This window comes from Microcaecilia unicolor, chromosome 6, assembly GCF_901765095.1.
Source record: "Microcaecilia unicolor chromosome 6, aMicUni1.1, whole genome shotgun sequence".
In the NCBI taxonomy this organism is placed as follows: Eukaryota; Metazoa; Chordata; class Amphibia; order Gymnophiona; family Siphonopidae; genus Microcaecilia; species Microcaecilia unicolor.
In genome coordinates this window covers 319,246,658-319,390,836 of record NC_044036.1, presented here as the reverse complement: position 1 = coordinate 319,390,836, position 144,179 = coordinate 319,246,658, and the positions used below count along the sequence as shown (strand labels likewise).

The 144,179-nt window shown below is 45.2% G+C and overlaps 1 protein-coding gene across 1 annotated transcript; it reads right to left on the bottom strand.

Moving 5' to 3' along the window:
• Window positions 1-36,633: 36,633 nt before the first annotated feature.
• GRIN2C (glutamate ionotropic receptor NMDA type subunit 2C) lies at window positions 36,634-131,029 on the bottom strand. Its single transcript, XM_030206860.1, has 13 exons — window positions 130,949-131,029; window positions 97,569-97,994; window positions 89,671-90,263; window positions 78,754-78,868; window positions 78,099-78,301; window positions 71,099-71,279; window positions 67,092-67,245; window positions 61,078-61,203; window positions 54,235-54,464; window positions 53,490-53,650; window positions 50,530-50,717; window positions 45,759-45,991; window positions 36,634-38,139 (listed from the first exon to the last, which is right to left on the bottom strand). The coding sequence occupies exons 1-13, from the start codon at window positions 131,027-131,029 to the stop codon at window positions 36,634-36,636; spliced, it is 4,197 nt and encodes a 1,398-aa protein (XP_030062720.1).
• Between the last annotated feature and the right edge of the window lie 13,150 nt (window positions 131,030-144,179).

Below are 144,179 nucleotides of genomic sequence, written 5' to 3'. Positions count from 1 at the left end.
TTTCTATCCCCCTCCTAGCCTAGCCCCCCCTTACTCTCCAATTGGTTAAGGAATAGATTGGTCACTTTGCCTCAACTAATCATTACCTTAAAAATATCAGTTACATAGGTTCCAGACATCCTAAACTGACCTGTGACCTGGGGCCCCTTACACCAGACATTTGGGCTCCAGTCTCTTACATTTTCCTTATGATTAATGTCTCATCTATAGCTTAAACTGGGTTCCCTTAGAGACCAAGAGGCCCTAGTGAGATTGGTTATTCTCATATTCCTAGTCTGGTTCATACTAACTGCTAACTAAACTCTGGCATTCATTAAAGAGGTCAAAAGCCAGTCTTACTTAATAGCATACATATCAGGTTATCACTTTCAAGACCATTTCTACATTTTACCTATAATTAATCAAGGAGAAGAGAGCTGACTAGTTCTGACCTCTTCACCTATCAGCTTATACATTGAACCAGCCAGAACTATGGCTAAGTCAAACCACATGTTGGCCTCTTCACTGCAGTCCTTGCTTAGAAAATACAGCAGAGAGTAACATTAGATTTAAAAAGGTATTCTACATTTAACTACACAGAATCAGTATTTCTTATAAGACATATTCTAAATATCAAAAACTTGTAAATACTAATCTATTGCCTCTCTCTCTCTAAATAGTATTTTCTTCTAAGCATTTTAAACTACAATATATCTGGCTCATGCCAGAGCTTACAAAGGCTACTCAGCATGCCTAATAATATACAGCTGTTGAGCTAGCTTTCATCATTCACCAGGGTGAAAGAAATTCCTGTCTCTGACCTTTCTAACCCAGCCCGGCAAACGCTAGAGTTCAATATAATCTGAACCATCTGGCATACCTTCACTTCACTTACAGAGTAAAGAGTTGAAATTTGAAATAAGAATTCAATTCAAATACCAAGCTTTTAACAGAATTAACCCTTCATATGATTTCTTATATATATAATTATGCCATGGCTGCCTCATTCCCCCCTTTGAGACTAAAATCAGCTTATGCAGAGATAAGTCTCACAACTCAAACTCTGGAGATTATAGTGATCCTAACTGGGAATAGACTTATGAACCACCATTACCCTACTTGTTAAGGTTCGACGGCATACTGCCGAAGCACATGAGGCCAAGAAACAAAACAACAACCCTGCTAAAACTAAGACTATTAGGGAAATGAACAAGGGACGTATCCAGGAGGTCAATGACCACCACCAGGAGGTAAGGTCTAATCCTCCTCGGTAATCCTCCACATTAAGGCTAGCCAACTGTAGGACTTTATCCATGGCATGCCTAACTACATGCGTCCTATTTATGACAATAGTACAGCACTCTGAAAAATTTAACACTGTGCAGAGACCACCCTGGGCTGCAAAGAGATAGTCAAGGCCCATACGATTATACCGAGAAACTATACTTAATTCATTAATTTGATCCTGCAATGCATTGACTACCACGTTCAGCTCATGAACTAAAACATGGAGTAGGGATTGAAGTCTCCGGGTAGCCATACCTAGTTCAGTAATACCCGCTACCGGGCCTCCAATTGGAATCCAGGCCGTGGCAGAAAGGGCTACAAGTCTCTTTTTAGTCAGAGGATAAGTAGAATTAATATACTGGAGGGCTAATTCAATCGCCTCATCCTCTGTGGCAACGGAGGAGGGTAAGGACAAAGCCTCTCGCTTAGAGCGGTGCGGGGATGGTGGCTTGAGAAGAATAACTTTAGGAAAATAATTCAAGGTTACCAATACACAAAAATCATATGTAGGGGGAAGAATCATGTGGAGGACATTATCACAGAGCCAGTAATGACCAAGGAGAGGGTGAGGAAAGTTCCCAATAAATGTTGGCTCAGGCTGGACAGGGTACTTAGGGTGCCCATAATGCGAGCCCCTATCCCAGGGGGAACGAAGACGAAATGGAGACTTTGCACACCATAGGCGCCAATCCCCAATTGTGACAGGCTGCTCATTTGTTAGTAACTCTTCATACCCCGGGGACTTATGAAAGTAGAAAATAAGCTTGGACACTATAGTCTTCTCAGTGGTACGCTTAGGAGCCAGATAATCACCTGGGTCATAATCTACAGGTATGGTAGCAGGGCACATAGGAGTACCTGGAGAAACTACCCACACAGATTCTCCTTTTTCTGGGAGAACATTAGTATAATTACAGGGAATGGGAAGAACAGTTGAGATGCTTCTTGTTAAACAAAACACTCCAGAGGCTGGATAGGGAGACGTAAAAACTGGCCTTAGAGAAGAGTCAGAGGGGGAAGTAGCATTATAAAAGGACCACCAAGTATAATCCTGGCTCCAAGGGCCTGAACTCGAAAAATAGGGAGGTATAAGAGCTGGGAGCTGCACAGGAACAGGAACAGCTGGGACATCTGTGGTATAAGGAGAAAATTGGGAACACACAATACAAGGGGAAGTAATCTTTGCCTGGCTAATTAGTTCCTGGACAGAGTGTAACCACAGGTTGGAGCGAGTTGGGGTATTAGGAACAAGGAGGCAAGGAGTAGAAAACAACAAAAGCATCCAAACTACTAACATTTTCTTTCTTCCTAATCTAAAACAAATACAGCAAACTAATTAGGCAATAATATTTCAACAGTCTGTGCTAATCACAGATTACTCTCATATAGTGTTCTCAGTCTTTGAGTTCTTATACCAGTTGGGATAGACCCTCAACTGACAAGGATCAAGCTCTCAAATTCCAAGAAAGCCAGAATCTGGACAGAAAGAGTCTCAGTATGAAGCCGAAGTTCAGCAGCTCCTGCAGTATACAGTTGACCCTTCTTTTCAGCTAGTAGATTCTTTGGTTCGGGTCAAGCGCAACTTCAATGGCTCCGCTGGATCACTTTCTGCTCTCCACTGTCTAGGCTCCGTCTGATCCGTGCTGGGCTCAGTCTGGTCAGCAGACTTAATTCGAGACCAATGGACCCATGGAGTAATCCCTGCGACCTTCACAGCTGCAGGGGTAGAAAGCAAAACAGTAAAAGGTCCTTTCCATCGGGGCCCCAAAGGCTGGAGCTTCCAGTCTTTCACCCAAACTCTATCCCCTGGCAGGAAGGAATGTACCTGAGCCTGGAAGGGGACAGGGTTTATTTCTCTCACATAAGACTGAAGCTCAGAAATTATCTTACCCAGGAGGGCTACCTGCTCCTGCACCTGGGCAGACCCTAAAATCCCTATGTCTCCCTTAATTCCCTGTAAAATGGCTGGGGGCTTCCCATACACAATTTCAAAGGGAGAGAGGGCTGTTCCTTTAGTTGGGGTGCATCGGAGGCGAAAGAGGGCTAGTGGCAATGCCTGTGGCCATTTCAATTGGGTTTCCTGACAAATCTTTGCTAGGCTATTTTTCAAGGTTCTGTTTGCCCGCTCAACCTGCCCTGAACTCTGGGGACGATAGGCACAATGCAATTTCCAGGTAATGCGCAATGCGCGGGACAGGGCCTGAAGTGTAGCTTCAACAAAGGCGGGACCATTATCTGAACCTATGGCAAGGGGCAGTCCATACCTGGGGATGACATCCCTAAGGAGAGCTCGAGCTACTTCTGTGGCTTTCTCAGTGACTGTAGGATATGCTTCCACCCACCCAGAAAAGGTACAAACCATAACTAAGAGGTATCGGAGCCTACCGCTCCTGGGCATTTCTGTGAAGTCTATAACTAGGGACTCAAAGGGTGTTAGTCCTCTAGACTGAACTCCTGGTGGAATACGGGGTCCCTGACGAGCATTATTCTGGGCACAGAGAGTACATCGGGCAGAGGCAGTGGCAACCAGACTATCCAATCCTTCCAGCACCACTACTCGATTGAGTAGACGGGCTAGTGCTGTTTTCCCTAAGTGTGATAGGTCATGAGCTTGAGACACTACAGGCCAAGCTAGGTGGCGTGGCACCAGAACTCTGGTATCAGGGAGATGTAACCAGCCATCAGGTCTCCTTACTGCACCTTCTTCTTGAGCCCATTTCTCTTCCATTTGGGTATACATAGGCGTCCATTCTTGCAATCGGATTTGGAACAGGGGGGTCACAGTACTTGCTGGGGGTCCTCGAGCAGCTTCCTTGGCCACCCGATCAGCATGGCGATTCCCTCGGGCCACTGGAGTATCTATTCTTTGGTGTCCCCTGCAGTGAATGACAGCTACCTTCTTAGGGGCCCACACAGCCTCTAGCAGCTGAAGTATTTCGGGTCCATACTTAACAGGTTGGCCTGCAGCATTTATGAGTCCCTTTTCCTTATACAAAGCTCCATGAGCATGTAGGGTTGTGAAGGCATACTTAGAATCAGTATAAATGTTGGTTACCAGTCCTGCTGCTAGCTCCAGAGCTCGTATGAGGGCCACAAGTTCTGCTTTCTGGGCTGAAGTTCCTTGGGGCAGGGCCCTTGCTTCTATCACCTTGTCTTCTGTCACCACAGCATAGCCTGCCAGTCGCTTGGAGTTCTCCACATAACTGCTTCCATCTGTGAAATAAATTACATCTGGGTCCCTCCACGGAACATCTTTAAGATCTGGTCGACTGGAGTACACTTCATCCATGGTTTGGATACAGTCATGATCCGGTGGTCCCTCAGATGCTGGCAAAAGAGTAGCAGGATTGAATGTAGCCACTGTTTCCAGGTGTATCCGTGGATTCTCACACAAGCTGGCTTGGTACTTAACCATACGGTTATTTGTAAACCAGTGATTGCCCTTATACTCCATGAGGGTAAGAACTGCATGGGGGACTTTAACAACCAGTTCTTGCCCCAAGGTCAACTTATCAGCTTCCTGGACCAGTAAGGCTGTTGCTGCAATGGCCCTCATGCAGGCTGGCCATCCTTTAGCCACTCCATCCAGCTGTTTAGACAGGTATGCAACAGGCCTCTGCCAGGATCCCATCATCTGGGTCAGCACACCCAGAGCAACCCCCTGTCGCTCATGGACATACAGTGAGAAAGGTTTCTCCACATCAGGAAGGCCTAACGCAGGGGCTTGGAGTAGGGCTTTCTTTATGGCAATGAAGGATTGTTGAGCAGTAGGTCCCCATTCAAATGGTTCCTTTTCACCCCCCTTTGTGGCCTGGTAAAGGGGTTTCGCCATCAATGCAAAATTTGGAATCCAAATTCTGCAGAATCCAGCTGCTCCCAGGAATTCCCTAACTTCTCTTCTGGACTTGGGTTGGGGAATTGCAGCAACTGCTTGCTTCCTACTAGCATCCAGTCTCCGACTTCCCTGGGAAATGCAAAAGCCCAGATACTTCACTTCTGACTGACAAAGTTGGGCCTTTGAGCGTGAGACCTTATAGCCTGCATCCAAGAGTAGCTCCAGCAATTCTCTGGTAGCCTCAAAACACTCTTCCTGGGTCACTGCTGCAATCAGGAGGTCATCTACATACTGGAGTAAAACTCGCCTGGAAGGCTCAGATTTAAAAGTCTTAAGATCTTGTCCTAGGGCAGTCCCAAAAATGGTGGGGGAATTCTTGAACCCCTGTGGCAGACGGGTCCATGTATACTGAAGCTTCCTTCCTGTTACTGGGTTTTCCCATTGAAAGGCAAAAAGCAATTGACTGGCTGGGGCCACCCGAATACAAAAGAAGGCATCTTTTAGGTCTAGTGTTGTGAAATGGGTAGCTCCAGAAGGTATCAATCCTAACAGGACATATGGGTTAGGCACTACAGGGTGTAATGAGATAGTGGATTTGTTGACCACTCGTAAGTCTTGGACTGGCCGGTAGTCCTCAGTCCCTGGCTTCTGAACTGGCAATAGTGGCGTATTCCATGGAGACTGGCAAGGACGAATAATTCCATGGGATAACAGACGATTCAGGTGTGCTTGAATCCCTTCCAGAGCCTTTCTGGGAATTGGGTATTGGCGAAGATGGATTGGCCGGGCACTTGGAAGTAAGTCTACATGTACAGGAGGAATATTTCGGGCCAACCCTGGGGGATTATCTTCTGCCCATACCCCACTGACCTGAAAGCTGTCTGCCAGGGGTAGGTCAACTTGGCCATGCGACTGATGCAGCCGCCATTCTTCTTCAAGAGGGCAGCAGAAACTCAATATACCCTTAGGGCTGGATGTCGGGGGCCGAAAGGAGACTGAAGTCTGGCCATCAGAGTCAAAGGAAATTTGGGCCCTAAGCTTGGACAGCAGGTCTCGGCCTAACAAAGGGATTGGACAGTCTGGCATATACAAGAATTCATGAGTGACTATGTGTGAGCCTAATTGGCATCTACGGGTCGTCAGAAAGGGCCTCCGGTTCTGCACCCCCGTGGCACCCACCACTCGGACAGTTTTTCCAGACACAGGCGCTAATCGCTCCGTCACAACAGAATGTTCTGCTCCTGTATCAATCATGAATGGAATTGAGCGGCTCCCTATAGTTAACTTGACCATAGGTTCCTGGGAGCCCAGTTTGTAGGAACCCGGTCTGTCCTATTCGTCCCATTCTGCCATCTCGGCTATCCCAATGATGTCAGATTCAGGAGGCTCATATCTTCCCTCTCGAACTCGGCCTCGGCTTCCTCGATCTCCTGGTCCCCTTCTCAGTCCCTGGCGCCTCTGAGGGCATTCATCTTTCCAGTGCCCTCTTTCCTTACAGTAGGCACACTGATCCCTCTCCAATCTTGGTCTGGGATTCTCCCCCCTTGGCCGGGATTGATTGAAGGAATCTCGGGGCCTGGCTGGTGGTCCGGGGTCCCACTTTGGCTTCCCATTAGCTAGAGGTCGACCTCGATTAAGGGTGGAATTAGTAATGGCTGCCGCTAAAAGGTCGGCCTTCTTCTGCATCTTCCGGTCAGCCTCTCGGCGCACCTCCTGATCTCTATTAATGAAAACCTTGGTTGCGATCTCAATTAGCTGGGTGGTATTCATCCCTGCGAATCCCTCCTGACGCTGCAACTTCTTCCGGATATCTGGCATACTCTGGGCCACCAATGCACTATTCACCATTCTCTGGTTTTCTTGGGCTTCAGGGTCAAATGGGGTGTATGTTCTGTAGGCTTCAATTAGTCGCTCTAGAAAGGCCCCAGGGGATTCAGTTGCCCCTTGGAGAATTTCAGAAACCTTTGCTAGATTAATGGGCCTCTTTATGCCTTTCCTCATACCTTCCAGTAAGTCCCGGCAATAGCCAGACAACAGTTCATAGTGCTGCCCATCATTTGGATCCCAATCTGGAGCTGCGCGAGGAAACCGAGCTCTAACCCATCCCTCTGGATCCTGTGTCCCCCCGGGGACACGCTCTCGCGTGATGGCCTCAGCATTTTGCAAAATCTTCCGCCTCTCCTCAGTTGTGAAGAGGGTCAGGAGAAGTTGTTGACAATCAGTCCAGGTTGGGTTATGGGTGGCCATAATGCTAGTCACTAGGTCCACCACTGCCTGAGGCTTTTCAGTATAAGAGGGGTAATGCGTCTTCCAATTCAGGAGATCGGTGGTTGTGAAGGGTACATACTGATAGGCCTGTGCCTGTATAACCTGACCCTCATTATTAGGATCCGGTCGAGTGATGGTTACCTGACGAAGTGGCAGAACTCTCGAGGAGGTGGGAATGGAATCTGAGGTAGAGCTAGGAGCTACCCTCCTATCATGCTCAAAAGTGATTGCAGCGGGTCTAACCCATTCAGTGGAGGTAGGTTGAACCCCTGAGGGTTGGGGAGGGGTACTCATAGACTGAGAGGTGGTCACAGGTGATTCAGTCCATTGAAAGGGATGCCGGGCCCCTAATGAGTGGGTAGGGGTATTAGAGGGAGAGGCTGGGCTGTCAGGAGTTGAGGAGTCAGGGAGTGGAACCCAAAACGGGTCTTCAGAGGTTAACAGGAGAGGATGTGGCACAGAAGGGTAGAGACTGGGTGAAAAGTCCAACCTAGGGTGTGGCAGGTTTGGCACAGGAGGGGAAGAACTATCCGGAGAAGCCTGTGCTGGAGAGGCTTGGGCTGGATGGCGTGGATCTCTGGGGGTGGCACGGAACCCCAACAATGGGCCATAAGGTGGTGGCTCAAGGTCTGAGGGGTCATCAGAGAGTATGGGTTTCTCGGACAGGGTAGGGGCGGAAGCCACCGATTGGGTGGTAGGCTTCCTAGGGCTCTTTCCCTCTTCTAGTTTAGATTTTCTAATCTTTCTTTGAACACGGCCTAACATGAATTTTACTGGGGATCCCATATAAGTTTTCAACCAAGAGGGAGGGTCAGTCACAAGGCTATCCCAGGAATCTATATAAGGGAGTTGTTCAGAATATTCTGGTTCTCCTACAACTATGCTGTAGACCTTCCGGATTACTTCAATATCTAAGCTGCCACTAGGGGGCCACCCCACTCCCATAGATGGCCACTCAACTTCACACAAGGTTCTTAAAGTACTTGAGCTTAAAGTCTGTCCATAGTCATTAATTAAAAATCCTTTTTTGAAGTTCTTAAGCATACAGTCTAGGGGGGTAGCAATTTGTCTAGATGATGTCCCACCCATAATGCTTACAGTTACAACACACAAAAAGGGAGGGAATTTTTTTGAAAGTGCAGTAAGGGGTCTGCACTCTCGAGACACTAGGTAGACAGACAGCAATCGCTTCCTTCCGTTGCTGACCAATTGAACTCGCGTTAATTGGAAATGCAGCTATAAGAAGTCCGCACTCAATAATCATTCACGCATCACACATTCCATACAGAAAATCCCACCCAACAATTTCAGATTTCTCAGATACAGATAAGCTCAAGCGTTTTCGCTTCTAGTCCCCGCGACTAGAAGGTACTAGGGCCTTCGCTGAGAGTTGATCAGGCTCTCCTTCCTCAATTTTCTTTGAGGGGCTGATTTACAATTTTCTAGCTAGAATTACAATACAGAATACAGAATACATACCCGGCGAATGTTCTCCAGTCAGTTGGGTGCTGGGATTAATGCAGGATTCATCCCACCGCTGCCACCAAGAATTGTTGCAGGAATTGAGATAGGAATTTGTGATACTTCAGGAGTCAGACAGCACACACCAGAATAAGAAAGTAATCTTCTTTATTTGCCAGCAAACAAAGCAAGACATCAGTTCTAGCTCTCTTCTCCTCTTTGTGTCTTTCTCTCAGCTCTCTGTGTCTTTGTCTCAGCTGCTTCTCTTCTTATGCTGTCTTCTCCTTCTTCTGTCTGTTCCTTCTGTCCTTCTCTTTCTTCTGAGCTCCTTCTGACGTAAACTGCTTCTGCTCCTACTTAAATACTGTTTCTATCCCCCTCCTAGCCTAGCCCCCCCTTACTCTCCAATTGGTTAAGGAATAGATTGGTCACTTTGCCTCAACCAATCATTACCTTAAAAATATCAGTTACATAGGTTCCAGACATCCTAAACTGACCTGTGACCTGGGGCCCCTTACACCAGACATTTGGGCTCCAGTCTCTTACATTTTCCTTATGATTAATGTCTCATCTATAGCTTAAACTGGGTTCCCTTAGAGACCAAGAGGCCCTAGTGAGATTGGTTATTCTCATATTCCTAGTCTGGTTCATACTAACTGCTAACTAAACTCTGGCATTCATTAAAGAGGTCAAAAGCCAGTCTTACTTAATAGCATACATATCAGGTTATCACTTTCAAGACCATTTCTACATTTTACCTATAATTAATCAAGGAGAAGAGAGCTGACTAGTTCTGACCTCTTCACCTATCAGCTTATACATTGAACCAGCCAGAACTATGGCTAAGTCAAACCACATGTTGGCCTCTTCACTGCAGTCCTTGCTTAGAAAATACAGCAGAGAGTAACATTAGATTTAAAAAGGTATTCTACATTTAACTACACAGAATCAGTATTTCTTATAAGACATATTCTAAATATCAAAAACTTGTAAATACTAATCTATTGCCTCTCTCTCTCTAAATAGTATTTTCTTCTAAGCATTTTAAACTACAATATATCTGGCTCATGCCAGAGCTTACAAAGGCTACTCAGCATGCCTAATAATATACAGCTGTTGAGCTAGCTTTCATCATTCACCAGGGTGAAAGAAATTCCTGTCTCTGACCTTTCTAACCCAGCCCGGCAAACGCTAGAGTTCAATATAATCTGAACCATCTGGCATACCTTCACTTCACTTACAGAGTAAAGAGTTGAAATTTGAAATAAGAATTCAATTCAAATACCAAGCTTTTAACAGAATTAACCCTTCATATGATTTCTTATATATATAATTATGCCATGGCTGCCTCAATTTCATGTTTAAAAAGGTTTTAACTTTCTCCGTACCCAGCCATTGCATCAGAGCTAGGGTGGGGTAGGCAGACTGCTTGTTGCAGGTGTATTATCTATGAGGGTGTCAACATGGTTGTCAATCTCACTGGCCATCATGGCTGCTCTGCAAGGTTCAGAGGAAGCGCCCTATACGCAGCATCATTCTGCTGTTGATTTCATGGCTTTGTGTGGGTCTCAAGAAGGTTGAGCCATTCCTTGCCCATACTCCCATGATATTCTAGTGTTAGAATATCATGGGAGCGTGATAGAGAGTGCTTGAGCGTCATATGGAGCTGTGAGGAAGAGGGAGCAGAGAGAGAATGAGCATAGGGGGCCTGGGAAAGGGAGAGTGGGGAGAGAATGGGGAAAGAGGATCAGGGAAAGGAAGAGAATTGGGAAAAAGGGGTCAGGGAAAGGAAGAGCACGGGGAAAGGGTGCCCAGGAAAAGAAGTGACGGAAGAATAAAGTTGATACATGGTGCAGCATTTCCATCCTTTCATCAACTTGAAAAAAATGAGGACCAGATGGGCCCAAACTGTCGCATCAAATGTAAGTGGAACAACCTGATTTTTAACTATATTTACAGTAGTCAGTACTGTTTTTAGAACAGAATGGTTTTCTAGTCAGCAGAATCTGTTTTTAGTTACTACTTGACAGGAAGTGACTATAGCTTTATTTTATGAAAATTAAAGTCAGGAGTGGATCGTGAGGATTTAAAGAGTAGTTTTCAAAAGGCCGTAAAATCGTCCATGCTTAACTGGTTAAAAGTACATGTGGCGTTCCACAGGCGCATGTTTAGATCAAGGACGAGAATAACACTTGTGGATTGCAGCTCCAAAATTTATTTGTGTTAGTTTCAATCTCAAGGGGAGCTGCGAAAAAAGCGAGTGTGGATATCTGGGAGTACTTTCCATGTATGGCACTTTTCAAAGAGGAAGTATGCGTGCTCTTTCACTTTCAAAACAGGGCACAGATCTGCTTCCCAACTCAACTCAACCACTACAGCAACAGGCCTTGGCCAGCAGCCACAAACCACCATTTCCTCCAGAACCTGGCTAAACTGGACCCTAGGTCAGTCTGGTCTCTAGACGTAAACACCACTGAAGGGTTTGCTGAGACTCCTTCCTCAGGGGCTGTGCATGCTGTCTCTCCTCATCTTGACCAATGTGGGGAGAAGAAACCTGGCCTTGGGAACTGAACTCATGTTTTCTTCATACCCCTGTGTTACCACTCAGCTGACCTGCCTGGCAATTCATTTCATTTGCAGGTTATAAGAGAGAGGTATCTCATGCACAAGTTTATGCATTTCTCAATTATTGCAGCCCTAATTAGCATTTATATTTGATATGCAAATATGTCATTAGTGGGTTGCCACTCTCTTAAACTCAGGAGGGCCTATGTGTCAGGTTCTTGTGACCTGGATTGGCCACTGTTGGGAATCAGAATACTGGGCTAGATGAACCGTCGTCTGATCCAGTATGACTGTTCTTATGATCTTACGTCACTAGATCTGACCTTGCTTATGTGAGATGGACTATTTTGAAAACATTTTATGAAAATACCATTCTCCAGTTTTCCATATCTCTCCTGGACCCCACCTTTCTCATTCCATAAGAACGACTTTTCAAAATAATTGGGGATGCTAAACTCAAGACAGTTATCGCTCGTTGGACACAGTGAAGGAGTTTACTTAATATTGGGGGTGCTCAAACAGCAACAGAGCTGACACCTACGTGTCCTATCACATGCCTTCCAAATTTTTATTGTAGTCTCCTGTCACTTTGCACAGAATTATTATTTTAGTACTGAGCGTAATAGCCATTCTAATGGGCCAATTACTTGGTGTTTAGCACAGTGGTACAGTATCTCTTGGGTGGTAGTTCCCAGGTTAGACCTGTGCTTGTCTGACTAACAGGGCTGATGCAGGGCTTTTTTTCCCCCTATGCTTCCCCTACCTGGGGAGGAAATTCTGTGGGAGAACCAGGGGAGCTGGGTTCGATTCGCACTGCAGCTCTTTGTGACTCTGGACTACTTAACCCTCCATTGCCCCAGGTGCAAAGCTTAGATTGTGAACCTACTAAAGACAGAAAGAACCTGCATATATAATATGTAAACCACTTAAGTTGTACCATAAAATGGCAGTATGTCAAATGCATTACCTGTCCCCTTATTGTAGATTTAATTACTCACTATTCCAAGGCTGCATTCTAAGTGATTTATGTTTAAGTATGCTAAGTATTCTCCTGCCCTAGAAGTCTTACAGTCCAAGGGGTCCGTTTATGAAGGCAGACTGAACGGTGGCTGATTTTCCATTTACGGCAATAATGGCCAGGTGCTAATTTCCAAATTAGCACCTGGCCATTTACTGCCTGAGTCCTTACCACATCCTATTTAGAAGGCAATAAGGGCTCACACATTAACCCGGCAGTAATCGGGCCAATGTGCCCACACTGATTACAGCCAGGAACCCCCCCCCCCCCCCCCAACAAGAAAATAGAAAATTATTTTCTACCACGGGAAATGGTGCATGCCAAAATCTACTATCTATTTACTTATAATTTCTATAGCACCACAAAGCATACGCAGCGCTGTATACCATACATAGAAGACAGTCCCTGCTCAAAGAGCTTACAATCTAGATAAGACGGGTAAACAGACAGAACAATTAAGGGTAAGGGAATAAAGAGGTGAGGATAAAGGACAGGGTACGTGAGTTAGGAGTCAAAAGCAGTGGTAAAGAGGTAGGTTTTGAGTTTGGACTTGAAAACGGCTAAAGACGAGGCTAGACGTATAGGCTCAGGAAGACTATTCCAGGCATGAGGTGCAGCGAGATAAAAAGGAACGGAGTCTTGAATTAGCAGTAGAGGAGAAAGGGACAGATAAGAGAGATTTATCTACAGAACGGAGTACTCGGGGGGGGGGGGGGGGGGAATGTAGGGGGAGACAAGAGTGGAGAGGTACTGGGGAGCGGCAGAGTGAATGCACTTAAGTTTAAATTGAATACGGAAACGGATAGGGAGCCAGTGAAGTGACTTAAGGAGAGGGCTATTCCATTTCATCAAGCAGATCAATCCATAGACTGGTGGGTTGTGTCCATCTACCAGCAGGTGGAGATAGAGAGCAATCCTTTTGCCTCCCTATATGTGGTCATGTGCTGCCGGAAACTCCTCAGTATGTTCTCTATCTCAGCAGGTGTGTGGTCACACAGCAGCAGCTCTGTCTAGGTCTCCAAGCCTAATTGTTTAGGTTTTGTTGAGTACCTGGAGTTGAGGGCTCTTCGTGAGCAAGTGCAAACCTGGTGGTGCCAGGTCCCTCTTTTTCTCCCCCCTCCCGCTGGCTCCGTTTAAAAAAAACAAAACAGAAAAAAAGACGTCTTTGAGAGAAAAACGTCTTTTATTTCCAGCTGCTCACTGGGACTCCAAATCGTTGCAGCTCGGAGCGTGAAGCAGGTAATTTTACCTTTTACTAGTGGGCAGGGGGTTCCCCAAACGGTCTCCACGTGGCTAATGTGTTGGATGGCAAGGGCGTGAAAAGACACTCCCAGGAACACGTATGCACGTCTAGCGGGGGGCCCGAAGGCAGAATCGCCTTTTTTGGGCACGTTTTCGGAGTCGGGAGAGTTCCCCGGTTTTTCCTCCAGTGCGGCGGTTTTTCCCACCTTAGGCGCCCATCCCCCGCTGGCCGCCCTCCCGGGTGTGGCCAGCCACGCTGCTCGGACGGCTTCTTCTTGGGTCGCCCTCGAGGTGGGAGACGTTAATAGTATGGTCGCCCTTGACTAAGGGCGACGGTAAAAAGTCGGCGAAATTAAAGCGCCATTCTTCCCGTGTGGCTCCTTTGCGGAGTGTCACGACGGACGCCATTTTGGATCCGCAGCGCGCCTCTCCCCTGCCCCGCTTCCCCACTAGACGCGCTTACGTGTTCCGGGGAGCGTCTTTTCGCGCCCTTGCCATCCGACGCCATTAGCCACGTGGAGACCATTCGGGGAACCCCCTGCCCACTAGTAAAAGGTAAAATTACCTGCTTCTCGCTCCGAGCTGCAACGATTTGGAGTCCCAGTGAGCAGCTGCAAATAAAAGATGTTTTTCTCTCAAAGACGTCTATTTTTCTGTTTTTTGTTTTTTTTTTTAAACGGAACCAGCGGGAGGGGGGAGAAAAGGAGGGACCTGGCACCACCAGGTTTACACTTGCTCACGAAGAGCCTTCAACCCCAGGTACTCAACAAAACCTAAACAATTAGGCTTGGAGACCTAGACAGAGCTGCTGCTGTGTGACCACACACCTGCTGAGATAGAGAACATACTGAGGTGTTTCCAGCAGCACATGACCACATATAGAGAGGCAAAAGGATTGCTCTCTATCTCCACCTGCTGGTAGATGGACACAACCCACCAGTCTATGGATTGATCTGCTATGATTAATGGAAAGAAAATTATCAGGTATGATACATAATTTTACCATGTGGGCATAGCGACTTTGGCAGAAAATCAGAGCTATTGCCGGGTGCCTGGGAGCGCCCGGCGGTAATGCTGTTTTGACATGTGCTACCCACGTGGTAGCCCTAGCACATATTCGTAAAAGGATCCCTAAGTGGCATCTGAGACAATGGAAGGTAAAGATCTGCACAAGAAGGTGTTGTAGGGAGGAGCAAGATTTGATCCTGACTTCCCTGTTTCTCAGTCCACTCGTAACCATTAGGCCACTCCTTACATCAATGAAAGAAATATAAGATGGCCATGTTATGCATTTGGGCCAACCTTGTTTCACCTCATTTTGTGGAATAGATACTTATAAAGGCTGCATTTGACCGGTATTGACCTTCCCTTACCAGCTGAATGTAAGGTTGTTCTGTAGAGAATGTGATGGTCATCTTGTGGGTATCTAGGGGACTTGTATTCTATTTTCAGTTCTTTGGTACTTATTTTGTACTGAGTTGATTTTTAATTGTGGCTGGACTAATGGTATATTCACCAATTATTTGACATGCACCAGATCTTTTTTGAATTGCTTATTATAATTTTTTTACATTATGATTAGTGTACTGTTTGGTTTTTGAGCTATACTAATTCTCAGTTTCTGTTGATTTTCATTTTATGTGCTGTATGTAGATTTATGTCTGGAAAATCAGGAGTATATGTGTTCCTCACCCTACATACATTGAATAGAAAGAAAAAGGTTATAAATATGCAAATAAATTAAAAAATGACGGTGGAACCAGCAGTTTCATCTACTGTCTTACGCTCTCGGTACAGTCAGAACTGAGGCAGAGATCCAGCACTACAATATTTCTTTCACAACCCATCATTTTCCTCTTTCATTTTATATCCATCTCAGTGAGGGTTTGTAGCAAGGGGTCACAATCCATGGGTCCTAAGGTTGGTCACTGGTGGTCATTGAGCAATGGCTGCGACTCCATCCTCTGAGGCCGTAAACACTACCTTTGCATTGTCCCTGGCTAGTCTGGGAACCAGAAAGATGGCCTGAGAATTCAACTTGGTTCTTCCACATGTCATTGCATGCTTTGATTTGAATTTAATTATTTGTCTTTACAAGCCTAAGCTCATAATGAGTTAGTCAAGTATAGTAGGTAATTCTCCTATCCCTTAGGGCTTATAATCTGAGTTCTTACCTGAGGCAATGGAGAGTAAAGAGGCTTGCTGTTCTGACCTGGTTTTACAGCCTGCCTCACTGACACAGACTACTCAATAATTACTGTGGATTCTTTTGGATTCGTATTAGGTAAATGAGACTTTTATTAGAGGTTCATTATTGTCTAAGATACACAATGATTAAGATATATACACAATGATTAAGCTATATAACTGAAAAGAAACAATACCTATCTATAATACCTGCCTCTGTGGTGCACTGTAAGCCACATTGAGCCTGACGCTGTTGGGAAAATGGGTACAAATGAGATAATAAATAAATAAATACATACATAAAATAATTAAAGAAACAATCATTACATCACTGGTCCCTACATCCAAGCAATGCTAGGAGTCTCCTGACCAGGAAAAGAAGCAATAATACATTATAATATACATACATCACTGGTCCTTTATCTCTACATCCAGGCTCTTATCAGCTGGGGGGGGGGGGGGTCTGTTCACAGCAAAAGCCAGGAGTCTTGACCAGGAAATACAGTTCTCTGTGCAGCACGTATGTTGCTCACAGATGACCTCCCAACTTCACTGGCAGAAATTCCCCTTTTTATTAGGCTTAGAACTCATGTTCAAAGCTAAGGAAAATTACAGAATGCTTGAGAATTTCTCTGTTTAGGTAAACAAGCCATAATGTGGGAATGTGGTCACATGTCCCTCAGTCCAGGTGGCCAGTCTGAACTCGAAACAGGCTCCACCTCCCCCCCCCCCCCCCCCCCCCCCCCGCACATAGCTGTGTCTTATCTTCTTACAGATTCCAAATCATTTTCACACAAACAGAATTATACACTTTAATGAGAAAGTGCACTGTCGGTCACTCAGAAAGAGTTGGAAAGCAATCTTTAAAATCCTTCCATTACATTTGCTTAAGGTCACAAGGAATGCCATTCACCTACTAGGCTGGCTCAGTTTATGCATCCATTATAACACTACTAAGGGGCTGGATGAAAAACACCATAAGTTACCGCTAGAGAGAAAGTCACAGTATTTAAATAGTTGACTTGTTTGTGAAGTGAGATGTGAAAGAAGTAATAAAAGTACTGGGCCATACTGCTCATCTTCCCGTTCAGTTGACAATGTTTCATATCATGCAACATTCATATCATGCATTTCGTACTATAGAGGAACTTAAATGTTAATATGCTATTCATAACAAGAATAAAAATGGTGCTAATTAGGCTCTCTTCATCATCCCCTACTTCCCTGTCATCTCTCCTCCCCATCAGCTTGAGGTCTTAGGTGTCTTTTACGTCATTGGAAGACCTCTTAGATATCCATACTTCATTTCTTGCATGTCTTTATCATTAATTATATTAAGCTGTCAGTGTGCACTGTATGGAGCTGTGCAAGTTAATAACCTTGTAATAGAGTCTGTGCAAATCTTTAGCAAGAAGAAAAGCAGTTGTTCTTGAGTCAAAGCTGAGCTAAAGAAGGCCCTCCATGCAATGATCATCATACCAGTGATGCGTATATTAAATATTGGAAATAAAGCTTTGACAACTTTAAGTTCCAGGTCATGAATCTTAATAGCTAATTCCAGAATTCACTCTGACTTTCAAACATCTCTCTCTCCCCCATTCCCTGAAGACAGGGCTGGGTGTACATGTTATGCCTGCCTAAGCTTAGAACCTTCAACAACCGCGTAGGCACTGGTGGAAGGGAGGAGGCGGAAGATTGCTCTGGAGTGAAGTAGGAGATGAGGATGGCACAAATATTGAAACACAGGATCTTCTGTACTTAAGGTGTTTTTTTTTTTTTTTTTACTAAAGCTTAGCTCGAGTTATCTGCAGCAGGGCCTATTTTATTCCTATGGGCCCAGCTGCAGATAACTCAAGCTAAGCTTTAGTAAAAGACCCCCTTAGCTTGGATTCACATCAGTGGCGTAGCCATAGGTGGGTCAGGGCCCACCCATTTAGGGCTCAGGCCCACCCAACAGTAGCACACGTTTAGTGGTAGCTGGTGGGGATACCAAGCTCGGCCAGCTGAAGACTTCCCCCTGATGGTAACAAAAATGCTACTCTCCATGATACTGGCATCTGAGCATGCTCATTTTTCAGAGCATACCTGCTGCAGACTGCCAAGGTGGAAAGAAGCGTTTTCCCGCCAGCTGAGATATATTTTTGTGGTGGTTTTGGGGGGGGGGGGGGAGAACACTTGGTGCCCACCCACTTCTTGCCTAGTCCCACCCAAAATCTGTTGTCTGGCTACGCCCCTGATTCACATTTTATGTTATCGTTGATATTTGTACTTAAATGTTTCAAAAGAAGCTTACCTACCTGCTTTTAACCCACAATGCATGTGACTGGTGCAGGGGCTTTAGACTAAAGGAGTGCATTTGCAATGTTCAGGACCAGAGCATTGCATCAATGAACTTGTGTTCAAGACACTAAAAGGGAACTGTAAAAAAAAAATAAAATTCAAATACATAATACGTTGGAAGTTAAAAATGATCAGCCCAAATATCACACACTGTACATACATGTTTTTGGGCCCTAAGAAAATTTAGATCAGTTTGCTACTTCTTGGACCCTTAAGTCTCAAACCAGTGTTCATCATGCACATTTCATGATGTCTAGATTGTACTACTGTAACCCTATCTACATTGGTGTCTCCCTTGGCCTCATCAACCATCTTCTGTAATTTTATTGAAAATTTTAAATGCAACAAGAAAAGAAATAGGAAGGGGGAAATAAGAAAAGGGAAATACACATAATATGTGGATACCGTTAACCTATTACACAATATGCAAAAGTAAATTAACTAAAGAGAAGAAAAATATAATGAAATAAAGTAGTAAAATATTAAAACAGTATATGCATTTGAATTACTTCTTTAGATTACTCCTAAGCCTATTCCCTCTTAACTTTTTCATATGCCCCCACATTCCAGAGCTCTCCTTCATTTGAAAAAGGCTCTCTTCCTGTACATAAATGCCCTTGAGATATTTAAACATCTCTATCATGTCTCCTCTCTCCCTCCTCTCTTCCAGCGTAAACATGTTGAGGTTCATAAGTTTGTCCCTATAATTTTTGCATTCAAGACCGCTTACTAATTTTGTAGCCGCCCTCTGGACCGACTCCATCCTGCTTATATCTTTCCACAGATGCGGTCTTCAGAGCTGCACGCAATACTCCAAATGGGGCCTCACTAGAGACTTATACAATGGCACTATCACCTCCTTTTTCCTGCTGGTCATGCCTCTCTTTATGCACCTAAGCATCCTTCTGACTTTGACCATCGCTTTTTCTACCTGTTTGGAAGTTTTAAGGTCAACAGACACAATCACCCCCAAGTCCCTCTCTTCCTTCGCACACTGAAGCACTTTGCCTCCTATACTGTACCGTTCCCTCGGATTCTTGCGACCCAAGTGCATGACCCTGCATTTTTTGGGATTAAACATTAGTTGCCAAATATCTTCGCTAGGTCCTTCCTCATGTCATTCACCCTATTGCAAAGTTTACTATCATCCGCAAAGAGACAAACCTTACCAGACAGTCCTTCCGCAATATCGCTCACAAAGATGTTAAAAAGAGCCGGCCCTAGGGCCGATCCCTGCAGTACTCTACTGATGACATCCTTTCTTTAGAGCAAGCTCCATTTACCTCTACCCTCTGTCTCCTACCATTCAACCAATTTTTAACCCAATCAGTTACTCTAGGTCCCATACCAAGGGCACTCAATTTATTTATCAGTCGCCTGTGCGGAACCGTGTCAAAGGCTTTGCAGAAATCCAAGTATACCACATCAACCCCCCCTCCACATCCAACTGTTTGGTCACCCAGTCGAAGAAGACAGTAAGATTCATCTGACATGACCTGCCACCAGTGAATATAAACAGAGATACTTTGAAACTAACAAGAAGGAACAAAAGAAAGATCTGGGATTTTTAATGCATTATAAACCATAAAATTTTGTCCTTCTTTTTATTGAAAGAATTTTAATTATACAAATAGAATGAACAAAGAAATAAAAATAAAAAGTAAAAAAGGTTAACAATGGCATCACTAGAAATAGTAGTACATAAAAATTATAAAATTAAAATTATATTGCCTGTCACCTTTGTACTGCCAGACTATTTTTCTGATGTTTCCCCTTCATCCCATTATTGCAATACATATATGAATCACTTATATCTTCTAGTATTGTGATTTTTTACTCATTCTGTTGTAACCAGAGGAAGAAGGTTTTAACTCCAAAAACTAGTCAAAAAATTATGTTAGTCCCTTGAAAATATATCACCTTATATTCATTTAAAAAAAATTGATCACAGTTTATTTCTGTGCATCTGTGAAGACATCTCATCTTTCAAGATATCTCAGTCAAATGATAAAGAACAGGCAAGCACATTTCTGAAAGGTCCTGGTCAAAAGGTATCAGAAACCCAACAGAGAATTCTGTGTGTCAGGGTTGGTGAAAGGGATATGGTTCCCTGAGCCAGCTTGCACTGGCACCCCCTGCATAACTCCCCCCACCTGGTGGGTCTAGTATCTCTCCATCCCTCCTTTGGTACAGCATCTCTCCCCTTCTCTCTTCCATCCGACTCAGCACCTCTCTCCCCATGGGTCCAACATCGCTCCTTCTCCTTTCTTTATCCCCCCCATCTCCCCCCCCCCCCCCCCCCCCCCGCTGTCCTATGAGCTGTGTGGAAGTTGCTGGCAGCAGCTGCCCGAAGACAGGCTGCCCTTGCCCAGGCCCTGGATCTTTCTTCTCCTGCCTCCCACCTCCTCTGATGCAATTTCCAGTGGGTGGGGAGGGGGGTACGAAGGAGTAAGTGAGAGACCAGGTTGAAGGGGTGGGGATGGACTGAAACTGAAGGAGGAGGGTGAGATGCCAGACCCATGCAGAGGAGGGGAAAGAGAAGGCTTAATCATTAGATCAGGTGATTCCAGAGGCTGGGGATTTTGGTGTTCTTCATTGTCAGCACTTTGAGCCAGTGCCTCACCTGGTCCAGTGGTTAACCTGGCCCTGCTACGTGTTCTAGAACCGTCAATGACAAAAGAAGGCAAAAGAGGATTTGCGTGAAAGAACTGTTTATGGCACATTGAAGTAAATTCAATCTATGGGAATTAAGATCATTCTCTTATCTCAGGTGCCCTAAATCTGGCCTCACTGCCATTCTGGTGATAATAAATCCTTCCATGATAGATTTGGAAATGTTAGATATGTTAGGTTGGAAAGTGATGCCAAGACTCTTGAATTTCTCCATTTTGCTCTAGGTCAGTAGCTGCTCTGCCATGTGGATCAGATTTGTATATCTTCTCTGGGAACTCTGAAGACAAATGTTTCAGCTTTGAAAGCTCCTCTTTCTCCATTCCAGTAACAAGAATACTTTGGGGAAAAATGGAAAGAAAAGCAAAGTTGCATGATCTCACACACACACTATTATATGGCTTATGTTTATACAAAATACAAAAAAAGACCAAGTTATATTTGTGGTCTTGAAATGAAGGTGGTTACACAGGCAAAAACAAACTGGAAATATATGATTTCCTTTGGCTTTCTTCCTGATATATTTCCATTCTTCCACACAGTTGTTCTCATGAGTTTTATTTTTTTTTTTTAAATGCCTGTTAGAATTTAATGCGTGCACATGGCTTGTACATGCATTAATTTGTAGGTCAACATATGTTACATCAGTTTTGCACACACTAAGGTTGGGGGGGGGGGGGAAATCAACATGGCATGATAGGTCAATCGATTCTGCATGATGCACAATACTTACTGTCCCTTGCTTTCAATCCATTATTACCAATGCTATAATAAAAATTACAAGGTGATAGCAATTAGAATAATATTGTAAACCACTATGAAGGTCCTCAGCATTTAGTGGTATATCAAGGAAAAATAAACTTGGAAAGTTGGAACTGGGAATCTGCTATTGTTAATATGTGTTATTTAACTGTTAACCTGTGCTCTTAGTAATTAGGTCTCATTACATAAAATGAAACCTTGTGCTAAAATAGCAAACATAGGACCCTGTTTACTAAGCTGTGTTATAGGCGCATTAGCGTTTTTGACGTGTTAACCATGTACATACCTACAATATTCCTATAGGCGCCTACACAGCGCATACGCTAATTGTAGGCATGTTAAAAATGCTAATTCTTCTTAGTAAACAAGGCCCTTATTGTTAAAATTTATTTACTTATTATCTAATTTGTACCCCACAGTTTCCCAACAGTGTCAGGATCAATGTGGCTTACAATGCTACGAAGCTAATACAGCAGAAAACCTACAAGAGATAATGGGGAAGAGAATGACACGCCTTAATGGTAGCCCATGTTGGTAGCTTCCCCCCCTCCTAAATTTTTAAAGATATAGTCTAGGAAGGAGATTTAGGGGCATAGTTATCAACATGGGCCACCATTACGATGTTATTTTACTATTAACCCATGTTATTAGTAACTAGGTCTCATTGCATAAAATATGACCTGTGATAAAAAAAGCACAAGTTAATGGTGAAATACCACGCCTTAACAATAGCCTATGTTGGTAACTTTCTCTCTAAATTTTTAAAGATATGATCTAGGAAGGAGATTTTGGGGGATGGGGGAGTTATCAATATGGGCTACTATTAAGATGTGTTATCTTACTGTTAACTCTAGTTATTAGTAACTAGGTCTCATTGCATAAAATGTGACCTGTGCAAAAATAGCACAAGTTATTGGTAAAATAACGTGTCTTAACAATAGCCCACGTTGATGAAGAGTTTCAGTCTCTGGTAACTAGAGCTGATATTGTGATGTCATAATGCTTCATTCCACCAATGCCTAAGAGCCAGTCTCCTCAGTGATGTCATAATAGGTTGATTAGTCTATACTTGGCTTACTTTTACTACATATAGCAGTGATTTCCATTCCTAGAGACATTTCTTTTTTATTTAATTAAATTAAGGGGGAAATTGTCAATGTATGACATGCATTTGTACTGTTAACCACAGTTATTAGTAATTAGGTTTCATTGCATAAAATGAGACCTGTGCTAAAATAATGCTTCTTAAAGATAGCCCACGTTGAGCATTCTCCCCCACCTAGTCTAATGTGCCTGCCATAAGTCAGATTTACAGAGAATCCATTCTAGTCCCATCCTGTGACATGCTCCGAGAACTTCTGAAATATATGTTAACTCTTGTGTGTTAATTTATACTGTTGTACTTGGATAGTAGTAACAACCTGCATTTATGTTAGAAAGATCAGCTACTTAAGTGATTGCCAAGCCTGCCACCTCAGCGTTGATGGCTTATGTTTCTGAAATATCATATTTGCAAAGAAAAAAGTTTGGGTGAAAAGATGGTATAATAAGAACATAAGCATCACCATATGGGGACAGACTGAAGGCCCAAGAAGGCCATTATCCTGTTTCCAACAGTGGCCAATCCAGGTCACAAGTACCTGGCAAGATCCCAAAAGAATAAAACAGAGTTTATTCTAGGAAAAAGCAGTGGAGTTTCCCAAGTCCATCTTAACGATGGCTTATGGACTTTTCTTTTAGGAACTTGTCCAAGCCCACTAAGCTAAGCTAACTGCTAATGCTCCTGCATGATAGAAATGTTAGGCAGAGATTGTCCAGAGAATGTATAAAGTTGAAAATGGTTTTCATTTTAATGATCCATTGATTCATTCTTATTAGAAGAAATAATTTCTGCAGGCTGGAGGAAAAATATTTAGACTGACAGCTAATGACTGGTTTGATTTATTTCTTGTTAGGTTAACAAGACTAGCAATGCACAACCCAAAGTGGTTTGTGAAAAGAAACAATTTGGCATCCTCTGCCTTCATTCTACTCAAGGTGCCTGAAATGGCCTGCCATAATTTATTTAAAAAAACAAACAACCAAACTACTGGTAGATATTCAATGAGGATCAAGAGGGCAGGAGAGGCTCCTGCCTACTCATCAGTGAGCCATCCTCTGGTATTGAGTAGCCCTTAACTACACAGTGCCGCTAAATCTCTCTTCTAACCACTGCGACACTGCAATTAGTTAGGAAGGAGCTGGCAGTTATGCATGCACCGGTCACATTCACTGCCTGTGCTCACGTAGCTAACTAGGCAGATAGGACTGTGGTCCTATCTTTGCCCACCTTTGTATTGGGTGCTGGCACTGAATATTGGCAGGCACCTGCATAAATTCTGGATCGGCAGCTGACCTCGATATTCAGTGCCAGTTCCCAAACATAGCCCTGGCATTGAATATCCGAGTTAGATTCAGCCCACGGTAATTAGTGGTTTTAAAACCACTGGCCGCTGTAGGCTGAAAACCGGGCCTGGGGAAGGGGACATGCTAATTTTCAGTGTTTTTTATTTTTTTTTTGCCATGTAGTGTTTGAATATAAACAGCCTAGGTTTATGTTTAATTAAAACTTGTTATACTGTTTTTTCTGACGATATAGGTCAAGGCAGTGTTGTTTCTCTAAAGTGTCTCACAGGGATCTGGCCTTCATGTAACCCTGGATTACATTTCTGTTCATTTAGCCCTAAGGTAGAAACATTTTTTTGTCAAACATGAAGGTTTTGGTGTTTAAACTTGAGAGGTTCCATGTTTTGTCTTAATGGACAAATCCTTTGGTGCATCCAACCTTTGGCATGAAAGATGAAACATTTGAAAGTGGAATGTGTATAAAGGTATCTTCTGTGCTCCAGAGCTCTCATTTCAGGAGGGTAAGCTTGTTTTTATTTCTTCTGAAGAGAGATGTACAACTCTTTCACCTTGTTATGCTAGAATGTTATTTCGTTTCAGTGGAAAAGTACGAATGTTTCCCCTTCTCTCTCTCTCTCTTCCCTTCCCTCCCCCTTCCCCACACCAATCTCCTCATTAACAGCATTCAAATGTTGGCAATTCTAGTACCCCTTGATGAAACTGTAATTACAAGTAAAAGGCTTCAAACGCTCAGCGTGCATACAATCATCCAGAAGGAACAACATTCCCACTGCTATGTCCTTCCTGCCAATGTGCCATGAAGTCTCGTTTCCTGCATACAGATATTTTTAATATGGAATAGAGGAATGCAAAAAAACTGTTCTTCACAAAACCCTTGACTAATTTAAATACTTATATAAGGCATCTTGAAGATGCCTCTAATCAAATGGTTTCCACACTAAAGCAATGTGAAATGCATTCTTAAGCTAAAACCTCTGGCCTTTTTGTTTCATGTTTCGAAACAAGTTTGTGCACTTTTCTTTTCTCTTTTTTCTAATTAAGCTCTGAACTGTGAATGTATTGTGCAGTTTCATGCTATAGAAAGCTGTTAAGTTTGAAATAACATCCAGTTTAAAAATTAATCCTGCTTAATATTTTGTAAGCAATAATGGGGACGGGCAGGTGCCAGTTCTGTGGCTACTCAAGCAACCCTAGGAGGAGTCATGTGTACCTAGCACCCCCCAATTCTTTTGAAAAGGTGGCCACTGTGATGGCAGCTTGGCTCCTACCTCAGGTGTCATGAAGTTTGAAGTGGGGGTGGGTGGCTGGAGAATATAGATTTAACTTGTGTCTTTCCAGTAGTAGCTCAAGGTGAGTTAAATTGGGTATAGGAGGTATTTTCCTGTCATTGGTTTACAATCTAATGGACCCTTTTACTAAAGCTTAACGCCTGCTAACGGACAATAACACATGCTAAATGCTGAGCATCCTATTTTATGGTATAGGCCATGTGGCACTTGCACCCAGTGATCAAAGGTAAATGTGGGTTATAGACAGGGGTGTGCTGGTAAATTTTTAACAACAGGCTCTTTCTCCGGACGTAGCCAGCTAGAGCAACACTTGCCTCTCTCTCCTTCCTCCCTTTGTGCGGGCACACACTAGGCATACCTTTCCTGGCAGCCAATAAATGGACTGTCACCACTCCCAACATCTTGCTCTGAGCAGCACGCTGAAACTTCTCACACATGCTGGAGAAGTTCCAGCCTGCTGCTCAGAGCTGGAAACAAGGAGCGGGGAACAGCAGCAGTCTATTTACTTGGCTGGCAGGGCTCAGCATCCCCACCAGCAAAGTAAAAGAGAATTCAGCAGGGGGCCCAAGCCCACATTTTGGGAGCCAGTTGTTAAAGTAGCCATGGAGGGCCCTACTTTAACAACCGGCTCCCAAAATTCTTAAAAACTTAACAACCGGCTCTTGCGAGCCTGTGAGAGCCTGCTCCAGCACACCACTGGTTATAGAGGCCACTAGCACCGGAATAGCACCCACATTTACCTGTGCCCCCACGATCATTGGATTGACCGTGACCAAGCGAAGCAATAGCGCAGAGCTCATTTAAATTAGATTTAAATGAGCTCTGCTTGTATTCCACCCCTATGATCAGCGAACAGAGCTCTGATCATAGGGATGGATTAGCACCTTAACCCTATGGTGTTAGGGTTAAAGCTCTGTTCCCACTCCCCCCTCCCCATCAGAGTCAGGCAGCCCGGGCTGTCACCATGTCCTAGGGGTCCATTGGACCCTCCTCTAAAAGTGAGGCCCTTGTGGCCTAGTGCCTTCCGAAGCCCTCAACAAAATCCCTGGTGGCTCAAGTGGGCTGCCACACCAACCCCTCCCACCTGCCCTGGTGGTGTAGCAGACCCCATCACTCCACCAATACCTCTGTGTTGGAGGAAGGAGTAGTACACTCCCTCCTCTCTCCAGCGCCGCCTTCAAGTTGGCGGTGCCCGCTGGGCAGGGCTGGGCGCTGCCATTTTGAAGGCGGCGCTGGAAATAGGAGGAGGTGTACTACTCCCTCTCTCCAAAATAGAGGTACCGCAGGGGGAGGGCATTCCAGGGTTGGGGCCAAAATTTATGTGGAGAACAGTGATCTTCAGCTACTGTCTGCACAAGTTATCCACACACAGTGCAATTTTATAACAGGAAACCTGGCGGGAGCCTGTTCTGTACAGGAAATTAGGCACCTACATCCCTTTATAGCAGGGGGTTCTCAACGAAGTCCTCGGGACATACCAAGACAGCCTGGTTTTTGAGCTATCCGTAATGAATGTCCATGAGACATTGGAACCGACTTTGTGGGTGCTGTGGGTGCTTGAGCACCCCCAATATTGAGAAAATTCCTTGTATGTGTCCAAGGAGTGGTCATTTCCATTGGGCTTAGCACCCCCAATAATTTTGAAAAGTTGGTTCCTATGCCATGAGATAAATTTGCTTACACTGCCTCCATTGTGTGCAACCCTATCTCATGCATATTCATTGACGCCAATCTCTTATATGGGCTCTCTCTAAGTGAATAGTTACCTATACAAATTGTCTTCTACTCGTGATGACTATGCAATTTCTTATTTATTTCTCATAATGCATATATAATACTCTCAAAAACATTACACATGTGTTATCACATTTATAGCTAAGATGCTACCGGTCTATTCATTCTATTTCATGCTCGCTACCCATTCGCTACCACTCACACACCCTCATGCTCCCTTCATACCTATATAGCAATTGATTCCATAGGAAGCTTTTGTATTGTTAAAGTCTGTCTGACCTTGTAAATGTCCCTTATATTATACACATATTGTTACACATACTGTTAACAGCTTCTCACATAGTTATTACTATGAGTCTCTATCAAAGTTCATATATATATATGGACCACCGCTGATATTGTGGCCCTGAACACTTTCACCACGGATATATCTTGTGGTCATACAGTCATGTGATTACCGCTCTCCCCAGTGATCACCGAGAAAACCAACAGATCTTTACAATCAATACTTCTATCCTTCCTTGGATTTTTTGCATCTCTTTCACCGACTTTTCATATTCATTGCGGATATTTTAAAAACCAGACTGGCTTGGTGTGTCCCGAAGACTGGGTTAAGAATCCCTGTTTTATAGAGTACTAGCTTAACCAAATAGCATTTAAACACAACTATGTATGCCTAAATGCCAGAGATACACCCAGGACAGGGTTAAAGCATAGGCAAACTAGGAATGTGTGTAGAGCCCAAATGTTTAGGAGGGGCTTCTTCAGACGTGTGATTCATTGGCTCCCAAGGCAGACTTTTCCCCCTGGTAAGTCAGCTACTGCAGAGGACCAGACTCACTGCTGCCCACATATATCTGTCTGTTCTTCCCCCCCCCCCCCCCCACCCCATCCCATGCCTTGTCCTCCAGTCTGTGGGAGCGCTTCTTACCTGATGCTCCCGCTGTTGGTTTTCCAAGCAGGTGTTCATTTGTGGGAGTTTTAACAAGTATTTCTATTACAATGAATTACAAGAGAAAGTATTTCTCTCAGTACTTGACTGCTTCACCTACTCTGTCAATAACTGAACTATAATACAGTACCACTTGATTTCTCATTCCGGAAATGAACCTTTGATTTCTCATTCTGGAAATGAACCTTTTAATACTTGACTGGTTAAATTTACTCTGTCACGTACGAACTTTAATGCAATACCTCTCTGTATTTCTCAATCCGGAAAGGGCAATCGCCATTAAGGCATAATGTAAGCCACATTGAGCCTGAAAATAGGTGGGAAAATGTGGGATACAAATGCAACAAATAAATAAATAAATAAATGGGGATCCCAATGCACTTGTTCATCTATGACCTACCAATAGGTCATAGATGGAGTGGCCTAGTGGTTAGGGTGGTGGACTTTGGTCCTGGGGAACTGAGGAACTGAGTTCGATTCCCGGCACAGGCAGCTCCTTGTGACTCTGGGCAAGTCACTTAACCCTCCATTGCCCGCCGCATTGAGCCTGCCATGAGTGGGAAAGCGCGGGGTACAAATGTAACAAAAAAATAAAAATTCCTGCCCTGAACATACACATAACTTATAGTATACTACAGGCAGTGGTGTGCTGGTAAATTTTTAACAAAAGCTCTTTCTCTCTGGGTGCAGCCAGCCCTGCAATTTGAGGGGGGCCCAGGGTTGGACTGGGAGGGCAACGCATTCCTCTCTCCCCACCCACCATGCGCGTGCGCTAGGCATACCTTTGCTGGCAGGGATGCCAAGCCTCACCAGCCAAACAAACGAAAGTGCAACACCCTTACGTGAGAAACTGCACTGGCTCCCACTAAAGGAACGTATCACCTTTAAAGTATGCACCTTAGTCCACAAAATCATCCACGGTGAAGCCCCTGTATACATGTCTGACTTAATAGACCTGCCACCCAGAAACGCCAAAAAATCATCCCGAACTTTCCTCAATCTCCACTTCCCTAACTGCAAAGGCATAAAATACAAAGTACTGCACGCGTCAACCTTCTCTTATACGAGCACGCAACTCTGGAATACACTACCACGCAACCTGAAAACGATCTACGAACTAACGAACTTCCGCAAACGATTAAAGACTTATCTCTTCGAGAAAATTTACTGCAAGGATCAAAACATATGAAGTCCACACACACTAACAGAAATGCACCAACACACTCTCTTCTGAATTCTCCTACTCGTATCTTCACCACAATTAATACTCCACCCACTTATAAAATTGCTATACCCTAAGGTTGTCGTGCTATTGTTTTATCGCCCTACCCTTTCCCCATTGTAACATTCCACTGTTTCTACGCTCTAAATGTTGTTTTGACTTGACTTTGTCTTCCTATAACTCCTCATAATGTAACCCATAATTGTACTGTAACACATTGTATTTCCATCATTCACAATGTATTGTAAGCCACACTGAACCCGCAAATAGGTGGGAAAATGTGGGATACAAATGCAATAAATAAATAAATAAATAAACAAACAAATGAACAGCTGCCACTCCCTGCTGTTTGTTTCTGGCTCTGAGCAGCATGCAGGGACTTCTCGCGGTGGCAATCTATTTATTTGGCTGGAAGGGCTCAGCATCCCCACCAGCAAAGTGAAAAGGAGTTCAGAAGGGGGCTCCTGAGCCCAAATTTTGGGAGCTAGTTGTTAAACTAGCCCTGGGGGGAGGGGGCCTATTGTAGCAACCGCCTCCCAAAATTCTTAAACACTTAACAGACGACTCTCGTGAACCGGCACCAGCACACCACTGACTATAGATTATGCCTATAAGAAGGTGGCCTGCCCAGGGTTGGCGTTAGGGGTGGGAAAACAGGGCAATTGCCCTGGGCCCCCATGTTAAAGGGGGCCCTATACCTGCCTGAAATTGAAAGAGAGATGGCCTGCAAGCCCTCCCTAGCGTCAGCCCTGGGCCTGCCCTGGTTCACCCTGGCTCTGACCCTCAATAGAGCCCCTTGCAAATATGTGCTATCCAAGACATGCACAATGGCGGAACAGTGGCATGTATGTGCATGCTTACATACATGAATGTTAATATTCTAAACATTTATGCACACATAAACTTTAGCACATGTTTATAGAATTACTCTCTTTAAAGTCAGAAGAGTAATTTCTGCTTTCAGACTTAAGCTCTCTGTGTAAAATTGTACAGATCAAGAAATAAGATAAGTTATCCCTAGAAAGTTATGACCTCATATTCAGTGATATAACACATATGGAAAACACTGACTGATCATCATATAGCTTTAAATGGCATCCACTCCACTGACTATTGCCCTGAATGAGAACAAATATATGTGGACGATTTGTGACTGTTAAAACATTTGCATCATTAAAGAGAGAAAAACGAAAAATCACGACTATTCAAAAATATGGCTGTAGATATTATGTTTTCAATATAACCGCAAAAAAACTAGACCTATCCGAGAACTGACTGCAAATTATCCTAGCTGAAGAGAGGTCTGTTGTCATAATGTGGCCCATGGTGGATCTGGATACAACAGGAAATATTGCTGCTACTGGCACGGCTCACATCGTAATGTTTCTCCAGGAAGATATGGCATGTAGCACTGTACACTTGGCAAAGCAATTCAAATTTGATAGAAAGTGATATGAAATTGATCATGGACTCTATCCTCTCACTTACTAAGTCCATTCTAAACTCCTGGTCTTCCCTGTATCTCATTTGGTGGGGTAGATCAGAAGCCATTAAAATGGGTTTGGTCCTGACGTTAAATTACGTTATTAGTGTGACCCCTTTGCCTTTTCCAAGTAGTTTATAATAAAAGATTGACTCTCTTATTAATAAACTAGTAAAACAGGCCCGTTTCTTAACGCAATGAAACGGGCGCTAGCAAGGCAATCCCCCACCCTCTCTCGCTGTCTCGTTCTGTCCCCTCCGAGTTCCAGACCCCCCTCCCTCCAACCCACCCTCCCAGTTCAAGGCCCCCTCACGCCCCTCCCACCAAGTTCCAGACTCCGCCCTCCCTCCACTTTCAACACCCCCCCTCCGCGTTACGGACCCCTGGACCCCCATTCCGCGACCCTGTCGACCCCCCCCTTCTTGCCGAAAACCGTCCCCCGCCGCCGTCGAGTACCTGTGCTGACGGGGGACCCCAACCCCCAACAGCCGAAGTTCTGTTCTTGTTTGTCCTGGCGTTGCTTCCTGAATGATCTTCTGTTCAAGTTTCTGTGTGTGCGTCTGATGTCAGACACACGCACAGAAACTTGAACAGAAGATCATTCAGGAAGCAATGCCGCGAAGCCCAGAACAGGACTTCGGCTGTCGGGGGTTGGGGTCCCCCGTCAGCACAGGTACTCGACGGCGGCGGGGGATGGTTTTCGGCGAGAAGGGGGGTCGGCAGGGTCACAGAAGGGGGGTCCCAGGGTCCGTATCGCAGAGGGTGAGTGTTGAAATCGGAGGGAGGGCGGAGTGTGGAACTCGGTGGGAGAGGCGTGAGGGGACACGGGGTGTTGATGTTCTTCGGGTGGGGGGCGTTTTGGTGATGCGCCGAGGGGGGGGGTTCTGCGTTGCCCCGCTCTCTGCCACTTGCACCAAAGTTGCAGGGAGCGGCGCACTGACAGCTGATTCCCAGGCAGGGGGAGAAGTAGGGAAACACGTGAAGCGTGTTTCCCTACTCTTCTCCTTGCTTAGGAATCGGCTGTCAGTGACGTCACTGAGGTCAGTGTGTTCTAGCCTGCCTAGCAGACCACCTCCGAGGGATCCACGGTCCCAGGCACGTTAGAACGTTGGAGGTGAGAATTATTATATAGGATTTCTCTAGAAACATAACCTCCTCGTATTTCACTTAACAAACTTGACAAGGGTAGAATTAGTCTCCCAGATTTTAGACAATATCACTCAGCCTTCAGACTTTCTCAATTGTTTTGGGTACAGAAGGATTTTAGCACAGATGATTCTAGATGGCTCTCTTTTGAGGCTTCTTTGGTGTATCCGTGCTGGATAAATATCACTGCCCTAAGCCTGTTTGACTCCTGAAGGCTTCTGAAGCTCCGGAATACCGTTGAGATTAAAGTTGAATCACTTGATGATGTTCCTCTCTGGCACAATACCATGTTTGATTCTTCTTGCTTGATTCAACTAGAATCTCTCTGAAAATGCAAGGGCTTGTGGTGTTTATCACAATTATTTTTCAATGGCAACTTACTTTCCCAAGAAGCTTTGGCTCTATTGTTTGACGTGCCACTAACCCATTCTATTTCCTGGACACGGGTTACTTCATATACTTCCTCTTTCCAGTCAATCCCATCTTTCAACACCTCCACATTGCATTTTTCCTCACAATCCAGCTTATTTTCGAAAGAGAAAGACGCCCATATTTTGACCCAAATCGGGAGCTGGGCGTCTTTCTCCCGTAGGCGCCCAAATCGGTAAAATTGAAAGCCAATTTTGGGCGCCTCCAACTGCAATCTGTCACGGGAATGGACAAAGTTGATGGGGGTGTGTCGGAGGCGTGATGAAGGCGGGACTGGGGCGTGTTTATCGGCCGAAGAGAGGTGGGTGCCCTCGGCCGATAATGGAAAAAAGAAGGGCACCAGAAACGAGAATTTGGGTCACTTTTTCTGGACCCTTTTTTCTCACAAACAAGTCCCCAAAATGTGCCCCAACTGCCCAGATGACCACCGGAGGGAATCGGGGATGACCTCCCGTGACTCCCCCAGTGGTCACTAACCCCCTCCCACCCCAAAAAAAGAACTTTAAAAACGTTTTTTTCCAACCTGTATGCCAGCCTCAAATGTCATACCCAGCTCCATCACAGTAGTATGCATGTCCCTGGAGCAGTTGTTAGTGGGTGTAGTGGACTTCAGCCAGGTGGACCCAGGCCCATCCCCCCCCCCACCTGTTACACTTGTGCTGGTAAATGGAAGCGCTCCAAACCGCCCCCAAAACCCACTGTACCCACATCTAGGTGCCCCCCTTCAGCCATGTGCTATGGTAATGGTGTAGAGTTGTGGGCAGTGGGTTTTGGGGAGATTTGTGGGGGGCTCAGCACCCAAGGGAAGGGAGCTATGGACTTGGGAGGTATTTTAATTGTTTTTAATTGTTACAAGTGCCCCCTAGGGTGCCCAGTTGGTGTCCTGGCATGTGAGGGGGACCAGTGCACTACGAATCCTGGCCCCTCCCACGACCAAATGCCTTGGATTTGTTCGTTTTTGAGCTGGGCGCCTTCGGTTTCCATTATAGCTGAAAAACGATACCGCGCCCAGCTCAAATCCACACAAATCTGATGCATTTGCTCGGCACAAACCGTATTATCGAAAAAAAAGATGGACGCCCATCTTTTTCGAAAATACGGTCTGTCCCACCCCTTCACGTACCCGTCCTCAGAGATAGACGCCCATGGAGATGGGCGTTCGCGTACCATTATGCCCCTCTATGTCAACAAATGATACTGGGCAGAAAGAAAGCATCTATTCTGTATAAAAAAATTACATGACTCTCCTGTTAAGTATACTTCGCTCCTGGAATTTATGTGGGAAAAGGAACTTGATCTACATTCAGCTAAATTTGACTGGGCGTCATTTTGGTCTAGAGTAATTAGAGCCACAAAATCCACGACGATAACTCAATCTTCCTTCTTCACATTCTGTACAGCTTACTGGACTCCCAAGGCAGGAAGATGCCATCCCTGGATCGATGCTGGTCCTGCTCTACTGAACATGGTTCCGTTTCCCACACGATTTTTTATTGCAAGAATGTTAAAGCTTACTAGAACCTTATTTGGCACACAATGGTGTTAATTTTGGACTTACCTAGAAATTCAGCAATTACCTACAAAACAATAGTCTTGCGTTCATCTGATCCTGACGTTATCATAGAGAATGATCATCAGAACTGTTTAATATTATGCTTGCAACTGTTTTGCACTTTATCATATATAACTGGAAGGACAATCTGAAGTTGAATTTTACAGAATGATGGAGCCACATTTGTGAAATCAGAAAATACGAAGCTGCTGTGGCTCTCAAACAGCACAACCTTCAGTCCTCCTTAAAGACTTTGGCTCAATTAGACTCTTAGGGCTTCTTTTACAAAGCCGCATTACCGATTCTTGGCGCGGCAAATGAGAGAAAGCCCATTCAATTGCTATGGGCTTCCTCTCATTTGCCGTGCGGAAATCACTAGTGGGGCTTTGTAAAAGAATCCCTTACTGCTACCAATAACACTACTGTCTAGGATTTCCAGTACTAAGCGCCCTTATAGAAGGCACAGTGTTCTTCCTACCTTTATGTATGCAACGCACCCAATATTCTAGTACGTGTTGAATGCTCTTTGTTAATGTTTGTTCCGCCAGTGTTGTTATGCTCATATTAGCCCTCTCCTCAAGTCACTTCACTGGCTTTCTATCCGTTTCTGCATACAGTTCAAACTCCTCTTATTGACCTATAAGTGCATTCACTCTGCAGCTCATCAGTACCTCTGCACTCTTATCTCTCCCTACATTCCTCCCCGGGAACTCCGTTCACTGGGTAAATCTCTCTTATCTGCACCCTGCTCCTCCACTGCTAACTCCAGACTCCGTTCCTTTTATCTTGCTGCACCATATGCCTGGAATAGACTTCCTGAGCCGGTACGTCAAGCTCCATCTCTGGCCGTCTTCAAATTTAAGCTAAAAGCCCACCTTTTTGATGCTGCTTGTAACTCCTAACCCTAAGAACCCTTATTTTATCATCCACATTTTAATATTCCCTTAGCTCTTGTTTGTCCTGTTTGTCTGTCCTAATTAGATTGTAAGCTCTGTCGAGCAGGGACTGTCTCTTCATGTTCAAGTGTACAGCGCAGCATAAGTCTAGTAGCGCTTTAGAAATGATAAGTAGTAGTAGTGTTATTATATCTGCTGTGTTGCTATAAATGCAAATTCTTCAATAAAATTTATGAAAAAAAGTGATATGAAGAACGTTAGTGTGTAGTATATTGATTTAGCCTCTTGTTTGAGTAGAACCCCAAATTTAAAATAAAAGATAAGAAATTTTATAGGGGTAATATTCAGTTAATGGCAGTCAGCATTTTATTAAATGATGATTGCTACTGTCTAAATTAGACCTTGATATTCAATGTTCAAGATATTCAAGAACATTTCTAAACCTGCATTACCAAAACTGTAAAGGACTAAAATACAAATCAACATATGCATCCAGCTTTTCCTACATTTGCACCCAGCTCTGGAACGCTTTACCTAGAAACATTAGAACTGTGAACACCCATCTAAAATTTCGAAAAGACCTCAAGACTCACCTCTTCCAGAAAGCTTACCCAGCAGACCCGAACTAATTCATGAACAATGCATCACATCTTTCGATCTAAGAAATGAACAATACCCCTTCCACATAATCCTATTACTTCAAACTGTACGAATTTTACCACTCCAGTTATAATTAAGTGTACTTCTACCCTTATCCTACTCTGTATTGCTCACTAGAAGCTGTAGTCCCATCCCCTGAGACTTATCAGCCTTGTTGGGATTACTTTTCCGTATATGCTACTATATATTTGTCCCAGAGTTGTATTCTCTTTTCCGGAACCTTATCAGCTTCCTTGCACCTACTCTTACTCTATTTTCCACTCTGTATATATTCCCGGAGTTTGTACTCTCCTCTCCAGAACCTGTAAGCCACATTGAGCCTACTGCTATGTGGGAAAATGTGGGATACAAATGTAATAAATAAATAAATGTTGGGCTATGTCTGGGCACCAGCATTGAAGATCCAGGTATGACCTGCCAATCACGTTTTTAGGATATCCACAATGAAAATGTATGAACTAGATTTGCATAGAATGGAGGTAGTGCATTCAAATCTATCTCATGCATATTCATTGTGAAAATCTGCCTGGCTGGGTGTGTCCTGAGGACTGGGACGAGAACTTCTGGTCTAAACTAGGGTGCACTAGTTGAGTTGAAAACAAATCCAACGATTAAGCAAAGTGCTTGACTATTGTAATAAATGCGGGTTTAACCTTTGCGACAATAGATGACACCGTGTATATGCAAACAGAACGAAGAAGGAATTTGAGTGAGAGAGTGGTGTTTTCACAGCTATGAAGCAAGATTTCTGAATGCCAATTGGTGAGACATAAATATACATTTAATTTTACAGCTGCCTGCAGGAAATGATTCTGTTGGAAGATCTAGTCAATGGCGTTCATACGGAGTGATGCCCAACTTTAGGGATGAGGCAAAACAGTAAGAGTGGAAGACACTAGAATTTAGGCCTTAACCAATACGTTTGTACATGGGAGATCATTTCTCTCTCCTTCCCCTGCTTATATATGTGATTCATGCTTAGTCCAGAAGTAGCTACAGTACCAGGAAGACCACTTAGTTGTCTAGCAATAGAGGTCAGTGGCAGGTAAGATGGGATTCAACATCTCCCAGCAGTTTTTACAGATAGAAGGTGATAGACATTGAAGGAGAGGTGGATGAATATTTGGCTGGCTTTCTTTACTTCACTGATTTTCTGTGAAAGCAAAAACTGTTTATAGTCTCCAGGCTGATGTTGGACTGATATCTCAGAGATGCACAGTGATCGCCTTCTGTTCTTCCCTACCTGGATTTCAGACCTCTGATTCTAAGCTAGATATTCTCCGCCAGGAATTGGGGGGATAAAGATTGTCCATTCTGTGAGCACCCAGTAGGTCTCTTTCATCTGAGTGCACCAGGAGTTGGTGGTCTCTGTTTCGGTAGTCTCTATAAGTACTATTGCAGTATACAGACGTCAGATCTTCCTCAGCTGGCAAGTTCCAGGTGCTGGATGGCCAGTGAGCATGGGAAAAACAAGGTTGGATGGTTCTGGAATGTTGGCAGAGCAGATGTGGCCTTGGACATAACTCTCCCATGTACACTGGCAGGCTGCTGTAAGAGTTCTCATACGTATGGCATTTGTGCAGCAGGATAGGGGCCTGTGACGCACTGGCGCCATGCTGTAGGCACGTTGCTCGATATGGGGTTTGATGCACTGACTGTGACTGCTGAGGTTTCTGCTCTCTCCAGGACATGCCAGGGCAGTTGTAGCTTGGTCTGAATATTTGATGAGTATGTGGTAGGAAAGAGGCTGAAGTCACATTTGACCCTGAAGCTTTAGGGAACAAATCTGGCATTTCTCTACGAATGCCCATTTTTTCATCCCATATGTGGCTCTCCGGGGCCTCTAATTTATTTTGTTCCTTTGGGGCCCTGAGGAAGGCAACTTGCCTATGAACTTTCTCTTTTTCTAACAGAGGTTGCTCTACTGGTTTTCCTGCTTCAGTGGGCATGGCAGTGGAAGGTTTACAAGTCCTCTCTACTTCTGGGAAAGGGTTTTTGGTGCATGAGAGATGCTTTTCCATGACTGGTCTTCTGTCAGTTGTGGAGAGGGGCCTTGCAAGTGTGGCTGGTTCAGCACTAAGTCCTTCCCCTAATGCCTGCTGGACGCTTATGTGGGACTGCTGCTTCCCATCCACTCTGTTTATGGTACGTTTGTGTTCGGTATGGATATCTGGTAGAGGCAGCTCCCTAAAAGTCTCAAATTGTGAGCTAGAGGAGCTGAGGTACATGTGATTTCTGTGCTGGGAGTGTGAGGGTGTCTGAAGTGAAAGGTGAGGGAAACTACCCAGGTAGGAAGATGGAAGAATACTATCACCACCATAGGTATCTTGTAATTGGAGGGGGTGAAGTAGTTGTGGTTGCTCATTTGTTCCTTGCAGGGTGGAGTCTACACAGCGGCCTGAGGATGCAAGATGGGTTGGTGTAGTGACTTTCTGAGAGCAGATTCTTCCAGGCTTTTCTACAGTGATGCTAGGAGGGACAGATGACCTTTTCAGGCCCGCAGTGTTTTGGACAACAAGTTGTGGTGTCCGTAGTGAGAATGTGGTCTGGAGAGTCTCACTTCGTTGTGTCCAGTTCTCAATGGTGCGTGTGGCATTTTCCAAAGAACTTTCAACACTAGCAGATGACACCATGTCCTTGGCAGCCTGAAGCATCTTTAATACGTTGGCTTGGGCAGAGCTGGTGGTGACATCAGGGGTGTGGGTTTGAACTGGGCTGTCAAGATTCTGTATTCCACTGAAGCAGCTGTAAATGGCCTGAAATGAGAAATCCAGACATGGCCACTGTTTAAATGTCGTAATTTAAACATGTAAAGTTATACATCATTTCAGCAGCGATCTCTGTAAGTGCCAGCTTTGAAAACCCATGTCTAACTTTACACGTGCCTAGTGGATAGAGCAGCATGCTGTGAACCAGAAAGACCGGGGTTCAAATCCCACTGGCACTCCTTATGACCTTGGGAAGTCACTTAATTCTCCATTGCCTCAGGTACAAACTTAGGGATTCTTTTACAAAATTGGGATGATGGCCTTAGCGTGGCCTAGCACAGGCCATTTTTACTGTAGCCACAAAACCCCCTGATTTTCTTTTTATTTCATGAACAGCCTTATGCTAATGTTGAAATTAGCGTGCAGCCATTTTAAAAAATTTACTGCAGGAGCACTTGCTGCCACCTACTTTGGAGGCAGTAAAGGCTTCCGCATTATCCACATGCTAACCCAGTGGTTCCCAAACAGGGCCGCCGAGAGTGGGGGCAGGGGGGGCAAAATTCCCCGGGCCTTCAAGGGGGGCCCAGCGCTGGGGTCAGGCCACCGGCGCTGCAGTCCCCGGTCTCACCTGCCTGCCTCCACGGCTCCGGACCCCCTTCATTGAAAGTCGCAGATCGCCTCTCTTCTGGCCTTCCCTCCCTGTGTCCCGGAAGTTACATCAGACGAGGGCGGGACACAGGGAGGGAAGGCCAGAAGAGACCTGATCTGCGGCTGCCGCTTTGAATGAAGGGGGCCAGGAGCCGTGGAGGCAGGCAGGTGAGACTGCGGACTGCAGCGGCGGGGGAAGCGACGGAGGGCGGCAGCAGCGGGGGGGGGGGGGGGGGGGGGGGGGCAGAGGCGGGGCAGCGGGGGCGGGGCGGCCTTCCCCTGTGCCCAGCCTAGTCTCTCGGCGGCCCTGTTCCCAAACCTGATTCTGGAGGCACCCCAGCCAGTCAGCTTTTCAGAATATTCATGAGAGAGATTTGCATACCAAGGAGGCAGTGCATGCAGATCTCTCTCATGAATATTCATTGTGGATATCATGAAAATCAGACTGGCTGGGGTGCCTCCAGGACCAGGTTTGGGAACCACTGTGCTAACCAATTAGTGTATGGTAAAGTAGATGCACTAAGTGGTTAGTGCAGGAATGCCCACTAAAAAAGTACAAAAAACTACGTGTCCGCAGTTAGCATGCACACATGCAAGAACTAACACAGGGCACTTTGGTGAGTCCTGTGTTACATCATAGTTGCTGAATTAGGCATGTGATGATGCCTAATGCAGCTTTGTAAAAGGGCCCCTTAAGATTGTAAGTCCTCTCAGGACAGGGAAATACTTAGTGGACCTGAATGTAACTCGCCTTCAACTACCATTGGAAACGGGGCTGGATTTAAAAAAAAAAATTATTTATTTATTGTAGTTTTTAACAACATTTTTACAAGTCATTCACTTGTTAACAGAAACACAGCTATAGAAAAAATATCAATAAGAAAAAATTATTATCACAAATTAAAACATCAGCTTTCTTAGACCACATAGATTGGGGGGCGTGAAATAGAAAATAACAACATAGGAGTATTGTAGGTAAAATGAAATGGCTTTAAAGGCTACGTGTGGCGCCTCTAATTTTTACTTTATCCAACATTATTTTAACTTTTTCATATCTAGAAATGCTTTCAATTGTTCAGGTGCATAAAATATATACTTTGTCTCTCCAAATCTTATCAAACATTTACATGGGTAGGCAAGGAAGAATGTACCCCCAAGTTCCAATACGTCATGCGGAAACAGGCCTGGTTTTAAACAGGAAATGAGCACGGGACCAGAGCTAAGAGAGAGAGAAAGGAAAACTGAACTAAGCGCCGAACCTGCATACTTTTTACCACTGCTGCCGCCGTAACCCCGACGAGGTAAGATAGATGACTTTTAAAATTTGGAGGGGGCCTGGAACTCGAAGGGAGGAAGGGAGGGACGACAACCCTGGAACTGGGAGGGGGGACCCTGAAACTCGGAGGGAGGGGGACCCTGGAACTCGGAGGGAGGGGGGAGGGAAAGGAGAGAGAGAGGGGAGGGAGGGGGCCTGGAACTCGGAGGGAGGTGGAGGGGGGATAGGGGAGGGGGAGAGGGAGGGGAAGGGGGAATGCACCACCTGTAAAAAAAAATAAAAATTTCAGCACCCCCAATCATTTTGAAAAGTTGGCTCCTATGCAAGGGATTTACAAGTCCAATTGAAGTTGAGACTCCTGAGGCAGGTGCACTGCATGCCGAAACACAGGACTTTGTCGTCTTTATATTATATTTTTTTATGGATTTTATAGATCTCTATGGACTATGTCTTTTTATGTGATTTTCTTATATCCCTTGGTTTGTACTTCTCTGGTTGTTCCCCTTTTTGTTCAATTGTTTCTCCTCAGAGTATAGATGGCCATTATAGGTCAAGTTAATGCACATTAGAAAGTGCAATTCATATATTGTTTACTATTGATTTTTTTCAAATAGCCCAAATTGTTTTCATTTTATATCATTTCATGTCGGTTTTATACTTTACTAGTAAAAAAGGCCCGTTTCTGACACAAATGAAACGGGCGCTAGCAAGGTTTTTCTCGGAGTGTGTATGTTTGGGAGAGTGTATGTGAGAGTGACTGTTTGAGAGTCAGAGTGAAAGTGTGAGTGTGTGAGAGAGAGAGTGAGTCTCTCCCTGAGCCCTGCCCTCCCAATCCATGGCCATCCATGTTTCTCTGTCACCTGCCCCCTCCATTTATCCCTATCCTGCATTTCCCCTCTCTGCCAGAGGCCTGCCCTGCAATCCATATCCATCCATGCCCATCTGTCCCCTCCATTCATCCCTATCCAGCAATTCCCCTCTCCCTGAGTCCTGCCCTTCCAATCCATGCCCATCCATGCTCCTCTGTCACCTGGCCCCTCCATTCATCACTATCCAGCAATTGCCCTCTCTCCCTTAGGCCTGCCCTGCAATCCATATCCATCCATGCCCATCTGTCCCCTCTATTCATCCCTATCCAGCAATTCCCCTCTCCCTGAGTCCTGCCCTTCCAATCCATGCTCCTCTGTCACCTGGCCCCTCCATTCATCCCTATCCAGCAATTCCCCTCTTCCTGAGTCCTGCCCTTCCAATCCATGCCCATCCATGCTCCTTTGTCACCTGCTCCCTCCATTCATCCCTATCCAGCAATTCCCATCTCTCCCTGAGGCCTGCCCTGCAATCCATATCCATCCATGCCCATCTGTCCCCTCCATTCATCCCTATCCAGCAATTCCCCTCTCCCTGAGTCCTGCCCTTCCAATCCATGCCCATCCATGCTCCTTTGTCACCTGGCCCCTCCATTCATCCCTATCGAGCAATTTCCCTCTCTCCTTGAGGCCTGCCCTCCCAATCCATGGCCATCCATGTTTCTCTGTCACCTGCCCCCTCCATTCATGCCTATCCAGCATTTCCCCTCTCTGCCTGAGGCCTGTCCTGCAATCCATATCCATCCATGGCCATCTGTCCCCTGCCCCCTCCATTCATCCTTTTCCAGCAATTCCCCTCTCTCCCTGAGCCCTGCCCTCCCAATCCATGGCCATCCATGTTTCTCTGTCACCTGCCCCCTCCATTCATCCCTATCCAGTATTTCCCCTCTCTGCCTGAGGCCTGCCCTGCAATCCATATCCATCCATGCCCATCTGTCCCTTCCATTCATCCCTATCTAGCAATTCCCCTCTCCCTGAGTCCTGCCCTTCCAATCCATGCTCCTCTGTCACCTGGCCCCTCCATTTTTCCTATCCAGCAATTGCCCTCTCTCCCTGAGGCCTGCCCTGCAATCCATATCCATCCATGCCCATCTGTCCCCTCTATTCATCCCTATCCAGCAATTTCCCTCTCTCCCTGAGTCCTGCCCTCCCAATCCATGGCCATCCATGCTCCTCTGTCCCCTGCCCTCTCCATTCATCCATTTCCAGTAATTCCCCTCTCTCCCTGAGCCCTGCCCTCCCAATCCATGCCCATTCATGCTCCTCTGTCCCCTGCCGCCTCCATTCATCCTTTTCCAGCAAGTCCCCTCTCTCCCTTCCATGACCCCCCCTCGCATCCATGCTCCTCTCTCTCCCATGTGGCAGCCTGGGCCGGCCTCTTCTTCCCCCCCCCCCCCCTTCGCATCCATGCTGTGGTTTCTCCCCTACCCTCCCGCTCCCATTGTTGTAGTTTACTGGCCACCCTCTTCTCTCCCCCCAACATGCGTTTTTTTTTTGTTTCTTGTTTTTAAATTTACCTCCGTGGCGGTTCTGGCAGCGAAGCGTCAGGGAAGGAGGCGGCGCTCTCGACGTCTAGCCTTCCCTTCGCTGTGTTCCGCCTTCTTTTGACGTCATCCTTGATGTCAGAAGAAGGCGGAACACAGCGAAGGGAAGGCTAGACGTCGAGAGCGCCGCCTCCTTCCCTGACGCTTCGCTGCCGAGCGATGCGATTGGTTGTGTCATAGCTCCGCCCTCGACGTCATCACGTTTGACGCGTGGGCGGGGCAGACACAATGCGATCTCACCCCCTTCACTTTGCTAAGAGAGGCTTCAATAGAACGTTGGAGGTGCGTTTTATATAGAGAGATTCCTTACCTTATTTATGTTTCATGTCCAATAGACCCCTGAGGCAGGCACTCCATGCCGAAACACGGTGCCATGCCAAGCATTGCATGTTATTGCAAGTATAAGAAATAGCGTGTTATAGTAATTGACGATCATCCTGCGTACCTGGGTTTTCTCAAGCCTTCTCCACCTTCCCACTGTAATTTGCTTACTACGTTCTACATGGGATTCCGTTCAGTTTTTTCCTTCTTTCACGTTCAAAGCACCACTTTTTAAGCCCTATATTTATATTTACTTTCACTAAGGGGCATGAAGCAATATGTTGTTTAAAAGGTGAACTTTCTAGACCCAGGGAAAAAACTACATAAATGGGAGGGGCGAGGTAGAATGGCTTGTGAAATAGAATTTGGGGAGATCAGAGAATATGACATACAGTGGTGGAAATAAGTATTTGATCCCTTGCTGATTTTGTAAGTTTGCCCACTGACAAAGACATGAGCAGCCCATAATTGAAGGGTAGGTTATTGGTAACAGTGAGAGATAGCACATCACAAATTAAATCCGGAAAATCACATTGTGGAAAGTATATGAATTTATTTGCATTCTGCAGAGGGAAATAAGTATTTAATCCCTCTGGCAAACAAGACCTAATACTTGGTGGCAAAACCCTTGTTGGCAAGCACAGCGGTCAGACGTCTTCTGTAGTTGATGATGAGGTTTGCACACATGTCAGGAGGAATTTTGGTCCACTCCTCTTTGCAGATCATCTCTAAATCATTAAGAGTTCTGGGCTGTCGCTTGGCAACTCGCAGCTTCAGCTCCCTCCATAAGTTTTCAATGGGATTAAGGTCTGGTGACTGGCTAGGCCACTCCATGACCCTAATGTGCTTCTTCCTGAGCCACTCCTTTGTTGCCTTGGCTGTATGTTTTGGGTCATTGTCGTGCTGGAAGACCCAGCCACGACCCATTTTTAAGGCCCTGGCGGAGGGAAGGAGGTTGTCACTCAGAATTGTACGGTACATGGCCCCATCCATTCTCCCATTGATGCGGTGAAGTAGTCCTGTGCCCTTAGCAGAGAAACACCCCCAAAACATAACATTTCCACCTCCATGCTTGACAGTGGGGACGGTGTTCTTTGGGTCATAGGCAGCATTTCTCTTCCTCCAAACACGGCGAGTTGAGTTCATGCCAAAGAGCTCAATTTTTGTCTCATCTGACCACAGCACCTTCTCCCAATCACTCTCGGCATCATCCAGGTGTTCACTGGCAAACTTCAGACGGGCCGTCACATGTGCCTTCCGGAGCAGGGGGACCTTGCGGGCACTGCAGGATTGCAATCCGTTATGTCGTAATGTGTTACCAATGGTTTTCGTGGTGACAGTGGTCCCAGCTGCCTTGAGATCATTGACAAGTTCCCCCCTTGTAGTTGTAGGCTGATTTCTAACCTTCCTCATGATCAAGGATACCCCACGAGGTGAGATTTTGCGTGGAGCCCCAGATCTTTGTCGATTGACAGTCATTTTGTACTTCTTCCATTTTCTTACTATGGCACCAACAGTTGTCTCCTTCTCGCCCAGCGTCTTACTGATGGTTTTGTAGCCCATTCCAGCCTTGTGCAGGTGTATGATCTTGTCCCTGACATCCTTAGACAGCTCCTTGCTCTTGGCCATTTTGTAGAGGTTAGAGTCTGACTGATTCACTGAGTCTGTGGACAGGTGTCTTTCATACAGGTGACCATTGCCGACAGCTGTCTGTCATGCAGGTAACGAGTTGATTTGGAGCATCTACCTGGTCTGTAGGGGCCAGATCTCTTACTGGTTGGTGGGGGATCAAATACTTATTTCCCTCTGCAGAATGCAAATAAATTCATATACTTTCCACAATGTGATTTTCCGGATTTAATTTGTGATGTGCTATCTCTCACTGTTACCAATAACCTACCCTTCAATTATGGGCTGCTCATGTCTTTGTCAGTGGGCAAACTTACAAAATCAGCAAGGGATCAAATACTTATTTCCACCACTGTAGGTGTTTACTCTTTAAGCTAAATCAAAACATAATTTTTGCAACTAGACTACAAAGAGGTTACAATAAGGAAAATATATGAAGGAAAGAACCAGGTACATGCCTTGTTCAACCCTTCAGTGCTGGAAGCCCTTGGAAGAATCAGAGTGCGCATTCAGGTCTGATGGAAATCCCATTTTCGATAGGCTGTAGAGGTCTCAGTTGAGACGTATGGTCAGGACATATTCGAGTCCCCCTGTATTTTACAAAAGGCTTTGCCAAATGCACCTTGCAGGGGGTGCTGGTAGCAGGATACAAAAGGCTTGATTCCAGGCCCCTCTCTGAGGAGAAAGATTAGAGCATGTAGATAGGACAGTGGTTATTGTGGCTGGAAGGAGGTGACATATACAGCCTGTATGGGCTGGAGGAAGGAGGAGGTGGAAGTGGCAGCAGCATCCAGGGGAGGAGAGAGTGCTGCTGTCATGCAGGGGGAATGCAGGAAAGAGGAGGAGAGCGTGAGTGAGGGCATCCAACAATAGTACATATCATTTTTATAGCGCTACTGGATATATACGGTGGTGATAAATATTCAGGTACACCATGTCCCTTCCCTAAAGAGCTCCCAATCTGAGTGGGTGCCTGAGGCAATGCGAGATCAGGACTGTCAGTGGCAGAAGCAGGAATTTAATCCTGGCTTCTTTGCTTCTCAGCCATTGCTCCAACAACTTGGCCACTTCCTTTCCTGTCTAAGAAAGAAGCTGAGAGAAACATAAAATGATGGCAGATAAGGACCACACGGCCTTCCAGTGTGTTCATCCACATCATCTATTATCCCTTCCTGTCACTCAGATCCCGTGTATCTGTCCCACACCCTCTTGAATTCAGATACAGTCTTCATCTCCATTACCTCCACCAGGAGGCCATTCCATGCTTCTTATCACCCTACACTGGGGTACCTCTGCGAAATTTCTGCTTCAGGTCATGGACTCATTTATCATATCTGTTTTTGCATGTATGGGACCATGCAGGGGGGAGTATGACTCACTTACCCTGCTAATAGCCAGAAAGAAGTCCAGTTTATGAGTTTTGGATACAGAGTGGCGCAGCTTCCAGTAAACCAGGTGTTCCCATGCAAAGACCAACAGGCTGAGTCCCATGGCGACCAGTAACATGTAGAACACACCTGCCATGTTGTCAATATCCAGCTTACTGCTCATCACTTCATTCTTCTCATTCTGACAGATTCCCGACAGCCACACTGTCTCCAGCTTCTGTGTATCCCCTGGGATAGAACACATGCACACGTAAAAGGACAGTTTAGGGATCCTTTTACTAAAGTGCAGTGAAAAGTGGCCTGCGCTGATGTAGACGCGTGCATTGGGCGCGCGCAGGTCCATTTTTCAGTGCACCTGCAAAAAAGGCCCTTTTTTTGGGGCCAAGAATGGACCCGTGGCAAAATGAAAATTGGCACACGTCCATTTTGGGCCTGAGACCTTACTGCCATCCATTGACTTAGCGGTACTAAGGTCTCACGCGTTAACCGGGCGGTAATCATCGGGGCGCATACAATGCCAATTACCACCTGGTTAGCACCACGCACCAGACATTTTTGCAGTGCGCATAGCAGATGCGCGTAAAAAGTGAAATTACCACCCGGGCTACGCGGTAGTTCAAAATTGACGCATGTTGGATGCACATACGTGCCTACGCAGCTTAGTAAAAGGGCCCCATAGTGATTTACATGTGGTTGCCAGAGCACAGAGAACAACCACCAACCAACCAACCCACCCAATTAACTCGCAGAAGAGATTTCCTATACAGAAACGCCCATTAGAGATATTGCTCAGTCACTCAACAGCAGAGGTAACACAGAAAATAGCACTCAGTCACTTCAGTACCCAAAGCTCCATCTCTACCGATAGTTGGACATAAGCTGAAGGAAAAACTGGAGAATGTGTCTGACACTTCTATTAAATTTTGGTTAACCCTAGAGAAATATCTCCACACCTGCCCTATTACTAAAGAGTCACGTTAAATCTCACTGAGACACGAAGATCAGGTCCTACATCCACTATAGCAGTGGCGTAGCCAGGGGAGGGCCCAGGCCCACCCAGTAGCAGCACACTTATGATGTGGCTGGCAGAGATTCCCAAGTCCCACCAGCTGAAAACTCCCAACAGCTGTTCCTCCTGCATACCTTGTAAATAGCAGATCTTCGCCTGCAGCAAGCAGTGACTGATACATACTGCTCTTACCGCCCCACAGTCTTCTCTCTGACGTACTCCCGCCTATGCAGAAACAGGAAGTTGCATCACTGGGAAGGCTGTGGGGACAACTTGAGCAGTGTGCATTAATTGCTGCTCGCCGCTGGTGAAAATCTGCCATTTAAAAGATGCGAGAGAGGGGGGATGTTTGAGAGACCATATGGCATGCAGGAGAGACCAAACCACCTGTGGGATGGGGCGGAGTTCTGCCCACCCATCTTGGGCCCAGGCCCACCCAAAATTAGGTGTCTGGCTACGCCCCTGCTGAAGTGATGGCTGATAAAGTCAAGTTGGCCGATTCAGTTTCCTCAGTTGAGATTTGTCCACTTTGTTAGAAGAATATATAAATTCCCCTATGTTCTTCTCTACAGCTTCTGTATTTCAAAATTAAGGCTATGCCGAATATTCTATTTGATTTGGCCCCAAATACATTATTCGTTTTCAGCTGAATAGTGATTTAAATTTGAATATGAATAATCTGGGGCTCTACTGTGCTAAATCCTACTGAAATAAATACTTGATCTCTGATTTCACGTTGCTTCTTTTATCATTTGTTAAAGCTCATTGCTCATTATTCGGTCGAATAATATTTTTCATTATTTGTGTTTAGCTGAATAGTAAAATATGCTATTTGGTACAGCTCTACTCAAAATGACATTGGCTGACCTCTAGGCCAGTGCCAGGTTGTTCTATCTTGCATTGATTAGTGGCATTGTGAGATACAGAAGTTGCAAGGCAGGAGTGACCGGGGATCACTTCTGTCTTTAGAAGATACAACTGGAGTACACGGTGAGGGATGGAGGAGGCTCTTTGAGAAAGGTTTTGAGGGTGATATTTATTTTATTCTTTCATTGGTGGCAGCAGCAAAGGTGACTTTGAGGAAGGCGGGGGGGCAGACATTTCCTTTGGTTTCATTTTTGTTGTTGTTTCACATTAAAGAAAAAGCAACAACCACCACAAAATGACAATCTATATATATAAAACTCACCCTCAACGTTCTATTGGCTGCTGACGTCACTGAAGCCAAGGTTCGTATGTTCGAAGCTCTGAAGCCTCGAAAATAACAGTCTCTGGGCCCCACCCTCAAACGTTATGACGTTGAGGGCGGAGGCGGAGCAATTCACCGCCCTCGCGTCAAACGTTATGACGTTGAGGGCGGAGGTGGAGCAATTCACCCACATCGACGATGGGTGGGGGAAGCCACAGGAAAGCCTTGCTAGCGCCCGTTTCATTGGCTCCAGAAACGGGCCTTTTTTTACTAGTAGAAACTAAAGATCAAAACGAAGCAGAATGAAATTATACTTTGTGTACAGCCCTAGAGAGAAGAAAGATGAGTTTACGGACCTGAGGCCATGCTATGGTACATCTTATAAATAAGTCTTTTTGGCGGCCTGCTGATCTAATTCCTTGTTTTTATGGTACTTAGTCTGACTTTGTGGCTCTCATTTTTGATCCTTTTTGTATTAGGTTTTACCAGTTGGCCAAGGTTGGATTTTAGAACCAACTGGGTGAGTCACTTTCTTTTGATTTTTTTTTTTCTGTTTAACCTTGTATTTAATTGGCTGCATTTAGTAGTTGTGGTTTTAATATATGTCCATTGCAACTTTCAGTTTTGAGTTTGTTATGCCTTGTCTTAGGGCCTCTTTTATCAAGCCACGAGCCACTAGCGTGGCTTGCTAAAAGAGGCCCTTAATTTGGTATTTATTGACTTATCTTATAGTTAGGTTTATTAACTTTTGATAAGATTGTGTTTTAGTTTTTGATTACTTTTTTATATATGGTTGGAACATATATTTATGATTTTACTAATATATGTTTTTATATATATCTGTGTTTTACAGTATTTTTTTATGCCCCTGAAGCAGCCCTTGGCGAAACACGACCATGTCAGGCATCTGTTTTTAACAACCCGGAGCAAGCATGGATAAATAAATGAAGACTCACCTCTTTAAGAAGACATACCATAATGCCTCATAATAGGAACTGTAATGCACAATCACTTACTTAATATTCAGAATATTTTCTCCCTATACCGGATTGTTTACTTTTATTATGCCATCCATGTTCTATATGTATTACCAATTGAATGTTTTTCTCTTTTTATCTGATTGTTTATTATGACAAAGCAGATCGTTGATAAACCAAGATGTATTTTATTAATATAGCAAAATTAAAATATGTATACAGAAACACATATACATATGTGCCGTTTGGAAGTAAGAGGCTGTACATATGACCTCAGGTTCATAACCAATTGTTTCTGCATTTCCAGACGAGCTGTTTTTTTCAGAATATAGACTATATACCCCCTAAAGCAGCCCAGTAGGGCGAAACACGGCCTGTGTCGGGCTATGATATGCATATGTATATGTGTTTCTGTATACATATTTTAATTTTGCTATATTAATAAAATACATCTTGGTTTATCAACGATCTGCTTTGTACAGTTTCCACTTTGGAGTTTGCAGATCGTCTGCCCCTTTGTTTTCTTGTTTATTATGACATCCATGTTTTCTATATAATACCAATTGTATTTGTACTCTGGAATGGCGTAAGCCATGACGGAAAATTGTAAGCCACATTGAGCCTGCAAATAGGTGGGAAAATGTGGGATACAGATGCAACAAATAAATAAATGAATAAAGGAAATAGAATTTGGTGTCGCAAGGTATGTTTAGTGGCCAGAAAGACTATTCTACAGAAGTGGATAGACCCTGGTGTATTGGCACTGGAGGAACCAGATGCATGAGTTGGCCACCTGGGAAGCCAGAGAGGCGAAGGGAGCCCCGAAAAGGAAAAAACAGTTCATGTCCATATGGGGCCAATATATACAAGGAATTAGCCCACGGGGGCGAAGTTTGCTCCTCAGTCTATTGTGAGCTGCCTTGGCAGTATACATGGTCTGTACGTTTAAACCCACTATCCCCGATATTGATTGGCTTACACAGAAACAAGGGGGGAGGGAGGATGGAAGAGAGGGGAGGGAGGGAGGGGGGGGGGGGGAAGTACATAAAAAGTTGATGATGGTCTGTTTACTACTTATATGTGAAGATCTATCGTACCGTTGCAGTTTTATATTTTATGGTATTTGTTACACCATGTTATTTCATCATCAATAAAAACGTTGAAACATAATTATAATAAATCGCTGAAATATAAAAAGTTGTAAGGAGGGGAGGGGGGCAGGGGGGGAGAAAATGGAAAAAGTGATTGACGATGTTGAGTATGTTGTTGGAATGTCGATTTGTATACTGATCCATGTTGTATGAATACTCCAAGTTGAATTGTATTATGCATATCGTCAATAAAACAGTTTAAACATAAATAAATGAATAAATAAACTTTTATTTTTATTGGCTTACTGTTTGTTCTTTTCCACTGTTCTTATTTACTGCATGTTACATAAATAACATGCCCTAAGCATAGCAGTGCACTAATAATAAAAAGAATACCTGAAATGAAACACTTATTAAAACAAGCGAAAAAAAACAAAACAAAACAAGAACAACAGAGGAATGATACAAAAACTGTTTCAATGTACATCCCTACAACTCACCATCTCCAAGAAATTGTAGCAGTGCCAAGTCAATGGCCCGCTTCCACTTGGAGTCTTTCTGAAGTGCAATACCATAGCCGGTCGTGGCAAAGACTTTTCCGCTGCCAATTGTCACCAGTTTGCAGCCTTCATCTTTCCCAGCCATGTAATTGAGCACCGCAGCGTCATAGATAAATGCATCCAGCTTCCTGGAGTCAAGAATAAAAATTGAAAGGTCGGGATGAGGCTGGAGGGATCAGGATGGAGGCAACACAGAGGGCTTGCAAAGTGCGATGAACGGCAGGGAGACAACAGACAAAAGTTGAGGCCTGGCAACTTATTTACCATTCACACTAATGAGGCCTACTGCATGGAAAGAGGAAGGAGCTGGTGTATTCATGGCCAAACATGAGGCTTATACAATAGTTAAGCAATAATGCATGATGGTACATAGTCTATAAGAGTATGCCATCACACTTCAAGTAAGTTATTACAAAATCTGAAAACTGGTTTCATAATAGAAAACTCCTGCACCAATTTCACAGTATTCAGTAACCATGTGTCAACAGCCAATGAAATGTTGGTGAAGAATTGACTACTGGGCAGGTCATTCAATGATGACTGATGACCTCACTGTCTACTCTAGTATCACTGAAACATTTCGTAGTTGTGGAAAAGAGAGGGTTGAGGGGGGATATGATTGAGGTCTACAAAATCCCGAGTGGAGTAAAACGGGTATAAGTGAATTGATTTTTCACTCTTTCAAAAAGTATAAAGACCAGGAGACACAATGAAATTACATGGAAATACTTTTAAAACAAATAGGAAGAAGTATTTTTTCACTCAAAGAATAATAGCTAAGCTCTGGAACTCATTGCTGGAGGATGTGGTAACAGTGGTTAGTGTATCTGGGTTAAAAAAAAAGGTTTGGACAAGTTCCTGGAGGAAAAGTCCACAGTCTGTTATTGAGGTGGACATGGGGGAAGCCACTACTTGCCTTGAGATTGGGAGCATGGAATGTTGCTTCTAATTGGGTTTCTGCCAGGTACTTGTGACGTGGATTGGCCACTGTTGGAAGCAGGATACTGGGCTAGATGGACCACTAGTCTGACCTAGTATGGCTATTCTTATGTGTTAATTCAACCATTTTTTCATAGGTGTTTTCTTTAACATCACAGAAATCTTAGATGAGCATTATAAAATGATTGAGGGCACTCCAGTGGCTCAGTGGCCCTGCTATGCAATGGCGTGTGAAGAGTCCTAGCTTTTTTACCTGCTTGCTCCCTTAGGGGTCCTTTTACTAAGGTGCGCTGAAAAATGGCCTGTGGTAGTGTAGGTGCGTGTTTTAGGCGCGCGCAGAATCATTTTTCAGCGCACCTGTAAAAAATGACTTTTAAAAATTTTTGCCGAAAATGGACGTGCAGCAAAATGAAAATTGCCCGTGCGTCCATTTTGGGTCTGAGACCTTACTGCCAGCCATTGACCTAGCGGTAAAGTATCATGCGGTAACCAGGTAGTAATCACCTATGCGTGTAAAATACCACTTGGCGCGTGTCCGAAATAAAAATTATTTTTCAGACGTGCATATCAGACACACTTCAAAAATTAAATTACCACAAGTAGTAACTCCATTTTGGCGCACATTAGGCGCATGTAGATGCTTACGTGGCTTAGTTAAAGGGCCCCTTAGCTGTGAGTCAGTATACAATAATAATACCTAGTGCTTAGATTTTTAGCCCATGATTGTAGGCTTTCAGAAGGATTTCTGCGGCGTGGTCCCTGACCCAGGACTGTCACTGCAATGACCTAAGAAACTTGGGAGGGGATATGCAAATGGGGGAGAGGGGGGGGGGGTTTCCTAAGTAGTTGCAAATGAAGGCTAAAAGCACCAAAGTCCAGCCTTGGTTTCCATTGAGTTGAGAGAGCAAAGGGGCAGGAAGAAACTGCTAGGTGAAAAACCATAAATTGCATTTTCTTTATTTTATTGGTAAAATGGTTTTATTTATTTATTAGAATATATTTAGCGCCTTTTTGAAGAAATTTGCTCAAGGCAGTGTACAGAAACATAAGTAATAGACAATTACAGCAGTAAAAATATTCAAATAACAATACAAAGTATAGCATAGTATACTACTCACAGTGTCAACACAATACATAATAAAACATTTTAATAGACAGCATAGGATATAAACAAAGATGGAACATATACCTCCCGTTTACTAAGCCATGCTAGTGGGTGGGCTGTGTCGGCATTAGCGCACGGCAGCCGCTAGAGCGGCTTAATAAACAGGGGGGGGGGGGGTTAGATTGATAAAATGGAAATACAGGAGTAAGAAAATAAGGGGATTAAGTTAATAAAGTAGCACATGAGGTCAGAAATGTGCTTGAATATTATCTTAGCTAGGGTAGGAGATTGTAAGCTCTTTGAGCAGGGACTGTCTTTCTTCTATGTTTGTGCAGCGCTGCGTACGCCTTGTAGTGCTATAGAAATGCTAAATAGTAGTAGTAGTAGTAGGAGTGGATAAACATGTCCTTCTATAGTGTGTGTCTAACAAGTTAGTTCTTCCATTAAAGGCTTGGTTGAAGAGCCAAGCTTTCACCTGCTTCCTGAAGTACAGATAGTCTTGTGTTAAGCAAAGCCTTTCAGGGAGTGCATTCCAGAGTATGGAGGCTACTCTGGAGAAGGCTCGCTGGTGGGTATCACACTGGGTCATGTCGTTTGGAGAGGGTGTGGTTAGGAATACTCCTTGGGAGGACCTTAGTTTTTGTTTGTTTTGAGAACATTTTCTGTGTCCAATACTCCTTTAAGGATCTATGACCTCATTCTCCAGGAGTAGGTCAGAACTCTTTGCTACACATCCTTTTATGAATTTTTGCTTCCCTAAACTTGTCTGTCTGTTGAAATAAAAGCATTTATAGGGTTTAAAGAAAATGTCCTCACTCAGAGACGTACATGTGGAAGTCTAAGTATTCTTGCGTACCCCATTTTGAGGCTGTTCAAAGCATCCTCCACAGACCGCTGGTTGTACTTTACCATGTGTGTGTGCATATCAGGGTAGTTACTGCGAATATTCCTCTCTGTGCTGCCATTGGGGACTGTCCCAAAGCGAAAGGCTGGATACTGCTCTAAGGGCTTCTGGAACTGGAAGACCAAAAACAAAGAATCAAAACAATCTGCAGCTCACCATCCACTTCACTTTGCGTCATGATTTATATCCTGCTTTCTCACCATCCCAAGTTGAAGGGCACTATGTTGTTTAGGTGATTGATGAGTTTGGTCCAACCTGCTTGACATATAGGTAAGGATGGGAATGATTCACTTAGACCTTTGAGACCTTGGGTAGAATTATCTCAGAAGGAATAGAACCAAACAGGCTTTCACTGCACAGAGGTTATGCAGTCTAAGATGGGCCATTGGATTTAGGCAAACAATCTACTCCTGGTACTCTAATTTATAATTCTTATAATGTCCAATCTGAGCACTGAGAAAATGATTGGGGTAGCATTGGGGGGTTAGAAGGAGAGACAGACACAACAGGCCAGAAGTCCCTTCCACTTGCATGTCATTATCCTCACTGCCTCGTTTTAATCCCTATGTTTCCATTTCTAATTATCTCTTCCCCACCACTCTCTCAAAAGACACTCATTCACGTCTATCCCTCTACATTCTCAGCATGGTGTAAGTTCCTGCTTCTGGTTGATTTCCCTGCCATTTCTCCTCCTCACCTTCTTGTCACTGAGGCCAGACACCGTATCAATATACTGCTCCTGAATCATGAAGGCCGCCAGGTTTGCTGTGTAACTCGCCAGGAAGATCACTGCGAAGAAGGCCCAGACCAGCACCATGATCTTACTGGTGGTGCCCTTGGGGTTCTCAGTGGGCACAGAGTTGTTAAACACAAGGGCCCAGAGGAGCCAGATAGATTTGCCAATAGTGAAGGTAGGACCCCCAATTCCTGGAAAGGGAAAAAAGAAGAGGATAGGGGGAGGTACGGAAACCAGGAGGCTTTCTAGTATAAAAAGGCTCAGCAGGCAGTTATCTAATGGTCCAATATTTAGAGGACACTATGCACCTGCCCTAGACACCTCAGTGTTGGGTACCAATAATTTCTATAGCCCTACTAGACATAACATAGCCCTGCAAACAAACACATAAGAGACAGTCCCTGCTTGAAAGAGCATAAATCTATTCAGGACAGACAAACAGGACAAATAAGTTGCATCTGTTATGGGAATCATTACAACACATGAATATTGAACCTTAAAAATGTGGGGGTTTTAGCCTCGATTTGAATAGGGCTAGAGATGGAGCTTGATGCATGAGTCAGGAAGTCTATTCTAGGCATACCATGTAGCAAGATGGAAGGAACAGAGTCTGGAGTTGGCGGTGAAGGAGAAGGGTACCTAATGTTTCGGTGAAATTTCCGCTAAAATTGCATGCTTCATTTTGAGGATGAAATTTAGAAATGGAGGCTCCTAAAACTGAGGTGTTTAATTTTGGGCCTATTGTTCACTTTTCTTAGGGCCTTTTTTATCAAGTCACACTAGCGGTTCCTGCGCGGCAATGCCGACAGAGCCCATTCAAAGTGAATGGGCTTTGTCGGTATTACCGCACTGGGAGTCGCTAGAGCGACTTAATAAAAGAGGCCCTAAGTTAGATGCTGGCACTGGCCCCACTCACCTTCTAGAAACCCAGTGAAAATAGGCACCAAAATTTAGGTGCTCAGCCCTAATCAGTTTTCAAAGGGGAAAAAAAATCAGTTGCCAGATATTCAATAGCACTATCTATGAAAGTAGCGCCACTGGATATACATTTCCATTCAAGTTAGGCCCGCTATTTTGCTGGCCTAACTTAAAGGGATATGTTCTCTGGAGAGTGGCTGAATTCCACTCTCTCCAAATAGCTCCTGGCCTGCCCTTAACCTGCCCCCCCCCCCCCCCCCACACACACACAAGCATATGGTTTAAAAGGGGTCCCAAAGAAAAAATAATGAAGAAATCAAAACGAAAAAACAACAGGAAGGAACAAAATATTTGTTCACAAAAATCTCCCAACCGAGCTGTGAGTCGCAAAGATTGCGTCTTACCTCACCGCAGATAAAAAAGAACTGGAAGTCCAGCGGCCTCACGGCAGGCAGGAAGACACTTGCGCATGAGCGGTGGGAGTGTTGTGCGCACTTTTAAAGCCATACAAAGATTTTTCAAGCTCCCACATGTGAGAATTATTGGCCTGCTTGTCCTCAGAGAATAAGCTTTGTACGGCTTTAAGAGTGCACACAGCTCGGTTGGGAGATTTTTGTGAATGAATATTTTGTTCCTTCCCGTTGTTTTTCTTTTTTTGATTTCTTCATTATTTTTTCTTTGGGACCCCTTTAAACCTTTCCTTTAGAGTTTTAGGGGGGTTTTTTTGTCCCTTTTTAAGTTTCCTTTTCTTTTTTGCACTCAGTAGGCCGTGTTTAGGCCTGAGCCCCAGTCCATTTTTTCCATACATTTTTCGGGTGCTTTGCCCTGTTTTTCAGCATCATTGAGTCTTTTGATTTAGCCATGGCTGTTTTTCATTCCATGTCATCGAAGGTTCCCAGTGGCTTTAAATGCTTCAGCCGGTGCAATAGGACAATTTCTGGTCAGGGCCGCTTTTACCACCTATGGGGCCCTCCACCCCACCAGGGCCAGCAAAGCAGCTTCCTGCTGAAACAAATGCAGTATAAATGCACGGAGCCGCTGTCTAGGTCACGCTGTCCTCTGGTTCTGCACTTTAAAAACAGGAAGTCCATGACAGAAGAGGCAGGACCAGCAGAGTCATCAGCTTTGCAGCCTAGACAGCAGCTGTGTACCTATACTGCTTGCTTATTTTTTGCTGGAAGCAGGGGGGGGGGGGGGGGGGGAGCAGCTGGAGCAGAAGGGAGGGAAGGAAAAATGCTGGACCAGAGTGCAGAGATGCCAAGAGTGGCCCATCCTAAAGAGTGAGAGTGAAGGCCAATGAGCTAGATTTTCTCCTAAGGCATTTGGGTATAAATTGTAATACCAGTTGCTATCCAAGGTGCTACCAAGGGATAGGATTGTGGAAGTTTGTCTTTCTCATTGTCCAACACAGCCCTGGGAGTGATCAATACCAGCCCCTATCCAAGACACTCCCAAAGGATAGAACTATGAAATCTTGTCTTTCCCGTTCTCCAACACAGCCCCCGGAATGTTTAATGCCAGCCCAGTACTACACGAGGAAAGACAATGTTTTGTTCCAGTAAAAGATTATCTTTTCATTGCAAACTTGAGGGAGATCCACCACTGGAGAAAAAACTGTGAGCACACATCATTCATAAGAGTTACAGAAACACTAAGTAGTGACATTTGGGTGATTTTTGAGATTTGATCTAGGATCCAATTGAGCCTTAAAGGCCCAGAACATGTAGGGTTGTTGAAGTCTGAGAGGTGACACTTCCTAAACTTCCTCTCCCTCCTCCTCAAAACGTACCAATTGTAGATTATCTAACCTTCTACCTCTTTCACCTCTATCCTTTTTGATTTGAAAGGAAAAATTGGGGTGCCTGACTCATGGAACAAATGACCACCATGTCCAAACAGTCCACTCAAGGTCCCTTTCTTTCCCCCTATCTCTTGACCACTAAAGGACAAAGAAAATTTATCATTTAAAAAAGGAAGAGAAAAACAGCACAGGAGAGGAGTAGAGATGAAATTCTATTCTTGGGATAAGATGAAATCGTCTAATAGATACTATTCTGTGGACTCTGGGCTATCCTCATAAAATATCGTCACATTTTCACCCTTCCTTCCTTTTCCAAGTAATTTACTTCACCTTTTTTACATTCCACCCAGCCTCTCCACCAGTTAGATCTACAAGGTTATCATTCCAAGAAATTTCCAAGGGTCTATAACCCAGAACCAACTAAAGAAATCTTGTTTCCACATGCTTGTCAATGCATGTAAACTGAGGCCACCATTTAAAAAGGTTAGGCTGCTACTCTCAGCTTGTCCAGACAACTGTGAAAATGCTTTTGACCGGTTCAAGTGCTATGCCCAGAACTAACTGATGAGACCACAAAGCGGACAAGCTCATCTGAACCCTGAGTGACCTCTGCAGACAAGAACCAGCTGAGCACCACTGGAAAGCTGCAGTGCTGTCAGTCCTGGCCCAGGAAGGGTTGATGGGTGAGGGAGGAAGGGGTGGACATACAACCATTCAGATCCTGCTGTGTAAACAGCAATGGATTGCCAGAGAAGCTGAACAGTTTGACTCAGCCAGGACCTCAGGGAATTAAAATCAAACAATTTAAAAAGCACCATAGAATGGGGAATTTGTACTACAGAATGAAGGGTTCTCTGCCTAGTCAAACAAGGGTTCATTTCTACCGAAATTCTAGAATAAGAAGCATTGGTGGTGGTGGGGGTGGGGGTGTCTCTGAAGTAACATCCTTACTATTATTTGCTAGGGGTTCTCCCGTCACTTCATCAATCACCAGGGGTGAAGGCAGACAACAGATTTTGGGTGGGCCTAGGCAAGAAGTGGGTGAGTACCAAGTGTTCTCCCCCTCCCCCCCCCCCACCACCCCCAAAAAAGTATCTCAGCTGGCGGGAAAACGCTTCTTTCCACCTTGGCAGTCTCCAGCAGGCATGCGCTGAAAACTGAGCATGCGCAGGTGCCGGTATCATGGAGAGTAGCGTTTTCGTTACCTTCAGAGGGAAGTCTTCAGCTGTTGGAGATTGGGAATCCCACCAGCTACCACTAAATGTGTGCTACTATTGGGTGGGCCTGAGCCCAAAGTGGGTGGGCCCAGGCCCACCTGTGGCTACGCCACTGTCAGTCACGCTTAAAAGTTCACCTTTCTATCATGAGACAGTGTCTCCAAAAAGCTTAGTTTTGAACGTGTTATGACAGTAATGAACCTCACTCCTATGCCAGGGTATGATCTCAGCCTCAATTTTACTGCTAATGCTCACCGTATTACAGGTATTGTGCTAAAGAGAGTTCCTCTCTGAAGTTCAAAGATGTAATGTGTGTAGACAATATATCCAGTTGTGCTTGAAAAATTCTTTTAATCAAGCTTGTGGCTCCCAAGCCAATGTTTCTGCCACGTTTACTTCTCTCACTTTTATGGACTTGCTAGTGGCTCCTCTACCTTACTTCACTTCATCTTGATAATCATTTTGTCTAAAAAGTTACAATTTGGCAACAAGTCACTAAAAAGATGTTGTACTCTCCCAAGAGGAGTCATGCCTCCATCCATGTGTGTTTACATTCAGGGTTAGTGTTATACATGCCAGGGCCCGGGACAGAAGTTTAGGAGGGAGCCTCAAAACCCACCAGCAGGCTGTATCTTGTTCAGCTTCACGTAGGTTTGGGCTCCCCTAATACTTGCCCTATTTACGTTAACAAGAGTGCCAGTGGATGTCCTCTGCATGTCTCTCCTTCCTCATCGCATTCCCAACATTCCTCCACTCCACATTCATGGCATACTCAGGCCACTGCATCCAGGCTCATAATAGCGGCAGCTGGCACGCAGCCAAGATGTCCATTTCCAAATTCGCCTCGGAGGCAGGACTGTCACAGGGTTTTGAGGTGCCCTGGACAAGGTGATTCAGTGGCCCAGAGAAGAGAGGTTGCTAGAGGTCCCCTTTGGGCTGCACACAAGTGGCCACAGATGAGAAGACTTCCTCGTAGAAGGTGGATGCAGGTGACCACAGAGCACAGAATGAGGGAGGTCTCCCTGCTTGCTGAAAGTTGGCTAGAGGAGGGTGTCAAAAGTAGAAGAACACAAGAAGAAGCTACTGGGAACGGGTTGGGGAAGGGGAGAAGTAGCTGGGGTCAGAGAGGGTGAAAAATTTCAAAGAAGCCAATTTAGGAGCATGAGAGAAAGGTGAATTTTTAAGCGTGATTGATGAAGTGACAGGAGAACCCCAAGCAAATGATAGTAAAGATATTACTTCAGAGAACTGGGGTCAGAGAGGGTGATAAAGCACGAAGCAGGAGGCCTATAGCTGTCATTTTTAATGGCCAATTCCTCCAGTAATGTATGTCCAGAGAAGGGGGCAAAAACAGGCCAGGGCAAGTGGACGAGGCAACCTCACCCCCTAAAAACAATAGAATTTAAAGACAGTAGGAAGCTACATATAAATAGAGCTAGTGCTAATACAGTAACATAGTAACATAGTAGATGACGGCAGAAAAAGACCTGCACGGTCCATCCAGTCTACCCAACAAGGTAAACTCATATGTGCTACTTTTTGTGTATACCCTACCTTGATTTGTACCTGTCCTCTTCAGGGCACAGACCGTATAAGTCTGCCCAGCACTATCCCCGCCTCCCAACTACCAGCCCCGTCTCCCAACCACCGGCTCTGGCACAGACCGTACAAGTCTGCCCAGCACTATCCCCGCCTCCCAACCACCAGCCCCGCCTCCCACCACCAGCTCTGGCACAGACCGTTTAAGTCTGCCCAGCACTATCCCCGCCTCCCAACCACCAGTCCCGCCTCCCACCACAGACCGTATAAGTCCGAAGGGAAAATGTCCAGATTAAGTGGGCCTTGCCTTTTTTATCTAATCATCTACTCTTTTTCTGTCTTGTCACCATTCAGACAGGGATGGTGAAGGTTAGGCTGATGGATTCTGTAGTCCTGCTCATTCCTATTAGAATAAAGGTTTATGTATTATTCTTGGAGTACATAGCATTACATTTTTAGTATTGTTTAGACCAGGGGTTCTTAACCCAGTCCTCAATACACACACAGCCAATCAGATTTTCAGGATACGCACAATGACTATGTTTGTGAGATAGATTTGCATAGACTGAAGGTAGTGCACGCAAATTTCTCTCATGCATATTTATTGTGGATATCCTGAAAACCTGACTGGATGGATGTGTCCTGAGGACTGGGATAAGAACCCCTGCTTTAGAGACTTCCCTGTGCCCCCAACCACCACAACATTAGGAATGTCTGTGGATCATCAATGAGGAAAAGAAAGATTCCCTTCCAGAACCCGCCTTAAAGAGCAGTGTCAGGAAAACAAGGGGCAAACCTGAAGGAGACACTATCTGAGAAAGGAAGAAGACTTGAGAGAAAGTCAAGAAACAGGGAATAAAGGGTTAAGTTAGGAAAACTGAAGAGCGGAGCTATAGAAACCAGCTTGATGGTGCTTGGAAGTATGAGTCTAATGTTGACACTTCTTTACTTTTTTTTGGAAGTGGGAAGTTTTGGGGAAAAGAGAAATATAAGAAACATGGTCAGATTTGGGGGTCTCAATAAGGGTACAATTTTTTGCAACACAAAGCACAAAACTAACAGGAGAGAGACATTAGACAGATACAATGCAGGAGACAGGTATGTGACTGAAAGACTACAAAGATAGGGGCTGATGTTTCCTCATCCTCACCACTCTACATAACTTCAACAAGCTGAAAAGTCTCATTTTTTCCTCACCAAAAAAAGTTTAAAAGCAAAAGGTACTGGAGGAATAATCCATAGTCATATTATTTCAGAGTTGCCCATTCTTGTCAGCTCTACAGGTTTCATGACTTTCCCTTTGTGTCCTGCTGAACCCTCAGAACTTACGTTTGCCACTGGTGAGATTCTGGTTGTAGGCAACAGGGCTGAAATACTCGAACACGAAGACAGTGACAGCCACCACAGTGAGACACATAACAAACATCATCGCCCACACGGCTGGGCTGTATGGCTCTGAAAGACAAGGCAGACCTCATCAGTGATGCAACCATCATTGCTCGTGCCACAGAGCTGTTCCACACCTAGGTGCACAGGGCCTGATATTCAAAGAATTTACGCTTCTAACTGTGAGCATAACACTCCTACATTGGCTTCTTTGAAATTTACTAGGGTTGAGTGCCTAACTTAATACTCAATATTTCACTAAACTTCTGGATTTAGGAGCATAAAAAATGGGTGGCAATAGGGTGTGGGTGGGGGACTTAGATCATGGAAAATAGTTATGAGCTTACCATGGATTTTCAGCACCAGGCTCATAAATCTAGGCAAATGAACAGCAGGCCTCAATTTATAAGCTAGCCGGCCAGTATTCAAAGTGATTTCAGCAGGTGGAAGTCTCTCCTGCTCGCTTAAATCACTTACCACCTCCTAACCAGTGGTGTAGCAAGGGCGGCTGCCGCCCGGGGCGGTTCGCCGCTGCGCACCCCCCCCCCCAGGTGCAGCATGACACCCCCTTGGCACATCAAACTCCCCCTCAGCGCATCTCCCAAGCCCCCCCTCCTGAGTGCATTCTTGCCTGCCTTGTGCACGCCGCTGGGGGGCTGTCGGTTCCGCTGGTTCCCTGCTCCCTCTGCCCTGGAACAGGAAGTAACCTGTTCCGGGGCAGAGGGAGCAGGGAACCAGCGGAGCCGACACCCCCCCAGCGGCATGCACCCATGGCGGACTGCCCCCACCGCCCTGCCCTTGCTACGCCACTGCTCCTAACCCCTGATATTCAGCGAGACTAAAACAGGCAGTGCCACTGAATATTGCCTCTGACCAGCCCCAGAAAAAAGTGGGTAAGTCGGGGAGGTATAGGAGGAGGCAATAGGGAGAAGCTGGGGGTCATGCAGGTTCTGACAATATTCAGTATCGGGACCCGCATAACTAAGCAAGCTAATTCAGAATGCACTGGGCAGGGCTGGGCACCACCATTTTGGAGGTGGCATTCGTAGAAGGAAGGACTAGGATCACATCCCTCCTCCATTAAAGGTAGCAAGGGTTTGGGGGGAGTTGCAGTCAGTCGCCGCTAGACCACCAGGGTAGGGGCTTGTGGTTCGATGACCTCCAGCCAGTTTCTTTTGTTGGAGGAGGGGTGTTAGGGGGGCTTGAGGTCCATCGGACCTCCAGTCCCCCGTGTTGGTGTCCAGGGGGGAGGGCTTGGGCGGGTCGTGTTTGCTAGAGGGTGTGGAGGGGTAGCCCTTTGGAATGTTCGACAGGTCGGGCTTTTGACAGCCCGGACCTGCCAAACAAGTGTGGGAAGATTCACAAACCTCCCGCACTTCATCCCTATGATCAGAGCTAATAGTGTGCTTAAATTTGGTTGCTGTTAGCTCTGATCATAGGAGCGGTATAGCCCCGCTCTGTCCTGGCGCTATTTTTAGAGCGCTGGTTGGAACAGCGCGGGGCTTCTGATCATCTGCCCATGAGTGTGACAGAGTGAGAAACAGGAAGAAACTCTGATTAGGGGTTGTAGAGTTCAGGAGAACAAATACAAAAAAAGAAAAAAAACAGATAATCAAAGAATTTTTTTTTAAAGGAGGGGTAAATAAAAGGATTACAACAAAGAGCATAATTGAAACCCTTTAAACTATGTTAACTAAATTATATCTTCAAAATATAGAAATTGAAGAGATAACAAACAACAGCAGCGCCTGCTTCCTGAGGAAAAAGGCCTCAAGAAGCCCCCAGCCTAAATGTGGCTCCGGGGACTGGACTTCATCATCATTGGCCAAAAAACCTCTTTTATTATAGCTTGTCTCTCGACATAAATTCAATTGGTAATTCTCATCGTGCAATGCTTGATTGATGCGGAGGTTAACACATGGACCACTGAACCCTGAAGCAGATTTTCGAAACGGCGGCCATTGTAGGTTGTGGCCGTGGTGTGAAGCAGACACGCACAAGCAAGACAGTTGACAGTTATGAAAGCTAAGTAACTTTACCAATTGAATTTATGTCGAGAGACAAGCTATAATAAAAGAGAATTGAATTTATGTCGAGAGACAAGCTTTAATAAAAGAGGTTTTTTGGCCAATGATGATGAAGTCCAGTCCCCGGAGCCACATTTAGGCTGGGGGCTTCTCGAGGCCTTTTTCCTCAGGAAGCAGGCGCTGCTGTTATTTGTTATCTCTTTAATTTCTATATTTTGAGTATAATTTACAAATAAAAAGAAATAAACCTCGCCATACATATCTTTAGATTAAACTAAATTATATCTTGCAATGTTACGGCTGTAGGATGCCAGCTGCCTACAATCTTGACATGCAGAATAAAACCTAATGCAGCAACTTTGACACCCCTGTCAAAGTTCTTTATAATGACCTGGGACGCAGGAGGGGAAGAAAGACAGGGTGGGTAAGCTGGGAGGCAGTTCTTTTGTGACAGTGTTGAGACAAACAGAGCAATGGAATTCAGTTGTCAGAGGACAGGCTGAAGGATGGCATTAATTCAGTCCCTCGAAATACAGCAGGAAAATGCATTTGTCAGCATGCCCTTCACTGTCAGCAGGAGAGAAACTTTATCTGATCCCATCACGTGCATTTCATTAGCACTGGGAGCTGGTGGGGAGGGGGGGGGGGGGGGGGGGGTGGGGGGAGGAGAAAGAAACTTGAATTGTTAACATTTTGTTTTCAGATTGGTACATCAGATCTAGAGGCAGTAGCATACCAAGGGTGGCAGCATGGGGGTGCACGGAGCAGTCGGGCAGCTGTCAGCTCTGCCGGTCCCCTGCCCCCTCTGACGTTACTTCCTGTTCCAGGGCAGGGGACCAGCAAAGCTGATGGCCGCACGACTGCTCCGTGCACCCCCATGCTAGGAGGAAGGGTGGTGGGGGTGATGAGCTTCAGGGGGGATGTGATGTACCTTGGGGGGAGGGGACGTGCCTCGGAGACGTTTGACACACCAGGAGGGGGGCACAGCGGCAACCCGCCACGGTTGGCAACCAAGATAGGTATGCCACTGTCTAGAGGGTACTTGAAGGCAATGAAACTAGAACCTCTGACCCAACACTATATTTTGTGCATATCTGCCTTATTAAAGTCTAGTGAAATAATTCATTACATGCCTGACCTTATTTATGACTTAGTATCTTAGATTGTGAGCCCATTTGGGACAGAAAAATACAGGCAAAAATAGGATATGTAAACTGCTTTGACTGTAGTTACAGAAAGCTATATCAAGCGTGCAATAAACATACATGTGGAGGGGCATTTTCGAAAGAAACGTCTAAGTCAGAATTTGGACGTTTTAGAAAGACATCCAAATTCCGAACCGGGAAGAAGGTCATTTTCGAAAAAGATGGACATGCATCTTTTGTGTTCGAAAATACCATGGATGTTCTGTGATTTGGATGTTTTGTGATTTGGGTGTTTTTGATTTTTGGCCATTTTCGGAAAAAAAAAAGTCCAAGTGTAAAACGTCCAAAGTCAAGCCATTGGGACGTAGGAGGAGCCAGCATTTTTAGTAGACTGGTCCCCCTGATATCCCAGAAAAGCAATAAGGCACCCTAGGGGGCACTTCAGTGGACTTCATAAGATGCTCCCAGGTACACATCTGACCATTGCTCCCTTACCTTGTGTGCTGAGCCCCCCAAAACCCACTACCCCCAACTGTACACCACTACCATAGCCCTTATGGGTGAAGGGGGCACCTATATGTGGGTACAGTGGGTTTCTGGTGAGTTTTGTAGGGCTCGCAGTTTTCTCCACAAATGTAACAGGTAGGGGGGGGGGTATGGGCCTGGGTCCACCTGTCTGAAGTGCACTGCACCTACTACTAAACTATTCTAGGGACCTGCATGCTGCTGTCATGGACCTGAGTATGACATCTGAGGCTGGCAAGTAATGTTCTTCAATACACTTTTGGGGGGTGGGAGGGGGTTAGTGACCACTGGGGTAGTAAGGGGGGGTCATCCCTGATTCCTTCCAGTGGTCATCTGGCCATTTGGGGCACCTTTTTGTGCCTTATTCGTCATAAGAAGAGGTCTAGCTCAAAACGTCAAAGTTTTAGTGCTGGACGATATTGCTTTGTTCCATTATGGCTGAAAGACGTCCAAGTCTTAGGAACACCCAAGTCCCGCTTTGAACACGCCCCTGATATGCCCCCTTAAGATTTGGACGTCCTTCTGACGGACTTCGGAGAAAGACGTCCAAAATGAGGTTTCGATTATACCGCTTTGGACGTTTCTGTGAGATGGGCGTCCAAATTCCGATTTATGTCACTCTTTGGACGTCCATCTCTTTTGAAAATGAGCCTGATAGTCAAATACTAGCGATGTGCATTTATTAGCATAGATTTGATTTGTTTAGATATTTTAATTTTTGCATGCGTGAAATGTATTATACATGCATTAACCTATGAATTAATAAGCATATCATTAATTTGCAATGCTGACAAAGTTAACAAAAGGCAGACCATTGCTAGCAGTAGGTGTAAGTTTTCTTTTTTCTTTTTTGTTTTATTTCCCTGTAAGAGTTTAATAAACATTTCAGATTCAAGCTATATCTTTTTAGATCCAGCTCAGTTGGAACATTTTCTGTTAGATAAAGAAGTGAAATGAGATTTTCTTGTAATTATAACTGAGATTGTCAGATAGACGGGGAGTTAATTAATTGGTCTACTTTGTTAGGTGCAAAGGTGGCATTGTAGGTTCACAGATGCTTGTTTTGTTTTGTGATAGTTTTCTTTGGTTTGAACTTCTGCTTTCCTCCTTAATGTAGACTTGGTTATTGTTTATTTCCTTTTTGCTGCATTATATTGTATGTAAGCTTTGAAAAATAATACATTAAAAAAAGGCAGCCCTTTGAGCTGCTATTAGCGGTGAGCCTTTGAGCGTCTGCACACACCTCAAGGGGGGAAAGGGAAAGAGAGAGATGATGGACACTTGGAAGGTGGGGGGGGGGGGGGGGGAGCAGGAGTGTTCTGAGCTGGAACTCGTCCTGTGTGCCTGATCCCTTAGTGCCTCTGCCCCGCCCAGTGCACTGTGGCCACTGCAAGGGAAACAATGGATGGGGAACGAGATTTTTCGCCGTCATCTCCCTTTCAGCCAGAGGGGCTGCACCATCCACACAGCCCTCAGAATGACCCTGGGGAAAAGGGAAGGAGGGAGATGATGGGTACCCTGAGGAGTTGAGGGAAGAGAAGGAGAGAAATCATTAAGGGGTGGCCAATTCAAATCACATTTTGAAAACCTGAGGGGGGGCGGAGTTAGGAAGGAAATGGGAGATGCTAGGCTATGGCTGGGGCAGGGCAGGGCAAAGGTGCATGGCTGATGAGTCATCTAGAGCATCAGATACTCTGGGTATGCGTATTTCTCTGTGTACTTCTTTGTATGGCTATGCTTGCAAAAAGCTCGCAGGGCCGCCGAGAGGGGGGAGGCAGAGGGGACAAAATTTCCCGGGCCGGGCCTCCAAGGGGGGCCCGGCGCCACAGTCCCCTCCACCCGCCCCCCTCCGTCCACCACCGGGCCGGGCCCCCCTGAATTCAAATCATAGCGCCTCACCTCAACCTCGCTCCGTGTGAAAGAAGTGCAGCAGAGGCAGTCTGCAGATCGCCTCCCTTCGGGCCTTCCCTCCCTGTGTCCTGATGTAACTTGCACAAGGGCGGAACACAGGGAGGGAAGGCCTGAAGGGAGGCGATCTGCAGACTGCCGCTGCTGCACTTCTTTCACACGGAGCGAGGTTGAGGTGAGGCGCTATGATTTGAATTCAGGGGGGCCCGGCCCGGTGGTGGATGGAGAGGGGCGGCAGCGATGATGACCTCAGGGGGCGGGGCCCCAGGCCCGGCCCAGTCTCTCGGCAGCCCTGAATGCTTGCATGTGCTTCAAGCTCGAAGAAAGCGAGACAAAGTAATAGTTCACTCACCTAGAAATGCTGAAGGTGAAACCGTACCATTGCTTCTGGCCACCATGACACTGATTCCTGTCTCCACAAAGGGTACAGAGAAGTCTACGATCTCTGAGCGCTCCTCATTGATAGTAAGAGATCCTATGGCCATGTCTGCTCGCTTATAATATACCTGAAAGGTCAACAAATGGGACAGCCTGGTGAGTGCGGAGATGAAAGTGGATGCAGAATGTAAGATCTTACATGGAAGGAGTATGCTGGAATGTTTGTGTCAGGTACAGGCATTGGAAAGTATTGAATGCAGGAACACAGTTAACGATGGCAGAAACAGATCAAATGAGCTCATCCAGTCTATGCAGACGTGATTCCTCCATTTGAGTAGATGACCCTATTGTGACCCTGGGCAAATCACTTAACCTACTATTGCCTCAGGTTTAGGTTGCAATTCTGTAACTTGGCGCCTCTGGTTAGGCAAACCAATGCTGTGCACTGAGCGCCACTTCTGTAACAGTGTCAGTGCATCAAACCCGAATTGATGCACCTAAATTTAGGCACAACCATTTCCACCAGATCAATGGCAGACATAAAGGACGTGCCTAAGTGTTCCATGCAGGGCCGCCGAGAGACTGGGCCGGGCCCGGGCCAGGCCGCCCCCGGGGTCCCGCCCATGCCGCCCTCGCCGCCCCGCCCCCTGACGTCGCCGCTGCCGCTCACCCGCTCCACCCCATCGCCACAGCCAGTGCTCCCCCCTCCACCCCCCCTCCCGAGGTCACCGCTGCTGCTCCCCCCCTCCGTCTGCCATCGGGCCGGGCCCCCTGCATTGAAATCGCAGTTTCACCTCCGTGAAAGCAGTGCTGCAGGCAGCAGAATGCCTCCCTTCGGCCCTCCTTCCTTCCTTGTGTCCAGCCCTCGCGGAAGTTACGTCAGACAAGGGCGGGACACAGGGAGGAAAGGAGGGCCCAAGGGAGGCATTCTGCTGCCTGCAGCACTGCTTTCACGGAGGTGAGACTGCAATTTCAATGCAGGGGGCAGACAATCGATGACGGAGGGCGGGTGGGACCGCGGCGCCAGGCCCCCCTTGGAGGCCCGGGCCAGGGGAATTTTGTCCCCCCTGCTCCCCCCTCTTGGTGGCTATGGTTCCATGCAAAGCACATAGGAGTCGATATTCAATGCGATTGGCCAGAAATGGTTCCTGGCCAGTTAAATCACTTGTTCAGGGCTGACCAGTCATTTTCACCGGCACTTAACTGGTTAGTGCAGCTGAGAATGACCAGTTAGCACTTAAAGCATAACTGGCTATTTTGGGGGGGTTCCGAGGGTGGCGTTGGAACTCGGCCAGTTAAATGCCAATATTCAGCTCTGAGGGGTCATTTTACTAAGGTCCACTGAAAAATGGCCTGCGCTAGTGTAAATGATGCGCCTGTAAAAATGCCTTTTTTGGGCCGAAAATGGACGTGCTGCGAAATGAAAATTGGTGCATGTCCATTTTGCATCTGAGACCTTTACCTCCACCCATTCACTTAGCGGTAAGGTCTCATGCGTTAATCGGGCAGTAACCATCAACGCACGTATAAAGCTGATTACCGCCCAGTTAGCACCGGCATGCAGGAAAATAAAATATATTTTCCGGTGCGCGTAAAAAATGAAATTACCACCCGGGCCATGAGGCAGCTGGACGGCAGTTCCGAATTGGCGTGCGTGGGCGCCTACATGGCTTAGTAAAAGGGCCCCTTAACCGGCCAAGGTCACTGCTCAGTCCTAGCTGGTTAAGTGCTGAATGGTGTAGCCAGCTCTGGAAACTTGTCTGGGCTTCGGCCTTGACTTTCCAGGCATAATGCTGGCAGCGGTCAACAAAACGCTGAGCGCTATCAGCTGAATATTGACTCAATAACTTAAAGGATTCTATACGTTGTGCACATCAGTTGGAGATGTGCCCATGCTCTGCCCATGTGTACCCCCTCCCCCCTGCAGTTACTGTAACTTACCGTTATCATACAGAATAGTGCACAGTGCACATACGCTTTTGAGTGGTACTTTTCTGTGCACTTACACACGCAAGACACGCATAACTGCACATGCCCAGTTATAGAATTGCCTTTCACAACTGTAAGCCCTCCAGGGACAGGGAAATACCTAGTGTACCTGAATGTAACTCACCTTGAGCTACCACTCAAAAAGCAGGAGCTAGATATAAATAAATAATAAAATGTAAATTCCCATACTGACCCCAACATGAATTGAGGTTGAAGGGGGGGGGGGGGCAGACTCAGGACTAATGTCAGGAAGTATTTTTTCATGGAGAGGGCGGTGGATATGTGAAATGCCCTCCCGCGGGAGGTGGTGGAGATGAAAACGGTAATGAAATTCAAACATGCGTGGGATAAACACAAAGGAATCCTGTTTAGAAGGAATGGTTCCGTGGAATGTTAGCGGAGATTAGGTGGCGACGCCGGTAATTGGAAACAAAACGGGAGCTGGGCAGTCTTCTACGGTCTACGACCTGATCGTGACTGAATAGATAGGAATGGGCTGGAGTGTAAATTTTAAGGGGCTTTGACGTTAGCTTCAGAACTTAGTACAAGAACAGTACTGGGCAGACTTCTACGGTCTGTGCCCTGAGAAAGGCAAGGACAAATCAAACTCGGGTATACATATAAAGTATCACATACCATGTAAATGAGTTTATCTTGTAGGGCAGGCCTGATGGACCGTACGGGTCTTTATCTGCCGTCATTTACTATGTTACTATGTAACACAGAGGCATAGCTAGGACTGACTGGGACCCAGGCAGAAAAATTGAGATGGATCCCCCTATAACACCATCATTCCCAAGGTAGTGGGGGACTGGGGGGAGTAGGAGAGGGAGGATGCACATTTCCCAAAGATGACATATTACTAAATTAATATATTCAGAAAAATATAATTTTTTCTACCTTTTGTTATCCGAGTGTTGCTTTGGTCTTAGTGTCTCTCTTCTGCTTTTCTGTTTTTTTAAACTCTATCCAGGGTATCCTGTCCTTTTGACATTTCTTCTCTATGTCCACCATCCATCTGTCTTGTGTGCCTCTATCCATCCTGTCCAGCATCTCCCCTCTGTGTCCATGATCCTATGCTCCCTCCAGAGCTAGCATCTTCCCCATATCCAGCTTCTCTCCTCTCTTCCCTTCCTCTTGCGCCTACCCTCTGGTATCTCCCTCTCTCTCTCCCTCTATTGGTCCAATCTCTCTCTCTCTTCCCTTCCCATAGTTCCACCCCTCTAGGTCCAGCATCTACCCCCTCTCTTCCCCCTCCCCTTTGGTCCAGGTCTCAATATCTCTTTCACTCTCTCTCTCTCTCTCTCTGCATTCTCTCTGCTCCCACCCACAAGTCCAGCATCTCTCCCCCCTCTTCCTCTCCACCTGCAGTTTGGCATCTCTCCCTCTCCCCCCTCCCCCATGGGTCTGACCTCTCCCCCTCCCCCGTGCGAGTCTGGCATCTGTCTACCTCCCCCCCCCCCCTCCACTCCTACAAATGCTGTGGCAGGTCACAGCAGAGGCAGCACTGAAAACTGTTCTCTGTCTGGCGGAGCCTTTTCTCTGCACGTCTTGCCTCTCTGATGCAACTTCCTGTGGGTGGGACAGAGTTGCTTTCAGTGCTACCTCTGCTGTGACCCATCGTAGCATTTTCAGAAGTATGTGTGTGTGGGAGGGAGCTAGATAGATGCTGGACACAGGGAGGGGGAGGGCGGCAGAAGAGAGGAAGGGAAGATGCAATTCAGGTGCCCCCTTCTATTGAGTAGCCCTGGGCATTTTGCCAGGTTCACCCAATGATAGCTATGCCCCCGCCCCAACACTAATTCCCCACCTCCTATATCTTTTACCCAAGTTGTCCACCCTTTTTCTATCCCCACCCTCTATATCAGTCCAGAATGGCCAGAATCTAATCAAGTACATTTATTTGTGAATCTATGAAGAAAAGGATGAGGAGACTTGTACTGTGAAAAGTGATGAACTTGTATACCACAGAGGGAAGAAGACTCTACCTACCTCTCCAATCATACCGTTCCAGACTCCTCGCACTTTCTTGCCATGCTTGCCATTGGTGACCAGATACAGGTCATAGGAGAATCGGACTGTCTTGGCCAGTTTCTTCAGAATGTCAATGCAGAAGCCCTTACAGCAGAGCTTGGTGTAGGGGTCTAGTTGACCATCCCCACTGAAGCCAGAACTTTAAACGAGAAGGAATCTAATCAGAGCCCTCCTAACAGAACCTTCGGGACAAATAAGCATAAGACAAGACATGCTAGAACACACCCAGGTCCATCGATCCAGCATCCTGTCTCTGACTGTGGCCACTCCGAGTCACAAATTCTCAGCAGATCATAAAAAGTAGATCAGTTCCTCATAGCTGATTTCTAGGGATATGCAATGACTTTCCCAAGTCTACCTGGCTAATAATTTGTTATGGACTTTTCCTCCAGAAACTTGTCCAAACCTCTTTTGAATCCCATTGCGTCCTCCAGAAACATATTCCCCAGTTTAATTATGCAACTGCATTTTAAAACCCCCCCAAACCTTCCAACAATTTGTTTTCAATCTGCTGGTCCTTCGTGTCCTCTTGTTTTAGTTGTTTGAAAGGTTATAATATTCCATGCCACTCATGCCTGGTTAAACCCTGCTGAGCTGATCGGCTGCTGATATTCAGTGACACTTAACCGGGTAATGCCACTGCATATTGCCACTAACCGGCCATTCCCCAATTTATTTACCGCCTTTTTGAAAGAATTCACTCAAAGCAGTATACAGTAAGAATAAATCCAGTGGCGTACCAAGGGGGGGGGGGGGGGCGGGGGGGTGGTTCGCCCCGGGTGCACGCCGCTGGGGGGTGCCGCGGGGCGCACCTGCTCCTCCGAGTTCGCTAAACTTTGTTTGTTCGCTGCAGCTCCCTCTGCCCCGGAACAGGTTCCTGTTCCGGGGCAGAGGGAGCTGCAGTGAATGAACGAAGTTTAGCGAACTCAGAGGAGCAGGCGCACGCCGCGGCACCCTCCCCCCCCAGTGGCGTGCACCCGGGGGGGGGTGTCATTTCGCCGGAGGGGGGGAGGTGTCATCTAACGGGGGGGCACGCTGCACCCGGGGGGGGGGGGGCGCATCGGCGCTCCGCCCCGGGTGCCATCTAGCCCAGGAACACCACTGAATAAATCAAACAAACATAAGCAATAGACAAATACAACAATAAAAATATTCCAATAACAATACAAAGTATGGTAGTATCCTACTGGTTATCCTCCTTCCACCAGGTCTCAGAGATGCCCATCATATCTACCTTTTCTTTTCATTTAGTGAAATATATTCTAACTCGTCCATCTTAGGCTTCTAGCATTTGCATAGAGACATTTCAAACAATGCTTTGTTGTTCCTATTTACAACTTGCTCAACAGTTGACAGTGATAATTTCCAATCTTCAAAATCTGTCTGCTTTTTATTTAAAGACACCTGAGGGGGGGTCTCATTTTCAAAGCACTTAGACACATAAAGTACCATAGATTACGATGGTACTTTGCATGTCTAAGTGCTTTGAAAATGAGCCCCTACTATGGTCTACTATGGTATCTATTGCAACCTCGCTATCGGAGGCCCTATTTTCCATGTTTTGGTGATATGTTTTAAAGATACCTTGTTCCGAACCAGAGTAAATAGATAATTATTGTCAAATTCAGAAGGTTGTTAAAGACAGTTCTTTATAAAAAAATATATATATTTTATGAGTTTCAGTCAATGACTTTTCATTTGTTTTTGACTAGAGGACATAATGCATTGTAAATCGTTGAAGTATGCTTCAGTTTAGTTATTGTTACCCGCACAGAACCTGATGGCTTTTGAAGGATATAAGACTGTAATTTAGTGTAATGTAATATGCCCTTGGTATTCTCCAGCAGAATCACCCTAACTTATCCATCCTTTCTTCATCCCATTTTGCTCTTCTGTGAATCTTTTCCAGCTCTGCTATATCCTTTCTGAGAAAAGGAAATGCACACAGTACTCAAGTGCACCAGGGACCTTTACAGAGACATAATAATTTTCTCACTTTTTTTCTGCCTTCCCTTTCAAATAATCCCTAACATTCTATTTGGTTTTTTGATAACTGCAGAACACTGGGCTAAAAATGTCAACTTATTAAGCCCAGTGACGCCAAGATCTTTTTCTTGGGTTGTGATTCCTAACCTTGAATGCAACGTTTTGTACCTATAATTGGGATCATTTTTTCCTGTGTGCATCCCTTTGCCTTATCCAATTAAATTTCATCTGCCATTTAGATGCCCAGCCTCCAAGTCTCACGAGATCCTTCTGCAATTTCTCACTTCCTCTACCATTTTAAGGCTTGATAACAGAACACTTATGTGTAATGTCCAAAAAGGCAGTGGCGTAGGAAGGGGGGGGGGCAGTGGGGTGGTCCGCCCCGGGTGCACGCCACTGGGGGGTGTCGGCGCCTCGCTGGTTCCTTGCTCTCTTTGCCCCGGAACAGGTTACTTCCTGTTCCGGGGCAGAGAGAGCAAGGAACCAGTGAGGCGCCGACACCCCCCAGCGGCGTGCACTCCTCCCGCCCCTCACCGCCTTCCAGGTATGTTCTCGCGGGGGGGTTGAGCTACGGAGGGGGAGGGTGCATCACGCTGCACCCGGGGGGGGGGGGGGGGTGCAGCGGAGACCCGCCCCGGGTGTCAGCTGCCCTCATGACGCCACTGCAAAAAGGTGCCTCTTGCAGGTCCATGTTATAAAGGCAACGTAGGCACCGATGTGCCTTTAAAAAGATAGGCAGTAGCACGCAAATGCTGACACACAAATTTACACTTTGAGACAATTGTGTGACTGAGTACTACAAGTGAGATACTCACATTACCCAGGCTGTGAGCTTATTCTAAAGAAAACTTACTAATGTAATGTAAAACTACTTGGCGTCACAATTGATCGGAACTTGACCCTGGAAACCCAAGTAAATTGCACCACAAGGAAAATGTTTTACTCGTTGTGGAAACTTAAACGTATTAAATCTTTTTTCCCCCAGAGATATTTTCCGCAAATTAATACAATCAATGGTTTTGAGTCATTTAGATTACTGCAACGGAATCTATGCAGGTTGTAGAGAACAGATAATCAAGAGACTTCAGACCGCCCAGAACACAGCAGCGAGACTGATTTTTGGTAAATCAAAATTCGAATCTGCCATACCCCTTCGTGAAAAACTACATTGGCTCCCCATTAAGGAAGGTCTGCACCTTGATTCACAGGATTATTTATGGAGAAGTTCCTGGATACATGCTAAATCTAATTGAATTACCACCCAGAAACAGTTCCAGTTTTTCCCGATCCTTCCTAAATTTACATTATCCAGACTGCAAAGGCCTCGAATACAAGTCTACCTACGCATCCAGCTTCTCCTTCTTAGGAACACAGCTATGGAATGCACTACGCAAAATATTAGAATCAACTCAGAACCATCTAAATTTCAGGAAATTACTGAAGACCACCCTGTTCAAGAAGGCCTACCTTCCTGACTCAACCTAATTTACCTCGTCTTTGTTATAGCAAAATCTATCATTTTTGTATTCACTCTTATTATCTCTGTTTTTCTACACGTTACCTATATGTTTACTATTTTCCTATTACACTGTTTAATTGTATTTTACTGAACTGTAGTTTGCCCCATGGTCTTGTATAAGCCACATTGAGCCTACTACTAGTGGGAAAATGTGGGGTATAAATGTGTTAAAAAATAAAATAATGTGAGTCAGCATCTACATACCCACTTACTCCACGTCAATAGCTGGTGTAAATGAGCACGCCTAAATGCAACACTTTAGGGCATAAAACTTACAGTATTCTGTAAATTAGGTGCATAAATGTTGGACACGCTCATGCCCTGCCATGCTCCGCCTATTAATGCCCCCTTGCATTTATGCACTATGGCAGTTGTGTGCATGTGTTATAGAATACCACGGAGAGATGTAGTTACCAATGTGGGCTACTGTTAAGATGTGTTGTGTTACTACTGACTCATGCTATTTTAGCACGTCTTTGAAATCGAAATCACTGCTCTATGTAATAAAAGTGAGCCAAGTATAGAACAATCAAACCATTGTGACATCACCGATGAGGCTGGCTCTTAGGCATTGATGGAATCAAGGAGGTTTAATGACAGGAGATGGCAGGAGCGTGCTTGGCACATTGTCTGGCAATAGTTTGCTTTGTTTTGAGTATATCAAGATGGCAGCTATGGCTTCAGCCTTGTCACGTGACACTGTCACCTATCAATCAAACCTCCTTGGATGGAATGAGGCATTGTGACATCACAATATCAGCTCTGGTTACCAGTGACAGAAACTCTTCATACTAAGGGTGGGTGGGGGTGGGGTAGTTATCAATGTGGATAACTGTTAAGACGTGTTATTTTACCATTATGCTATTTTAGCAGGGTTACATTTTATGCAATGAGAACTAGTCACTTCACTATCTCCCTGTCTGCTTCCGCATTCAATTTAAACTTCTCGTACTGACCTTTAAATGCATCCACTCTGCAGCCCCCCATTACCTCTCCACTCTCATCTCTCCCTACATTCCTCCCTGTGAACTCCGCTCGCTTGACAAATCTCTCTTGTCGTCCTCCTTCTCCTCCACTGCTAACTCCAGGCTTCGCTCCTTTTCTCTCGCAGCACCTTATGCCTGGAATAGACTTCCTGGACCTATACGTCTAGCTCCATCTCTACCTGTTTTCAAATCTATGCTGAAAACCCACCTTTTCACTGCTGCTTTTAGCTCCTAGCCACAATTGCCCTCCCCTTGTCCCTTCCTCCCTTCTCACCCATTACTACCCTCACCCATAACTGTCTTGTCTGTCTGTATTATTTAGATAGTAAGCTCTTTTGAGCAGGGACTGTCTCTTTGTATCAGGTGTTCAGCGCTGCGTGCATCTGGTAGCGCTATACAAATGCTAATAATAATAATAATAACCCAAGTTAACAGTTAAATAACACTTCTTAATGGCCCACATTGATAACTTTTCCTCTGAGTGCACAGCTAGCACATAAGCATGAGTAAAAGTCACGCATGTAATTGCTAGTATTCTATAAATTAGACATGCAATTGGCACTGACTATAGGCAACCCCTTATAGAATGAGGTGGTTTCTGTGCACATATTGTTTTTCATGAATATGCTGTAGTACAATTTCAGGAAAACATTTTTGTGTGTAAAACATGCTTTTTACAAGCGGGAAAAGCGTTATCAAATTATCCCCTTAGTGGCTGAATATTCTTGCCTGGTCTGCAGATTTGATCACCTCATTCAGTGCTACCTTCTCCAGCTAATCTATGAATGTGTTACATAGGACAGACCTCGGTCTCTTACGTGTGCCAGGTACCCACTCACCTTTGTTGACAGCATTCTAATGGATGTTACTATCCTGCTTATAATCGAATGAGAAAAACGCCCAAGTTCCGACCTAAATCGGGAGATGGACGTTTATCTCACAAAAATGAATAACACAGTATAATCGAAAGCCAAACTTGGATGTTTTCAACTGCACTCCATCGCGGAAGTTGACGGGGGCGTGTCGGAGGCGTGGTGAAGGCGGGACTGGGGCATGGTTATCACCCAAACAGAGATGGGCGCCTTTCGTCGATAATGGGAAAAAAGTATGCGTTTGTAGCTAGAATTTAGGGCACTTTTCCTGGACTCTGTTTTTTCACGAATAAGGCCCCAAAAAGTGCCCTAAATGACCAGATTACCACCAGAGGGAGTCGGGGATGACCTCCCCTGACTCCCCCAGTGGTCACTAACCCCCTCCCACCACAAAAAATGATGTTTCACAACTTTTTATTTTCACCCTCAAATGTCATACCCACCTCCCTGGCAGCAGTATGCAGGTCACTGGAGCAGTTGTTAGGGGGTGCAGTGGACTTCAGGCAGGTGGACCCAGGCCCATCCCCCCCTACCTGTTACAATTGTGCTGCTTAATGCTTAGTCGTCCAACCCCCCCAAACCCACTGTACCCACATGTAGGTGCCCCCCTTCACCCCTTAGGGCTATAGTAATGGTGTAGTGTTGTGGGCAGTGGGTTTTGAGGGGGATTTGGGGGGCTCAACACACAAGGGAAGGGTGCTATGCACCTGGGAGCTCTTTTACCTTTTTTTTTGTTTTTGTAAAAGTGCCCCCTAGTGTGCCCGGTTGGTGTCCTGGCATGTGAGGGGGACCAGTGCACTATGAATCCTGGCCCCTCCCATGAACAAATGCCTTGGATTTATTCGTTTTTGAGCCGGGTGCTTTCATTTTTCATTATCGCTGAAAAGCAAAAACACCCAGCTCACAAATTGTCGAATAAAACATGGACGTCTATTTTTTTTTTTTAAATACGGTTCGGTCCGCCCCTTCACAGACCCGTTCTCGGAGATAAACGCCCATGGAGATAGACGTTTTCGTTCGATTATGCCCCTCCACGTGTCTTCTTACTAACTCTCAGATAAAGAAAGCTCTGCAGAATGCGTGGCTGGTCACAGTGGCGTAGCCAAGGGTGGGCCTGGATGGGCCCAGGCCCATCCACTTTGGGCTCAGGCCCACCCAGTAGCAGCACACCTATGATGTGGCTGGTAGGGATCCCTAAGCCTCACCAGCCAAAAACTCCTTACAACCGTCCCTCCTGCATACCTTGTAAATAGCAGATCTTCGCCTGCAGCGAGCAGCGACTGATACATACTATTTGCACCATCCCCACAGCCTTCCCTCTGATGTATTCCCAACCTATGCGGAAACAGGAAGTTGCATCATAGGGAAGGCTGTGGAGCCAACATGAGCAGTGTGTATTAGTTGCTGCATGCGAGGGAGGGAGGATGTTTGAGAGACCAAATGGCATGCAGGCGAGAGAGGGAGAGACCAAATCACTTGTGGGACAGGGCAAAGTTATTTTGCCCACCCATCCTGGGCCTAGGCCCACCCAAAATTGGGTGTCTGGCTACGCCCCTGGCTGGTGGACAAAGCAACAGTTCCAAGCAGAGGTTTACCTGTTGGTACCGTTACGGCAGGGAACAGTGTTGCGGACACAGCCGCCAGTGACAGGATCTGTCTTCTCTACTATCACAAATGGTCTCTCCTCCAAGGTGGCAACAGTCAGATGTCGATTGTCCAACACTGGTTGCAAGGAGGAGCCATAACGAGGCCACACTGGATACTTCATCTGGATCTTGCCATTATTGTACAGTCCCACCTATGGGTTACCAGAAAGAGCATACCATTACTCACAGAAGTGCCTTGCAACACTTTTCCCAGGACTCTAAATACTACACAGTTAGTTATATCGGCATTGTCACCCTACAAAATCCAGGGTTTCTCTGTGTCCAGACTGATAACATTCTTGGAGGCTAGAAGCAATATGATGCAGCTCACACTGAGATTGCCTTTGCCCAATACTGTAGATATAAAGAGGTTTAAATGTTAAGGAATTGAGGAGATTCCCCAAACCTTCACAGTGTAGAATCTATAACTAATATATATTCATCCTAAATTTCTCTACCAAGAACCCGAGCAGCATGTCACAGTTCTTGGAACGTTATCTATCGAGGCCTATCTTGGGGAAGGTATTTGAGATATGGAGATAGTGGGAAAAGACATATGGACTCGATTCATCCTGGTGTTAATGGACCAGTCATGACTCTTTACCATCTCCCAGAGTCGCTGAGGGTTCAACGATATAACCAGCATGGAGGGTCTCAACAGATATCCATCTTCGTTGAACGAAAAGTCTCTCCGCTCCCATACCACATTTAACATATGCCTGTGAGCGAGAAGAAAAATGAAGGAGAGGTAAGGTAAAGAAAATACCTTAAAGAAGTTAAGCAAAACAGGTTAGGTGTTAGGGTTCAAATTTCTGCCCTGCCTGTTTCATTTGTAATTGGGTAAAAAGACATCCATAATGTTAGGCAGGCTGGTAAACAGATGTACATTATCCCCAGCTCATTTCTCTCTGGAAACAGTCATTAACAAGAGCTATTCTTGTGAAGAATTATGATTCAGAGATACACTGGATCATCAGAGATACCAACTAGAAATAGTACCCAGAAGAATGTTTTTTTGATCCGGCAGCTTCCTTTAGCTCCTTTGTATTTCTAGTTCATTCAGAATAACCAGGGCTGGGATTCAGGACCATAAGTCTTCATTCTCAGCCACCCAGAGAGCTCCTCTCTTATTTTAACCTACAACCCCCATAATATCTAGTCTAGTGAACTGGAGTTTATGCACTAGGTCTTTCTCCAGAACCCTGAAATTATGGTGCCCCCCGAATCTGGCCACCAGCTATCACGTTTAAACAAAGGCCACTAATGATCATTTCTCAAGTGCTACCAGACATACAGTGGTGGAAATAAGTATTTGATCCCTTGCTGATTTTGTAAGTTTGCCCACTGACAAAGACATGAGCAGCCCATAATTGAAGGGTAGGTTATTGGTAACAGTGAGAGATAGCACATCACAAATTAAATCCGGAAAATCACATTGTGGAAAGTATATGAATTTATTTGCATTCTGCAGAGGGAAATAAGTATTTGATCCCCCACCAACCAGTAAGAGATCTGGCCCCTACAGACCAGGTAGATGCTCCAAATCAACTCGTTACCTGCATGACAGACAGCTGTCGGCAATGGTCACCTGTATGAAAGACACCTGTCCACAGACTCAGTGAATCAGTCAGACTCTAACCTCTACAAAATGGCCAAGAGCAAGGAGCTGTCTAAGGATGTCAGGGACAAGATCATACACCTGCACAAGGCTGGAATGGGCTACAAAACCATCAGTAAGACGCTGGGCAAGAAGGAGACAACTGTTGGTGCCATAGTAAGAAAATGGAAGAAGTACAAAATGACTGTCAATCGACAAAGATCTGGGGCTCCACGCAAAATCTCACCTCGTGGGGTATCCTTGATCATGAGGAAGGTTAGAAATCAGCCTACAACTACAAGGGGGAAACTTGTCAATGATCTCAAGGCAGCTGGGACCACTGTCACCACGAAAACCATTGGTAACACATTACGACATAACGGATTGCAATCCTGCAGTGCCCGCAAGGTCCCCCTGCTCCGGAAGGCACATGTGACGGCCCGTCTGAAGTTTGCCAGTGAACACTTGGATGATGCCGAGAGTGATTGGGAGAAGGTGCTGTGGTCAGATGAGACAAAAATTGAGCTCTTTGGCATGAACTCAACTCGCCGTGTTTGGAGGAAGAGAAATGCTGCCTATGACCCAAAGAACACCGTCCCCACTGTCAAGCATGGAGGTGGAAATGTTATGTTTTGGGGGTGTTTCTCTGCTAAGGGCACAGGACTACTTCACCGCATCAATGGGAGAATGGATGGGGCCATGTACCGTACAATTCTGAGTGACAACCTCCTTCCCTCCGCCAGGGCCTTAAAAATGGGTCGTGGCTGGGTCTTCCAGCACGACAATGACCCAAAACATACAGCCAAGGCAACAAAGGAGTGGCTCAGGAAGAAGCACATTAGGGTCATGGAGTGGCCTAGCCAGTCACCAGACCTTAATCCCATTGAAAACTTATGGAGGGAGCTGAAGCTGCGAGTTGCCAAGCGACAGCCCAGAACTCTTAATGATTTAGAGATGATCTGCAAAGAGGAGTGGACCAAAATTCCTCCTGACATGTGTGCAAACCTCATCATCAACTACAGAAGACATCTGACCGCTGTGCTTGCCAACAAGGGTTTTGCCACCAAGTATTAGGTCTTGTTTGCCAGAGGGATTAAATACTTATTTCCCTCTGCAGAATGCAAATAAATTCATATACTTTCCACAATGTGATTTTCCGGATTTAATTTGTGATGTGCTATCTCTCACTGTTACCAATAACCTACCCTTCAATTATGGGCTGCTCATGTCTTTGTCAGTGGGCAAACTTACAAAATCAGCAAGGGATCAAATACTTATTTCCACCACTGTATGAGAACTGACAGGCACATATAAGAGACAGTCTGTGCTCCACAGAGCTTACAGTCCAGTCAGGACAGACATATATGACAAAAACAAAAGATTCTAGAAGAATGTATTATAGGAAAGTAGTTAAGACGTAAAAGCAATTTCAAGAAAGGTGAGGTTTTTAGTCAGGATTTGAAAAGGGCCACAAGATAATCTGAGTGTACTGAGCATGGCTATTCCCAAGATCTAAGGTGAGACACAATCGGAGGATAGTTGAAAAATGGCCTGCGGTAGTGTTTTGGGCATGCACAGATCCATTTTTCAGCATGCCTGCAAAAAAATACCTTTTTAAAAGTTTTCCCGAAAATGGACATGCGGCAAAATCAAAATTGTCACGCATCCATTTTGAGTCTGAGACGTTACCGCCAGCCATTGACCTAGCAGTAAAGTCTCACATGGTAACCGGGCAGTAATGACCTATGTGCGTCAAATGCCACTTGGTGCATGTCCAAAAAAAGTATTTTTCGGACACGTGTATTGTATGCGCCCCAAAAATGAAATTACTGCAAGAGCCACACGGTAGCCGGGCAGTAACTCCATTTTGGCGCGTGCTGGGCGTGCGTAGACACGCGGCTTAGTAAAAGGGCCCCTAAAAAAATAATAACCTGGCTGTACTATGTTTCATGAGTGGGAGTGTATGTATCACCACGTACCAGAACTATTGAAACAGCATGCCACAAGTGGCCCCTTCTGCCCCTTCTGCCTCGCAGCACCTTATGCCTGGAACAGACTTCCTGAGCCCTTACGCCATGCGCCCTCCCTGCCCATCTTCAAGTCCTTACTCAAGGCCCATCTCTTCTCCCTTGCTTTTGGCACCTAACCACCTTCCCCATTCCTGTTACCTACACTGACTACGTAGTCTGTTACCGTTAGATTGTAAGCTCTCTTGAGCAGGGACTGTCCCTCCCCGTGTTTAAACTTGTACAGCGCTGCGTAACCCTGGCAGCGCTATAGAAATACTAAGTAGTAGTAGTAGTAGATTTGCTTTTATGAATGAGGGAATTCTGAATAAGCTAAGCAGAGAAACGCTAGTCACGAGATACAGGCCGGTTTTGAGCATCTGGTCTGAGTGTCGGTGTTGGGCAGTCACGGTGCAGCCTGATGCTGGCTGAATAGCTTGAAGGGGGGAGGGGAGTTTTTAAGCCTGAATAATTTGAGCTGATGAAAATCCTACTCATGAATCCAGCTTAGACAAACACAGATAGGAAAACTCATATTAAACCCTTAGCATTTACATAAAGGTATGGCTTCTCCTCCTGGTGTTGCCACCTACAAACCTGTTTTCTGTGTGCCTGACATATCCATTACCCCAATCATTTGATAAATTTGTACAAATTCTAAAGTTGAACATGTTTAAAAGAGGTCTTTTTTGTTTGTTTTCTTACACATTTCTTCTATGACACAAATATCAACGTTTAATTCTACAGGAGGAAGGGTGTTTTTATTTATTCACGCTCAAAATGATTGGAGGTGCCAAACACAATACAAGTTACCCCTCCCCTCCCACAAATGAAGGAGCTTGCTCAGTTTTGGGGGATGCTCAGCTGGAGATTGGTGCTGAATAGTGCCGATCTCCGGATAACTCCTGGTGTTGCCCCAGCCTGTCCTAGTGCTATCCGGATAATGACTCTGAAAATCTGTGCAGGGACCCAATCGTCAGCACTTATCAGGGTAAGTTCTTTTAAATACTAGACCCTCATTTGATTTTTTTTTTTTTTAAATCCTACCTTTAAATGCTTTGTAATTTTTTCCTAGAGACAGGAAAAGAAATTGGAATGAACCGAAGTTAAAACAGAAGTGGGGATCAGCCAGCTTCTCAAAATGTGCCTATCTGCTCGTTGTAGACCAAGCAGAAGAGAGGGTTCCAAAAATGCGAAAAAACAACAAAGTTTCAATGTCTATTAGAGATAGCAGAGAGATCCAGGATTTGCCATGACAGAATGAAGAACCACTTCGGGCTCTGAAAATATTATTGCTGCTTTGGAGTCAGTAATGGACTCTAGGTTTAATTAGAGCAGATCTAGAACCAGGATTTCGTCACTGATTCTGATGCACCTGGGTCAATGAAATTCTACCTTCCAGATTCTGTAATTATTTTCTTAATTTAAGGGTGCTCAGCTTTACTGGTTGGATTTCCTTATGGGTTCACCCGAGGTCTGCCTGGACTGTTCCCATGTTCTAGGAGATCCGCCAAAGTCCGGCAGGAAGGAAAACACTTTCTATCAAAGTACTTAGTATGCAGAACGCCCAGAAGACTGTAATCTTCTAAATGGGCAATTCCCTTTGGGAAGTGAATAATTCTAAGTAGTTTTCATTTGAACGGTGTGAGTTATAGAGAAAGCTAAAATCCTGACTCTCAAGCATTAGTAATGGAATCACTACCAGCAGCGCTGTGAACTCTTGTAAGTTCCTGGTCACACTTAGTTCCATTAATAACACAGTCAAAAGCAAAAAGAATGGGGGTCAATATTCAAAGTGATTTAACTGGGCAGGAGAGGCTGTGTGGGGCTATTCACCGATATTCAATGGCTCTTAACCGGACAGCGCTGTTCAATAACAGAACTAACCGCCTAAGCTGAAATTGGCGGCAGGGATGTAGCCAGACAACAGATTTTGGGTGGGCCAGGGCAAGAAGTGGCTGGGCACTAAGTGTTCTCCCGCCCACCCACCCCCCCCCCCCCCTCCCATCACCACCACCAAAAAAATATCTGAGCTGACGGGAAAATGCTTCTTTCCACCTTGGTGGTCTGCAGCAGGCATGCGCTGAAAACTGAGCATGCACAGGTGCTGGTATCGTGGGGGGGGACTAGCATTTTCATTACCATCAGGGGAAAGTCTTCAGCTGGTGAAGCTTGGGATCCCCACCAGCTACCGCTAAATGTGTGCCACTGTTGTTGTGTGCCTGAGCCCTAAATGGGTGGGCCCTAGCCCACCCAGGCCCACCTGTGGCTACGCCACTGATTGGCGGTTCGGGAGTCAGCCCTTAGGGGCCCTTTTACTAAGCTGCAGTAAAACGTGGCCTGCGCTAGTTTGGTGTGAGAAATTTATCATCAACAATGACGCCTAGATCCCTTTCTTGGACGGTGACTCCTAAAGTGGAACCTTGATTTACGTAGCTGTGGTTCGGGTTCCTCTTTTTCCACATGCATCGCTTTGCACTTGCTCACGTTGAACGTTGTCTGCCATTTGGATGCCCAGTCTTGTAGGGTCCTCTTGTAATTTGTGTGTGAGTTAGCCATGCTCCAAAAGAGAGTGGAGGCCCCCCCAGTTAGTGGAAAATAAGAGTAGGCAACAATCCATGACCACCTGAACTTCAGGAAATCACTAAAAACCAACCTCTTCAAAAAGGCCTACCCCAACGACCCTACGTAAACCTCTTCACCCAGAAACACAGCATGACTAATGATCGTACTGGACAACACGCAATCTTCATCCCTTCCGACCCTCCACTTATACCTCATTCGATCACTATACAACCTTGTATTTGCTATCAACCGACTGAGGAAAAGGCCTTGACGGTAGTATGTAAGCCACATTGAGCCTGCAAATAGGTAGGAAAATGTGGGATACAAATGCAACAAATAAATAAATAAATAAATAAAATTGGCGCATGCTGAGCCACCTTTTACCGGAGTGGGAAAAGGCCTTATTTTTTTACAATGGCGCAGTAAATTGCCGTGCGCTAATAATATTAAAGTTAACACGCGGCTATTTACTGCCTGAGCCCTTACCGCCACCTGTTTAGCAGGCTGTAAGGACTCACACGCTATTGGTACAGTAATTGGACATCCCACGGCATTGCGGCTGCGCTGTTGATTACTGCCAGGAACGCTCCCCATGGTAGGAAATTGAAAATTCTTTTGTATTGTAGGAAACTGCGCACACCAGCTTCAGAACTACCACCGGGCTCCCACGCTACCCCAGGGGGTAGGGCCAATTTGGCACACATTACCCGCATTGTAGCCCTACCGCTGCTTAGTAAAAGGGCCCCTTAAATGGTCAAATGCTGAGTGGAGGAATAGCCTAGTAGTTTATGCAGCAGACTTTAATCCTGGGGAAGTGAGTTTGATTCTCACTGCAGCTCCTAGTGACTCTGCCCAAGTCACTTAACCCTCTCTTGCCCCAGGTACAAATACGTACTTGTATACACTATATAAACTGTTTTGAATGTAGTTGCAAAAGCCACAGAAAGGCAGTATATCAAGTCCCATTTCCCTTTCTCTATTTGAGATTCTACATGGAATGTTGCTAGAGAAGGAGGAGCCTAGTGGTTAGTGCAGCGGACTTTGATCCTGGGAAACTAGGTTTGATTTCCACTACAGCTCCTTGTGACTCTGGGCAAGTTACTCAACCCTCCATTGCCCCTAGAACAAATAAGTACCTGTATATACCATGTAAACCACCTTGAATGTAGTTGCAAAAACCGTAGAAAGGTTGTATATCAAGTCCCATTTCCCTTTCCCTATTTGAGATTCTACATGGAATGTTGCTACTATTGGAGATTCTGTTGCTACTGAGATTCTACATGGAATGTTGCTAGTGGAGGAGTATCCTAGTGGTTAATGCAGCGGACATTAATCCTGGGGAAGTGAGTTTGATTCTCACTGCAGCTCCTTGTGACTCTGCCCAAATCACTTAACCCTCTGTTGCCCCAGGTACAAATACACACCTGTATATACTATCAGGCTTATTTTCAAATGAGAAGGGAACCCATCTTTCGACACAAATCGGGAGATGGGCATCCTTCTCTCAGGGTCACCCAAATCGACATAATCAAAAGCCGATTTTGGGCATCCCCAACTGCTTCCCATCACGGGGATGACCAAAGTTGTCGGAGGCGTAGCGAAGGCAGGACCGAGGCGTGCCTAACAGATGGGTGTCCTCGACCCATAATGGAAAAAAGAAGGGCGTCCCTGACGAGCACTTGGCCGACTTTACTTGGTCCATTTTTTCTTACGACCAAGCTTCAAAAAGGTGCCGCATCTCAAGAAAGATATAGTAGAATTGGAAAAGGTGCAGCGAAGGGCGACTAAAATGAGAGCGGGGATGGGACGACTTCCCTATGAAGAAAGATTAAGGAGGCTAGGGCTATTCAGCTTGGAGAAGAGACGGCTGAGGGGAGACAGGATAGAGGTATATAAAATAATGAGTGGAGTGGAACAGGTGGATGTGAAGCGTCTGTTCACGCTTTCCAAAAATAATAGGACTAGGGGGCATGCGATGAAACTACAGTGTAGTAAATTTAAAACAAATCGGAGAAAATGTTTCTTCACACAACGTATAATTAAACTCTGGAATTCGTTGCCAGAGAAAGTGGTGAAGGCGGTTAGCTTAGCAGAGTTTAAAAAGGGGTTGGACAGTTTCCTAAAGGACAAGTCCATAAACCGCTACTAAATGGACTTCGGATAAATCCACAATTCCGGGAATAACATGTATAGAATGTTTGTACGTTTGGGAAGCTTGCCAGGTGCCCTTGGCCTGGATTGGCCGCTGTCGTGGACAGGATGCTGGGCTCGATGGACCCTTGGTCTTTTCCCAGTATGGCATTACTTATGTACTTATAACTGACCAGATGACCACCAGAGGGAATCGGGGATGACCTCCCCTGACTTCCCCAGTGGTCACTAACCCCCTCCCACCCTCAAAAAAACAACTTTAAAAACTTTTTTTGCCAGTCTGAAATATCATACTCAGATCCATCGCAGCAGTATGCAGGTCCCTGGGAGGGGAGGTGTGTGTGTATCAGCGGAGGCATAGCGAAGGCGTGGACGTCCTTCTTTCAAATATTTTGGACGTCCTGAACTGCCCCCCCCCCCCCCCCAGGGACAACCAAATTTCAAGGGAGTGAAGTGGAGTGGAGGAGTGGCCTAGTGGTTAGAGAACTGGTCTTGCAGTCCAGAGGTGGCCAATTCAAATCCCACTGCTGCTCCTTGTGATCCAAATAAATAAATGAAGGGGGTATTGGAGGCATAGCAAAGGCATGGACATCCTTTCACAGAAACATCCACATTTTGGACGTCATAAACTGCCCGACATCCCTGACGAGCACTTGAACGTTTTCACCTGGACTTCTGTTTTGCTAAGGTTGTAGACGGCAATTTATTTAAGGTTGTAGATGGCTATTATACATGCAGCTTGTCTGCATGTATGAAGCCATCTTTGGCATGCGCAGAGCAGCCACACATATCGCTTGGCTGCTCTGCACTGGCTTCCCCTCCTTAGGAAGGAAATTGTGTGCAAATGAACTAACAGCAAGCAGCTCATTTGCATGCGATTTCCTTCAGGCATGCCCGTTCCTTTCCAAATCGCAAAGGGATCGGTAAGGGAAGGGCTTTTTCCATTCAGTTAGCGCATCTGGCTGAAGGTAAGGGAGCTATGTACCCGGGAGCAATTTGTGAAGTCCACTGCAGTGCCCCCTAGGGTGCCCGGTTGGTGTCCTGGCATGTCAGGGGGACCAGTGCACTACGAATGCTGGCTCCTCCCACGACTGAATGGATTGGATTTGGTCGTTTCTGAGATGGGCGTCCTCACTTTCCATTATCGCTGAAAATCAGAAACGACCAAGTCCTGGGGACGACCATCTCTAAGGTCAACCTAAATTTGCTGATTTGGGCGTCCCCGACCGTATTATCGAAACGAAAGATGGACGCCCATCTTGTTTCGATAATGCGGGTTTCCCCGCCCTTTGCTGGAGCTGGAAAACTTGGCCGTCCCTTTCGATTATGCCCCTCCACATTAGCCGCTTTGAATGTAGTTGCAAAAGCCACAGAAAGGCTGTATATCAAGTCCCATTTCCCTTTCTCTATTTGAGATTCTACATGGAATGTTGCTACTGTTTGAGATTCTACGTGGAATGTTGCTAGTGGAGGAGTAGCAAGTTTATTGAACTGATTAAACTTCCTCTAATGGTCCTAATTTTTTTTTTCTTTGAGGTTTATTATATTGATGAGTTCTAGAAGTTACTTATATCTATTTGACTTGACTCCTCTGAATAGTGATGATATGGCTTGATCTAGACAACAGATAATAAGATAATGAACTGACATCCTTATCCTGGACAAGGACCTCTTCTACTGAGGCAGAAAACATCCCGAAGGCCGTTTCCTTTGCACAGTGCTGAAGGTTTCTCATATAGTTTTAACTAGTACTCTGGGCTATGAGACGTCATATACTAGGTTTAATGGACCTTCAGTCTGTCCCAGTATGGCGATGTTTGTGTACTTATTATACTATATGTGAAAGACCTCAGTTATGTAGACACACACATCCTCCATCATGCAGACTCCCATGTTGTTTATCACCTGAACCCATTCCTTAGATTCCCATGTTCTCTCTCACACACAGATGCCTATACTTTCTATCAATCAGATCTCAAATATAACCTCATTTATTCCTATAAAAGTATTGACTGAGACTTGATCTATTTGCATTGTCTCCTTTTTAAAGGCTATGTTTTATTAAAACTACTGTTGGTCAAATACCTAGCAATCAGGTTTTGATGGGCTAATTACTACTTTCTCGGCATCATCTTATTCAGCTTCTGGAGGCCGTTATCTAAATTTGCCTATTTATTTCCACTAATATCTTAAGTAGAACTATTATTGTTTTGCACTGTTTGGAATTTTCATTTCCTTTCTCACTATGTATATGAAGCAACACTGTTTGACTCATATCATTCGGCCCAATAGTGAGCAGTGACAGTCAGTGGAGGAGTGGCCTAGTGGTTAGGGTGGTGGACTTTGGTCCTGAGGAATTGAGTTCGATTCCCACTTCAGGCACAGGCAGCTCCTTGTGACTCTGGGCAAGTCACTTAACCCTCCATTGCCCCATGTAAGCCGCACTGAGCCTGCCATGAGTGGGAAAGCGCAGGGTACAAAAGTAACAAAAATAAATAAAATGTCAGCCACCGCAGCAAAGACAAATCCAGATGTACAGTGCTGGCATCTGGATACTGAAATCAGTACCACCGGCATTCAAATAACTTAAGCCAGTCTTTTTGCTGTCCTAATTTATCTGGATAGTGATGCTGAATATCACCTCTATCTGTAGGCTTGTAGACTCCAACTCAGCTCTGTCCATGGACTTCCGATGCGTCTCCCACACCTGCCCCATCCTCCGTGCCCCCCACACATACCCATGGTACCTTAAAATCACCTCCACTCCAGTCTTCGCCTGGGCAGTGGGAGCGGCACTCATGGGCTGCCTGCACAGGGACTTCCTCTCTGAACCGTTCCGCCCTTCACAAAACAGGAAGTTGCATCAGAAGGGGCGGGACGGTTCAGAGAGAAAATCCCGGTGTAGGCTGCAGGCGGGATGAAGACTGGAGCGGAGGTGATTTTAAGGCATGGGTGGGGGGCCGGGTCTGACAGGGGGTGTGTACGCAACACATGAACCTTGAATAAATACACCACTGCTCAGCAGCACACTCTGTATATGTCCATTAGCAGCACGTAACTGCCTCTGAATATCAGGTCTGTTGAATATTTGCACTGAGCCCCACATTGCTGTGCAGCCCAGAAAATTCCTGACAAATTTAATCATAGTTTGACGATACAAACATGTCTTTTTCTAGCTTGAGAGCTGCTTTTTTTTTCTGACCTGTGAAAGGTGATGTTCCCAGTGACACTTAGCTGGTTCCTGCAATCCTGACTCACTTCTGGGAGCTCCCCATGCTTCCTGAAGTAGGTTTTAGCCCCTGTGGCAATGATAGCCACACCGTCCCGAACCTTCTGCCTTAATGTCAACTTCCAGCTGTCTGTCACCACACTTATTAGGCCAACCGGGAAGGTGGTAGCAGGGTCCTCCCTGTTCCCAATGGTCAGACTGGGTACTATCCAGATATAACCAGGTCCAATCAAACCGGCCTTTTCTGCCACCATGAAGAGATACTCTGCCTCCTCCCTGGAACAGTACACGATCATCACCTGGGCATCAATTTGTTGCAACAACCGTTGAATTTTGGAGTTACTTCCATCCTGATTCATCTCAAAGGTCAGGGTAGTTTGCAGCTCCCAGCCAAAGTAGCTTGCATCAGTAAACGAACGGACACTATCCAGGAAGATACCATAGCCAGGATACAAGCTGGTGATAACGGCGAAGGCATTCCAGTCGTACTCCTCTAGAATCTTGAAGATGACTTGAATCTGCTGCTCAATGGAAGCTCCTAACTGCAAAAAAGCTGATCCAGGTTCCTGAGGAGCAAACAGAAAAAATAATGCAAGTTAAAGCCAGTTATCTGACTGAGAATATGAAGGGGTTGATATTTAGCCAGCAATGGTAGCAAACAGGGGCGTAGCCAGACACCCAATTTTGGGTGGGCCTGGGCCCAAGATGGGTGGGCAGAAGAACCTCACCCCATCCCACAGGTGATTTGGTCTCTCCTTCTCTCGCCTGCGTGCCATATGGTCTCTCAAACATCCCCTCTCTCCCGTATACCTTTTAAAGTGCAGATTTTCACCAGCAGAGAGCAGCAACTAATACACACTGCTCATGTTGGCCCCACACCCTTCCCTCTGATCCAACTTCCTGTTTCCGCCTAGGCAGAAATACATCAGAGGGCCGGTGTGAGCAGTATGTATGTCACTGCTCACTGCAGGCGAAGATCTGCTACTTACAAGGTATGCAGGAGGGACACTTGTTGGGAGTTTTCAGCTGGTGGGGCTTGGGGATCCCTGCCAGCCACTTCATAGGTATGCTGCTACTGGGTGGGCCTGAACCCAAAGTGGGCGGGCCTGGGCCCACCCAAGCCCACCCTTGGCTACGCCACTGGTACCAAATTGTAAGCCACTCATAGCCATGGTTGAGGTTTTATTGTTTTATTTATTTATTTTTAAATTATAGCATTTGAAATATCTTACAAGTTACATTTGCTTAAAACAAAACAGAGAGAAAAGAAAAAAAATTGAAGAAAACAACCCCTAGAATAGAGACTAATTCCATACTCTGTACCTTAGACCTCAAAAAGGAAAGGGGGGAATGAAAGAAAGATAAGGAGATCAAATAAGGTAACAAACATAGGAAAGGCTTAACCCAATTAAACCCACACATATTTTTCACTGCTCAAGCAATCAGTTGTTTCTCTCAGTCCACTGGAAAGTTTCTTCATGTCCTTGTTCTGGTACAAAGAAAATATATTTAATACCCAAATACCGAATTAGACATTTGCATGGATATGCCAGTAGAAATGATGAACCAAGAGCCCTCGTCTCTTCTCTAAGAATAACTTTCTCCTATCTTGTGTAACCTTTGCTACATCTGGGTACCACAGAAGGGTACTGCAGAGTTCTTAAAATACAAGCCATGGGCTGAGTTAAAACAAATAGGAGAAAGTTTTTCTTTACTCAGCGTGTAGTTAGACTCTGGAACTCGTTGCCGGAGAATGTAGTGACAGCGGCTGGCCTTACGGAATTTAAAGGAGGTATGGACAGATTCCTGAGGGAAAAGTCCATTGAACATTAATAATTTTTTTTTTTTTTTTTTTTGGGGGGGGGGGGGGGGGGGGTTGCCGGGTTCTTGAAGCCTGGATTGGCCGCTGTCGAAGACAGGATGCTGGGCTTGATGGACCCTTGGTCTTTTCCCAGTATGGCAGTGCTTATGTACTTATGTACTAACCCCAGATATTCAATGCTGGGTCATGTCTGGCCTCTGGCACTGAATATCCAGGTAAGTTGACCGGGGACTGACTGATATTGAGACTGATGCCAGGTTAACTCCGTGGATAAAGTTGAGACAGTCTTTCCGTTGTCCTAATTAGGGATGGTGGAAAGATTCTCGAGCTGTACTCGAGTGCTCACACCGATCTTTTCAGTCTAACACCACGAACCCTGAGGCAGTATTTCGAAACTTTGGCCAGAGTTGGGCCATGGATGGTGTCTGTTGACTGTTATAAAAAGATAAGTAACCGATTAGTGAATTTCACACGGTATATATTTTTTTGAAAAGTATTTTGAGCATATTAGCCATATTTAAAAGAGGTTTTTGCCTATGATGATTTAGAGGACCTCCTTAAGTTGATGTTATCAATGACAGAGTGTTCCTCTAGATTTTGAGGCTTTTCCTCTAATTAAAAATACATACATCAATTATTTGTGGATATTGAATATAGCTAATTAGGGCCGGCCAAAGGCAAGATGCCGCCTGAGGCGGAGCTTGCATGCCACGCCCCCTGGGCCGAGATGCTGCCCCCTGTGCGTTTTACCTGGTCATGGTGACTTTCCAAGCCCGGCAGTGGGCAGCGATTCCCATATGCTGCCCTGCCACTGCCACTGGGCATTATCAGGTTGAAACTTTGTGGACTGTTTTTCAAGACTGGGAATTGAGTGAATCATTGGATTATAATAGAAGAATAAAGAAAAGAGAAAAGAAATAAACAACAAATAACAACAAAAAATGGACTTCACAGGAAACATTTTAAGATAAGTTTTTGTTTAATTTTGGGCACTTGCAATTTTTTGAGCATTTTATATTGTATTGCAATAATAGCATGTACACTTTACAAAAAAGAGATAGCCCTATGAAAGATGTGCTATGCCACCAGGCAAAAAACAATGATATTGCCTTGAAAGTGTTGGTAGTTTCTGAGGGCTCTCTTTTAATTAAATAATATGATTAGTAGAGGGTGGACATTTAACAGCTTTATACATCAATAGTATGAAATGATAAGTTCACTGGTACGATGCTATTAGTCTGCAGTACTGCTATTGAATCTTTGGCTATGTAATTTTGGCCCTGCCACTGCCGGCACCCGCCTCTTCCCTTTACTACAGCTTCCTGAGCGAAACAGGAAGTTACTTCAGGTGGCCCCAGTAAAGGGCAGATGCCAGTGGCGGCAGGGCAGCATATGGGAATCGCTGCTGCTGCCGGTCTTGTCAAGTCATCGTGACCAGTAAAATGCCGCGAAACCGCCCCCCCCCCCAAATGCCGCTTCTAAAGAGTGCTGCCTGAGACCCCCACCTCAGGTGGCCTATTGGGCTGCCCCTGGTCCTAACTTTACCCACTAACTTAACCCTTTTGATGACACTAACTGGATAAGTGGTGAGCTCTCCTACACTCTGCCCCTGGACCACCCCCAACCTAGCTGGTTGGTGCTTTGGTGGTAGAAGGGATATTTAATGGCACCAAAGGGTTAAGTGGTGCTGAATATCCAGGCGTGGCCAGTGGTTCTCAGTGTGGTCCTCTGGGAATACACAGGGCATATATTGCATACGATAGAGGACATACATGCAGATATCATCTCATGCATATTCATTGTGGAAATCTTGAAAGCTAAATTGTTTGGGTGATTCCCCGATGAAAGACTTAGGAACCACTATTCTGTTCTAAGGCCTTCAGTATTTAACATTTCATTAATGAGGGAAGCATCCAGTTACTCAAAAGAGGGATTTCAGGGTGTTTGAGGTCTCTGAAGTAGCACAGCTTCTGCCTTTCCCCATATCTCTCATTCAATCCAGGCACCGGTTGGTGATGCTTTGTAACCTTGCCCAACCTCTGTGGAGACACACCAGCACTTACAAGTTCACTGCCCATAAAGACCAGGAAGCGAGTGGCAGAGGAAGGGGCTGTCATGACTTTCTCAGCTACAGATGTGCCAACGTTTGAAAATAATACTCAGCAAAATAGTTTGATGAAAACTGCAGGTTTGCCAAATTCATTGGGCCAACTTGTTTTACAAATTGATAGTTTCTTTGGATCAGCAGCAAACAGATCTGTCCAATTCATCAGGTCCACAGGATTTGATGAGGATTCCTGCACATCAGTGAATTCATTGTGAACCCACGTGAAATCTGGTTGGATTTTTCCATAGCACATCTCGGAAAAATCTTATATTGAACTTAGCAATGATAAAACTTGTTTGGTTCAAATTCAACCATAAATTGTCCGCACAGCTCTGCTCCCAAGTCGAGTGGTGCAGGATTCGATTGTGCACTTTTAAAGGTAAACTCAGCTATACTGCAGCCCAGTTTTCAGAAAGATCCATCACTTCTTGGGAATCGTTAAATGCGAGGAACAGGAAGAAAAAAAATGATCTAGTTTATCTGTATATTTCCAAATCTCCACCTGCCTGAAGTCAACCACTCTTTTCCAAGAACCCTCTGGGCTCTCTCTTCCTTCCCCCTCTCTCCTAACCATCTGTTCCTCTTGTTAACCAACATAACTCCATTTAATTCCACCTTAAATGAATTACATCATTAAATTTGTGGAAGGTCACAGTCAGGCACGCAAATTGCTCAATTTCCCTCTGTACTCCTCTGAGAAACACAGATTATTCCCTGACAAAATCAAGTGCTAAATGACATGCTGTTTTTCAGAACATAATGAACTAAACAAGGGGCCACCAGGCATGCAGAAGCCAACATGGTGCCCGATTCTTCCAACTATTTACTCCCAGAGAACCAAAGGGGACGTAGGCGTGTGCCCGTAGGGGGTGACAACTGGAAAAGCACAGTCAACACACATTAATAAAGTGAAATAAAGGCTGTTGCTACAGTTTCCATGAGAGCCATTAGTGTTGTTGCAAATAGATCTGCACTGAACAGAGACAGATCTAAGAAATACCAGCTGCTGATCTGGATATCAAGTGGGGAGGAGCCTTGCTATAGCAAACATTAATGGAAGCCTATTTGCATCTGTGATCTCTTGGTTAAGTTATTAGTCAGGCTACTGCCTGGCCTGCCTTGCAGAAAGACTTTTAGAGGCCCATTTACTAAATTGTGCTGAAATAGGGGTTTAATGCATTCTAACACAGGACTTTTCCATGCGCCAAGGCCAGATTTAATGTGGCACTTTTCTTAAGTTCCATCTTTTTATTGAAAAATTCAAATACATACAATCACCAACCCACAGGACGTCATTCTCAAATAGTTGAGTTCCCAGCACAAAACAAGCTGACAAAAAACATCCAATGGAGCCCACACCCTTTTAAACTGTTGAATGCTGCATCTCTTAATGGCAGCCACTTCTTCAAATTTACGAACCAAACAGACAACATTTCGCCAGGCATTCACTTGCAAAGTATTAATCATCCTTTCATTCTGATAAAACCCATAATCATATCAAACACCTGAGCTTTACCGTTGCTCAAAAGAGGAGACAAGACTGCTGATCGCATAACTACTGTTCTACAACATAATTTAATCTGAATACTCAGCACAGTTTTAATCCTTCCCCAAATTGAGTCCCAAACCAGCAAACAACTTATGATTAAAAGTACCCTCAGTTGACTTGCAGGACCAACAATTACTAGACCCATGTGGCACTTTTTTAAAGGCATTTTCCATTTTTTTTTTAAATTTCAGGTCATGTGCTAACGTTCGCATTATCATGTGGTACCTGTAAAAGTTAACACATGGACCCTTACTGCCTTCTATTAGCGAATGCTAACTGACTTATTTATTTATTACATTTGTACCCCGCGCTTTCCCACATAATGCAGGCTCAATGCGGCTTACATAGTAATTTGAAATACAAAGTCATATAATAGAAATTTCAAAACATTATAGTTGAGCTTGATAGTGTATGATAAGTTGAGCTTGATAATGTATGATTAGGATAAGAGAGGGTAGACAGGATAGGATCGTATAATTTGGGAGAAAAGGGGTAAGGAGGGATAAAATAAAGGGGAGATGGAGAAGAGAAGGATGGGATGAGTAGAGGGGGAATGGGGAGGGTGGGGTAAATAAAACCAATGATGAGGTCGTCATCTAAGTCAGAACAGAATTGGGAGTGGAGGTTGGTGAGATTAGGTTGGGACATTAGGATAGGCTTGCTTAAAGAGATGAGCTTTCAGCATTTTCCTAAAGGGCAAGAACTTAGTGGTTTAGTGTTAACTCTGTATAAGTCAATTAGCATTCGTTAATGCATATGTACTAGCTCAGTGGTTCCCAAACCTGATCCTGGAGTCACCCCAGCCAGTCAGATTTTTGAGATATCCACAATGAATATTCATGACAGAGATCTGGATGCAGTGCATGCAAATATCTCTCTTGAATACTCTTTGTGGATATCCCAAAAACCTGACTGGCTGGGGTGCCTCCAGGACCAGGTTTGGTTAATGCCCAGACTCTGCCCATGGCATGCCCCCTCTAAAAAAATAGTTTAACAAAATAGCTAATGCACCAGTTAGCATGCATATAGAAGCAAAATACCACAAAACACGTTAACATTTTTCAGTAGGTTGTTTGTCCCATGCTAAGCGCATGTTAGGGCTTAATGGAGTGGAGGAGTGGTCCAGTGGTTAGAGTACTGGTCTTAATATCCAGAAGGGGCCTGTTGAAATCCACCTGCTGCTCCTTGTGATCTTGGGCATTCCCTCAAGTACAAACTTAGGGGGCCCTTTTACTAAGCTACGTAAGCGTCTACGCACGCCTAACGCACGCCAAAACGGAGTTACCGCCTGACTTCCGCATGACTGTTATGGTAATTTCATTTTTGGCATGTGTCCAATGCGCGCGTCTGGAAAATATTTTTTATTTTTGGGTGCGTGTAACGGAACATGCGCCAAGTAGCATTTGACGCGCCTAGGTCATTACCGCCCGGATTCTTTACCGCTAGGTCAATGGCTGGTGGTAAGGTCTCAGACCCAAAATGGACGGGCGGCAATTTTGATTTTGCCGCACGTCCATTTTTGTGCAAAAAAAAGACCTTTTTTACAGGCGCGCTAAAAAATGGATCGGCATGTGCCCAAAATCCACACCTATACTACCGCAAGCCTTAGGACCCCTTAGATTGTGAGTCCTCCAGGGACGGGGAAATACCTAGTTGTACCTTAATGTACCTTAACGTAACTCAACTTGAGATACTACTGAAAAAGATGTCAGCAAAATCCAAATAAATAAATAATGTTATTTAGTAAAAGAACCCCTTGGTTAGTTGGTGAAGAGGTGGAGCAGCCAGGAATGCACTTATGGTAATGCTTACTAGATAGCCCAACCTACTGTTACACAAGTGGCTGTGAAGCTGTTGCAACATTTGACTTAATGAGATACAGGCTGCTTAGAAGCAACTGGAAGAGAAATACCAAATATACCTGGTGGGTTCTGAGGCACACAGACTGACTGTTCCCAGTAAACATTTTATATCTTGGTGAAAGCACTATCCAGCTACAAATAAAATGAAAACAAATGAACCGAAAGGTGGCCAGGGTGCTTTTAGGAATATGGCACAGATGGCTGTAAAGGACATTGGCATATAGAGCTGGGATGGAACCTAATCAAAAATGAAATGCAAACCACTAAGGAAAAAAAAAAGACCTTTCCATGAAGGACAAAAGACTCTGGTGCTCACAACAAACTAACCCCAGTTGTCTGTGGGATCTATAAAGCCAAACCATTTTGGATTGAATAGGAATTGTGCAGTTATGAGATTCTCTTCCTTTATTACTACAAGTCCATTCTGCTTTATCAGAGATAATTTGAAGATGTAGAGTACGGATTTTTCATCAGTACTGACAAACTAGCACTTTACTTGCTATAAAGAAAAGGAAATGGAAAGTATTTCACCTTTGTGGTGAGTACCGTAGCAGAGCCGCCGCTGATGCTGATTATGGGTATGAATGTCTGGGAAGAGATGAAATCCAAGATCTGAGCCACAGCCTCGGTGCCCACGTTGTCTTCAAAGACGACACCATGGATCCCGGTGCTGGAGAACACGTCACAGATCTGGGTCAAGAGGGTGCTGGGGTTAGTGTCGTTCACAATCACTGTGATGGGGTTAATCTCCAGGGGCAAGTCCAGGAAGTTCTCGTGGGTCAGACGGCCCCGGATCTGCACTTGGTAGGAGGAGCTTCCAAACACCATGGCTATGTTCACCACTGGACCCCCAGGTTGTGGGAATAATGTATTCATCAGCACAGCTGCACTGCTCAGCACCATGGACAGCAGCAAAGCCAACATCAGCACTCTGTCCATATCCAGCCAGCACAGTGCCTAAAAGACAAATAAAGTCGAGTATAAACTACAGTCCAAAACACGATAAGATATCAGAGTTTTCTTTAGATCTTGTAATACAAAACCTAACTGAAGACAAAATGCATGAGATTTCTGGCATTAAAGAGGTTTGGTTGATTCCACAGTTTTGAAATGAATTAGGGTCAATATTCAGCCGGAGGCAGTGAACATTTTGCTGACCACTGCCACAATGCTGAGGCATGTGTGGGCCTCAGCATTCAATATCCGGCTTACACATGGCTGGTTAAGTCGAGTTGGATGTGAAGCGTCTGTTCACGCTTTCCAAAAATACTAGGACTAGGGGGCATGCGATGAAACTACAGTGTAGTAAATTTAAAACAAATCGGAGAAAGTTTTTCTTCACCCAATGCATAATTAAACTCTGGAATTCGTTGCTGGAGAACGTGGTGAAGGTGGTTAGCTTAGCAGAGTTTAAAAAGGGGTTAGACAGTTTCCTAAAGGACAAGTCCATAAACCACTACTAAATGAACTTGGGAAAAATCCACAATTCCAGGAATAACATGTGTAGAATGTTTGTACGTTTGGGAAGCTCGCCAGGTGCCCTTGGCCTGGATTGGCCGCTGTCGTGGACAGGATGCTGGGCTTGATGGACCCTTGGTCTTTTCCCAGTGTGGCATTACTTATGTACTTATGATATTTAGAACTTAACCAGTCATGGGTTGCTGCATAAAGATAGGACTGACTTTTATGCAGTTACCCTGGCCACTTAAGTGTTGATTTTTGGCACTTAAGTGGCCAATTGCAGACTCCACCCCCCCCCCCCCCAGAACACACCCAAAATAGCTAGTTTTCACTTACACGCTACTGCTAATTTTCAGCCGTGATAACCGCTTAAGAGCCACTGAAAATGAGCAGATAGCGCCAAACAAGTGGTTTAACCGGTTAGCGGCCATTTCTGGACACTTAAATCATTTTGAATATTGACCAGATTGCTTTTAAGAGAAGCAATAATGGCTGTAACTTGCCTGTTTTCAGCCCAAGTTTTCAGCTCTAGACTTCCTCACAAATCTTATTCCTAGGTATCCTTTCCTTTCTAATCCAATGTATGTTATTTCTTATATTTAATAATGATTTTAGAATATAAGATATGGTTCCTTATCTGCAGATGTACCAATGATTTGAAATCCTTGCTTGGAGTGCAGGTTTCATTTGTTCATAGTACCATTTTCATGCTTGCTTGTATCAGTGTGGGAATCAAAAATGCTAAGGACCATATTCAAAGAGGTTAAACTCCTAACTGTGAGAGTTAGGCTCCTAAAGTCCCCTCTTAAAAAATTTTCTAGGCCTGTGTTTCTAAATGTATGCTCCTAGTTACATTAGGCCCCTAAATTTAGGCACTTAAAAAGTAGATGACAAGAGGGGCAGAAGAGCAGGGGCTCTCTATCCGTTTTCGCATCCTGTTCAAACTTCTTCTACTAACCTATAAATGTACTCACTCTGCTGCTCCCCAGTATCTCTCCACACTCATCCTTCCCTACACCCCTTCCCGTGCACTCCGCTCCATGGATAAATCCTTCTTATCTGTTCCCTTCTCCACTACTGCCAACTCCAGACTTCGCGCCTTGTCTCGCTGCACCCTACGCCTGGAATAAACTTCCTGAGCCCCTACGTCTTGCCCCATCCTTGGCCACCTTTAAATCTAGACTGAAAGCCCACCTCTTTAACATTGCTTTTGACTCGTAACCACTTGTAACCACTCGCCTCCACCTACCCTCCTCTCTTCCTTCCCGTTCACATTAATTGATTTGATTTGCTTACTTTATTTTTCTTTTTGTCTATTAGATTGTAAGCTCTTTGAGCAGGGACTGTCTTTCTTCTATGTTTGTGCAGCGCTGCGTATGCCTTGTAGCGCTATAGAAATGCTAAATAGTAGTAGTAGTAGTAGTAGTAAAAGATTAGGAGGACTGATTATGATGCACCTAAGGGCCCTGTTTACTAAACCGCGCTAGAGGTGTGTTAGTGCTTTTAGTGCACGTTAACCATTAGAGCGCTCTGTGTAGGCACCCACAATATTCCTATGGGCGCCTACACAGTTAGAATACCCTAATTTTGCGCACATGCTAAAAATGCAAGCATACCTTAGTAAACAGAGCTCTTACAATTCTAAAGGTGAAGGAGTGGCCTAGTGGTTAGAGCACTGGTCTTGCAATCCAGAGGTGATCAGTTCAAATCCCACTGTTGCTCCTTGTGATCTTGGACAAGTCACTTAACCCTCCATTGCCTCAGGTACAAGCTTAGATTGTGAGCCCTGCTGGGACAGAGAAATATCCAGAGTACCTGCATGTAATTCACCTTGAGCTACTACTGAAAAAGGTGTGAGCAAAGTCCAAACAAATAAATCTAGACCTTCATTTTAGATAGATCATAGAGATCGGAAACTGAGTCATCCAGGTTGAGACATGTTCAATTCCTGCAGTATTTTACAAAAGACTGTTGAATGTGGAACCTTTTGTAAAATACATATAAGGAAGTGCATGTGTGTATTTGTCGGCATGCACAAGAGGAGCAGATAATTTAGAAGTTTACATGTGCACAAAATGAGAAACATTGACTTGACATTTTCCACTTGTATGTGCCGGCACGTAATGGGAGATTAAGAAGAATTGCCTCCTCGGTCCCTTGTGCACTTTTTAAAAACCCGTGCATGCCTCTAAACTGGTGCAAAATCCTGCAGGTGATATGTATAACACAGGCATGTATTCCCTGTGTAAGATGGGGAGCAGATGTAGGGGCCCTTTTACTAAGCTGCGCTAAAAAGTGGACTTTTGAAAATGCCCCTCCACAGCACCTAAACTTAGTGCTTGGTTGTTTTCATTCTTTCTTTCTTTCTTTCTTTCGTGTCATTAAATACAGTCTGCTCGGGAAGTAAAAATTAGACTAAATGGGGTGGGGGGGGGAGGTTACTGATTTTATTTTATTGACATTTAAATTTATGCTAATGCTGCTGTTTAAATTTTACTGCTCACATAAGACTGATAGCTAAACTGCAGAATGTTATTGGCGCATTAACATATCTCTAGCATGTGCAGTTCTGTTATTCCAGGACTGCACATCCCATGACTTTGGAAACATTACCTTACACTTAACGAACAGCACCCTCCAGTGTCTGATTACTAAGCTCCATACAATCTCTGCTACTGAATCAGAAGTCTTTTTACCCTTGACTCATGCTAACTCAATGGTACTTAGGCCTCGTAGAGTTCAAAGTGCAGACTTACGGCGCCCTCTGCTGATCAATATTGCCTTTATTTTTCCCTGGTTCTGTTTGTTAACCAAGTCAGAGATGGGCTGGTAAATATCCATGATGAAAAGGGAACAGAAGGTGAATATTCACCATTAGAAAAAGCCTGTCAGTGACTTTTCCTGAAAATGTACCAGGACTTTGGGGATAGTTCTATAAAACAGGTGCTAACAGTTATGTGCCAGGCACATGTGTATTTGATTAGAATTCATAGGGTTACCATATTTTCCCCAAGAAAAAAAGAATTCATAGGGTTACCATATTTTCTTCAAGGAAAAAAGAGGACCCTCACCCTGCTCCCTGACACTTTGACACCCCCCTAAGAAAGCCAGTTTCCCTCTCTCTCCCCCCCATGTTATCCCCTCCCCAATTTTCCAGCCTCCCTCCCCTCCACCCACATGACTCCATTCACAACCCCTCTCCTCCCCTCCTATACCTTACTGTAGTATCCTGGTGGTCTTGTGGCCTCTTCGGGGCAGGGAAGAGCCCCCTCTTTCCTGCCCAGCATGGCTGTAGACCTCTCTTGCTCCCGGCACTGATTCAAAATGACTGCTGAGAGAGTTCAAGCTGTGACCTGGTAAGACTTCTGTGGAAGTCTCGCGAGGCCGCCGCTTGAAATCTCGGCAGCCACTTTGAATCAGCGCTGGGAGCAAGAGAAGTCTACTGCTGCGCTGGGCAGGAAAGAGGGGGCTCTCTCCTACCCCAAAGAAGTTGCTAGACCACCAGGGCACCACACTAAGGAAGGGGAGGGGAGGACAGGACACCCCTGACGCCCGCTCGCCTGCCCATTCATCTGCAAATCTGGACAAATGGGCAGGCTGGCAAAACTCGCCTGGATGTCTGGCCATGTCCTCAAAAACAGGACATGTCCAGTAAATCCGGACATATGGTAACCCTAAGAATACAGGCCTTAGTGCTATTCTATAAATACACATGTATCTTACACAGCGTGTATTTGCAAGGTGGGTGCACACACATGCGTAGCCTGAACATGCATGAACCCAGGTATATGCATGTAATTCTGGTCCCCTCCAGACAGACCTGGATGCTGGCTAAGCTCTTGGTAAGGAATCCGGACAAAGGCGTACAAAAGATAAAATCTCTATTTGAGCCGGTTGCAGGCTGTGGGGTTTCACCACCACCTTTTTCAGCTTTCACAGAATCCACTCTCCACAGGTTGCTTTTAATAAACTGTGAACTCTACTGATAGCAAAATCAAAAAGAAGTTTCAGCATCAGGTAAAGTTTAAACTGTCATTAACTCTCATTCCGTCAGGGGCAATAAAAATGGAAAATTCATCGGTTTGAGACTCTTCCAGTGTCCACTCGGCTCTCAACCCTACAAGCCCATACCACCCAACAGGACAATGTGGGGCTGCAGCTTGTCCACCCCCTTGCCAGACAGGCATCCTGCCAGACGTTTTCCTCGCTGTCGGATTGTATCAAGGACTGAACCTCCTTGTCCATCCTTCTTCCCTCAGAGGTGTGGTTCCTCTCACCTGCCTCTGGGCTTGAACAGGTGTCTCCCTGTCCCACTCCTGGGGGGAGGGGGGATATTCTCTCTCCCTCCTCCGGATCCTTCTTGCTTCGGCCTCTGCTCTTCCAGCACAGGTTACCCTGTTGCAGCAGCCCCTATTTATGGTGCTAGGCAGGATATCTCCTCACTCCACAGGTCCTGGCAAGGGTTTGGGCAGGGCTACCAAAGACCCCAGGGACAAAATGGCAGACACTTTTATTCTACCAGTCTCCAGGGTCACCAAGAGGGGGGGGGGCAGGGGGGACAAAATTCCACGGGCCCGGGCCTCCAAGGGGGTCTCTCTCCTTCTCCTGCTCCCAGGCCGCTGGCGCTGCAGTCCCTGGTCTCACCTGCCCGCCCTCGGCTCCGTCGACAACCCCCCTCTGTCCGCCACCGGGCCCCCTGCATTTAAATCAGCAGCACCTCACCTTCGTGTGAAAGCGGCAGATCGCCTCCCTTCGGGCCCTCCCTCCCTGTGTCCCGCCCTCGTCTGATGTAACTTCCTGTTTCCGCGAGGGCGGGACACAGGAAGGGAGGGCCCGAAGGGAGGCGATCTGCTGCTTTCACACGGAGGTGAGGCGTTGCCGATTTGAATACAGGGGGCCCAGTGGTGGAGGGAGGGGGGCTGCCGACGGGGTCAGGGGTGGGTGGGTGGAAGCTGAGGACTGCGGTGCTGGCGGCCCTGCCAGTCTCCTCCCCCTAATGACATCCCCCTTTCAATCAATACAGGATCAGTTTTCCTGCTCACATTAATATACCCAGTTGCATTATTACACCAGCATCACATATCAGTTGGCAGGGTATGCCCCTCCCCCAACAACCAGCCATGCCCATCACTCCTCCCAACCCCTGGCCAGGAGCCAGATATGATTCAGTAATTCCCTGGAGGAACTCACCTAGACTGGGTTTCACAGGGGATTACATGCATATAATGTAAAATATACTATAAATTACATGTTTTTGCCTGGCATAAGTTCCAGTTATGCTAATATTTGATAAAAGCGTCTATGTTCCTTTATAGAATAGGCCCTTATAGATTGACCCTCTATGTGATTTGCAACTCCTTGCCCGCTTGCTTATGTGCTTGCGACAGACTAAAGTGGAAAGACAGGACTTCCTAACACGCTGCTCCATTCCTCCAAATTAAGTGTTAATTCTATGACACCAGCATCAGTACAAGTGTCTGTCATGCCCTAGTTTTACCCATTTTCATGTCATTAAAATAGCAGCTGACACAGTGTCCTTGCACCAACTGCAGCTTAGATTTATGGACACCATCTCCAAGAAAGAGAAAATCAATTGCCATGATGCAAAGGGTCCTTAGCATTTTCATCATGAGTACTGTAAAATAGATAATGATCTTATCCAAACCACAAAAAACTGGCAGCCATGGCCAAGCACTGGAAAAGGCACCTAGTGTCTTAGAGGGTCATTTTAAAACAGATCCCCTTAATGGGGAGGCCAGTAGGCACCTTTGCAAGCCTATTTTAAGACATCTGCACAAATCCCGGTATTAAAATGAACCTGTGTAGCTCAGGAGCAGGCGTAAATGTAACTCAGGTCAAGTAAATCATGATTCCTCTCCCAGGCTCTGCCCAACTATGTCCCAAACACATCTACACCTCCACTCTGCCCAACAAGATAAACTCATAGTATAAGGTATGATGTAATTCTACATACATAGACTTGATTTTGGTTTGTCCTTGCCATTTTTAGGGCACAGACTGTAGAAGGCTGCCCGGCACGGGCCTTGTTCTCCAGCTACTGAAGCTGAATCTGTCCAGCCATGATCAGGGCGCAGACCGTAGAAGTCTGCCCAGCACTGGCTTTGCTTCCCAATTAGTGGTGTTTCATGAGGCATTTTATTGAAGAGTTTAATTAAACCACATGTAGGGGATTATTTTCCCTTATATATTATATTTTAGAGTTATTGGATGCTACATGTTTTGTATTGTTGTACGATATGGTTTTAGGAGTGTTAGTTATAACCTGGTTAGATGAGCTGGATAAGTGGGATATAAATTTTGATAAATAAAATAAAAACCCGACTGGCTTGTGGCACTTGAGAACCAGAACTGCGTTGGGTCAACGTTAATGGATCCTTTCTTTTCAGAGTTCCAGTTGTGGCCATGCAGAGCGACATTGTGCATTCTAACATGCATACATGCCTATCCCCTGGGAGCAGTGGAATATTTTACTGATACCTAGCTTGATATCCTGTTATTATCATGGAGAGGGGGGAAAGAACCTGGGATGGCGGCACTTAAGACACGTCTGCTTATGCAGGTGTGAGACAGGGTCAGATTTAAGATTAGGGCACCTTTTAGGCATTAGAGATTTGAGAGTGGGGGATCCTGTGCCCCAGTTTCTGGGCCCCTTCAGAATCTGGCATCCCAGGCATGTGTACACCAACGTGATGCAGCCCCCTCCTCTAACAGATTTGCATTACTGCACAGATCCCAAGCAGAGGGCGTGCTGCAGCAGAGGCCAGCAACAGGTTGCAAGGGGGACTCCTGAACCCTGCTGATGGAATGGACCTACCACAGGACTGTAGCCACTGTGCTGAATACAGACCACACAAAAGGTGCAAACACCTGCCATGGTTTGCTGCAGGGGAAACAGTGAGAACAAGTAGGAATGAAGAAAGGAAGGAGATTCAACCCTCTTTATCTATTTAGAGAACAGATCAACAAACCGAAAGAGTTGATGAGGGTGGATGTGGTACAGTGAGGGTTCTCTGTAGTGCCCCAGCAGGAAACCCTGTGAATATTGTTTGAAGTCTTAGCTTTCCCCTCTCATAAAAGACAAGATACTGAGAAGTGCCCCAAAAATGCCAGCCTCGGTATCTCCTCATGCCTCACACTCAGCCAACCTCAGTCTCTTTCCTATCTAATGTTTAGTCTGTCCTGTTACCCTGCTCCCTGCAAGGCTCAGTCTCTCCTCTCACCCCACTCCCTGAGAGCTTCAGTCTCTCCTGTTACCCCACTTCCCGTCAGCCCCAGTCTCTCAGTCTCTTTCCTATCCAATGTTTAGTCTGTCCTGTTACCCTGCTCCCTGCAAGGCTCAGTCTCTCCTCTCACCCCACTCCCTGAGAGCTTCAGTCTCTCCTGTTACCCCACTTCCCGTCAGCCTCAGTCTCTTTCCTATCCAATGTTTAGTCTGTCCTGTTACCCTGCTCCCTGCAAGGCTCAGTCTCTCTTCTCACCCCACTCCCTGAGAGCTTCAGTCTCTCCTGTTACCCCACTTCCCGTCAGCCTCAGTCTCTCAGTCTCTTTCCTATCCAATGTTTAGTCTGTCCTGTTACCCTGCTCCCTGCAAGGCTCAGTCTCTCCTCTCACCCCACTCCCTGAGAGCTTCAGTCTCTCCTGTTACCTCACTTCCCATCAGCCTCAGTCTCTCAGTCTCTTTCCTATTTAATGTTTAGTCTATCCTGTTACCCTGCTCCCTGCAAGGCTCAGTCTCTCCTCTCACCCCACTCCCTGAGAGCTTCAGTCTCTCCTGTTACCCCACTTCCCGTCAGCCTCAGTCTCTCAGTCTCTTTCCTATCCAATGTTTAGTCTGTCCTGTTACCCTGCTCCCTACAAGACTCAGTCTCTCCTCTCACCCCACCCCCCCAAGAGCTCCAGTCTCTCCTGTTACCCCACTTCCCGTCAGCCTCAGTCTCTTTCTTATCTAATGTTCAGTCTCTCCTGTTACTCTGTTCCCTGCCAGTCTCAGTCTCTCCTCTCACCCTGCTCCCTCCTAACCTCAGTCTCTCCTGTCCTAACCTCAGTCTCCATTCCTTGCTAGCATCAATCTCTCCTCTCACCTCAAACACTTACAGCCTCAGTCTCTTCTTTGAACCTTATGATCATTTCTGCCTTCTCCTGAAGCAAAATCGAAGAATGAAACATATCAATAACAATTACAGCTAGTAAGACAACTTACCCAGCATCATTAGGAGGAAAGACTGACTTTAAAAACACTGCTAAGCCTTCACCTGAAGAACAACCACAGATCAGGTCTAGACCACAGAACGGCGCAGCACAATAAGGTTAAATAAGGGTGAAATGCAATAAATTGCCAACAGCACGGTAGTTCACCTTCCCCGACGCTCATCTGCTCATTCTGTAAATTCTCCCTGTCCCTGACTGCCTCCCATAGAGAAAGGCAGAAAATGTTTCCTTTTACTCCTTGGAGTTTAGCCAGGAAAGGTTCTGCAGTTATTTTTCAGGAGACATTTAAAGCCAATAAATCCAGTCTTCAGGTGAATGAGAAACAGACCTTGAGAGGGCCAGAGCTGCAAATGCCTCGGTGGCAGATACAGAGAAGAAGGGAGCAAGCAGCATTTCAGCTGTCTCACAAACACAGGTGGTTCACTTTTTCCCAAAGCACAGAACCATCACCAAAACTTGGAAAGAGGGAATCATTAGCTTCAGAGGGCTGCTGATGGTTAGGGCAGTGGGCTTGGATGCTGGCAAACTGGGTTTGATTCCCACTGCAGCTCCTTGTGACCTTGGGCAAGTCACTTAACCCTCCATTTCCCCAGGTACAAAAAGCTTAGATTGTGAGCCCTCTAGGGACAGAGAAAGTACCTGCGTATAATGTGTACAGCACTGTGTACATCTAGTAGTGCTATACAAACACAGTAACACAGTAGATGACGGCAGAAAAAGACCTGCACGGTCCATCCAGTCTGCCCAAGAAATGTGCCACTTTTTTGTGTATACCTTACCTTGATTTGTACCTGTCTTTTTCAGGGCACAGACCATACAAGTCTGCCCAGCACTATCCCCGCCTCCCACCATCGGCTCTGGCACAGACCGTATAAGTCTGCCCAGCACTATCCCCACCTCCCAACCACCAGCCCCGCCTCCCACTACCGGCTCTACCAATCTATCAAAGAGTAATGGGTGGCCTCATGTTTGAACAACCTCCCTAGTTTTTGGTAGCTGTGTGGACAGACCTTAGACTTGTGATTAGTAGTATATAGTATGTTCAAAATTCAGGTTCAAGCTAAAATTTCCGTAGATGCAAATGGGAGAGACCTGCCCTGTCATAATATTATAGTTCCTTTCCTCACTTTTATTTTTTTTGTATTATATTGTAAACTGCATTGCTGTGCTTGTCAGCTAAAGGTGGTACATCAAATTCCAAATAAAATAATACAAAAAAAAATCATAATATTTTAATGTCCAAAAGCCGTGCAGATCCTCCCAAGTCTGGATATAGTATAATATAAGCAACTTTTGATTTCCAAAAATAATAATAAAAACAATGCATGAAGAGCCTGGAGGGTGCTGAGAGGTCTGTAAGGCAAAAAGAGAAGCGAGAAGTGGAAGGAAAGAGAGACTAACCTGCTAAGAGAGAGAAAAGCGTGAGAGAGAAAAGGAAGGAAGGAAAAGAACCAGATAAAAGAGAGAAGGAGAGGGACAGAATAAAGCAGGGGAGAAACAGGGACAGAGAGAGGGCAAAAAACAAAAGGATGAAACAAGCTGAGAGAGAGAGAGAGAGATGGTGGTGGTGGTGGTGGGGAATAAAAAGAATAAATGGATCAGGAGAGGGAAAGAGAACCAGAGAAGGAAAGACACAAGGGAGAGAAGAGAATATTGGGGGAAGAGTATGAAATGTTGTACCTAGCATGTCAGTAGGAATGCTAAAAAGAAGCTCTTTCCTCCATTTTTAAACTGCCCTCACCCCACACAGAATGCCCAGGTAGCTTAGGTGCCCTTGTCAACCATGATAGCTAGCAGCAGACTAACCTCTCAGTACTATGTGTTGACCAGTAGGGGTCACTGCAGTGGCATCAGTCATCCTCCCTCTTTCCCTAGACTAGAGCAAATCAACTCTAAGCCCTGCTGGTCTGGTAGAGCAGACCCAAACCTGAATCTGCCCCTGATACACAATTCCACAGTCAGAGTCATAGATCTGGCCCAAAACATAGGAACGTAAGTTAAGCCAGGGTCCATGAAGCAAAAGGCATTTTGTTTCTTTGAAATCAGCAGAAATTGAAAAGATAAAAAGCAACTTTCTACAAAAATGTGCACAGCAAACAAGTCACGTTAGGCAACGGGAAAAGCAACAGACAGTCTGAAAACTATTTTTATCCTGCCATCAGGTTTCATATCACATGCACGTTTCCAGCAAAATCAATGCAAGCTGGATTCCTGGGGTTTTTCCTCCAAAGATGAACTATTTTTTTTTTAACCAGTATTCATGCGAAGAAAGTTACCTGGTTTGGAGAGAACGGAAAAAGTCTGTGTGCAAACTAGAGAAATGCAAGAATGCCAAAGAGTCTGAAGCCGTGTTCTGATGGTAAACAGAAAAACGGAAGAGGCACAACTGAATTATCTGGCTTTTGTTACTCACCAGTGTGCAGATGTAGCTGGAATCTCATGCCATGTTGCAGAGGGGTGTAAAGTCCGGACTGCTTAGCATGCAGGGCACAGAACCCCCCGAGGTGAAACTATCGCCAGAGATTTTAGAGCTCAGCTGTTCTGCTTCATTTTGGAGGAAAATATTTCCGCCCTCCCCCCCCCCCCCCCCCCCCAAAAAACAAAACAACATAGAAGGTTAAACACGAAACCTCTTTTACTGTGCAAAGTCAAAAATTCCTCAGTTGGCAGACAGGTGGGAAAGGACTGTGAGTTCTCTGAAGAGTCGCTGCACTCCTGCAGGTTTTGGCTCGTCCCCTTAGTGAAGGGAGGGGGGGGGGGGGTCCCAGAACATCCAATCCCAGAGACGTCACCATTAGTTCCAGGTTTTTATCTATTTATAGAAAGCGTTTTTAATTACCAACATTCCTTGATTACAGATTTTGTGTGGGGGGGGGGGGGGGGGGGAGAGCTTGAAGAAGAGTCGATGAGAAGTGATGGGGAGGTGGCAGTTTTGGAAGCACCAAGACCCCTTCCTCTTCCCTTCTCCTCCTCCTCCCTGTCTAGAAACGCCATCCGCCTTCGGAGGATCCAAGGGGGGGGGGGGGGGGGGGACAGCTGTCACAACAAGATCTAATTTAAAGATTGGTGTTGTCACGACAGAAGAAGAAGAAGAAACCTCTACCTCCCTCTCTCCCCCTGCCCAAGCTCAGCTTTGCCTTCTAACTTTCCTGCTAGGGTCCAGGTGGCTCCTGCTCGGGGTATGTGGAAGCCAGACCCAGACTGGAAACGGAACGTCCTTGGAAATTCTTCACTCGGAGACACTCTGTCTTTCCCTTCTCCCCCGTCATCTGCTTTTTCTCTGTGTTGATGTGGGTCTATTTTTAAATCTCTCTTTTTATAGATTTATAGCTATATATATCCACACACACACTTCTATGTATAGCTGTCTCATCTTCCCATTATCTTTCTCCCTGTATTTCCATTTTTTTGCTCCAGCTTGGTGCTTTCTCACAGGCTCCTTTGCTGCTCTTACCGGATTCTCTGCTTCGGTTTTTGTTTATTCCAGACTCCAGGGTCAGGAAGTCTCTACACTCACTATATCTGCATCACCTCTCGCTGTCAACTCATTGTTTCTGCTTGTTTTCCGTGTCCATTCGTCAACTGCAATAACTTATTTAAGACATTTATATTCTGCTCATCCAAATACAATTGGTCACATTGGATAACAAGTGGTTTACCCAAAAAATTAGCCCCCGTGGAGCTGCACAAACTTAATAAGCCCTTTTCGGTGAGGGATAATGCAAAATGGAATGAGTCAGGGGTTTCATCCCAGTTAGAACCTGGTGCTTTGGGGCTGGGATTTTCTACAATTCTAAGGTTCCTGTTTACTAAATGGCATTATTCTCCAAAGCAGAACAGTCTCAGGCAGCAACAGTCAGTATGGGACCTATATTAACTGTTAGTGGACATCAACTCCCACACTAGTCAACATGGAAACTGCCATAATGGTTCAAGAAAAAGGCTTCCTTTTCCATCCTATAGACTGGTCATGTCCAACCTTGATGTAACCACACCTATCATACTGGAATGCTCCAGGGTCTACACGTCAGGTCTGGTCTTGTAGGGAGAGTGAGGCCAGCAGATCGAGCTTGGAGGGTGTCCCTTCTGACCCTGAATTCTAATGTAAGCAATGAAAAAGGAGTAGGTGTGCACTTAATAGCCCATTGTCTGCGTGGGTCTTTAGGCTGGCTGTATGATTGTTTTGATGTATGTTTTTATCTAGCTTTCTGTTTCCCTTTCCTGTTAAATTTGTTGTTCAAATATTTGTGTATTGATTCTATATCGTAACCCACTTTGTTATGCCAACAGAATGAATGGCGGAATGTCAAACTCAATAAATCATAAGCATAACCAGATAGAAAATCTCCTTCATGGCTTTTGAAAATAAAATTTTGAGTGTACATGGGATAGCTAGCATGTATCAAGGACACATTTCTGAGGCTTTTTAAGATACTCATTTTTGCATACCTTTTACTTACGTGATAGTGTCTATTGGGGAGGGTTCATCCTTGTCTGTCTGTCTGTCCCTTGCATCTGTGCTTATGCAAACAGATGCATACAGCTTCATTCCACTTGCAAACAGCAGTGACAAACACTGAAAAGCTGGTGTAAGTCCCTGGATCCTCCATCAGAGAGGAAGTAGACAGGCACTGAACAGTGGGCAGGGGTCCCCAGGCAAAGACTGGCCAAACTTCAGAGATGGGGTGGGGTGAGGGGGGTAGGGTGGAGAATAATTGAATTTCCCCAAGTTTCCAAGTTTATTTAAAATTTGATATAAGCCCATATACCAATGTAGGTGGTTAACAATATTTGAGAAAATGGGAAAACCCCGCCATTTATGACAAGAAAGAAAAACAGTGAGTAAAGGAAGAGTAAAAATAAAAATAATGCCATTTGTAACAGGAAAGAAACACTCCATGAATCTACACTTCCAACCTACTCATTCTCACAACACTCCCACTTGCAACCCAACATATCTATCCCCCCCCCCAACCTACTCATTCTCACAACACTCCCACTTGCAACCCAACATATCTATCCCCCCCCCCCATGAATCTAACAGTGAGTAAAGGAATAGTAAAAATAAAAATAATGCCATTTGTAACAGGAAAGAAACACTCCATGAATGTACACTTCCAACGTACTCATTCTCACCGCACTCCCACTTGCAACCCAACATATCTATCCCCTCCTCCCCACAAAACATTCAAGTTCAACAGGTTGGGGCAAACTGTCTTCAAGAGTTCCAGAAAAGACTCTAGTCCAAAAAAATCTAAAGCAACTTATCCTTTGATATATCTCCCAGAATCCCATTCAGCTGGGGGTCCCTCTTACTGCTAACTACTACACTCAGGGTGAAATTTTCAAAAAATAAACAAATCAAAGTATTTTCTAAACTTTCTCAGGAGAGGACTCTCATAGGTATAAAGTCTCTTTAAATGTTGAACCTTGCTTCTTGTTCAGAAAGAAGAGAGCCTCAAACAGAGCAAACAAGTCCTGCTCATATTATGCAAATTACTTATGTAAATGAGCTCCCCTATGTCCTCCATTTAATTTCTTTTAGCCCAAACAAATCAAGCCCAACTTATTCCTTCCAAGGACTTTCATTTTCTCAGTTCAATAGTCAGAATGGACCATATATCATAACAGTCTTTGCAACTACACACCCCAACTTCTGGATGTGTAGCCTAGTAGTTAGTGCAGTGGATTTTGATCCTGGGGAACTGAGTTCAATTCCCACTGCAGCTCCTTGTGACTCTGGGCACTTAATCCTCCATTGCCCCTGGTACAAATTAAGTACCTGAATATATGTAAACTGCTTTGAATGAAGTTGCAAAAAAACCTCAGAAAGGCAGTATATCAAGTCCGATTTCCCTTCTCTCCTAGGTCTTGAGACTAGCTTTGAACCAGCATTTCTAAAGTTGGTTAGTTCAGTCTGTCACAGACCCCTCCCACAGGATAGCTTCTTATTCAGAGTAGGTTTGCTCTCCTCCATCCCCATGGTTGTGAAAAAGGAAAAGTTCACCTGGGTTTGCTTATAATAAATACTGCTCCTTATATGGTAGTCTGCCAGTGCTCCAGCACCTCCCTTTCTTCCCCTCTTAGGGGCTCCTATTAATCACTCCACAAAAATAGAGATGTATAAACCCAGCAATACAACTATGAACTATATAAATACAGCACAAGCCAGGAATAAAAGCCATTTGCTTAATATTGATAAACACTGGAGGAAAAGACCTCAAGCACCGTATTCTCAAATGTTGTGAACGTGAGAAGTGGGTTGTATGAAACAATCATTGGTCAGAAGAGCCTCCAGAATTTTATATTTAAACGTTTTTTATTGAAATTGCAAGAACATAAACGGTGCCATACAAGGTTCTGCATTTAACATTCATCAATCCTCAAACTAATTATACAATCATTAGTCAATAAACATGTATCATTTTTGCTTTTTTTAAAATACAACCTGTTTATTATTACTCTCATCAGATTAAACTTATCCAACCCCCACCCTCCCCCCAACCCCCCTCTTCTTCCCCCCTCCCTCCCTCCCTCCCCCAGACCTGGAGATCTATTCAGTATAATCCATGGAATTATCCTTCATTTAAGAGTAAACTACGACCTTTATGGCTTAGACTTCGCAAATAAGGACCCCAAACAGCCAAGAACGTGACTCTCTTGTTCTTTGAGAGCCGAGATTCTCTAGCCTCCCAAGAAGCCAGCTGGTGCAATTGGTTTCTCCAGTGCCAATATGCTGGAGGATCTTTAATTGTCCAGTACTGTAATATACATTTCCTGGCCAGTAAACTCATCTTTCTAAGCAATATTGTTTCAAATTTATTCAGCCCTCTAAAGGACCCCGGGATATCTAAAAGCAATTGTTCAACTGTCCCTGAAATCCGAAGCCCCAGTCGCTCCTCCCAAAAGCCTCGGACCTGTGTCCAAAACCTTTTCAATACAGGGCAGCTCATAAGAAATAAAGGAGAAAACCAACTTCCACACTAAGTAAAAGCCCCCAAAAATAAGGAATAGGCAAACAGAAGGCTATAGTGTCCTGCTGTCTAAAACACATTTACGAATATGGACACCCTTGTCAGCTTACCACCTCGAAACCTTCACAGATCAGCTCGCTTGTACTTAAATCTGCATTACCCAATCTACAGTGGCCTCAAGTATAAAACCCACCTACGCCTCCACCTTTTCCTATACTGGCGCACAAGTGTGGCACGGTCTACCTAAATTTGTGAAAATTACCCCTGATCATCCGACCTTCAAAAAATATCTTAAGACCTTCTTATTTGGAAAAGCTTACGCTCAAGACCCGCCCCGCATCTCTTCCTATTGAATTCAATTTCTCTTTCCGCATTTCCCCACCTTTGCTATTACTCTCTAGCCTCTTTCACTACAACGTCATTGACTGTTTGTTGTAGAATTGATGTATGATTTCTGTAATTTACTGTAAGCCACATTGGGCCTGCCCTTGGGTGGGAAAATGTGGGATAGAAATGCTATAAATAAATAAATAAATAAATTACAAACTAGAAGTTAGAGACCACAGAGAGAGAGGACATCGGTCATATAAGTTTTAGGTCAATGGAGCTCTCAGAGCACACAGCTGTCCCACGTCCACAACCTTTTATATACATTTCAATCATCTGTCACTCCCACCTCCATCCTGCCACAAACATTTTATTGAAGTCTTCTATTACTGAAAAAATATTAAACATAAAAGGAAACAAACCCGAGGGTCCTTTTACTAAGATGCGCTGAAAATGGCTTGCAGTAGTGTAGGCACAGGTTTTGGGTGCACGCCGATCCATTTTCAGCGGGCCTGTAAAAATGGCCTTTTTAAAAATTTTCCTGAAAATGGACGTGCGGCAAAATCAAAATTGACGCGCGTCCATTTTGGGTCTGAGACGTTACCGCCAGCCATTGACCTAGCAGTAAAGTCTCACAAGGTAACCATGCAGTAATGACCTACACGCGTCAAATGCCACTTGGCGCGCGTCCGATACGCACATCCAAAAATAAAAATTATTTTTTTCGAACACGCGTATTGGACGCGTGCCAACAATGAAATTACTGCAAGAGTCACGCAGTAGCTGGGCGGTAACTCCATTTTGGCATGCATTGAGCACACGTAGACACGCGGCTTAGTAAAAAGACCCCACGATTACTTAGCTGATAAGGAAATATATAGCGCTGACTTCATCTCAGACACCCGACACCCACCAATCCATAACGGCGTTTAGGCATACAGAGCCTGCTTCCGGAGTTACTAAACAGCCTGGAACCACTACCAGAATAGTAAAATGGCACGGTGTACTCTCATATTCACTTCAAGATCGCTGAGTATGAGAACTCAGCGTGTCATTTTACCATTGTGTTAGCGGTTCCAGGCTGTCTTGTAACCCCGGGAGCAGGCTCCATATGCACTGTCAGTCAGTGAGAGAGGAAGCCGTCTTTAAAGAGCCTCAATCAAATGTCTTGGGTTCCGTGGCACAAAACAGCCACACCAAGGGGCTGAAGAAACACACGTGGCTTCTGAGTCACAGGTTGAGCTCAGCAGGAGGTACAAATTGATCAGGGACTTTCAGAAATGATACAATCAGAGTCTCTTCTGGCAAAAGTTCATTTGAGAATGGAGTGGATATAGCACCGTTCACGGAAGAGAGTGTGTATCAACAACTAGAAAAACTAAAGATGGACAAAGCCATGGGACCGGATGGGATCCACCCCAGGATATTGAGGGAGCTCAGAGAGGTTCTGGCGGGTCCTCTTAAAGATTTGTTTAATAAATCCTTAGAAATGGGAGAGGTTCCGAGGGATTGGAGAACGTCGGAGGTGGTCCCTCTTCACAAAAGTGGTGATAGGGAAGAAGCTGGAAACTACAGGCCGGTAAGCCTCACTTCGATTATTGGAAAAGTAATGGAAGCGATGCTGAAGGAAAGGATAGTGAATTTCCTTGAAGAAAATGACTTCCAAGATCCGAGACAACATGGTTTTACCAAAGGGAAATCGTGCCAAACGAATCTCATTGAATTCTTTGATTGGGTGACTGGAGAATTGAACCGTGGACGTGCTATAGACGTAATCTACTTAGATTTCAGCAAGGCTTTTGACACGGTTCCCCACAGGAGGCTCTTAAATAAACTGGATGGGCTGAAGATAGGACCCAAAGTGGTGAACTGGATTAGGAACTGGTTGATGGACAGGCGCCAGAGGGTGGTGGTGAATGGAGTTCGCTCGGAGGAGGGAAAGGTGAATAGTGGAGTGCCTCAGGGATCGGTGCTGGGGCCAATTCTGTTCAATATATTTGTGAATGACATTGCCGAAGGGTTAGAAGGTAAAGTTTGCCTATTTGTGGATGATACTAAGATTTGTAACACAGTGGACACCCCGGAGGGAGTGGAAAACATGAAAAAGGATCTGAACCTGGAGGAAAGGAGGAACAGGGGTGATATGATACAGACGTTCAAATATTTGAAAGGTATTAATCCGCAAACAAACCTTTTCCGGACATGGGAAGGCAGTAGAACGAGAGGGCATGAAATGAGATTGAAGGGGGGCAGACTCAAGAAGAATGTCAGGAAGTATTTTTTCACGGAGAGGGTGGTGGATGCTTGGAATGCCCTCCTGCGGGAGGTGGTGGAGATGAAAACGGTAACGGAATTCAAACATGCGTGGGATAAACATAAAGGAATCCTGTGCAGAAGGAAGGGATCCTCAGGAGCTTAGCTTAGAATGGGTGGCAGAGCTGGTGGTTGGGAGGCGGGGCTAGTGCTGGGCAGACATATACGGTCTGTGCTGGGGCTGGTGGTTGGGAGGCGGGACTAGTGCTGGGCAGACTTATACGGTCTGTGCCGGGGCTGGTGGTTGGGCGGCGGGGATAGTGCTGGGCAGACTTATACAGTCTGTGCCAGAGCCGGTGGTGGGAGGCAGGGATAGTGCTGGGCAGACTTATAGGGTCTGTGCCAGAGCTGGTGGTTGGGAGGCGGGGTTGGTGGATGGGAGGCGGGGATAGGGCTGGCCAGACTTATACGGTCTGTGCACTGAAGAGGACAGTGCAAATAAAAAAGTAGCACATATGAATTTATCTTCTTGGGCAGACTGGATGGACCGTGCAGGTCTTTTTCTGCCATCATCTACTATGTTACTATTGTAGGAACAGAAAAAGTTCTTGCCCCAAAGCAAGACCTTCTGTCATTGCTCAAGTGTATCGGCTCTGACATTCAGGATACACATGGAGGGGCACAATTGAACGAAAACATCTATCTCCATGGGCGTTTATCTCCAAGAACAGGTCCGTGAAGGGGCGGACCGAACCGTATTTTCGAAAAAAATAGATGTCCATGTTTTATTCGACAATTTGTGAGCTGGGCGTTTTTCTTTTTCAGTGATAATGGAAAATGAAAGCGCCCAGCTCAAAAACGAATAAATCCAAGGCATTTGTTCGTGGGAGGGGCCAGGATTCATAGTGCACTGGTCCCCCTCACATGCCAAGACACCAACCGGGCACCCTAGGGGGCACTTTTACAAAAACAAAAAAAAAAGGTAAATGAGCTCCCAGGTGCATAGCACCCTTCCCTTGTGTATTGAGCCCCCCAAATCCCCCTCAAAACCCACTGCCCACAAGTCTACAGCATTATTATAGCCCTAAGGGATGAAGGGGGGCACCTACATGTGGGTACAGTGGGTTTGGGGGGGTTGGACAACTAAGTATTAAGCAGCACAATTGTAACAGGTAGGGGGGGGATGGGCCTGGGTCCACCTGCCTGAAGTCCACTGCACCCCCTAACAACTGCTCCAGGGACCTACATACTGCTGCCAGGGAGGTGGGTATGACATTTGAGGGTGAAAATAAAAAGTTGTAAAACATCATTTTTTGTGGTGGGAGGGGGTTAGTGACCACTGGGGGAGTCAGGGGAGGTCATCCCCGATTCCCTCTGGGGGTAATCTGGTCATTTAGGGCACTTTTTGGGGCCTTATTCCTGAAAAAACAGGGTCCAGGAAAAGTGCCCTAAATTCTAGCTACAAACGCATACTTTTTTTCCATTATCGGCGAAAGGCGCCCATCTCTCCTCGGCCGATAACCACGCCCCAGTTCCACCTTCGCCACGCCTCCGACACGCCCCCGTCAACTTTGTACGCTTCCGCGATGGAGTGCAGTTGAAAACGTCCAAAATCGCCTTTCCATTATACCGATTTATTTGTTTATGTGAGATAAACGTCTATCTCCCGATTTGGGTCGCAATATAGGCGTTTTTCTTTTTCAATTATAAGCTGGTTAGTATTCAAGTTAAAAACATTTTTTATGCTGTGTCACTGCATGGGGAGAGTGGAATGGAAAGTTCAAGCTGGGTTCTTCTTGCAGTTATACGTAGGAAAGTCAGATGATTAATGGTATTGGGTATGGAAGAAGCACATCTGGAGCATCCTATCTTACTTATCTTCATTGTACAGTAATTAAATGTATAAACAAGCCTTTTTAATCACAAACCTGATCCCCTGGAACAAGGCTTCATTTTCACGGTTAGTTTTATCACCAGAGCGATTTCTTTAAAACAAAACAGAACAACATAGTACATAACAATGAAAGGAGTACAGAAATGTGCCATTAATTAACATATTATAGATCCCGGATGGCAAAAATACAGTATGTCTCGATATTTAATGAATGTTACACGTGGCCAAGAATTGACCGACAGGAATGATCAGGGCTCATAAAGCACACAGATGAAGATACACCTAGGAAATTAAAAACCAGTGCACACTCTGAAGAAACACAATAAACTCTATTTTGCATAAAGGTTGAAGGTGGGATATGGGATGTCCAAGTCACATTTCCTCAGTGTTTAACCAAAGGCTCTGCCAAATGCGAAGCCTTTTGTAAAATACATATAAGAATGCCAACAAATACACGTGTATTATACCAGCGCATCCAATGAGAAAAATAAGGGAGCAACATCATTTGGCAGCTGCCACGTATAAATGCCGGCACTGTACATATTGTAGCATTTGTATCCCACATTTTCCCACCAATTTGCAGGCTCAATGTGGCTTACATTTGCAGTAATGGCGGTTGCCATTTCCGGGTAACAGATTTAGAAATGGTCTTACGTTAAGGTGGATACATACATTATAACATACATGGAATATGATATATATAGAACAGAGCATGGTATATATATATATATATATATATATATATATAAAAAAGGCAACCCCAACGTTCTGAAGCCTCCACGGAAGTTGAGGCGCCCGAGATATCCGGTGTGCCCTGGAGTGTCTGCACCGCCCTCGCGTCAAAACGTCATGACATCGAGGGCAGAGCTATAACACTCGAGGCCCGAAACCGAAATGCCACAGGCACGGCCACGGAGGTGCAGCAAACAAAAAAAAAAACAAAACCCTACCCACACACAGCGACGCCAACACCGAACAAGGCAAGTAGCTCGGAGGGAGGGGGCCCCTTGCTAGCGCCCGTTTCATTGCCCTCAGAAACGGGCATTTATTCCTAGTATATATATATATATATATATATATATATATATATATATATATATATATATATATATATACCATGTGTATACATACACGGTGAGGAAGAATACATTCTGGTAATGTATAAAGGTTCCTGAGTAATAAATTGGATTGTATATATATAGTGGCCCAGTTAAGAATAAAATACACATATAAATGACATCAGTGAACAAGGGAATGATCTTTTTTTTTTGTATTTTAAAGCCAAATTAATACTCAGTGGATTGAAGACATTAACCCTGTCAATCCGTCGTATTAAGCCCTGGCCGAAATGATCACTTTCGTCTTTGCTTTCGAGCAGGTGCAAAGGTTGATTGGTATATTAAATTGAAATATACATGAATTGTCATTGTAAAATGGGAAATATACACATCTAGCCCGTAATTCTATAACAGTTGCTAAAAATTGGGCATGCAAATTTGGGCATGCACCCAGTTGGTTTGTGCAATTTAATTGAATAACAATCTAATTAGTGCTGATAATTGGCTTTTTAACAAGCAATTATTGGCACTAATTAGATTTAATTGAAATGTATGCATGTAAATTTAGGCACAGGATCTGCACCTAAATTGTATGCACAAGTCAATAAAGGGTGTGTGGAAAAGGGAGGGTCATGGGAGGATCAGGGCCATCCCTTTAAGGTATATGCCTAGTTTGAGAATAAGGTCATCCTCACCTAAATTTTGCATGGGTATTTCCAACACGTTTAAGTTGGTGCAAAGGCCGTGCCTAACGTTAGGCACAATTCCCAGGCATAAGCATTATTCTACAAACCATGCCTTTCTTTAAGTGCATTTTGTGGACTAGTACTCTTTTGGCATCAATTTTTTTGGTATGATATATAGAATTTACCCCTAGATTACTGCAACAGAATCTATGCGGGATGTAAAGAACAAATCATAAAGAAACTCCAAACTGCTCAAAACACAGCAGCCAGGCTTATATTCGGAAAAACAAGATTCGAAAGTGCCAAACCTTTACGAGAAAAACTACACTGGCTCCCAATCAAAGAATGTATTGCGTTCAAAATCTGCACCCTGGTTCACAAGATCAGTGACGGCAATGCCCCGGGATACATGACAGACCTTATAGACCTACCAACCAGAAACACAACAAAATCAACACGAACATACCTAAATCTCCACCACCCAAGCTGCAAAGGACTCAAATACAAATTAACCTATGCATCCAGCTTCTCTATGGAATGCACTACCGACCGTCGTGAAAACAACATACGACCACCTAATCTTCTGGAAACTCCAAAAGACTAACCTGTTCAAAAAGGCATACTCAAACGACCCTACCTAAATGCCTTAACCCTGCAACACAATAATATAAATGCTCGTACTGGACACAACCTACTCTTCCCCTTATGACCCCCAATGTGTCTATCAATCTTCTGTCATAACCTCACTTTGTATTTGTTCATGCTGGTATTGGCGACTGCCACTACTGTACTATGTAAGCCACATTGAGCCTGCAAATAGGTGGGAAAATGTGGGATACAAATGCAACAAAGAAATACATAAATATAGGGGGGAATTCAATAAATGAGGTCTTCAGTTAGATTCTGGGATGATCCGCTCTACGCTAGTATTCTGTAAAGAACACGCTGAGCAGAGCACCATTTACAGAGTACTAGCTTAGCGTGCATTTCACGCCTAACCTTGGGCGCAAGCACTTATGCCTGCCAAAAGCTGGAGTAAGTTCCTGCACACAATAATGGCCATTAGGCATAGAAATTCAGGTATTCTATAACATCGCGTCTAAATTCTAGGAACGCCTCTGACCGGCCCGTGCCCCTCCCCCTTTGGAGTTGTGTGCTATGAAATTTAGGTGTGCGTGTTATAGACTAAGGCATAGGGCGGATCCACACGTAACTCCTAATTACTGCTTGTTAGTGACAATTATTGACTTGTTAGCACCTAATTAGCTAATTAGTTTATGCTGAAATCTGTGATCCACGCCCGAATTTGCACGTCCAACTGGGTGACCTATACAGAATCTAAGGGATAAAGGACAGTTCTGTAACTGGGAGCCCGTATTTATGCATTCTTTGCCTCATCAGTGTAAAGAATGCTCGAAGTTATGCGCATGTGTACACTTACCTGCAAAAGTGTCAACAGGGTGCCTATAGTCTAAGTTATGATGGTGTGGGTAAGTGGCACAGTGCATAAATGCAAGGAGGCATGTACATAGGTGGAATAAGGGCGGGGCATGGGCGGGGCTCCCACTTATACGCATAAGTTACAGAATACTGTCAGTTACGCACATCCCTGCTGCATTTACATGACAAAGTTATAACGGGCCAATGGCTGATGAAGTTACAGGTGCATAAATGTGAGAAACACTGACACCAGGTTACGCTAATCTCTCTATATAAAACGCACCTCCAACATTCTGAAGCCTCCACAAGTCTCAACGTTCTAAATGCATGGTGGTGAAACCAGGAATTCGCCCATGAGTGTTGGCCCCACCCCCACATAAAACGTCATGACTTCGAGGGCGGACCAATGACATTCAACCAATCGCATCGCGAACCAGTAACTAAGCGACGGAACATGACATAAGACACATCGCGGAACAATGAAAACCAGCAGCACACAGTTGCTATGCGACGTCAACAGCAACGCTAAAAGGACCATATAGATCTCTGCTCTCCACACAAACAACGGACACGGAGGGCATATGAGGGAAGGAAAAAAACCAGCACATACACACACACTCTCACTCTTAACTGGCAATAATGAGCAACTGACCTGCCACTATCACAGGGACTGCTAGCACCTCTCTCTCTCACACACATACACACGGGACACAGAGGGGATGGAAGACAAGGAACGAATCGTTGGGTATGGAGGAGGCGGCAGGGGAGATAAGGCAAGAACTGCCTCAAATGTTTGTGCTGTGCTATGTACAATTATAATGCTGTCTCTTCATTTTGACCCTACCCTTTCACACTCTCTTTCACACAGACGCACACACACACACTTACACTGTCTCTATCTCACACACACACACACCCACACACATATACACACTCTCTCACACAGACACACAAACACGCCTCAAATGGTTCAGCTGTCCTATGTAAAATTTCACTGCTGTCTCTTCATTTTCACCCTACCTGTGCACACTCTCTTTCACACAGAGACACACACACACACTTTCTCTGTGTCACACACACACACACATACACACATACATATACACACTCTCACTCTCTCTATAGCCTTGCTAGCGCCCGTTTCATTTGTTTACGAAACGGGCCTTTTATACTAGTATTCTATAATGCAATCTGGGTGTCCAGATGACATTATAGAATAGATGTTTAGCAGTGATTAGGTAGCAACACCAGTAATTGGGAAGCATAGCCAGTGCTGGGCAGACTTCTACGGTCTGTGCCCTAATCGTGGCTGGACAGATTTGGATGGGCTGGAGTGGGGCTTTGATTACAACTTCAGAAGTTGGAGAACAAGGCCAGTGCCGAGCAGACTTGTACGGTTTTTGCCCTGAAAATGGCAAGGACAAATCAAGATCAAGTATAAATATGTAGTATTGCATCATACCTTATGCTATGAATTTATCTTGTTGGGAAGACTGGATGGACCATACAGGTCATTATCTGCCATCATCTACTATGTTACTATCCTGCTTATTTTCAAAGGAGAAGGACACCCATCTTCCGACACAAATCAGGAGATGGGCGCCCTTCTCCTAATGGCAGCCAAATCGGTATAATGGAAAGACGATTTTGGCCGCCCTCAACTGCAGTCCGTCACAAGAGCGGGGAAAGTTTAAGGGGGCGTGTTGGAGGCAAAGCAAAGGTGTAACGGGGGTGTGGTTAACACATGGGCTCCTTCGGCTGATAATGGAAAAAAGAAGGGCGGCCCTGACGAGCATTTGGCCGACTTTACTTGGGCCATTTATTTTCAGGACCAAGTCTGAAAAAGATGCCCAAACTGACCAGATGACCACCCGAGGGAATCGGGGATGACCTCCCCATACTCCCCCAGTGGTCACCAACCCCCTCCCACCCTAAAAAAAAATTACAAACATTTTTTGCCAGCCTCTATGCCAGCTTGAAATGTCATACTCAGCTCCATGACAGCAGTATGCAGGTCCCTGGAGCAGTTTTAGTGGGTGCAGTGCACTTCAGATAGGCGGACCCAAGTCCCCCCCACCTGTTACACTTGTGGTGGTAAAAGGGAGCCCTCCAAAACCCACCCGAAACCCACTGTACCCACATGTAGGTGCCCCTTCACCCATAAGGGCTATGGTAGTGGTGTACAGTTGTGGGGAGTGGGTTTTGGGGGGATTTGGGGGGCTCAGCACCCAAGGGAAGGGAGCTATGTACCTGGGAGAAATTAATGAAGTCCACTGCAGTGCCCCCTAGGGTGCCCGGTTGGTGTCCTGGCATGTGAGGGGGACCAGTGCACTACAAATGCTGGCTCCTCCCATGACCAAATGGCTTGGATTTGGCCGGTTTTGAGATGGCCGGCCTTGGTTTCCATTATCGGCGAAAACCGAGGCCGCCCATCTCTAAGTCTGGCGATCTCAACATTTAGGTCGACCATCTCTAAGGTTGACCCTAATGTTGAGATTTGGCCGGTCCCAACCGTATTATTGAAACGAAAGATGGATGCCCATCTTGTTTGATTATACAGTTGGCTCCGCCCCTTCCCGGGGCTGGCCCCGGAGATGGGCGCCCTTATAGATGGGCGCCCCCGTTCGATTATGCCCCTCTATGAGTCTCATTGCGCAGTATCAGGGCATTGAAATGGAGGTGCCCACTTATAGAATTGCGTCCATAGTATTTTGGTCCACCCAAACCGTGCCTGTAACACTCCCTCTTTAAATCTCAGTACCTCAGCACCTCTATGCCTAGATAGCAGCTTTCTGAAATGACTATTTACATGCATAGTCAATTTGCAAATGTAAATGTTGCTTTTTATACGTGTCGAGGATTCTAAAATGACTACCAATATATTGGTATCTATAAATTTCTTTCACATCCTGCCTCTGTTAAGTCTATTTAGTAAAGTGAAAACATTGGTTCTGAATTTACTTTTTCAATTTATAACCTGCTTTCCTGCAGGCTTAAATTGGGCATAAAACAATGAAGAATTCAGCATTTTTAACCCCCACAGACCCAGAATGGGGAAAGCCTCGACACATCAGACCCATTGGGATCCTTTTACTAAGGCATGTCGAAAAATGGCCTGCGCTAGTTTAGGCTCATGTATTTCAGCGCGCCTGCAAAAAAGACGCTTTTTTTGCCGAAAATAGATGTGTGGCAAAATAATAGTCAGTGCACGTCCATTTTGAGCCTGAGACCTTACCGCCTCCCATTGAATTAGTGGTAAGGTCTCACACGTTAACCGGGCGGTAATCGTCAGCGCACGTACACTGCCGATTACCACTCGGTTAGTGCCGCGCAGTAGAAAATAGAAATTATTTTCTGGCACGCATTTTGAAACCTGTGTCAAAATTAGAACTACCGTGCGCGGGGAATGCGGTAGCCGGGCGGTAGTTCTAATTTTATGCGCATTGTAAGTGTTTAGGCGCCTACATGTCTTAGTAAAAGGGGCCCCATTGTTAGCAACCAGAGCCAGCTCAACCACTGGATAAACTAGGCAGTCGCCTAGGGTGGCAGCTTTTGAGGGGCGGCAAAGAGTATCCCACAGGGAGGTTGGAAATTACATGCATGTGTGTCGTGGTGGGATTATGATTGTTGAGGTTAATTGTCAAAACCTCTGGGGAGTCTTAAGGTCCTAAAGTTTCTTGATAGGGAGGGGCGGGGGAGCAGGCACAAGTCTGAAGGCTCATCTAGGATGCCTAATCCCTTACACTGACCCTGTTAGCAAGAGCAGAAAGAGCTGGTTTCTGATGCAAACGTCACAGCCTAAGAGTTTGTCTGCCCCATGGACCTAGCTGGACTTCATTCATCTGGTATCTCTGACCTTTCCACAGAGTCATTACCATTTCAGAGCTGGCAGGGCTGGCTCAACATTCCCCCTGAAGACAGACAAAAATTTAATCTCTTTTACAAAAAAAACAGTAATGTGTCTTAGTTTTACACATTGATTTTATGATGCTGCCCCCTCCCCCTGCCCAATTTATTATGATCTGGCATCTTTTTGCTCTAAGAACTAGAACAGAAGAGTACTTGGTCATTTGATGTGTGACAGCTATGGTTGGCTTGAGCTGTATCTTGTAAAACAAAGTTCTCCTCCTTGCAGATCAATAGTATTTTTTAATGGAATATATAATAATCTTTGCATATATTTTATTGCAGACATGCTATTTAGTTAATGTCTACACAGAATGAATAGTGAAAGGGTTGAATGTTCCAGTAGAACAGTCCACATACAGGGTCATTTTCTATTTTGTGGTAATTTATCAGCCACCCATCACAATGTTTGCCAGAAGTGATTGAATCATATTGACCAATTCATCAATTGTTTTGTCAAATAATGCTGTGTTGGCTGTATAAATTTAATTTCTCAAAATAGGACTATACCAAAATTTGCCCTTAACCCCCCACCAACCCACATTCACACACCCACAACCAGGCCAGAAAGCAGAGTAATTATACAGGGATATTTACTTTTTTGGATCAAAGTCCAAGCTAATTCCTATCAAATCCTACAACAAAGAACCTCACTCTATTATTCCAGGAATATCAATGTTCCCTGACTGGGTCCAAATATAAAATCATTGCTCAATAATACTGAACTCAGAGATCAAGGCCAGGACTCTTTTTGGTGAACCACCAAGACAAGAATCTCCCTATTCAGATCCATGATCATGACTCTCTTATCAACCACCAAGACCAACATCCTCCCTGCTCAATTCCATGACCAGGACTCTCTAGTCAAACACCAAGACTAAAAACCTCCTTGTTCAATTATGACTCTCTACTCAACCATGAAGATCAAGATCCTCCCTGGCCAATTCTATGATCAGGACTCTGTGTACTCAACCATGAAGACCAAGATCCTCCCTGGTCAATTCCATGACCAGGATGCTCTACTCAGCCACCAAGACTGGATGTTCTGTGCTACTACTACTACTACTACTTGACATTTCTAAAGCGCTACTAGGGTTACGCAGTGCTGTACAATTTAACATAGAAGGACAGTCCCTGCTCAAAGGAGCTTACAATCTAAAGGTCAAATGTACAGTGCTCAGCTCCATCACAGAGAATCACTTACTGAATCTGTAAGATCTCTTTTTCATTGTCCCCAAATGTAGTCTTTCCTAGAATGATACTTGAAACTGGGAGACTGACTGCTCAATCACCTGGACCAAAATCTTAGGGGAAAAGGAGGAAAGGGGATGGGATTTTATGTACTGCCTTTCTGTGGTTACAATCAAATTGGTTATTATATATAGGAATTTATTTTGTACCTATCAGTCTGATCCCCAAGAGCAAAGCTCTCACTATTTAATCCACAAGATTGAAAACATCACTTAATTCCAGCAAGTTCCTTGTTGTCCAACCTCCCCTCATCAGGGTAAGCTATTCAGTAATTCCTTACACACAACCACATTCCAGTGGTTTGTTATTTTTCCTCCTCAGATATTAGCTTTTATTAAACTGGAACAGGGAACCCTTCTAAATCACTCTGGTGAAATTCTGTCTTAACCAGCAGGCATAAATCAGCCAGCTGGGTGAAGGGAGGCCAAGAGAGAGGCCGTTGGTTGGGTGAACCCATCAGAAAGTTACAGGCTCTGTATACAGAGAGCAACTCCAGGGAAAATTATAAGGAAGATGGAGGAGGGGGACCTTCTTTTAATTTTGCAGCATTGCTACATTTCATTCTGCCCTGTGGGAATGGACGACTCTCCCTTCTCAGCACCAAATATTTCTGATGCACTGCAGGAACGTAATGCATCTCACCTGTAAATGACCACAAATAAATATAACACTGCATGCCACCATGCCAGAGGAAGGATGGGATTATTCTGTACTTTGGGTATGTGTGCACAACTTGAGCCAAGAGCCGAAATCAATCTTTCCTTCCTCTGCAAGACTGGATGGTATTGTCGGAGACTATTTTCCGCTGGAGGGGATAAAACCAGGTGTGAATTCCTAATCATTGCTTGAATCGGGGAGACCTATCTCTACTCATTAGAACACTTGGCTATGTGCACATGTGTGTGTGTTATGAGGGGAGGGTGTTCCCTCTTTGTTACCATGTGGGCTAAAAACTCACAAACAGACAAGCATCAATAATCACCATCACCACAGGCCATTAATTCATAATGGAAACTGCTGAACCAATATGCCAAAAACAATCTGAAAATCAAGCATAAGCAATTTGCACATAGAAATATGCCTTGCAACTGAAGACCAACAATGAAATTGAACTCCTTCTCATACAAGCTGGCTCTTTGCTATAAAATGATGCTGGAAGATTTATAATGGCTGTCAATCAACACAGGAGCTCAGAACCCCCTAACAACTGTGGAAGCAGAGTAACAGCACCAGCAGTGAACAGGTTTCTGATCTTGTAAGACCAATTCTCAAAATCCCTAGCATCTGCCCAGACACAGTATTCTGAGTCAGATTCTTATAAGCTTGGGTGTCTAAACCTTACTGCATCTTGGTGTCAAGTTTGTTTAAAACTCCTTCAGAAGGCAGCTCTAACATATCCTTCCATGCACAGAGCAAACTTCTGATGTATGACTGGAACTTCTAAAGTCAAACTGATTCCTGGTGACCACATTTGAGCTTACACACATATTAAAAATTGGTGAACACTTATTCCTGAATTAATGATATACGCATAGCCTATCACAATTCAGTTTACAATGGTCTTGAATTTTCCTCCATAAAAAAAAGCTCCAACTTCTTCATAACATGGCTGTTTGGTTACTTTATTAAAAAAAAAAAAAAACAACAACAAAAAATAGAAATATGATCATTTAACCTCTTTATTAATAGCAGGGCATTGCAATCCAGTGTTTTATAGATTAAGGTTCAAGATTCAACTTCTAACGTACAAATCCTTATCCAAGGATGTGATAAAACAGTGGGTTTTTAAGCCTGTAAAACTGCCTTAATTCTTTAAGTGTATTTCTCCTATTGGCCAGCAGGTGGTGCTTCCTTACTTTAAAGCTGTTACAGAGGAATGACTGTTCCTTCTTTAGTGTGTCACAGATAGGAAGTAAGATGCAGTCTACTTTTGAAAACTTGTTGGTCTGTTCTCTGATTGGCCCAGGAGCTCAATTCATCTAGGATGTACTGTTTTTTTCCCCAGTCTTAACCAGGGAGAAGAGAGAGAAAGATCTCTTTGCTGAGGCCCTGTGCTCCACAGATTTTGCAACTGGGTAAACTGCACACTGGACTTCATTTTGTGACGCTGAGTAGGAGGAGGACATGGCAGAGCTAACAAGTCAAGGGTTAGCTGCAAGGGGATTTGGAAAAGAAAAGATTACACTCATTTGCAGGGGAAAGTACGGTCCCTATTTCTAATGCTTTGGATCATTTTACTACTGCTTAAAAAAATGTCCTCTGGACTGTGGAAATGTGAATTTCAATAAACAGAATCAATTGAAGGGGCTTTTATTGAAAACCTGCTACAAAGAAGACAACAAGAAAATTCCTATTTATAATTAATTTTTAAAACATTTTTCTTTCTACTTTTTTGAAGTAGATCACAAAGGGGGCTTACAGCTAATTTTGTTTTCTGCATGTTGGTATCCCTCTTCTCAAATGTTCTAGGCATGCAGTTTATAGCTGGAAGTGAGTTGTAACATGACAGACTGACTACTAGAGTAGGAGGGTTGCTAGTGTTTGGCTTTAACAGCCAGGCTTTGGGTGGGGTGGTGCGGGAGCAGGGGGTGGGAGAACAGGATTGGAATTGAAAAGCTCAAAGTGACTAGTCAACTGACTGAAGATATTTTGTTTCACCCAAGGCTGTATTTTTTAATGCTTTCTCCCAACAACCCCTCTCACTGGCACATCTTTCTCTCGTGACCCCCCCCCCCCCCCCCCAGGATCTTTTTTTCACCGCCCCCCCCAGGCACATCTTTTTCTTGCTGAACCCCTCCCCCAATGCATCCTTCTCTCTTCCTTTTTTTCTGGCAGCACCCAGTTCTTACCTTTTCTGCGGCTTCTTTAACCCTGCTCCTCATGGCCACTCCACTGAAAGCACACTGCTCTCACTCAACCAAAAGCCTCTGTAACAGGAAGAGAGAGGTTTGGGGCCGGGTGAGTCACAGAAGCGTGCCTTCAGTGCAGCAGCCATAAGGAGCGGGGAAAAAGGAGCCACAGAGAAAAGGGGGATGCTGGAGTGCTGAAGAGGTAAAGCAATGCTAGATGTTTGTTGTTTGCGGGTGGGGGAGAGGCACCATTTTACTCGCATTAAAAATTTAAATTCTCGTTAAACATTTAACGCGTTAATTGCGTTATTAACACACTAAATGTTCAGCCTTATTTAATATCTTTACATTTGACAACACAATACCACATTGCTAGAGTGGAGGAGTATCCTAGTGGTTAGTACAGTGGACTTTGATCCTGGGGAACTGAGTTCAATTCCCACTGCAGCTCCTTGTGACTCTGGGCAAGTCACTTAACCCTCCATTGCCCCTGGTACAAAATAAGTACCTGAATATATGTAAACTGCTTTGAATGTAGTTGCAAAAACCTCAGAAAGGTGGTATATCAAGTCCCATTTCCCTTTCCCTATTGGAGATTCTAGATGGAATGTTGCTACTATTGAAATTCTGTTGCTACTATTTGAGATTCTACATGGAATGTTGCTATTCCACTAGCAACATTCCATGTAGAAGCCTGCCCTTGCAGGCTTCTGTTTCTGTGAGTCTGACGCCCTTGCGCGTACGTCAGACTCACAGAAACAGAAGCCTGCGCGACCGCATTGCTGATCTGCAAGGGCAGGCTTCTACATGGAATGTTGATAGTGGAGGAGTAGCCTAGTGGTTAGTGTAGTGGACTTTGATCCTGGGGAACTGAGTTCAATTCCCACTGCAGCTCCTTGTGACTCTGGTTACGTCACTTAACCCTCCATTGCCCCTGGTACAAAATATATGTAAATCGCTTTGAATGTAGTTGCAAAAACCTCAGAAAGGTAGTATATCAAGTCCCATTTCCCTTTAATTGGGATTATGACTGCTATAGCTCTTAAGTATATACTGAGCTCTTGGAAAAATGCTTCGGATCTTAACGTGCAATTATGGTGGCATGATGTCTGTACTATATATAAATAGCTCTCAAAAATAATCTAGGAAAACTCAAGCCATATGGAAGCTCATTAAGGATTTCCTTGAAAACTGATTTCATATTGCATATATATATATATATATATATATATATATATATACTGTTTCATGACATGTAGTGTAATTGTACCCTTTCGCATTTGTAGCATGCTTACCATAGGATGAGTATAGATTTTTTCTCTCATTTCTTTTTTTTTATTATTTATAAATTTTTTATTAATCAATCAATATAACAACATTCTGGAGCCTCAGACTCCCAAAACATTCCAAACTACAAGTAGTCAAACATTGTCCACAAACCATTTTTCTCCCCTTGTCCCTACCACCCCCCTCCATCCCCCCATCCTCTCCCCACTCCCCCCTCCTCCTCCTCCCCCCCCCTTCCCCGCCTTTTATTCTTTGGTTTATCCAAGCCTAGTCACTGAGTTTCCAACCAGAATTACCTCCAGATGTATCCATTCTTCTGCTGTGGGATTGAAGCGCCCTCTACGTCTATCTGTCATCTTTTCCATAGCAGCTACCATCCTAAGTTTCTCTACCCATTCATTCCCTGTGGGTCCCCTTGTTTGTTTTCTCTCATTTCTATCCTGTGGACACTCATTCCTATACGGTTTCAACACTATTCATACTCTGAATTTCTTCAATTCTTAAATCTTCTTGTTTCTTCTTTAGAAATAAATATTGTTGAAGTAAAAAAAAATCTCGCTGTATAATACCTTGTGTTCCTTCGCGAGCTCTACGCTGTACACCGCCTTAGGTGAATCTCTTCATAAAGGTGGCTAATAAATCCCAATCAAACATATAAATGGCAAGAGGCATACTCACTCGCAAATGCGCAGTAGGGACTTTCTCTGTCCCACCCCCGCGTCAATACGTGATGACGGGGGCGTGACAGAGAGGGAACCTGTACACCTGCGAGTGAGGGAACCGCCGTCACCACCACTCCCCCACCCCCCCCAGGGTTGCCGCTACCGCTCCCCCCACCCACCCGGAGTCGCTGCCGCCACCCACCCTCCACCTGGCCCGGGTACCTGGCTTCACTATTCAATTCAAACCGCCGGAACGCAGCACACAGCTCATCTGAGCTGCCGTTGGCCTTCCTTACCTGCCGACGTTACGTCACACGAGGGCGGAACACAGGCAGAGAAGAAGGAAGGCCGACGGCAGCTCAGATGAGCTGTGTGCTGCGTTCCGGCGGTTTGAATTGAATAGTGAAGCCAGGTACCCGGCCCGGGTGGAGGGGTGGCGGAGGGGACTCCGGGGGGGGGGGGGGGGTGGCGACCTATCCAGGGGGGGCCTTTCAAACCCCCCCTTCCTTTACTAGCCCGTTTTTACGGGCTCAACGGCTAGTAAATAAATAAAGGATAAATACATTCTTTCAATGATAATTTGTTTGCAGTTCCTATTCCGTCAAGGGCTCATTATGAACCTACATGTCCCTCTGCCTTTTGTTATCTGGCTCCAGATGCTCTACCTTGATATCTGAGAGGGGAAAACTTAGCTGACAGGTTTAAGAAGGGATTAAAAACCCTCCTTTTTGAACAATGAGGCACTGGATTGAGGAAGGCATGCAGTTGCTGTCCTCTCATGGGGTCTTGGTTTTTGTCTTTTTTGTTTATTTTATTTTACTAATTATTTTCAAAAATGTTTCCTTTTTGTTGTGGCAGTAAGATATATGTGCAATGTTCCTTCCCTCACAAATCATTATTTTTAATTTTGTAATTGCTTACACTCTGTTGCTGCAATGTTTATGTATTATTTTGCATCATTTTATTATTATTTTATGTTACATTTGTACCCTGCGCTTTCCCACTCATGGCAGGCTCAATGCGGCAGGCAACAGAGGGTTAAGTGACTTGCCCAGAGTCACAAGGAGCTGCCTGTGCCTGAAGTGGGAATGGAACTCAGTTCCTCAGGACCAAAGTCCACCACCCTAACCACTAGGCCACTCCTCCACTGTTGGTGCTATTTGAGATTCTACATGGAATGTTGCTATTCCACTAGCAACATTCCATGTAGAAGTCGGCCCTTGCAGATCACCAATGTGGCCACGCAGGCTTCTGCTTCTGTGAGTCTGACGTACGTGCAGGACATCAGACTCACAGAAACAGAAGCCTGCGCAGCCTTCTACATGGAATGTTGCTAGTGGAATAGCAACGTTCCATGTAGAATCTCCAATAGTATCTATTTTATTTTTGTTACATTTGTACCCTGCGCTTTCCCACTCATGGCAGGCTCAATGCGGCTTACATGGGGCAATGGAGGGTTAAGTGACTTGCCCAGAGTCACAAGGAGCTGCCTGTGCCTGAAGTGGGAATCGAACTCAGTTCCTCAGGACCAAAGTCCACCACCCTAACCACTAGGCCACTCCTCCATTGTTGCTACTATTTCAGATTCCATGTAGAAGCCGGCCCTTGCAGATCACCAATGTGGCCGCGCAGGCTTCTGCTTCTGTGAGTGTGACGTACGTGCAGGACGTCAGACTCACAGAAACAGAAGCCTGCGCAGCCTTCTACATGGAATGTTGCTAGTGGAATAGCAACATTCCATGTAGAATCTCCAATAGTAGCAACATTCCATGTAGAATCTCCAATAGTATCTATTTTATTTTTGTTACATTTGTACCCTGCGCTTTCCCACTCATGGCAGGCTCAATGCGGCAGGCAATGGAGGGTTAAGTGACTTGCCCAGAGTCACAAGGAGCTGCCTGTGCCTGAAGTGGGAATCAAACTCAGTTCCTCTGTTCCCCAGGACCAAAGTCCACCACTCTAACCACTAGGCCACTCCTCCAGTTTGGCAAATAAAATAACTGACACAACTGAAGGCTGATGCTACAAAACACATCCCAAGATTCCTCTTTACACATCTTCACACAAGCCATACGCTCCAAAACACACCCCCAAAGCTGCTTACATAATTCTATCACATGATACAACCCACCATAATTCCTATGTTCAAATCCCCATTACACACTACACTGCACATATAACTTCTAACTCAGCATTTTCAATCGGTGTGCTGCGGCGGCTCCAGGTCATCGGCATCACCTATCTTCCTCCTCCCATCCCTTGGGTCTCTCTCCTCTCTGCCGCAATTCTACAAACTTTGCAGTTGCAGAGATGCCAATGGGTCCCAATTTTTGAGAGGGAGATTTTAGTACAACCCCCCCCCCCCCCCAGCCCTGCCCCACTTTGCATTGGCTCCACCCCCTGGCACACCTCAAACCCACGGCCATTTCAGAAAATATTTTATTTAATAGCCTAATACCCTTTACAATTAGCTTTCTGAGGCCAAAGCTTCCTGCCTCAGGTCAGTATAATGATGTTATGGTATCCTCTCCTGACCTGAGGAAGGAAGTGTTGGTCTCTGAAAGCTAATCAAAAATGTTTTAAAATCAGTGAAGGTATCACCTTATTTTCTATATTGTGTTTTATTTGCATTTATTAAACTTTGTTAACACATTACTTTATCCTAAATTAAAAATAAAATTATTTTCTTTACCTTTTACTTTTTCTAATTGTGTTGCTCCCAGTCTCTTGATTCTGCTTTCCTTCGTCTTTCTCTTGCCAGGGTTTCCTGTCCATTCATTACCTATGGCTTTTCATCTTTTCCTCACCCTTGTTCTCCACATGCCCCTTTCCTTTTATTCTCCAGTCTTTCACTACTCTGTCCACTCCCCCTTTCTATCCAGCAGCTCCCCTCTTTCTCTCCCCATCCTTCCAGTGTCTCCCCTCTTTCTTTCTACATCCTTCCGTCCAGCGTCTCCCTTTTCTTCCTACCCTTCCATCCAGCATCTTCCCTCTTTCTCTCCCGATCCTTCCACCCATCTACCCTCTCTTCTGATTCTTCCTTCTAGTGTCTCTCTCTCTACTCTTTTCTGTTCAGTGTCCCCTATTTCTCTCTCCACATCCTTCCAGTCTCTCCTCTTTCTCTCTGCATCCTTTCATCCATCTCCTCTCTTTCTCTCCCTATCCTTCTATCCAGTGTCTTCCCTCTTTCTCTTCCTATCCTTCCATCCGTTTTCCTCTTTCTCCTCCATCCTTCCATCTTCCCTCTTTCTCTCCTTATCCTTCCATCCATCTACCCCCCTCTCCCGATCCTTCCATCCAGTGTCTCTCTCTCTATCCCCTTCTTTCCATACAGTGTCTCTCTCTCTACCCTTTTCCATTCATCATGTCCTCTCTTTCTCTCCCCACCCTTCAATGTCTCTCCTGTTTCTCTCCCTACCCTTTCTTCCAGCATCTTCCCTCTTTCTGCTCTCAGCCAGGATCTCCCCCTCCTTTCTCCCCATCATCGGCAGCTTCTCTCTTTCTCCAGCCCTTCTCCATGTCCCCTCCTTCTCTCCCCATCTTCCCACTCTCTCCATTCTACCTGCCTCTCACTCCCCCTTCCACCTGATAATCTTTTCCTGGCCACTGCTGCTTCTCCTGTTGAGCAGCAGCGGCCGCAACAAAAAAAATGCAAGCACGGGGCCGCAGGCAGCCTTCAAGCATGAGTTGTCGGCACTGTAGCTGCTCCTCTCTCTGTCCCTGGAGACGATGTCAACTTCCTGCTCCTCCAGGGGTAGAGGAGAAAGGAGCAGCTGCAGAGCCAACAGCCCATGCTTGAAGGCTGCTGCGGCCCCGCACTTGCTTTTTTTCTTTTTCTTTTTTGGTTGCGGCCACTGCTGCTGAAGAGAAGCAGCAGTGGCCAGGAAATTAATACCGGGTGGAAGGGGGTGCTGCCGATGGTGTCTCAGCAGGAGACTTTCCCACTTTGGCGGGAGTGCGGGAGAGAGTCTCCTGCTGAATGCGGCAGACTTGGCAGGTCTACAGTTGCCGGCAGCTATTAGAACAGGCATTCTTCTGGCCAGCCTCGGGGTCCTTCCTTCTGATGCAACTTCCTTTTGCCATGGAGGGACATGGCAGAGGGATAGCCTCCTGACAGTCAGAGGAAAGCCTGTTCTAATAGCTGCCAGCAACCGCAAAGTTTGTAGAATTGTGGCAGAGAGGATATAGAGGTCTGAGAGGTGGAAGGAGGAATGTAGCAGAACATATTGGACCCATGGGAGGGAATGGGGGTAGGGAGGAGGAGAGACAATACCACAGAGGAAAATGAGTGAAATATTGCACATATAGGGAAGGGAAGAGGGGAGATAGGCTGAAAATAAAGAGAAGGAAGGGGAGACAGGCTTCATGTGTAATTAAACTCTGGAATTCATTGCGAGAGAATGAAGTAAAAGCAGTTAGCTTAGCGGGGTTTAAAAAAGGTTTGAATAGCTTTCTATAAGAAAAGTCCATAAGCCATTAATAAGATGGACTTGGGGAAAATCTACTGCTTATTTCTAGGATAAGCAGCATAAAATGTATTGTACTGTTTTGGGATCTTGCCAGGTACTTACAACCTGGATTGGTCACTGTTGGAAACAGGATTCTGAAGGAACTCAACTTACGCTGTAGATAAATAATGTTGTGTATTGGCGCTAGTTCTGTTTGCTGCGTCCTCATAGAGGACATTGTAATTGGCCTTCACCTCGGCAACCAAGAGGTGCAGTTCATTGGGCAAAAAGTTACCCTTCCTTTTGGCTGCCATTGTATCTGCACCTAAAGGTTCCGCGTGGAGTACGGCGCTATTTATAATCTAACCTAAACTTTGGCATGAAAGCATGGTGTGGTGATGTCAGCACCGATCTCTCATAAATGGTGTTCAGGTGTAGGTGAGTTTGTCCTCGGGTCTCACAGAAGGTGTGCTTGCATTCTCTGGTGCTTATGATATTTTGCAGTTTTGGTGCTTTGATCCTAAACTATACCCATTTTCTTAGGTTAGTGTCTCTGCTGCTTCTCCTCACCTCTACCATCTCCACTTCTGTCCATTCATCATCCCTTCCCAGTCCCCTGCTGTCTCTTTCCCCCTCCCCATTTCCCACCCCAATCCTTATTTCTAGGACATCCAGTGCTTATTTCTAGGATAAGCAGAATACAATGTATTGTACTGTTTTGGGATCTTGCCAAGTACTTGTGACCTGCATTGGCCACTGTTGGAAACAGGATGCTGGGCTTGATGGACCTTCGGTCTGTCCCAGTATGGCAACACTTATATACTTACTAGTAAAAAAGGCCCATTTCAGAGCAAATGAAACGGGCGCTAGCAAGGTTTTCGTCGCCAACACCCCCCCCCCCGTCAACCCCTTCATTGTTGTGCCATTGCTCCGCCCCCAACGTCATGACGTTTGACGCGAGGGCGGGGCCCGGAGCGATTTGCCCTCCCCCCCGCCTCCCTCCCTGCCAACCCCTTCGTTGTTCTGCCATTGCTCCGCCCTCGAGGGCGGGGCCCGGAGCGATTTTGGTGGCTTCACCACCACGAACCTTCAAACCTTTTTGAAGGAAGTCAGGGCTTGGCTTCACTGACGTCACTGTCCTCAGACCGTTGAGGGTGAGTTTTATTATAGTAGATAAGGAGGCAGAGAAATTGAAGACATAGGGAAGGTGAGAAAAGAAAATAACAAATGGAAAGGAAACCCTGAAAACACAGTTAAGAGCATAGACAGAGGAAAACAGAACCGAAGATTGGGAACATGATGATTAGAATAATAACATCACCAGACAAAGGTAGGAAAAATGATTTTATTTTCAGTTTAGTGATTGAATTATGTCGGTGTTGAGAGTTTACATCTGTCGGCTTTATTTTGCACTATACAGGAGGACATGCATTTCTTTCTATTTTTCTGGTGCTGCACAACTTGAAGAGTCCGGAATCTTTGCTGTCAGCTTTTGTCTGCATGTGTTTTGCGGTTCCCTATTTTGTATCAGTTAAGAGTCACGTTCTGTCTCTGAAACTGAGGTGAAGGATTCTGCTGGCATACGATGTCTGTGTAGGGCATCTTGTTCCAGTTCCCCAGTAGTAGGTATATCGGTGCTCTAATTCCTTCTGAAGGTTACAGGTACTGGTGGGGATGGAATGGATCTTAGCAGGGATGGGCAGGTATGGGTTAGATTCCAGTGATGTGCCTTGTCAATTTTTGCACCTTGTGTGCCGCGAGATGAACTAGGTTGAAAATCGCTGCTCTGACTTGAAGATATAGCCATGTTCCCAGAAAAGTACAACCCCCAACCCACAATTTCCTACCCACCCAAACATGCCCCATCACCTCCAAACACACCTCTCACATGCCCAAATGCACTCCCCTCCCCTCCCCTACTTTTCTATACCACCTGGACGCATGTGATAGAACCCTGGGTGTAGAGCTAGATTCAGCGATGTCCTTTAAATCTCAGTTGAAGATAGTGATTTAAGTTAAGGATGCTACAGACATTAAAAGACTTAGGGGGTCTTTTACAAAGGTGCACTAGCGTTTTTAGTGCACATTAAAAAGTCATGTGCACTAAACGCTAAGATGCCCATCATGCAAGGTTCCACGTTAGGAGTTACGGACCAAGAAAGGGATCTGGGTGTTGTCGTCGATAATACACTGAAACCTTCTGCTCAGTGTGCTGCTGCGGCTCGGAAAGCGAATAGAATGTTGGGTATTATTAGGAAAGGTATGAAGAACAGGTGTGAGGATGTTATAATGCCGTTGTATCGCTCCATGGTGCGACCGCATCTTGAGTATTGTGTTCAATTCTGGTCGCCGCATCTCAAGAAAGATATAGTAGAATTGGAAAAGGTGCAGCGAAGGGCAACTAAAATGATAGCGGGGATGGGACGACTTCCCTATGAAGAAAGACTAAGGAGGCTAGGGCTTTTCAGCTTGGAGAAGAGACGGCTGAGGGGAGACATGATAGAGGTATATAAAATAATGAGTGGAGTGGAACAGGTGGATGTGAAGCGTCTGTTCATGCTTTACAAAAATACTAGGACTAGGGGGCATGCGATGAAACTACAGTGTAGTAAATTTAAAACAAATCAGAGAAACCTTTTCTTCACCCAACGCATAATTAAACTCTGGAATTCGTTGCTGGAGAACATGGTGAAGGCGGTTAGCTTGACAGAGTTTAAAAAAGGGTTAGACAGTTTCATAAAGGACAAGTCCATAATCCATTACTAAATGGACTTGGGAAAAATCCACAATTCCAGGAATAACATGTATAGAATGTTTGTACGTTTGGGAAGCTTGCCAGCTGCCCTTGGCCTGGATAGGCCACTGTCGTGGACAGGATGCTGGGCTCAATGGACCCTTGGGCTTTTCCCAGTGTGGCATTACTTATGCACTTATGTAGGAGTATAATGGGCATCTTAGTATTTAAAACACACTCATTTTTAGCACGCACTAAAAATGCTAGTGCACCTTTGTAAAAGGGGCCCTTACTGGGCTAAGATCATTCTCATATAGTAATTCATACTCTGGTTCTGCCCCATGTTGATTATTGTAGTGCCTTATATGTGGGATTGTCACAGTCATCATTGGGAGCCTTAACCGTAACTCAAAATGTCTCAGCTTGCCTCCTGTATGGAGTTTCTCGATTCAAGCATAATACTCTGATTTTGCAGAGTTTGCATTGGCTTCCCATTTTTTTTTTTTTTAGTGTGTGCAATTTAAGATACTAGTGTTAATGCATAAGGCATTAAAGAGTTTGGACCTCTTTCTGTTGCTTCCTCTTGAAGAATTTATCGCCTGATTCGTCTGTCGAGATCACAAGATAAAATATTTGTTAGACTTTTCATCTATCTGTCAAGTCCGCCTAGACGAAAATTGTTCTTGGATTTTCTCAGTTGCAGGGCTGGTCTTTTGGAATACTTCAGCACAAGAGACAAATTGTTTCATTATTAGCCTCTTTTCAGAAGCATTTCAAGGCATATCTATTCAAATAAGCTTTCCTGGATGAGTAAAGCGGTACTGCTAGATACTTGGTTTCATTTTTATTATTTGTGGTTGTTCAGTGCATCAGATTACTGTTATCAGTACAACTTTTATTGTGTATTCTGTGTTTTTTTATGTTGTTATTGTGTTATGGTTCTGTCTACTTTTATGTTAAAGTTTATCAATAGAAATCATGCAAAATAAAACATGGAAAAGAAAATAAGATGATACCTTTTTTATTGGACATAACTTAATACATTTCTTGATTAGCTTTCGAAGGTTGCCCTTCTTCGTCAGATCGGAAATAAGCAAATGTGCTAGCTGACAGTGTATATAAGTGAAAACATTCAAGCATTACTATGACAGTAAAATAGATACTATTGGAGATTCTACGTGGAATGTTGCTACTATTGGAGATTCTACGTGGAATGTTGCTATTCCACTAGCAACATTCCATGTAGAAGGCTGCGCAGGCTTCTATTTCTGTGAGTCTGACGTCCTGCACGTAGGTGCAGGACGTCAGACTCACAGAAGCAGAAGCCTGCGCGGCCACATTGGTGATCTGCAAGGGCCGACTTCTACATGGAATGTTGCTAGTGGACTAGCAACATTCCATGTAGAATCTATAGAAATCAAACAAAATAAAACATGGAAAAGAAAATAAGATGATACCTTTTTTATTGGACATAACTTAATACATTTCTTGATTAGCTTTCGAAGGTTGCCCTTCTTCCTCAGATCGGAAATAAGCAAATGTGCTAGCTGACAGTGTATATAAGTGAAAACATTCAAGCATTACTATGACAGTAAAATAGATACCATTGGAGATTCTACATGGAATGTTGCTACTATTGGAGATTCTACATGGAATGTTGCTATTCCACTAGCAACATTCCATGTAGAAGGCTGCGCAGGCTTCTGTTTCTGTGAGTCTGATGTCCTGCACGTATGTGCAGGACGTCAGACTCACAGAAGCAGAAGCCTGCGCGGCCACATTGGTGATCTACAAGGGCCGACTTCTACATGGAATGTTGCTAGTGGAATAGCAACATTCCATGTAGAATCTATAGAAATCAAACAAAATAAAACATGGAAAAGAAAATAAGATGATACCTTTTTTATTGGACATAACTTAATACATTTCTTGATTAGCTTTCGAAGGTTGCCCTTCTTCGTCAGATCGGAAATAAGCAAATGTGCTAGCTGACAGTGTATATAAGTGAAAACATTCAAGCATTACTATGACAGTAAAATAGATACTATTGGAGATTCTACGTGGAATGTTGCTACTATTGGAGATTCTACGTGGAATGTTGCTATTCCACTAGCAACATTCCATGTAGAAGGCTGCGCAGGCTTCTATTTCTGTGAGTCTGACGTCCTGCACGTAGGTGCAGGACGTCAGACTCACAGAAGCAGAAGCCTGCGCGGCCACATTGGTGATCTGCAAGGGCCGACTTCTACATGGAATGTTGCTAGTGGAATAGCAACATTCCATGTAGAATCTATAGAAATCAAACAAAATAAAACATGGAAAAGAAAATAAGATGATACCTTTTTTATTGGACATAACTTAATACATTTCTTGATTAGCTTTCGAAGGTTGCCCTTCTTCCTCAGATCGGAAATAAGCAAATGTGCTAGCTGACAGTGTATATAGTGAAAACATTCAAGCATTACTATGACAGTAAAATAGATACCATTGGAGATTCTACATGGAATGTTGCTACTATTGGAGATTCTACATGGAATGTTGCTATTCCACTAGCAACATTCCATGTAGAAGGCTGCGCAGGCTTCTGTTTCTGTGAGTCTGATGTCCTGCACGTATGTGCAGGACGTCAGACTCACAGAAGCAGAAGCCTGCGCGGCCACATTGGTGATCTACAAGGGCCGACTTCTACATGGAATGTTGCTAGTGGAATAGCAACATTCCATGTAGAATCTATAGAAATCAAACAAAATAAACATGGAAAAGAAAATAAGATGATACCTTTTTTATTGGACATAACTTAATACATTTCTTGATTAGCTTTCGAAGGTTGCCCTTCTTCGTCAGATCGGAAATAAGCAAATGTGCTAGCTGACAGTGTATATAAGTGAAAACATTCAAGCATTACTATGACAGTCTGACAGGGTGGGAGGATGGGGGTGGGTAGGAGGTATGCATGGGGACATCAAACCATATCATTGATATTAAAGTTAAATTTAAAGTTGATGTTAAAGTTTTAAATTATGCATGTTTTGCCTGTTATCTGCTTAAATTATACAGATAATGTGGGATTCAAATTAGTTAAATAAAATTTTTAAAAAACCTCCATAGAACCAAAAATCTGCCAGAAAGCATGCTTTTCCTCCCTGTTTGTTTAATAAAAGCTACGGATAAGCAAACAAGCACAAGGAACAGGGGGCGTCCAATCAGTGCTTTATTGAACAGACCCGACACGGTCTGTGTTTCGGTGAAACCGCCTGCATCAGGGGCCTTGTGCAGAGACAATCTTCAATTATACATCGGTCAATCAGTAAATAGATAAATCTTGCTCACAGCAAGAAAGACGTCTAGGAATGGTGTGGAGCAAACAACAGAACAGTGGAAATGCTGCCATTCAGTCTGAGCTTCCTTCAAACGATGAAACTCAGACTGAACGGCAACAGTTTTACTGTTCTATGTTCATAGGCGTCTTTTAGGGGCATAATCGAACGGCGCTGGCCATCTCCAGGGCAGGGGTGTATCTGGACTCTGGCGGTAGGGGGGGCCAGAGCCAGAGGGAGGGGGCACATTTTAGCCCCCCCCCTGGCGCCACCGATCCCCCCCCCCCCCCCCCCGCCATTTCCGGACCTCCCCCCGCCACTGCCAGACCCCCCCTCGCCACCAATGACACTCTCCACCCCCTCCCGCCGCCGCCAACCCTCCCCCGCTGCTGTCACTTACCTTTGCTGGCGGGGGACCCCAACCCCTCGCCAGCCGAAGTCCTCTCTTCCATGCAGGCTGCAAGTTGCAATGCTTCCTGTTCTTCTGAGTCTGACGTCCTGCACGTACAACGCGCAGGATGTCAGACTGAGTTCCAAATTCTGAGTCTGACGTCCTGCACGTTGTACATGCAGGGCGTCAGACTCAGAAGAACAGGAAGCGTTGCAACTTGCATCCTGCACAGAAGAGAGGACTTCGGCTGGCGGGGGCTTGGGGTCCCCCACCAGCAAAGATCGGCGACGGGTTGGTGGCGGGCATGCAGGAGGGAGGGGGAGGTGGAGAGGGTCAATGGTAGGGGGGTCCAGGGCGAAATCTGTGGGGGCCCAGGCCCCTGTGGCCCCACACAGATACGCCCCTGCTCCAGGGCCGGCTCCATAAGTGGGCGGAGCCAACCATATTTTCGAAAAAGATGGCCGGCCATCTTTTTCTTCGCTAATACGGTTGGCCCCGGCCAAATGTCAGAGCTGGCCGAGTTTCAGATGGCCGGCATCGGTTTTCGCAGATAATGGAAACGAATGCCGGCGATCTCAAACCCGGTGAATTCCAAGGCATTTGGTCGTGGGAGGAGCCAGCATTTGTAGGGCACTGGCCCCCCTCACATGCCAGGGCACCCTAGGGGGCACTTCTAAAAAAAAATAATAAAAATAAAAATAGCTCCCAGGTGCATAGCTCCCTTACCTTGGGTACTGATCCCCCCAAATCCCCCCCAAAACCCACTCCCCACAACTCTACACCACTACCATAGCCCTAAGGGGTGAAGGGGGGCACCTACATGTGGGTACAGTGGGTTTTGGGGTTTTTTGGAAGACTCAACATATACCACTACAAGTGTAACAGGTAGGGGGGGATGGGCCTGGGTCCACCTGCCTGAAGTGCACTGCACCCAATAAAAACTGCTCCAGGGACTTGCATACTGCTGTCATGGAGCTGGGTATGACATTTGAGGCTGGCAAAAAAATGTTTTAAAGTTTTTTTTTAGGGTGGGAGGGGGTTGGTAACCACTAGGGGAATAAGGGGAGGTCATCCCCGATTCCCTGCGGTGGTCTTGGTCACTTGGGGTACCTTTTTGAGGCTTGGTCGTGAATAAAAATGGACCAAGTGAAGCCGGCGAAATGCTCATCATCGCCGCTTTTCTTTTTTCCATTATCAGCTGAAGCCGGCCATCTCGTAAGCACGCCCACGTTCCGCCTTCTGTACACTGCTGACACGCCCCCTTGAAGTTTGGCCGCCTCCGCGACAGGAAACCGGTGAGGGTGTCAAAAAATCGGCTTTTGATTATACCGATTTGGCCGGGTTCAGGAGATCGCCGGCCATCTCCCGATTTGTGTCGGAAGATGGCCGGCGATCACGTTCGAAAATAAGCTGGTTTGTTGCCCTAAGCAAGATTTATCTATTTACTGATTGACTAATTGAAGATTGTCGACCCCTGACGCAGGCGGTTTTGCCGAAACACAGACTGTGTCGGGTCAAATCAATAGAGCACTGATTTGACGCCCTGTATTCTTGAAGGCTTGTTGTGCTTTTCTGCTGATCTGTCCTGTTTGGCCTCCCTCTTTTACTGTCCCTTTAATAAAAGCTAGCCGTCTGTTACCGAGCCATACTTTCACTTTCTTAATCCCAATAACAGTTAATAATTCTTCTGTTAATAGCTGTTTTCTTCACCTTCAGGTTCGCTGGCTTCCCACTTCTCATGGCAAACTGCGCAGTTCCTCAAATGCTGCCGCGGTGGCCGAGTCCTGAACACTTGACTGGCAGCAGCTGGGGACATTTAGGTTCATTTGTACTAGTGACTCTATTGCCCTCAAACCCATCACATCCTTCAATCAGCCAGTCCATCAGAATAGATAATCAGCTGCCATTGTCTCCTGACATTTCCTGCTACATATCAGAGCTGTCAAGCTGAAACTTAGAGCAAATGCGGAGAATG

Excerpts from the sequence above, each read along its gene's own strand:
- GRIN2C (XM_030206860.1), bottom strand. The coding sequence starts at position 131,029 with ATGGTAGCTGCTATGGAAAAGATGACAGATAGACGTAGAGGGCGCTTC. Across the intron at positions 78,302-78,753 it reads CTCAGCGACTCTGGGAGATG|GTGGGACTGTACAATAATGG; the intron begins GTAAAGAGTCAT and ends GGTAACCCATAG. Across the intron at positions 53,651-54,234 it reads CTGGCCTCAGTGACAAGAAG|TTCCAGAAGCCCTTAGAGCA; the intron begins GTGAGGAGGAGA and ends TTGGTCTTCCAG.